Raw genomic sequence first — 132,098 nt, 5'->3', positions numbered from 1 at the left:
GGACCGCTTGTGTTCTGTCTCAGAAGGGAGAGACGGATGGTGGGGCAAGGGGTCAGATGCTATTGAGCGAAGCTTCAAATAAATGTATGAATAAATAGCTTGATTAACGAACAGCTCGACTGAAATCGTAGGAGAAAACCAGAGACTGAACTTGACCGAGTAGTTGTAGAGAAAATGTAAAAAAAAAAACATAAATCTGAAATTGTGTTCTTGTCTCGTGTTTGAGAGCTAAAGTTAAATTCCTTAGCAAAGAAGCATTGTTTTGGTCGATTAATGAACAGTCTGACTGAAATCATAGTAGTAGAAAGTCAGTTGAACTTGAATGTGTAGTTGTAGAGCAAAGGGTAAAATTTTCTGAAATCATGCTCTCGCCTTAGTTTGGAAAATTCTAAATCAAATGCCTTGGCACAGAAGCAAAAACTGAAGTCAGGCCTAACGTGGCCTAAATAGTTCCAGGCCAAGCCCAGCTTGAGCATATATCTTGATGAGATTTTACGAGCCTAACCTAAATAATATTGTGATATACAATTGATAAAACACGCATGAAAAGGACAAGAATTATATTGTTGAAGGAATAAAATGCCAGTGGTGAAACGCTAGGGGCAGCAAGGTCTTCTCTGCTGTCCCAACAAGCCTCAGAATCAAGAACTATATGTAATTTCATAAATGCAATATCTTATTGTGCATAATTTGTTACTATCAGTCTGTTCATCACTTCTCTCTCTCTCTGGGAAAACCTAGTGTTCAGTGTAAAGCATATGTCAAAAACTGGCTGCTCGTATACAATCATTTTCCTGTGGTATGTCCAGGTCCGAAAATAAAATCTAAACTCCACGACCCTCCGAAACCTTCAGAACCTCCATTGAATCCCTCAACTGTTAAAACAAATGGAGTTATACATTTGGACTGCCGTACTCTTAATTCAATTTAGATTTAGATTTTTCCCAGATGCCAGATCTTCTAGCAAGCCTTAGCCTAAATAAGCATCTGCTTCTATGAAAATGCGTAGACTCAATTATTTTTATTTTTTTGAATAATGCAATACATTGTAAAAATGTTGTGGTAGGTTTGGCTTATCTGTTCAAAAAGCTAGCGTCAGGGAAAACGTTAGCTAACCTTAGCTGATAATGGTGGAGGGAGGAGCCGCTACAGTGTAACTTGACCTTGGCTTCAATTGTATCTCTCTCAAACACCCATAGTAACTGTGCTGTAGCTTTCGTAAAATATGGTTAGATTAAGGCTTTAATTATAGTTAGATTATAGTTAGATTAAATATAGTTAGATTAAGTTTTTTAATTATAATTATATTATAGTTAAATATAGTTAGATTAAGGCAGTGTTTGCACTGCAGTTTAAAAACAAGCATTTGCACTGCAGCTTAGAAATATATGAAGAACAAGTAGTAGTAGTAACTAAAATAGTATTTTATTTCCTCAATCCACCCTCTGAAATCCACCCTAATTTTCAATTCAGTTACAGAACTTCTGGAACAGGGACATTATTAGATGCTCAGGCTGGAGCACCTCAGTAAGAGCTGAGCTGTGGGTGTTCGTCACAGCTGACAGAGTCTGTGGGTGCATCTGGAGGATGAGAGTGAAGACGTACTCACAGGATTAGCCCCAACGAGACGCTAGATGGCGGTGAGACTGGGCGAGTGAGCATGTGTATATTTTCTGCCCCCGAGCAGCTAAAAAAGCTTGTCGTCTTTTTATTATCTGATCATGGCAGGACTCAGTAAGCGGCACTTACTGTTGTTCACGTCTCCTTCAAATCTTCAAAACTAGAGTCTAGACTCAATCCAGCCATGATGTGCATATGAGCAAGTGAGTGTGGAGGCACAGAGACGTGATCAGAAAATCTGATATTTATGTTCAGATCTCAAAAATCACACTGAAATAACAAGTGCAACCACAGCCATAAACATCTGTCCTGTTCAAACATGACATTATAGCCTGAGTGTCACCTATGGTTGTGTCCATGCACAAAAGATTTAATGATGTAAGCATGTGGCTGTGCCTCAGCCTTCAGCCATTGAAAATCCCCTCTACACAGCAAGGCCCTGCTGTCCCAATCCCCCTCAGACTGGCACGGATCGATGGCTGGTTGTTATTGACATGACACCTGCCGAGCCGGGCTTTAAGCTATCGAAAACCGATGTGGCAGATCAAAAATGGGACGCCGGCTTTCATGTTTGTAAACAGTATCGATTTGCATAATAACCTCAAAAATTAGTTCCCCGGATTAGGCAAGGACAAACCTGTTTCAGCGTTTGTTATGATGCTCGCAGCGTATGCCTAATTAGAGAAAAAAAAGGCAGAGGCTGTGATCGGCTTGAAAAACAGGCTGTGATCGGCTTGACAAGTCGGTGCATCGCTGTCAACACCTTTTGGTTTGCCACTGTTAATGAAAGCCATTTTTCATTAAATAATAAAATAAAAACACACCTCTAGACTTCTCGGCAGACAAAAGCGCTGATGCGTCACTTTTACACGGATGCAAATTATTGCTGCGTGTCACAATCATTTATTCATGAGGGGGGCCTTCTATCTGTTGGCGGGTTTACCTGCGCCATGGAAGTGCTCTCTCCTCCACCGTGCCACGGTGCTGAGAGAGATGTCAGCCTGCAGGAGTGACGAGGAGACAGATGTACTAAAGAAACAATAGAGGCGCCACTCCCTTCACCAGACGGGTCCAGTTTAAAACCACTGAATTATGCATCCTGGGGGCTGACACAATCACAGAATGACTTGTCAGTGCTGAATATCTCCATTTCCCGTCTCAGACAAACCCATGACCTTGTTGAGCTCCTGTTGCGGTGTGGCATTCTTACCAAGGAGCATTGTTTAGCTGTAAATGCCTGCAGATGCCAGCTAGAGTCAACTAATATTATATTCATTGAGAGGTCATTATAACTTCTACAGTATGGCGTCAATTGTATGACTTTACTAAAAAGAATATTACTTCCATTGCCTGCAATTAAACCTGTAATCCTATTTAATTCCTGTGTATTGCAATACTTTTGCACTCCAGTGCAGCAACACAGAGGCATCACAACAAAAGATGCTGCAAGGCAAAGATGAAGGAGCCTTCCATTCCAACTCCCAGTTGTGGACATTTTTCGTATAATCCATTGCAACACCATTCCTGCCGCAAGAATTCCCCAGTGAAAAATGCGAAAGATTAAAAAAACACGGGTTTATGGAAAAATAAAGGGCTAGTGGTGTCTGACAAGCCTTTAAATCTAGGACAGTCATCCCAAAGAGGGATGCACATACTCATTGCAGGAACATAAAAGCACAGTTTTAACTGTGTTAAGAGGGAGATGGAGATGGTAGGCCATTAGCTGGATGGTGTTCTTGTAGCCTGTGAAGACTTCTTCAGCACCCCATATGTTTGTAAAATGTCGCACCGCTTTTTATACCAATGGCTTTTTTATGAGAGCCAAACATATTTATTCTGGTACGCACTTTTTTTCAGTTTCAGAAGGGTGTCAGAAAAGAGAACTGGTGGCACTGCATCAAGGCAACAGAAAAGCAGTATTTCATGAACTAATGCAGGTCATGCTGTTTCGTATGTTTCCTGATATTTTGTTACAGTTTTTTTACTATTTGTTTTAAATCAAAAGTGGACACCAGTTCAAGTCTTGGCAAGAGAAATAGCAGGGGGAATGAGGGGAGATAGGTGGAGAGATGGAGCAATAGAAAGACACAAGATAGAAAAGGCTGGTGTTGGCACTGATAGAAGGACAGGAGAGAGTCTGACAAACAAAGGGGTTGGGACAGAGGATTTGGAGCGGAGTCACTGGTTGGAAGCATAAAGAGCTCAAGCAAGGTTCGTGGTGACACTAAAAAAAAAACCATGCGTGGATATGGCAGATCACCACAGCCAGGATGTCTCTCCCAGACCCACCTTGAGAAAACAATACCATATGTGCAAGCTTATTTACGAAGTGCTGACACAAGGGCCTGAAAGAATTAGTATTCTGTTAGGTAAATGTTTTCCTCTGGGCGCTCTCTCCGCAACAGCTTACAGATGTTTCAGCCATGGAGAGAGCGCAAGGCTTTTCCCACCACGGCATGAATGAAAAAGCATGTTGAAGGTTTACCCCAGCCAAGCTCCGACAGTGATCTACAACTTTTGCTTGGGTGTACTTTGCGGAGTACTACCCCCAGCGTTGGCCAAGGTTTTCTCTGACAGAGACACTATTTAGTGCTGCTTCCATAGACTCCGGTGCATATTGTTTGCCACATATTTGTCAAGCTGGCCGTTCTCCAGCGGCAGATGTATTGGCAGCGGCGCAGTAAAAACAGAGGAGGTCTTTAGACTGCACTGCACGGGACTGTAACAGAATAATGTTAAATGCAATATAAATATGTTCACAGGCCTAGCTGCTTATCCCACATAATCTGTTTGGTGATAGAGGAAATGATGACTGTGAATAGGTTTGTTCTTTTTCTGTGTGATACAAGTTTAACAAACATTCGTATGCATCCTTTTCTCTACATTTTTTTCTTTTTCCATTTTCTCACTGTCTCTTTCATACTCTCTCTCCCCCTCTCTCTCTCTCTCTCTCACACACACACACACACACACACACACACACCACTGCGGGGCCGTAAAAGCAAACGGAGCCAATCTTGTTTACAAGGAGTAGCGTAGGACCAGCTGACTGCTGCGGCTGCTCAGCCCCAGCCTCGACTCCCATTTACTAGTGGAACAAACCGCCGGGGAGGGGAGGGAGGCAGGGGAAAACATTGTTATCAGCAGGCCAGATAAACCCCCTCCAGAGGTAGCGCTGATAGAGAGGCAGCCCCGCCGCCGGGCAAATAGAAAGATCCTATCTGGTCCTCCGCACTGAGCCGGGCCAATCAGCCCAGCAGAAGCACCGAGGCTTTCTCGAACAGGGGAGATGTGTGGAGAGAGGAGACCGGAGCATCACCAGGTCTGCTCCTCCTTTTAGATGGACTTTTAGAGGGGGAGCTGGATCTCAATTGTCTTCTACAGATGGTTGAGAGGAGAATTGCAGGGGCTCTCGGTCGGCTGATGGTGGCGTGGCTCTCGGGTCAGAACGCCGAGGTTCGGTTTGGGTGTCCAGAGAGGGAAAGGATGCTTTGAGAGACAGAGAGGGTTGGGTTTGGGGTTTTTGAGGTTCTGGTGATGAACTGATGTCGCTGTGTGTCTCCTGATGGATTTGGACAGGGTTCGGCTGTGAGAAGTCATTACTAATAAAAGAGGGATGCTGATATATAACAGTTTAGGCCTGAGTGAGTGCGTTGGCTATCACATTGGTTGTGAGGGAGGGGATCATTTTGGTTCTTGTTCTGGTCACCATCTCAGCTCCAGAGCCAGTTTGCAGCTCAAAAATCGCCCTTATTTGAACATTGATACTGTTGTATAAGAGCTGATTCTAGACATCGGCCCTATAATTTATTATTTATTGGTGGTCAATAAGAATTAATGACCACTCTTGGTTATATTTCTAACTGTGGGGGATCATCGCTTGTGACTGAATTGTAGGGGGACACTATTATAAAATACTTTATTATAACATATCAGAGGAGAATCTTGAGAACCTTTTGAGAGACCGTGAACAGTTCGGCCACCTGACATGTTGCGTGTGCCATGTGACATGCAGTATTTGATGTGATCAGTAATATATCACCAATACACCACATCCAGTCCAGGGCCTACGCCTTTGGGTGAATTATATTATCACTCTCGCAGACCTCTGCTATAATACTTTTCAAGGCAGACTTTTTACCACTTGAGTTTTTGATAGAATATGGAAAACACACTTTGTAAGGCTTGAAATTTACTGCCCTCAAATTTACGATGTTATCCCCTCGTCCTTGCTGTAATTGTCATTTTCCAACTTCTCGTTGCTCGAAGGAATTTTTACTATTTATTTTTCATTTCCGGTTAATGGCTTTTGCGGATGTCTCGAGTGGTCTCACGTCTTTTAATTGACCTTATGTTTCTCTACAGAGAGCACTGTGATTGTAACAGAGCTCGGGGAAGTGTGATAAGTCAAGCTCATTTTCCCCTAAAATTAAACAGACCAGAGAGGAATATTCTCCAAGTTTGAATTTATTCCATCTTATAACTTTTTTTCTCTCTCTCTCTCTGCCTCTCTCTCTCTCTCTCTCTCATATGTTTCTTCTTATGTTCTCTCTCCAGGTTACTGTCAGTTTCTTGCTTGCCCTGTACTTGACTTGTTCAAGAACGTTTTCCAGAAAAGAAGGGAGGCGAGGTGTTCCTCTCTCTCCTCATCCAGCAGGTGGCTTTAGCTTTCCTTAAGGGGTTCATCCCTTGTAGGGAGCATCAGCCCGACAACAGAGGCACCGACTCTAACGCACACAAACTCTATTTCCCCTGTCTTGCCCGTTGTCTGTAAGACACACTCAAGAGCAGAGGCAGAAATTATAGTCGCAGCTTCTCTTGTTACTGTGCTTGAGCAGATATTTTGAATGCAACACAACCTTTTTTCTGAGTACCTTAACTTCACCTTGAGTAATTCTGAAAGCATTTTCTCCTCGTTTCATTCAGGCTTTATTTTCAGTAATAAGAATACTGGGACTATAAAGGGTTTGTCAATTACAGGGAAACTCAGTTATTCTGGACTTCACCTCCTGTAACTGATACTAGCTTTGCGACATGATTAAAAAGGGAGTCTCACTGAAGTTTGCGGTAATTGCACTTGAGTAAAATATTTCTGTACTCTTTCCACTTCTATTCAGCGGTATGATATATGGTAGTGGTGAGAGGCCAAGCTGCTCTATGACAAGCAGGAGGCACATTTCTAGAGGCAGAAAGGAGGGCTGCAGGGTGAAGAGGCTACAGCTGTCATTGCTCATCTTAATGGCATGCTGGAGTACACACACACATGCACACGTGTGCTTGCACACATGCGTACACACAGCGCGCACACACCTACAAACATGGGGTAAATGAGGAAGCTTTGGATGTACACATAAAAACACATGGGTTGGCCTCACACACATGCACAAAACCGCTCTCTCACACACACACACACACACGCGCACATGCACACGCACACATGCACACACACACACGCACGCACACACACAAAATGTGCAGGAAATGAGGAGGCTTTGGATATACATATGAAAACTTAAGTGCTTGTGCATGTGAATGCATACTCTCACACACATACAAGTGGAATCACACACACACACACTGGATTTGTATGCTCAAACACACAGACATAGACGCTCTCACACAACATGAATATGTATTCCTTCACATACAAGAGCAAGTACACAAACACACACATGGATGGCACATAGTGTATAGCACACAGACACACCTTCACACACCGAGCATTGCCTGCGACAGATGTTGGCAGGAATATTGCCAGGAAGAAAGCCCTTTCATTTCTTTTCATTCTCTCTGTATTTTGGCATGCCTATCTCTGTACACAGTGTGGCCATGTCGCCGGAGCTGTTTCCCTTTTCTTTTTCTCTTCCAGTTTCTCTGTGCGCGTGTTTTTTTTTTTTCTGTGTTATCATCATGAAATTGAAGTCATTTGTGCCAAGCGAGATTAGAAGCGCATCGGGGAAAGCGAGGGACATTAGCAAAGATATTTTTGTCAGTAATGAGCTAACTCTTTGTTATGCGCTGGGCTAAGGGGGTCTAATGATGACGTTTGTACCGAGAGGAAGAAACTGAGTCTCCAGAGTCCACACACAGCCAGAAACCACGGGCTTTGGTGCAACTCTTAACTCTATTCAATTATGCAGATGAGCCCGTTGGGCTAGTGTTGGCCGTCACTTTAATGATGACGTGGGTAAACAGACATAGCTTCCTTTCTTTCTTTAAGAGTCCCACCCCACCCCCCACTCCCTGCCCAGCCCCCTTATTTCTCATTTTGCACCCGCAAGAAAGTTAATTGTCTTAGTCATTAAAGAGGTATCAGCTGTCACGCCACTGACAAAGACATAAAGAAAAGGGAAAGCAGAGGGATGTGAGGAAGAGAGAGTTGAGAGAGGTTTATTTTTTGCCTTCCAGGCTGATGGCAAAGACTCTCCTAAGATGCAATCATGGTATTTTGATGCAGGATGAGGACTGATCAACCTCTCCAGGCAAAGCCTCTTTGGAGAATTTCCTCTGTTCTCCCCAGTGGCCACCGGGTGGCAGAAGAGCACAAGGAACCCGTGGCTCTTTGAAACGGCTCGGCTCCGATCACCAGAGATGGCGAGGGGAGGCTTTTTGCCCGTGTGCAAGGCAACTACAAAAAACTACGCCAACAGCCCTGGAAATTCATTGTTAAACTTCTAAACATGCAGTCAAATATGCAGATAAGCTTCAAGATCACATGGGTGCAGTGCAAGCAGAATTGCTCACATGCAATTACATGCAAGCACTAAGGTTATATTTTCGTCTTAAAAGGGCCTTTTGTGAAAATGATAGTTGTTGGTGAATTGTAATAATGAACTAAAATGCACTGGAGTGAAAACAAAATGTGTTGGGGACAAGAGATAACACAAGGCAGAATTTGATCACATTCAAATGCATTTAGCCATATATGATTCAGTGCATTTATGGTAATTTATCTGTTATTGATGCCTTCTCTCCCAACCCATTAAGGTGAGTAACCTAAATGATTAAAAACATACATATAGGCTAATGTGGGCACACAAACTGTGGCCTGCAAAGGTTCACAAGGAAAAAGGCTGTTTATGGATATATGATGTTGCTGAAAACGAAATATCAACAGCAATATAACAGCTTTTACTAGAACAAACTGTTTTCATCTGTCAGTGGTCATGTTAAATAAAACTGCCTGGTATTTGTGGCTATTGACTTTGATAATTCTTTTACTTGCTACACAATAATGATTTTCTTACACTGATGAATGTAAGACATTACATAAGCCTATCTATTGCACATTGTGTAATAGTCATGTTTGCTATTCTACATTTTTTTCTATTTTGTAATTTAATTTCTTTAGATGTAGCCTAAATGATATGCTAATCTCATTCATATATTTTTTTCTCAACTAGAAATAGTACCATAAAAAGACAGAAATTGCTGTCAGCCTCTCAAATATTACTTTTTTGTCAACTTGCAGTGATTATCTGACGAAAAGCAGTCAATTATGAGTCATTTATCTTTTCTACATTCATTTTATCTGAACAGCCTTGTGTCTGTGTATGCAGGAGTAAGAGCAAAGTAAAGGATTTGATTGAACAATGTGGAGATATTGCATAATATCAGGCATTGTCTTTATGGATCTTAACTTAGCCTACACGATCTGACTGTCTAGCCTTTAGGTGGGCACCAATCAGCCAATCAAAGGAAGAACATTATACTGAAAACATTTTTTTCTCTAGTGTTTCTTTGTCTTTCTACTGATTGCACACTGGATGCCCTGAGCACTTGTGACTGAAGACAAATTAACTTGGGAATGATTGTCACATCAAAGTCTCTCTCTCCTCGCTATTCATTTATGAGTCTGGGCATTGAGACCAAAGTTGAGTCCTCAAAGTGGGAAAAAAAAAAAAAAATTCTGGCTCTTGCATTGGCTTCATATTTTGCTTGTTCCAGTTGTCTGCCCACTTGTATTTTTCCGGTCTGCCCGGAGGAACTGGGGCTACTGAAAAGCAACGGTCACCGCAATTCACCCCCCTCGCTTTGTGCCGTTCTTTCTGAAGTAGCTTAAGGATCAAGGCTGCATTTTGTCTCCACAGAATGCTTACAGTATGAAGGTATTGTCACCCAGTGTGTTAGTGTTTCACACAAGGCTTCTGTGTAGAATCCACCCCTTGAAAAATGTCTTCCTGCTGTACTTTGGTCTACTGTCTTCAGTGTCAGTCTGCGTACAGGAAGGGCCTACGTCTCCTTGGCAACTCTGCGCTCTCCACATAAAACCCAGAAACTCCTGATCCAAACTGAAGGGGACAGTGGGATACGCACAGCCTACCTGTCTCTTTCTGGGCTCTATTTTTCTGTGGACAAACATTAAATCTTATTCCGTTCTCGTTTTGGGAACAAATTACCGAACCTGCACCCAGATTTGAGTCATGCTGCTGGGCACATGACAAAACAAAACCCCCATAAAGGTGACATCTTCTAAATCAGAATAACCCCCTCCCTCCTCCCTTTTATAAAAAAAAACAACCCTCTAGGGAACAAATACTAAGTGAAAGCATGTAGGTAAACGAGAGAAAGTGTGTGAGGGAGAGATGTGGCCATTGTGAGTGTTTATTGGACGCCATCTTCTTGTGATGTGACAGGGGGCCCGAGCCTCATCTCTCCTCGGCGCGTCTCGGCGCGCTCAGCGGGAGGCTCGCGCTCCCCTTCTCCCCGGCGCCACTGCCAGCCGTCTCTGCCGAGGTGGTGTGCTAATCATTTAAACAGCCCAATCAAAGGCAACGCGATGTTTCACACAAGGGAGAAAAAAGGAAGGGAGGAAAGTGATTATTAGTGTTTGGGAGAGGCAGCCAGAGTGATTGAGCTGAAGGGGGACTTTGATTTTGGGGCCTCTCGTTGTTTTTCAGAATGGCATTGGGTTTAGCCGCCAGCCTCCAGGATTCTGGTGAGCTGTCAAGGTATGATGGGAAAGTTTTTTTTTTTTTCTCACACACACAAAGCCACACACAAAGAGATCCTACTCATAACAGTGTATTGTAGTGGGCCAATACCCAGTCCATCCTTCACAAAGGAGGAAATTAGGGTTTTGTCTTTTTTAGGGTTTTGTGTTTCAATTTTATTTTTATTGTTGTTATTGTTGTTTTTATTCCGCATTGTTTGAGAAGAGAAGTAGAATTTTAGGGATGGTTTGAAGGGAAAAGTCACTTTGAAAATCACTTCTAAGGAGGAGTTAGAAATAGTTAATGTTCGTTTTGGTTTGTTGTTAGGCTACATTCAAATCACTATCTGGAATGAAAACATCCACACAGAAACAGACATACACACCACACCACACTACACCACACACACACACACACACACACACACACACACACACACACACATAGCACAGCACAGCACAGCACAGTGGAGATGAATCACCTTGGCTTGTCAAGAGGTTGGTTAATAGACACATTTGATGTCACGCAAAGCCCACTGGTGTTGAAAGGGTTTTGTTAGTGTGTTGATATCACCTCCTGTGCATAAAGCTCCACTTAAAACAATAAATAGCAATGAGCGCATCCAAAGCCCCAGCAGTTTAAACTGCACGCCTTTGATATGGGATACCTATTACTGTTGGCTTTATCTAATGGATTGGATTCCCACACCTCATTCCTCTGGTGTTTCAAAGCACTGAAACCTTCAACTGTAATGTGTTATCAGCACATTAGCTGCTCTAGAGCCACTACCAACAGCTAATATTACTGTGACACCAATTAAAAGGAGGGGAGCGACCTTTGAACTTTGCACACGGTGCTGACTGGATTCATGCCATTTGAATGGGACGCTAAAGAGGGTTAAATGTGTTGTGAGAGAACTTGAAATCATACAACAGCAGCGCTGGACTACTCAAAAGGAGCACAGCATGTTTCTCATTATACATGGAAAGATTACTTTACTTTTTACTCTCTAAGAGTAGTAATTTGTTATATATATTGCTTGTTATGTTACTTTTAGGTTGCTTTCCCAAAATAGGCGACTGCACCCTCTCTTATCTTCAAAACTCAGTTGAGTGCGGTGGGTTGTATTCGCTGTGAGCAATCTTTGTTGAAACTTTTTGCAACACTTCATGAAATCATGAATCTACGTGCAGGTTGATGCTGATCAGATGAGCGCAGGTTCTGCTGTTACCCATCTGAGCAGCCAAATAGTGCAAAATGGCAGGGGAGAAATTAACTTCAGAAACATGAGCTTGACACAAATGTACATATATACACATCTTAGGATTTTCTCAATAGCCAGCTGCTGTTGCTGGTTGCTCTCTACTGGCCCCTTCTACAGTTTGTAGTTGTACAGTCAGTTGGAAAGACATAAGACATGAACCACCAAATTTCTATATTAAGCCATAATGTCGTAAAATTGCAGTTTTAAATTACCAACGTCGTTTAGGAATCCTTGGCTGTCGATGGACGAGAGGACACACTAAGCAGGTCAAATGTATCAGAGAATAGAGAACTTCAAAATGCTTGGGAGCAAATGTCCTTGATGAACAATACAAGCTGTAGCCTGTAATTACTGACAGATACACATTTTGAAAGTCGAATTCTTCAGCTATGAAATGTCATAGGCAAAGATGGAAAAACCTTACCTGTCTACACTATACCTGAGCTCTCCTACTGTACCTACTGCAGAATAGGCTAATGCTAATGAAAACACCTAGCCTATATGTCAGAGAGCATGCTGTTTGTCCTTTCAAAACTACCAAATAGCATTGGTCACGTTTTGTGATAAATTGAGCATAAGTGTTTCAACGATCTGTAACAGTTTGTACAAAAGGCAAGAGTAAGTAAGTAAGTAAGACCTACCAATTTTGATGAAAACAGAGGAACGGGATGTGAGAGAAAACTGCATAGTTTCTAGATTGTTCAAATTCTGATATTTGGGAGTAAAGATAACAATAACAACTTTTTCTCACTGGCAACTGAAATATGATTACATGAATTGAAATAGTAAATTCTGGTACACTACTTGTTACTGAGAAAAGTAGAAGCCTTGCCGCACCAACACTACACAACGATCCATTCAGTTAACAAGAGAAACAAAAGTCCAATTACAGTTGATCCTATATTATCTGAAATGTACACAAAACTTTCTTCTTTTGAGCCTTCTCTTGGTAACTTTGCCGGCATAAGAAAGTTCACATAAACTGGAGAAAGAATAGATAATCCATATAAGCTTTGTCAGAGATTGGCTTGCTCTTACCTCCATTTCAAGCATTTCAACAGGCAGGATTGAAAACAGGACAGACCAATGAAAGCACATCCTGAACACCAGTAAAGACTGAACCCGCATTACATACTGTATTAAATGAGTATAGTAATGAAACTACCCTGCCCCCTTTGTGCCCTTTGTCAGTTGTTGCCTTCTAACCCAACACAGATATCGTGTCCCTTGTTGCAATGCTGTCCCCCCGTCCCACAAAAACAAAACAAAACAGGACACTTTTTACCTTCTTTAACAGCAAAGTATGGATGACAACAACATTAAGAATTCACATCTGTAGTGTCCATTTCCCCAAAGAGAGAGTTAGCAGCTTCCACCAGAAGGCATCTGCATTAGCTAAACAGTAGTAGCTGATGCTGTAGCCTTCCTTTAGTTACAGTTGCAGCTCTTCTTCCTTCGAATACGAATACGAATCCCAGGAGCTGTGATCAGTTAAGCTCACAGGTTAGCTTCACTGCTAGCTGTGTTACTTATCAGATAGTCTAGCTGGACCATGGCTGGTTTAAACTAGTTTAGCTTGGCCCTGTAACTTTGTTTTCAGGTATGTGATTTCTTTGCTTGTTTAGTGTTAAAGGGAATTGTGTGAGCATGATACAGCAGACTGTTGTTGCTTATTCAGTCTGATTCCCCAACATTGAATTAGACATCGAGGACAGGCTAATGTTTGCTTTACTAACGTGATTAATTGGAGATTAACTTGTGTGCCAGCAGGGTTGGATCATTGTGGTTGTTGAAGAAAAACATTTTAATTGCCACATCCTGATTTGGCTGACTTTACCCTGCTTAAGGCAAGTTCACTGTTAATTTGCATATTCATGAGTATAAGGTCCACGCCCACAGACAAATTACAACAGATTTTCCTCTACAAAATTGTGTTTAATTGTCGTTAATAGTTTTTGTCATTCAAACCCTGGCTAAAAGTTAGTCTATGATATGATATCAAAACAATAAGAATTTCCATTAACTTTTATATGCCTTTAATACTTTAATACATTATCCAGTAGCCTCTTGACCTTATTACTCCAGTGACCTCCAGCAGTATGTGTATTCAGCCAATTTAAACATTAATGACCATCTAACTCCATGTCATCCACTGGCCACAAAAGCATCGAAGTCCACTGCACACAAATTGAATTGTCCACCGCCTGTAATTTTCCCTAGAGGGAGGCAGATGTTGAGTATCTTGTCTGGTTTTGTAGTGGTGTACCACAAATATGTTTTGTCGAGGTGGCAGAGGAGCACTCCATTGGATTCTGTGTGCCTCGATCATAGAGCGCAGCTCCCTTTCCGCCTCTCCCGCCTTCTATATTTCTCTCTCCTTCCCTCTGTTCTAAAATAGGACTGGTGAAGAAAGCCTTACACACTCCAAGTTTAGCACCGCTCGGTACTTTTGGTTAGCCTCAGAGGCTCGCTGATTCACTATGAAATGCCCCAATTAAAATAAAGGGCTAATTGTTAGGTTGGTGGACAATTTTTCTGCATTTGTGCCCCCTCCCTTTTCATCGAGCAAGCCCGACAGAAATAGCCCATCTTTCGCGTCTATAGGCCATCACAGCTAAAATTATATGTAATATGTTTGGATGTATGCGTTATGTATATGTTTATCCTCTTACGAGAGCTATCATTAGTAAGTACGCAGTGCATGTGAGGTCTCGCATGATAACAGGGTGAGTTGTAATGCCGTGTGTGTGCAGCGCACTCTATATAGAATGTGTCTGTGTGCACTCTTCTATGATTGTGCTCTAATGCTGCAGCAAAAGCAAGCAGACATCTCCAGCAGCAGCCACCAAACAGCTCCTGAAGGGGCGGTCAGGCAGCAGCTGTTTGTTTATTTAGATCTAACTTGTAATTACGTCTGCGACAGACTGCACCACGTAGAAAAGACATATTTGGCTCCAGTCGCCAGCCAATCGCAGAAGGGCGCTCGCTGTCCCTCTTGATTACAGTTGTGCGCTGTAGCCGTGCCATTTCATCGGCTCTGGGAGTAGTGAGACACCAAGATCCCATTAAAGAGGCAATTGTTAGAGACGCAACTGTTCTGAATGTGTTGGTGCGAGTAAATATCTCACATGACAGAAGAGCACTATTTTATTGCCCACCATTAAATGGGCATCTAGTATCATTGTTGCTCAGAAATGTGGGAGACAGACTGAGCACACAGCAGAAGCACGTAGCAAACAGTGTTTATTTGTGAGTTTGATTACAGACTAGGTTAGCGCCTCATGCTGTGTCTTTGCATGTTTTGTGCTTAGCATTGTTCTGGAAATGACAGAGTAGTCCGAGGTCTCTTTGCTCAGGATGCAACAATATTACAATACTTTGTCCAGGTCGAGGAGGATTTCTGCTTATGATACAAACTGTATGTAAATGTCCCTCTACTAGCGGCTGTGGATGCTTGCTGTGTTCCCTCATTTGCCATTCATAAGCAGTTGTGACGACCTCATCAGTTAGACGGCGCTGACTCCAAGACGGAGACGACAAAACCACAGACCTCAAAACGAGAGGAGCAGGAAGACAGAGACTCCACTTCACAGGAAGCGTGCAAACTGAACCAAATCCTCTCTCTCTCTACCCCCTCTCTCCTTTCTTCCCTCCCCTCTCTTCACTCGCTAGTTTAAAGTTGTCCTGGCTTTTATTTTGAGAAATATTAATTTGGTAGAAGAGTGGTGTCGTATCTGAAACACAACACAAAGAAAGAAAAAAGAGAGAGGGAGAGTGAGAAAAGGGGGGGGAAAGAGGGGAGGAAAAAAGAGGCGCAATGCGCGCACATTTCTCTCTCTTGACGTTTTGCTGAAGTTTGTACGCCACTTGAGCCCGCCGTTTCCCTCGCTAATGATACCAGCGGAGCCTCTCTGGGGAATGGCGTCCGTTGCGCGCCTGGCTTTCACATTTCCAGCACCAGGTATTTTGGGATGCACATGCGGGGACTATGAGGCACATCATTCCAAGAGCTCATCTTGCTCGCTCTCTCTCTCTCTCTCTCGTTCTCTCTCTCGCTTCCTCTCTCCTCTCCAATCGGCTTCACTCCTCTCCTCTTTTTTGTTGTTGTTGTACTTCTGCATACGCACACATTCTCTGTCTCACTCTAGTTCTCTCTCTCTCTCTCTCTCTCTCTCTCTCTCTCCCTTTCTTCCTCCCTCCCTTCCTTTTTCTCTCTTACTTTTTGATTTGGTAAGGATGATTTCGAGTGTGGAAAAAAAAAATGCGTGCACAGGAGAGGGGAAAAATCTTTTTATTAACTTATTCATTGTATATGAAATCAAGAGGCTTTTTCCTTTCTCCCCTCCCCTCCTCCCCCCTCCCCTCCTCTTGGTTAAGGCAAATGAATGTTTAAAGAGGTAATTTACTGGGCCCTGGCAGGATCCACATTGTGTATTACACAAACAGGCGGCAACAAAAGGAAATTCTAATCTCGACAGTAACACGACTGCACAGAGGATCCTCGGCGGGGGGTCTAGATGAATTATACAACAATCTGTGTTCTCCCTCGTTTAATTTAAAGGTCTGTTTTCAAGGCTATCGCCAGCTCCCACTTCAGAGGAGAGGCTTGGCCCGCTGAGGTCAAGCCCATATTGACAAATATCAAGAGGCAAGAAAGGAGCGCCCAAAACGCAGATATGAATAAGTAAAGCCAAACAGATAAGCAAACATAAAGCAACAAGGGAGAGGGGAGGCAGGCAGACGTACACACAACATCTTGTTGGCCATGAAACATGCGGGCCCAGGCGAGGTTTTGTGCGGAACTGAAAGAAACATGAAAACTACGCATGTCTGGGCAGTTCTTTTTAAATGGAAAATAATCGTTTGTTGGACGGCGTTGCAGAGCTGTCAGGGTCTTTTGGTTTTTACACGAGTGAAGGGAGGGTGTCGCTGCCGACAGTCTGCCGCGCTCACAGAGGCCTGCAGCACCTGCAGACCGCCTGCTGAGGGTGTGTGAGCAGCGCTGGAAATATTGTGCAAAAATTAATTTCAGCAATTTCCCCTTTTGCTTAAGAGCAAGGCATTTAATGAATGTTTCTTCATTACATAATAGCTAAATAATTGTGCCAGGGCTGTAAATTTTAATCCAGATTCCTCATATTGCTTTTAGTTTTCATTTTCACGGACGCATTTTCACGTCAAACAAAAGTCAGAATAAAGGCCGGCTTTAAACTAACATATTCTTGGACATAGAGCTGTCTGTTGGCCACATTTCCCCTCTCTCTTTCCCCCTCTCTCTGACCTAAACGGGCTCCTCTTTTCTTCCCGGCCTTGTCCCTCGTCTAGAGAGCAGCATCAGGTGGTGACAGAATTACCCAGCCACCCCGACTCACCTCTTGTCACCACTGATTTCCTTCATAGTTCACGGGAGCCACACACTGCAGCCCCCCCCCTGCCCCCTCCCAGTCCATCATACCTCGGACAATCAACAGGTCGCGGGCCCCTGACCCCTCCCCGTTGCTCGCCACCAGCCCGCTCCTGACAGAAGGAGTTTGACCTCTGACCCCTCCAGCAGACAGCTCAATCAGCTTTTTATGGCAGCAGTCATAGCAGAGAAAGCGAGAGCGTAGCCACATCACATGGCTCTCTGGGAAAAAAAACAACCTCTCTGAAATTTTTCTTTCCCATTGTAACCCCTCCTCAGTCAAGTGGTTGCTACGTTACGTGTCAATACAATAGTGTAACATGGCAAATCACTTTGGGCGTTTTGACCGTCCTCGTATATTACTCAACTCCTTTATTTTCTGAAGCTGTAATTCAAAATCAATACATTGTTTCGTAATCTATAGCTTCCGCAGCCTTTATTTTGCTTGCTCGTACCTCGAAAGTCATAACGCAATGCTGAAGAATAGCATATGATTGAGGAGGAATTTAAAAGGGAGAACTCTGATGCAAATTTGGCCCCTCGCTCACAGCAGAACTGCTAGTGATGTTTGCTCCCCTACGTCCTCTGAGCTCCACCGCTGATTTAACCTCCGGGGATGAGCAGCCAGTGATCACAACGCTCAGAGGAAGTTAGCGGCCTCCACTCTCCAGAGGCCAGCGCTTCCTCTTGATTTCGCCTGTTCTGTCGAGAAAGAAAAGGAAGGTAAAGATAAAAAAAAAAAAAAAAAAAAAAAAAAAATCCCCCTGCTATGCTATGTGTGTGGGCTTCACACAACTGTAAAACTGCGTCATCAGCACAAAGATGAAACTCGGTGTGTGTGAGTGTGTGTGTGTGTGTGTGTGTGTGTGTGCGTGTGTGTATTTTAGGCAAGGTGCCTGCCCCGGAGCTAGATAATGTGAACAGAAGCAGATGGGGAAACTTAAACGCACACCCACTAGGGTATAGCAGAGCTGGCACAAAGTAAGAAGAGGTCTTAGAACATCTCCCAGCCCGAGTGGATGCCAGCACTCGCTAGCACTGAGACTGGATGACAAAGAGAGTGAAAGAGAGAGCGAGAAAGAGAGTAAGTGAGAAAGAGAGAAACTGTGTCTGTGTGTGTGTGTGTGTGTGTGTGTGTGTGTGTGTGTGTGTTTTGTACAGCACCTCTATTTTTGTTCTTTTTGTATATTTATTCTTTTATGAAACTGTAGGCCCTCTGTCCTTCTGTTTTGTGTCTCCATCGCTAAGCATGTCTAAGCTTAAGAAATGCCACCCTGCACAGTAAACATAGCAACACTCAGCATATTTGCTGTTATTTGTTTAAATAAAAAAATTTAAAAAAGGGGGCTAAATGTGAATGTATTGAACATGGATGCTCACTGTGTCCAAACGCAGCAAATGATGAATTTGTCTTTAATTGAAGGACATTGTAGATTATAATAACACAACCGTTATAGGTTATAGCAGAGCCAAAGAGAGCAATAGCACCCACTTGAGCGTGACTTTACATTACTTCATCATGCTCACCAATTCAAATAAATGTGTACGAAGCTAAGAGGAGACTGACAGCAGTGTCAAGAGTCTGTCAAGGAGGCTTCACTGAAAAACAGACAAGTGCGTTGTATGTTTTTTCGCAGTCCCATGAAATTCTGGATCAAATGAGCTTATACATCATCATAGTTGATACGCACTCACTTGCTCAGTTAACCTCAGATAAGTAGCAATATCTCAGACAGGCTGTGTTATGCAAATACACGAATGCACCACACACCCAAGCCCTGTTCGAATTTGCCATCTGTCTTTTAATTATTTTGCACAATTAATATGCAATAAAACCCTTTCAAAAAGGAATAATGAGGAAAAAAATGTGTCGATGAGAAAATACATTTAAACGATTGTGTGTAGGCCTAATTATATTTGGGTTTATGCACATTGCAGATTTTCAATAGCCTTAGCTTTGTTATTTCAGTACATTTTATTTTTCTCAAAACAACCAATATGACCCAACAACCTCCACTCCCAAAGGGTTCCGCAAGGTTTTACTGAAAACGGGTTGTTATTATTGCAGAAAATGGTGGTGTAATGCTGAGAAAAATATTTTGATGCAGTATTTGGGGAAACATTGATGTGCATTAATGGTCCATGTGTCCAATTGAGTCCAGGCACTACTTTTATGACATTAAAAAAACAGTTGACTTTTCCATCTTTTCTAAAATCATGACATCCCCAGTCAGACGTAGAGCGGAGAAGAACTAAATCACTCAGACTGTACAGTAATCATCAAGAAGCAATAGTGCCAGCCCTTAGTCATGTGTCGCATTCTGCAAAGCATGCAAAACACTCGGGACCAATTCGTTACAGGCTTATAAATCAGCTCGGGATCTCTCCACGAGCCAGACGAAGCAGGCCAGGGGTAAAAGGGGCCAATGAGTCCTCCTCACAATGAGATGCACATGTTGCTGCACAGTGGGTGGGTGTTGCAGAGGTCGGAGGGGGTGTGTAGGTTAATAATGAAGTGAACTAGACCTTCTCCAGTCCCAGTGAAGACCGGTCGCTCTTTCCCCCCGGAGAGGAAAACACCATTATCTCAACAGGAGCAAGGAGAGGGGAGCGATGGGGGAGAGAGTGATAGCTGTTCTGGACTGCTGGGTCAGGGGTCTAACAATGAGCTGAGTTTTCAGATAAATATATTAGTAGTAGTTGCAATAGTAGTAGAAGAAGTAGTAGTGGGAGTAATAATAATGACAAGAAGAAGGAGGAATAGAAGAACTCAACATAGAAGAAATAAAGGTTAAAGAGTAAAAATGGAAGTCAAAAAGTAATTGGCTAAAAACATTAATATGGCATATTTTGGCTTTGATTGAATACTTGTGAGGTTCTGTTATGTTATGCCCTGCACCTAATGTGTCAATCCTGTATAGTAGTATAGTAACTGTATTGTAATGTGTCAGCACCAATTAACCACGTCAAACTCCTTGCACACTGATTGTACTTGGCAAATCAAATTTAATTCTGATAAAAAAACAGTTTGGTTAAACAAAGTCTATAAAAATGTTCCTCAGTGTTTTAATGCCAGCTGCCGATCTTTCTAGTGTCTGCTGGGATTCCCACAGGCATCTTACTGCCGTGATCATCTCGCTTCAATTAGAAGCCAATGGGCAAAGATGATCCTAGTGCTGAGATGCTTTTGGGAAAATCGGCCCTGATCTCCTCGGGCAGGTTGTTCCAAAGCTTAAGGGTCGTGATAGAAAATACTTTAACACCCCCTGACCTTCAGTCTAGACTTTGGAATGACCAAAAGGATCTCAGACTGTGCTCTCACTCATACAGAGGCAGCAGTGCCCAATCAATCATTTATTCTGTATCATAACAACGACAGGTTCGTTCTAAACCACAGGTATACTGTAGGATATAGAATAAAAAAAATCTGCTATAATACTAGAAAACCCAAACATTCAATTTATTGTGCAGTTGGAGAATTTTTTGCAAACTTGAGAAAGTTTTGGACATCTGGCACCTAATATCTACTGTCTCTACAAGCCATTATTTGAGGCTCAGCCGTTGGAATAATGTGTGGCTGTCATCAGACTAAGAATGAAAATGTGTATCATGTTCTCAAATGATTTGACAGGAGGACAGTGAGAACGGGATGAAGCCAAGAATCAAACCAGGCAGGATCCAAAGGTAATTTGGAAGGAGAGATACGATGAATTAGCTACCGAGTGCAACTTCTGTCTGAGGGAAAACCATCCAGCACAGTTGGTAACTCAATTTGTGAAGTGATTATTTACCTGTTAAGATATACAGTGTCAAACGCAGAACCAAGTAAACTAAAACATCCTGTAATTATTTGGACAACAGCAGCTAAAAATAGGACATTGGTTACTCTCAATGGTGTAAAATGCTCTAAACTCCAAAGTATTATTTTTTTCAAATTTTTACCAGTTGAAAGATAACTAATTCCTTTAAAAAATGTATTTTGAGACTGAAGCCTATACTTACTGAGAGTAAGAGGATCCTATAGGTTTCTTCAGGAGGGGTTGAACTACTGCATGTTTAAAACTGGAAGGAAATGTGCCAGTGGCTAAATAGCTGTTGATAATAGATAAAATGCTAGGACCAACTGTATTAAGGAGCTCTTTTGGGAATTTAGCAGGGATAACATCTAGTGGTCAGCTGGAGGATCTCATATGAGATGGAGAACCCTCAAGAGCCAAAGGCGCCACGGGTTCAAAACAGCTCAACACAGCTGAACTCTCAGAAGTAACTGATAGCTGGTCAGCAGGAGAGAGCCGGCACCGTATAGTGTATTGTCAGCCTTTTTTGTGAAGAAAAACCCCAAACTCTTCATACTTCTCTAGCGAGGTTTAAATAATGTCATGACTGGAGGGGAGCTTATAACAGTCTGTCACACTGAACAGGACTTGAGTTATGTCAAGGGTCAATATTCTCCGTATTGATCAGCTCATATTGCTCTTGGACCTTTAGCTGCTCTGCTATTTTAATAGTGCGTATTTTGAAAATGGCATAAGAGTTTTGTTATATGGACAACACCTTTTGCATGTTTTTTGAATTGTATCTATAAAGTTTAATTGAAATGAAACAGATTGTAACTCTTGTACAATGTGTACATGGATGAGAAAGCAGCTGTAGGTGAGGTTTGATGTATTGCTATAAATTGCAAGTGCTACACACTGGGATACGTTTTGGGGTGAGTGGATAGCTGCGCTGTTGCTGAGGAGGACACTTAATAGAGAGATAAACACTGGAGATTGCCGATGCCTCTCTGTCTCTGGTAGACACACACACACACACACACACTGACACACACACATATCCCACCCCCTTGTAAAAACACTCAAGTTTGATTGATGAGGAAATAGCTGGCAAATTGCAGTGTCCATCCTGATGGATGACATCATTTGGCCCAATGTGCTGATCATGTATGCCAAACAAGGGTCTGGCTCCCCCCCCCCCCCCTCCCCTCCCTTCTCCCACTCCCTTTTGCTTACAATTGATCAGTGGGAGTTTTGTACACCAGTCTCTTTTGAATTTAATGCATGAGGAGGGAGAGCAGTTGACGTGGCTCTTTACTGCCTGCGCCGCTCTCTCAGCCCCCTCCCTCCCTCCCACTCCCCCATCCATCTTTATCTAGAGGGGCCCGGGCCGTGACAGATCCAGTGGCACTCTGTTTGTTTACCCCCATACACAGACAATCAGTCTCTGTTAAACGGTCCTTCTGCTTTAGATGGATTATTGTTTACATAAGATCAATTATAGTGGCCGTCTAAAAGGAGAGTTATTGAAGGAGGGACTAAGAGAGATGGGCAGTGATTGTCAACCCTTGAAATTTTCTGTCAGTATTTGTTCTCATCATCAAAATTGGCGCAAACCTTGTCAAGCCTTTTATTTCCAGCCAGGATATTTGTAAAAGCATGTCCAACAACAGAAAAAATAAACATTACCAAAAAAAATGAATAAATAAATAAATTCAGCTCAATTCATAAAAGCAATGAGACACATCTTATAATGTGTAAATAAGTCTGGAAAAGACCTGTGGTTGAGGCGGGGGGATTGTCACATGCACTGGCACAGGAGAGCTGTGCATATTCCTCAATCAAAATTCCAGGCCCTTTACACGTGTAAACAGCTTTGCCAGGCCTTGTTCTCCCAGAGGCTTATTTTGTGGAAGCCATCCAAGCGCCACCTCATATTCAAATGGGTTGACAGGTGAAGAGGAGGGAGGGAGGGGGGAGAGTGGAGACGACTTGATTGATGGGCCAATGGCACGCGGTGGCGGCTGAGTTTATGAGCCAGAGCAAATCTGAATATTGAGAATGCGGCCATCGTGTCACACTCGCCATATTAAGAATTATTTGACAATGCATTATGTTGGAGATCTGTCACGCAAAAAAGATGAGTGTGCCCTCCCCCGCGGCTGAAATTACAACCTGCGGTGCGGTGAGGAGTAGCTCTCCGCCGCGCTTTGTGAATTCTCTGTGGACCCTTCCTGACATGGGGCCCATTGACAGGGGCCTTCCTCACTTACTCAGAGTTAGCGACTGCCAAAAAAATGCTAAAAAAAAAATCAGTATGCATGGATTCCACTGTTGTTTTGTGCCTCAGATGCATACTGCTGACCCTACAGTAGCATGCATTTCCTATCATAAGAGTGACTTTTCAACTTTGAGTTAGCAATTGGTTTATACACACAGAGAGGCAACTTCAGAGTAATTTACACCCATAAATTACACAGCAAGTGACAGCAGCGAGATTGATGTGTAATCCAAATCTAAGAAGTAACCCTGGAGGGCCGTGGAACTCTTCACCTCGGTCTTGATGATGCGTCTGCCCCCAGCCGACGTTTTAAAGAGTTCCCAACTCTCTCGTGCTCAGCGGTTTACTGTTCCATGGAAGTTATTGGGCCTATAAACACGCCACCCTTGTCCATCCCCGGGCTACTTTACACTGGGAAAGACACGATGTTAGCAAATGGCTTCCACCTGGGTCTATACTGGACGGCTCTCACTGGCTCTCTGCGACGGCTAATCTTAGCTTTCTGAGTGGCACATGACCATTTTCTGGCCGTAAAGGAAAGCTCATCCTGTTACAGAGTGCTAGCACTTAGCTCAGGAGGCCCGGCTGCACTGCTGTGATGTGATCAGTGTGCAAGTGATCTTTGGCTACCGTGGGTGAGGGTGTTGATGCGTGTGTGTGTGAGAGAGAGGATACCTCATTACTAGGTGTCAACCTGTTTTATATTTGGACATTTTAATGAGAGGAATGAACCCCGAGGCTATTTCTCTGTTCTTTCTCTCCTAGCCACACACACAAAAAAAACTCATTCTGGCTTCATCACACTTCAGCTTGGGTTTTTTTTTTAGCACTAAGCTTGTTGTGACACATGAACTGAGCATGCTAATCGAGAGCGTGCTGTAGTGTTAATCTGATATTCATTTAGATGTGAGCCGCGCTCCTCCAAATGGTGGAGGAAACAGATCATTGGCCCTTTAATAACAATCAATGCTTGATCCCCCACCCACCACCGTCCCCCTGCTCCCCCCATGCATCATCTGGTGTGCTGTTTGTGTGTGTATGTGTATATGGTATGGTGTGTGGTGTTTCTATGTGTACACTGTGAGCCATGTTTTTTCCTCTGGGGGTCTCTCTGGCTGACCCCACGACCCCTCTTTCTCTGAGGACAGCCAGCTAAGAACCAAGCAGCATATCAAAGAGTGGGAGGGCACAGCTAGGCCACTGGGTTTCTGGCAAAATCATCTCAATAAATAAATATCACAAGACACCGCCGGTGGGCAAAGCTTTGATGTGGGGGGGTTGAGCCCCATTCTCTCTTTTCTCTCTCACTCTTTCTCAACCTCGATGCAGGCGCTTCTCCTCTAGTGTCTTCACTCACCGCCAAACCCCAACCACTTGCTCTGACAAAATGGCTCATGTGTGCACCTATACACATTTCAGCAGCGCCAACCGTTGAGGGGCTTGTAGTTTTCCTCTGAGGAGATGAGAGTTGGAGAAACACAGTTTTGTTATCAATAGATCCAGGGCTTTGGATTGGTTATGAGTGGTCGGCACCAAGTGAGAAAAGCTTTTATTTTCTGATACAATGGTTGAGACACTCAGGTGAAAAACAAGTGTTTACATTTTGAAAAGGTATTTTCCATTGTCTGTTTCAGTTCAATTTCAATTGTTTCCACAAGGTCAGATGAGAAAGGATTATTGTGTACAACTACCCTGTATCTTGCTGTGTCTGAATCATTCTTTTGATTTCCTTTGCTACAAACTCAACAATGCCGCATGCCAGTGGCCAACAGTGAGTAAACGAGAAGTAATGGGACTTGGTACACAAAGTGTGAATAACTATATGATCTACAGCTAGATCAGGATGTCTCCAAAGCTTCCCCACAATAAAATGTTCTTTTATTCCTGTCACATTTACCACTAATGCTTTCTCAACATTCAGCCCTACTGTAATTATCACTATCCATGAAATTAACCGTGTAATCTGCTTTTATATTTAACAAGGCATATAGGAGAGTTGTCACTGGGGAACATTTTCCATCCTGGAAAAAATAATTGTTGAGGAAAATGTCCTGATGCAAGTGTCCCAAGTTTGTTCAAGGGAATTGCAAAGCTTTTGCTGGCTGTTGCCTCAGTCTGTCACCAGACACAGACACATTTTGTTTGTTGGGTGACCCTCAGGGATGAATCACAATGTCTATTTCATGGACAAATAAATACACTGGACAGTATAGGCTATTGTTTTTTCCAGTAGAGACTTGCCTCATCCCTATGTCTGCAAGCACTGGACTTGAGCACTGAGCATCGAAAATAGCTGACTACTGTAAGTATAGGCTATTTCATGCTCCTTCCATGCCGAGCAAAAGATGTGAATAGCACTGTAATGTCAAACACTGTCCACTGTGAGTGACCAAACACAAGCCTGACAGCAGCATTGTCAAGGGTTTTTTGTGACATGAAATGACTGCAGTATAACTAGTGGGCTTAAAGGCTTCAGGTTTCTACATCATCACTTTTTGTAAGGTTGCATTTGTGAAAGGATCAATTGTACTCAACAAAATTATAGCAAATCATCTCCATTCCTTAACTACTGAAAAAGAAATGCAATGAAATGTATCACCTCTTGACAATGTTTCAGTTTCAGTCTGCTGATCAAACGGCCACTTTGGAAATGGCTCTCAAGATGGTGTATTGTACCTTTCCACAAGTGGTTAATAACTGATTACAGATTAGTTTATATAAAAGTTTAAAATTTCGTCCTTTAAAAAACGTCCTGAAAAAGAAAAGGACAAAAAATGTTATTTTTTCAGGACGTTTTTAACCATAATTATTATTTTACAAACTGTAATTTTCAATCTAACCAATTTGTACTTTGGATTATATGGCCTTTTTTTTTTTTTACCCATGTCAGTCCTTTTGGATTCAATATTTCATTTCGAACAGAGGCCTGGTGTCAGATAGTTTCCCGGCACAATCCCATAGACCGCACAACCCTCACCACTATCTCCTGTCGTTGAAAAATGGTTTTCTAATGTAGCAACATGACAGACATTTATAAAAGCGGGGTGGAGGAGGCGGGGGTGGATAGCCTGGAGGGTGAAATGTAGGTACATTAAGCTCAGCAAGTGGTCAATAATGCTTACCCCTCACTATTGAGAGGCAATTGAGAGGAATGTGTGTGTGTGTGTGCGCTAATACATGACTGAGGCGTATGGGGGTTAAAATGCATGTCTCCGGGGAGCATGTTATTGACTGTTGAACAGCCCAAATTAATTTTCAACAAGCCTCTTCAGTTGGACAATGGAGGTGGATTATTGTTGCAAAGGGAGGGCCTCATGTGCTTTACCCCAGGGTCCACTCAATGGATGACTGGCTCCCCTCTTAACACGCTTTCACCTCAGAGCAACTACACTGCTATTCTTTTGTTATCAATGGCTCCTGTGTTGCAGTTAGTGTATCAAGACAGTTATTTTGGTTGTAATTGTGAACCGCGCGCATCCACTTCATATTGTAACATGGAGGTATGTTGACAGAAAATAGCTTTTGTTATCTTCTTTCTGCCCAAATTCTTTTTCCGATGACATTGAGTGCAGTCATTATTTCCAAAGTCTCGTCCTCGTATAGATTTAAATGTGCCTGTGTAGTCGATGTGCCGAGGCTGAGGGAGTCAAGCAGCTGAGTTAAACAAGAGGCCTCATTGTTAATTTGAGCATCCCGGCTTATTAGTTTGGTTTTGATCTATCGGAGGCGGCTGGGTGTCATCCCATCGCTTGTTTTCCCTCTCCCACTTTGAATGGTACAAGTGACAAAAGGCCTCCCACACACAGTAGCTGGCGCAGTGTGATCACTGCACGCTGAGACACAGGGAGGTGTCAGCACTAATCTCCTTTAAAATGGCTCTCTTGTCTTACATCCGATGCTCACAGCATATCCTCAACACTGTAATTGTGTCTACTCCATGAGACTTGCCGTCCCACTTTTACACCACTTTTGTTTCATACAGTGAGTGTGCGCCAGTGAAGTTATGATACATTGTACTTGACTGAGGAGTTGAAAATCAGTGAAATGTTTTTACCTGCTATTCTCAGCCACATCAGTATGTCTTGCGCTTTCTAATCTCCCATCACTAAAAGAGGTAATAAGAAGTAATATGCAGTACAAAAACACAATCTGCTCCCATTGTCAGCCTTGGGATAAAACCACCTTGTTAAGTATATACTCAGGCAAAGTGATTGAGACTGTTGAATCCTACAAGGGCTTAGGAATACTAATTGATGACTGCCTTTCCTCCAGGGCTTATATTCCGCACCTTGTAAAGAAATAGGAGCTGAATTTGAGGTTTTATTTTAGGGACAAGTCATGTTTTTCTTTGGCAACTAAAAGGAGAATGACTGCTGCCACTTTTAATTGATTATGGTGATGTTTTACATTTCACACCTCCACCCAGTGTGTTAGTGCCTTAGACTCCCTGTATCGCAGTTGAGCTCTCAGTCATCATTGTACCTTGTATGCTCAGGTTAATGGGCCTTATTGGGACTTATTCAGTGGTAAATGGCTATTTGGGTCTGTTTACTTATTATTTGTGCTTTTATATGTTCAGAAAACCTGGAGGAAAGAGCGCTCATTAAGTGAATTTGAACTTTGCACTTACCCATTATGTGATTTTAATTGAATTTAGCGTATGCGCTGTACATTGTTATACGTCGTCTGTCCTGTCATTTTTTTCACAATGCTGCTTTCTTGGCCAGGTGTCTCTGGAAAAAAAGAGATTTACAGTCTCAGTGGAACGACTTGGTTAAGTACAGGTGAAATAAATTAAAATATCAGACATTTTTGTCTTCACCGCATGTCTCCCTACCCTCGCGGTGTCAGGCTTGTAGAGCTAACAGTAGGTTCTTCATGCAGCAGACTCCGGATAAAGCAGAACAGATGTTCCACGGTGACAGTGGCCTCTGTGTTATTACACAGGATAGGTCAAGGTCAGCTCAATAGAATCACCTCTCGTGCAGGAAGAAGACTGTTGAGGAGAGGAGGATGCAAGCCACTCCATTATTTCAAGATTAACTGAGGACAGAGATACAGCCGTTTGGCATTTGGAAAAGCCGTTTGTTGCTCTGGAATTTTCTTCTCCTAATCCCTGAGCGGGGAACTCGGTTGCTGTGTTTCTGCGGTATTCTGTAAATATGGGAGAAGGCCCACAGCTGAGGTAGTTTTCCCAAGGTCACAGCATGGGATGATGAGGAGCAGAGCTGACTTGGTGCATCTGGACTTCATTATGAGAGGCTGGAACATGCTCTCCTATCATTCCTGCTATCTGCTGAGGGAGATGGAAGACAGTCTCAAAATCCAACTTAGGAGGGTTTGCCTTTCCATCTGTCCTCATGTTAGGGGGTTTGCCTGCCATCTTCCTCTCATTTTCCCTTTTTTTATTCGACTAACTTTATCTTTATCTGTAAGTCTGCCTCTGAAGTGCTGTGTGTTTATGCTAAATCCATGCTTGGCATACTTGTCGAGATTGAAGTGCAGATTGAAGTGCTCGACAGTGCTTTAACTTCAAGTCTGCTTTACTTGGATGACACCCTCCTCCCCCCCTTTTCTTTCCTGAGAAAGTTTCTTCTTCCTCTCCCATGCCTCGTTGATGCCCCGGAAAAGTCAGAGCTAAGTCAGAGCTCTCCCCGTCTCGCCCCCAGGACAGAGAGCACCTAGCCACATGCCTTGTAGGCTCGCCAGGAGCTCAGCGCCTCTGAACTGACTGATTGCCACTGTGAAAAAAAAAAAAAAATCCCACACTGTTACCATTCCGCCATTTCCTGGCATGTGCGCAAACATGGAGCACATCAAAGGAGCACATCCCCCCATCCCGCCTACCTCTCTCCACACCCTCAGCAAGCCACCCCCATCCATACCCCATTCCCTGAATGCCCCCTATCCTCCCTCCTCCCTAACCAACCTGCCTCCCTCCCTGCCCATTGTAAATTTTGCAGATGAAATCAAAGAGACTAATTTTCACCGGCGTGTCAGAAGCGGTGCACTGGACCGCGTGGCTAAGAGGAAAAATCAATGCAGCCCTAAGTGGGAGATCAAACTCAATATGTAGGTTTGGATTGAGCCATAGTGTCTTCATTACGCCAAATAAATCTATCTTTCTCTAGTGTGTGTGTGTGTGTGTGTGTGTGTGTGTGCGTGTGGGTTGGGGAGGTTCTTTGAGGATGTGGGTACAAGGTTGCGGAGGCTGTATTTATTCACATTGGCTTGAGATGTGTGTAGAATGAAATGTCCTCTCCAAGCAAACGATCTTTATTTATTCTGAGCTACCTCAGTTCCTTTGGGCACCCTGCCTGAAAGGTGAAGGCTTAGGTTACGGTAGTGTTACATGCCTTACCTAACATGGAATACAAGTTCTGCATAGCACCGCACATCCACATATGCAGGAGATGATGCCAGTTATGACAGAAACCCTCTCACCCTTGATCAGCTGCTGCCTGCTTACTCATAAACTGGCAGCATGTTAAGAGCTTACCTGTATAATTCACTGTCTGATTAGAACGAATGTGAATGTGAAGTATGTGCTACTGTATACGTATAAACACACTATTTCATTCCTGTCCTTGTCGCATTGTATCCCGGTTAGCATGTAATTTATTGAAATGGAAAAAGCTTTCCTTTCCTTGTGAATGACACAAGTAAACACATTTCTGTCTTCATTTGATATGTCATTGCTGGACCTTGTTCCATATCAAGAAACCACAGGGATCCATTATTGATATCTGGCAGCTAAAGTTGCATCACCTTGAGAGTTCCGAAGGTGAAAAACAACATAGCACAATTGGGTGTTTTTTATTTCTTTATTTATTTCTATTTCCCTCTAGTGAGATGTCACTTCAAAAACAACCCGACCAAGGAGTGTTATTATGCTGGGAGAATGTCAGCCAGTTACAATAGGCTGCTTAATGAGGTAGTGTGGCAAACTTTCAGGCAGGCCATAATATGAATTATTTGTCATTGGCTCTGTGTGTGTGTGTATGTATGTGTGTGCGTGTGTGTGTCTTTGGAAAGGGCCCAGTGTAAAGCGGGATGAAGGCAGGCCTTGATGGAGAGATGTGGCACTAGCCTGGGGGCTCGCTCCACTGTGAGGGTAGTTAGCTCGCTGCACACCGCCATCATTAGGGACTAGGGCACTTGCGCTGGGAAGGTGACACACATGCCCACATTCAGACAGAAGCACATACACATAATACCTGTATCTATACCTCACCTCTTCTCTCCAGCTCTCTCCGTCTGTCTAGGCCTCACTCACTCTCTCTGCCTCTCAAGTGATTTCTTCCCTGTAATCACTGAGACCACAGTCTTCACATGAAGCACTATTTAGTTGGAATGATAGATCAGGCTCTGATCTTCTCAATAACAAATGAATTAAACAATGACCAGGCTGCAGGGTGAATCCTATAGTCAACTGTAAAGGTGCAATTAGTAAGAGTTCTACTGTCTCAGAGCACAAAATGACCACAATATATCTGCAGGGGGTTTGATGGAGTTGTTGATTGATACCAAGGACTCAATGATTACTTCACTGTGTGATTGAGTGCAGAGATTTCTGGCTTTCAGAACTCACTTCAGGCCTTTATTCTCTGTTTTGGAACAAAAAACACCTGCCTTCCCATAATAAAATGTGACTTTATTATATGTGTCAGTTGCAGACCACCGTAAACTCAAGACCTATCGATGCTGCTGCAGTTCCTTGTTTGCCGATTGAGGTTGAAAAAGTCTTTTATTACTTAATGCCCCTTTAACAAGAGACCATGGTCTCATTAACCTCCTACTCAGCACATCCTGGACTGTATCAGTCCTAACTGCTACTGATTGGATCAATGTGGTTTGAATCACTGATGATGTGTAATAATCCTTTCATGGTCCTCTAGTCAATGACAGCTGTGCACTTTATTTTAGGATGCTCTTACAGTCACTGTTTAGATTTGCTATCTAATGTAGTGGTTCTCAACCTGGGGGTTGGGACCCCCCAAGGGTCACAAGATAATTTTTTGGAGGTCGCGAGATGATTTATGGGATAGGAAAAAAAACAGAGTTCTACTATATACAGATTTATTATCATGTCTATTTTTTCCTGATTTTTCTCTAATTTTTGCTTTTTTCTTGTGAAATACTGAATAGTTTTAAACCTGTAGGCCTCCACTGAAAATGTAATGAAACAACCTGAAAAGGGAAAATCGTTTTTTGTTTGAACTGCTCACCGCTCTGCATAATGCAACCTGTGACAGGCAGGGGATCACAATTAGGCATCACTTCATTTTAAGGGGTCACAAAGGAAAAAGGTTGTGAACCACTGGTCTAATGCAGTATAATACAAAGGTGGAACACCATAGACATTCAAATCTATTTCTTCATACAGCTCTACCAGAGACCAACATGTTGTTCCCCATAACTGCTGTCAGGGTACAACTTCATGACCCTGCCAGCGAGCTCGGCTTTGCTTTCAAATGTGAAAAGTGGTGGAGCAGTCGCACTGGGGAGGATTGCAAGTATGAGGAAGACTCCAGCAGACCAGTGATGGTGACAGTTGAGCGCTGGAAAAAGACTCAGTGTATTCTGGTTTGAATTGTGGAAATTTCAGTCTGATGGAACGTCCCCCCACCCCCTGTTGCTTCTTCTTCCCCTCTGTGTAGCTGATCGTCACTTTCATTGTCCCTCTTATTGTAATCTATTGTAGTGCAATACACACAATATGGCCTTAATGGATCCAAAATATTTCTGATTAAAGATGGCCTTGTTGCTGGCACGCCACGGGACACTCCTCCAGGAAAAGCATTGTGTACCAAATTGTACCAAATTTTCCCTTGTGTGTGGTAGCCCCTATTTATTTCTCAGATAAAAGGGACTCTTTCAAATGGCAGAAGAGAGAAAATCTCTCAAAATACCCACCTTTCATGTGCAGCATTTTGTTCTTCAAGGTTAGAGGACATTTGTTATTGAATAAGGAGTGGGATAATTCCTCCAACAATTAGTTTTGGAAGAGAAGCAGATCTTTAGTCCACAGTAATTCATAGTTCCTAATGCAAACACAAATCAGTGGGATGTATGAAGAATTTTGAAAATAACTAAAGAATCAAAATATGAAAAAAGATAAGAAAGTCAGAGCTCTTGAGTGTCAAAAGCTGAAAACATATCAGAATCACTAATTCTTCTAAGAAATGTGGGTAAAGCCTGCATAATGAAAAGTAAAAGAAATACTTTCCTGACTCCTACCATCCAGAGCTTCGCTTCTCCCTAACAATGGAACAATGGAACAGAGAGCTACTTCTTTTTTACGCATTGTTGTTCATGGAAAACAGAAAAAAACGGAGCATGAAAAAACATTTTAAATTTTTTAAGTCCCATGCAGTCGGCTGAAATGTTCCTAACCATTTATTTTTCAATAACATACCACAGAATCTGATAGAATCTCAACTTTTGAACAAAATGTTGCCCTAGAATTTAAAGAGATGGAAACAGATAATCTTAGATGCAATTTGCTAAGGAAACAAATAGAGTGGGGGAAGGCTGCAGCTGATATATCCTGCATTATCAAAAATAGAAAAAGTTTTATTTGATCATGAAATTATTTAAATAATGAGCTCATGATTGTTTTTGCCTTGCCCCCAGCTTATGTCAATCCTGAATGAGTCATTTTTGTCTCGAGGTGAAAGTTTTTCAGCTATAAGACACTAGTTTGGCTATAAAGAATTTCATTTTACAATAATTAGAAAACATAATTGGTTTACACATTAAAGAAGGAATTGTTTATAGCAGCTCATATATCTCTAGATTTCAGCATATTTCAGATGTGTAGTCTAATGAATGATTGGAAAGTACTAGTGTAACTCAAATTTTGCTATTGGCAAGGACATGTTTGTTTACACCTGTCTCAGGCCAAAAATGATGACATCCCAGCAAACATTTTGACGATGAATAGATGTTGATACAATGGCCTGAACCAACATTGAAAATAAATATAGCACCAAAATGAAAGCTGAGACAACATTCGTAGTCGTTCATAGCTGCTACCTGCATCGTTTTGTAGAAATTGGGACCTAAATAGTTTTCTGATATCAGTTCAGGTGTCAAAGCTGTTTTAATATGACTTTTTACCATGCCATAATATCATAATGTGAAAATTTTGTCCTAGTTTGGGTTGATGTTGAACTTGGCCGCCTCCTGCACGTTGCTGTCTGTCAAATGCTTGCTGGGGCTCTGACAATATAGGTTCTTCTCTTTAGAGCTTTAGCTCTGTTTTTTCAAAGGGCTTCCAGCAAGGCCTTTTACCTGCACTGCAATGTAATGCTCTGTACTAATTTCTTTTTTTTTTTTTTTTTGTACCACATGTATTGAGGACATAACACTGTTCAGTTACCTTCCAGGGGGAGAAATTGCTCCATCGTTTGAAACACTCAGATAGTAATATGAAATACTCTCAAGATTGCAACAGTTAACTATAAAAAGAGCAGTAAAGTAAAAGTAGAGGCGTTACAGTCAGGTTCTTTTATGGAGTGCAAGCATAATCACAAAAAATTTGTTAAAAGGATCACAGAATAGCACCTAGTGAGCAAATTGTTAAAATGGCCCCATAATGTTACAGCAGAAGCCTTTTTTTAGTAAGCATCACTAATAAACAATATACTTCATTTTTGTTTTCTCTGCTTACTGTGATAGCTGCTGTTTCTATTGTAAACGCCATGTAATCACAATCAAATGTCGGTTACTGCTGTGAGTATTAGAAAGGCAATGATATTCTTTTGGACTCGGCTAAACACCAATTTACAGCAATTCAACAATGACAAAAGAGGCAGCCAATAGTTTTTTTTTTAAGTGGAAAGACTTGATGTTTGTAATTTACAAAGGGCTTATCTTCAAAGCCAAGTTGAGGGGAGTGGGAAGGGATCGAGGGCTCGGTGCAGAGTCTGAGCGCTGCAGCAGCAGTTGTCGATCTGGAGCATCTTGGTGCCAAAGTGGGGCAGAGAATTTTCCTCATGGATGAAACTTTTTAATTGGCAAACATATCAAATGATGAGCTAAGGCCTTTTAACATAAGTATTTGGGAACATTTTGGCACGTTAAAATGCAGCCTGAAATCTAAGAAAATTGTATCTAAATATGATTTTTTTTTTTAAAAAACAGTAAAAAATATCTTGATATTTTCTTTCATATTATCCATTTCAAATGTATCATTTATCATCAAATATCATCATAAAAGTCTTGTTCAGCTTACTGTCCCTAATTTAGGTTATATAGTCTAAAAAACTGCATAGATTTATGGTAAAGCTACTACTTGACATCGAACCCAATACTAGACCTATCTTCTATCTTTTAAGTATAGTATAAGGAATTGGACCTATTCCCTGTACTGTACATGGTGTTCTGGGTTGAATTATTTGATGATTTTTCGTAGTCTTTCAGTAAGAACTAACATTTTATATCAAATTATAAACTGAGAGGCAATCTGTGAGAAATAGCATAGAATTGGATAGGCCATTTAAGACTATTTAACAGATGCAAAGACTGTTCCTCAGTCACAGCAATGCGTACGTCTACATTTATGAAGGCAGCAGCAGGCATACAAATGTTTCCCCCTTTGGTCCACAGTGTTGCAGAGAAAGTAAGGAGTCAAGGAACATTTGTATAGATTAATACATTATATCTCCAATACTTTCATGTCATGACATGCCGATAAAAATACTTAGAAAGCTTTTCAAACAGAAAATTGATGATCTGTTGCATTGATATTGTTCTTGTTTCTATTTGTTCTTAATGTGTGATGAGCAAAAACGTCCATTTGCATCAATTTGATTTTGGATAAGAATACTATTTCTACCAAATTAAGAATACCTGTGACCTCCAGTCCACACACAAACACACATGCACATGCACACACATACACACCTGCCTGCCTTTTACAGCTGTCACCCCATTCCTCAATGCCACAGCAGTTACCTCCAATCAATGTGAAGTCGTCATGTCATCCAGGACTCCCAGGCCGCTGACAAAGGCATTGCTGAAATAATTAGAAAGCTACATCGCGTGACACAGGGATTTCTGGCTCATCTCTCTCTCACACACACACACACACACACACACACACACACAACCACACCCACATCCACACACACAGAGGAACTTGTCTGTGCTTCAAAGTGCTCCAGCTCGGGGAGTATTCTCGCTCTCAAGGCCAGGTGTGGATGAAGTGACAGCAAGACGAAGTAGGGATCACACTGCAGTCCGTCTACCTTCACCTCCTCCTCCGTCTCACTCTTCTTTCTCAACCTCTTCACATACTCGTCTGTGTAGTGCAAACTTATTATCAGAAGTGCTTTCCTCACCATTCCTGTCCATAGAAGAGAAAATTGCGCGCAGACTCGACGATAAAAGCACTTCTTTTTTGAGAAATGACTCTGTTGTAGTTTGAGTAGTTGACTTATGGATGTGAATTCAGAATCCTTTAGCATACCGGCTTTTTCACAAACTCACATATCAAGTCTCAAGAGAGATCCATTGACACATATCTTAAATCCTATGAAAGACAGCAAAGAATAAAAGGCATTGGCTTGGTATTCCAATTAACAAATACCTACTGAAGCTCTTTTTAAACCTATGAAAACTGTCCGTCATCAGGGAGGAGAACAAGCGGTTTGGTGCTCCCAGGGCTGGAAACTGTATTGGAGTCGGCTTTAATATTTTCTTTTCAACTAGCCATGCAATACAGGCTTTTTAATTCTGAGTGAAGTATAACTCCTCCTTTTTCATTAAAAGCAACAACTCCAAACCAAAGAGCACCTTCAACAGATTCTTCCACACACACAAACCCGGCAGAAACACTCTATCCTCTCTTTTTTGGACATTTTTTTAAACCTAATTTGAGGGGGGGAAACAAGAAAATCATTGTAGAAGACAACATCACTCTATTAATATGGACAAAATCTGAAAATATCTGGCGTGTATTGAGCGACTGTCATTCCCAGCGCTGGAGATTGGAGATGTTTATGCTGAGCTACAGCCATTTCCTTCAATTGGGGCCCATACCTTCGAGTCCTAGGTCATCAGGGTCAGGGGTACCTACCTTTTTTTTTAATGACATCCAAAACAACATCTTTTTGTGTTTCTTGTTTGTTGTAACCTAGGGGACATATTTAACGTTCTGCAGTCAGTCTGTATGCTTGCCTGCAGCAATGGCCTTCGACATTGTTCCTCCACGCCACACTCACATCAAAAGACGCCATTTCTTTTACTCAGGTATACAAAGCTTTCTCTCCCCCTTGAAATGTATTGGAACCGCCACGGACGCTTCAATGTTACTCGTCGCCAGTCTAGCGGTATACAGTTCAAGGGTATGGCCCACACAAATGCATTAATAGTGTGCGTACTGTATACATTCAAAGGGAACAAAGAAGAGTCCCGTGTTTGCTTGATCACAACTGAACCCATCCCCCAGGTTGCGGTTCCCCTCTGCTTGGTATTCAGTGGAGGATGTTCTATACAATGCGGCCATGTTCAAGTACAACGTAAGGCTCGCGGCATGCTGCAATTCAGCAACACTTTGATACTTTTCGGTGTTTCGCTTGGCTACTTTGTAGATTTAAGCAAACTTCAAATATGTGAGAAACTCATTTTGGTCTCCTCGGTGCACGGGGAGTGAATCTATAAAATGTGACACATACACACACACACACACACACACACACACACAGAATTCTTGCAAAAGCTGTTGTTGATCCATAGAGAACTTCACGTTAAGTGGAGACCCCCCAAACGACACAGCCCGCCTTGACTACAGTGTAATCCCCCTGCGCTGCTTCTAATACAGAAAATTGCACACAGAATTCTTCCCACTACTGCTGATAGAATTCCACTGGAGGAATTGAAATGCTTCAAAGACAGAATTTCACAGATGAGACGGCAAGAAAGTCACATGCCTCAATAACCCCATGAAATCAAAGTTGGAACTTATAGCCATCACACTGTTAAGAGCAATTCTGTTGTGGGCCGTCTTGTATGGATGACTTCAGAACACGGTCAATACTTGAGCGAGTTACGCAGGCAGACAGCCACAATATAAACACATACAAGCCCCTGTGTCAGCAAGTGTCCTTCAGCAAGACACCGAATCCCAACCAGCTGCAGGGGCGCTGTTCTGCAGCCGACCCTGACCTCTGACCTGCAGGTGGAGTGGGGCGAGCGAACGCAGAATTCGCCTGCGGGGATCAGTCATGTATCACACTGTTTACATTATTATTAATTTAGGGGAGGACTGAGAGAAGGTCAGATGCAAGAGAAGTTTTTTTTTTTTGCTTTCTAGCTTCTTGGACACTGATTGGACTGTCTGGAGTGCACTGATTGGACGATGATTCTTCACTTGAGTGGTATTCTCTTTTAAAGGCTACCAAATGCCTCCTTAAATGAGTCTGATTTGTCCTGTTTCACCTGATGTGCAATCAAAGGTTTTGTAAATAATTCCGCAGCATTTTTGACACAAAAGTAGGTGAGTGAAGGGAGTTCAAGTGATCTCTGTGATCATCTGGATGAAGCATGAGCAGTCTCAAATAAAAGATAAGTTTATCTTTTTCATCATACCCAATACATGCATATGAGACATTGGTTAAGGTCTGGGGTCATTTCTTCCCTCTCTTTGAAAAGAAATTAAAAGACAGGCCGTGTCAGAATGAGTCACGACACACCAGTTCAGAAACAATGCATCAGTTTCAAGTTAGAAAGAGAACACCTATTGTTCTAAGTATAGTGATGGATTGACAGGCTGACAGCTGCATATTGTAAAGGAACCAAGATAAAGCATTATATTTGGTTTGTATCTAAGTAGAAGTAGTGTTTGATTAATAAGAAGAGTTTCGTTGGTTTAATGAAAGGTCTTCTCTGAATTTACTTCCAAATATTTTGCACTTGTTTGTTCACAAGAACTTTTGACTTTTGATAGACCACATAAGCAATAGCCAAGGATTTCTCAGAAACTTCTCTATTAGTTGAACCAATAACCGTTGTTTACAAGGTAGCTAGTTTTTAATGTAAGATGTGTTGTACAAATCTTGCCATTGTATTCCATGAACTTTGATTTTAATCACAGTGGGATGGTTCTCAAAAGGGAAGAAGTAATCAGTTTGACTTACTAAGTTATCTGAGTATTTCTAAATTACTAAGTTCTATTTTTTCCTGATTGTACGGGTTATCAGTTGTAGAAGGAAACTGCACATATTAAGTTGAATACTTGCCGGGCTTCTGCTTTTACTCTTCTTCAGTTTTTCCATGCAGTTGCCAGTGAATTTCAAAACAAAAGCTAGACACAGATGTGCACATACTAAGTTGCTTTTATTAATACAGAACTGCATGCTACAGAGACTGTACAGCATAAACATTTATTCATTACAAAAAAAACATGGTTTTTGGAACCATTTAAAATAACAGGAAAAAACAAACAAACAAAAAAGATAAGAGCATAAAATAGAACAGGAACATCACAGCCGTTAAGGAAACATTCAAACTATTTATCATTAGCATCTTAATAAACCAGAGAAGAAATCGACAGGTTACAGTCGCGTCATGTCAACTACAATGGCACCGAGTGGATGATTCTCTTGTAGCTTTTTTTTTTTTACAGCCTCTTGCAACATCAACATGCCTATTTTTTCTATCTACCTATATGTAGTAGTGTACTTAAAAGTGGCAGTTTGTGTATTTTTTTGTATTTAATAGTTTTTTATGAACCTCCTAATATACATAATTTGGCCCTTGTGGGTTTATACAGTATGATGTCCGTCTTTTTATTAAGTTTAAATTTTAATATTTGACAATTTGCTACCAAACACATTTGTTATAGCAACATTTATACTACATACATAGCAATCTATGTAACGTCACAGCAAAGAATGGTATCGAAATAAAAAAACGAACAACAAAAAAAGATCCCTACAGCGTGGTTAGAGGGGCAGAGAAAATTATCACAAAATTTGGCACGGAAAATCTGTACACGAATCTACAGTCTGAGAGATGTGACTGTGCAATAAAAAAGAAGGGCTTTAGACACTTTTCCAACTACTGAAGACACGGTACCCACTGTCTCTTGTTTCAAGTTTTCTTTTCTTCTTTTGTAAAATGGCTTATAGACGCATTTCTTGAAATGAAGTTGTGCATACTTCTGTTCATGAGATCTACACAGTACACTGAGTGGAATCCAGGTTTTCAGCGAGGAAAGAAATGAACTCATCAACGAACAAAAGATTTGCCTTTTAAAACCTCCTTGTAAAAATGGATCATTCATATATAAGTCGCTTACCTTAAGAAAAAATATTTGTACAATGTATTAAGAAAAAAAAATAGTCAAAAAGAGACACATACAAGATACAACAAGCAATCTCTAAAGCAATAAATACTACTGGTCCTAGCGTTGTGACATTTTGAATTGAATACCCACAACCCTCCCACCCCCACCTCCCCTCAAGCCCTCCCACCTTTCCTGACTCCACCCCGAAGGTAAACAACATAAAGAAAAAGACAACGCAATGGAACGATGCATATTTAACACAGTAACCCCCCCCCCCATTATTCTGTACATTTAAACAAGAACAAGTAACATCACAATTAAAGTTGTTCCTCAGAGAGGTGTCACCGCTAGCCTCATGCCCTCCTAGAGTTTGAACAGATGTCAAATGATTGGTTCGCAAGCTCGTATTTAATACAAATAAAGAAGGAGAACCAACTCTTTCAAGAAAAGGGCTCATTGAATAATCTAGCCTACCTTTTTATATCCGTCTTTTAAACATTTTGAAGTTGAACTACATATTTTTCTGTTGCACTGTTTAACACTACAAAAAAGACAAAACAAAATTCATAAAAATTTTGGCAGATTCACAAAGCTATACTACAGCTCATTGTATTATTTCTTTATAATAATTAGATTTTTTGATAATGATGGGTCAAATATTGACCAATGAACTTTAATAAAACAAAAAAACTAAAATTTTAAAGCCGTATGGCACAGAAACGTAAAAAGGAAACAACTGAATGCAAGTGAAATATAGTCGAGAGAGGGCCTAGAAAGGTGTGTGTGTGTGTGTGCAGAGCTAGAAAAGAGGATAAGGAGGAGAGAATAGGGTAGACTATTCTATAGACTTGGTCACGAGCGACAGAGGCTGAGGGGCCGTGGAGGGGAGGAGCGAGTGGGAATGACACAGCGATGCCGAGGGCCGGGCCAGTGAGGACGCCACAGAGGAGCCCGGCTGCCGCGAGGACGAGACGTCGCCGTGCTCCAGGGCTCCGTTGTGGGAGGAGGCGCCGGGCGTTTTGCCGGCCGCGGCAGAGTTTTCCAGCTGAACCAAAGATGGCGGTGGAGGCCCAGCCAGGAGGTGCGGGTGGTGGAGTGGCTGGTGGGCCGGTTTCATAGTCAGTGAGAGAGGTTGCATTTGTTCAGTCTGAGGTTTTGACTCTTTTGAGGAGGGGGAGGGAGCCACCGAGGAGGGGGAGGATGGGGGGGAGTCTAGTAAGCTTCCGTCCGAAGAGGGAGGACTGGCACAGCTGCCTTCACCTTGGATGTAGCGAATGCACTTTTTTTTTCTCCTGGGGGACAAGGCAAGAAAGAGAAAGCATCTTTTAGCGTCGCGTCTTGAACCCACACAGCTGCTCAGCACTGTCGCCGACTTGAATGCACCGGTTTCATTTGCACGTCGAAGCCAATTGTCATTTACAAAGTGATTTTACAACAATAAAGATGTCAATTTGGTTTTTCCAGGTGCATTAAAGTGGCTGTGTAGACCTTGTGCCGAGAAGAAAAGTGCTAGAAATGTCAGGTTCCTAGCATTACACCATCAGACAGGACAGACAGGTAGGAGACAGCAGGGAAATGAAGAGAGCGGACACAATGATGATGATGAGAGGACACAGTGATGAAGAACAGATCATTATGCTGTAATGTTTGCCCTCTGAATGCTGTGTAAACTTAGTGCAGAGCTAGAACCGGGAATTGGCCTATTCTCTCCAGCAACATGCGGCTAGCGGACCCGTCTCATTCCCCTCTCCCTTCCCTCTGCTAGTCTGGCTGTACTCTCTCTTCTCCTAAGGGGACGGAGTTTTGGATGCGAGGCGAAAAAGTCAACAAGATCCACACTACCCTGCATCTGCCCCAAAGACACGAGTGTGTGCGCAAGGGGTCAAGGCATCATGTTTGCATTTCTGCCTGGGGTCGGGACCCCCCCCCCCCCCCCCTCCCCTGTCTGCTGGGCCGGAGGCCAGGCCCTTCGTGCTCAGTGGAACCATATCCACCACGCAGCAACACTGGGGGGTTAGGAGAGAATAAGAGGGGATTGCGTTTATCTGTGGTGACTCTGTTGTGCGTGTTGTGTTCAGATTTGGTTAAGGGGGAATCTCTGCCCACCTCATCTTTACCCTGACCTTGGCAGTGACCCCTCCCTCTCTGCTCTCCATTCCATCACAAGGATGCCTGAAGGCCGTGGAGTATTTAAGACTGAGCTAGCTCACAGGGACAGGCGGTAGGAAAAAGGAGAGAAGGCTAAGGTGGTCAAGAAAGACAGAAAACGGGAGTTGGCTTTTGAAAATATAAGGCTGATCTAACTGTTCAATTAAGGTGAGGCCTGTTTCTCAAGTCATACCCCTGCCTGTAATTCTGAAGGTAAACGTTCTGCACAAATAGGTGGAAGTGAGACAAATGAAGAGAGCAGATTAGTGAGATAGAAAAAGAAATAGGAAGAGGGACACTAACAAATCACATAAAAGGACTCACAATATTTTGATAGCATGCTTGAGTGAAAGAAAGGAAGGCATGCATTTCTGAAAAGCTCAATAGTACAAGCACAAAACCGGACACAATAGAAAAATAGAAAATGTCTGGAAAAGAGTAGGGAGAAGGGAGTCTGATTGCTTTTAAGTGCATTGTACATTGATAGCATTGGGTGGTGCGGAGTATTTATTATCTGTAAAAGGTATAATTTTGCTACCACCTACACGCCTTGCTCTGCAGTGTCTTGCCAAGTGATAACTGTCTGTCAAACTGCAACAAATGAGCTAATATCCATTTTTTAACAGACATATTGATTCATAGTATGTGCCTGTGTATGTTATTGATTTCCCCGTCTCGGGGGGAATTACACCAGATGCATCTTTTAGGAAACGGAGCCCAGTGAGAACTTTTAACCTCTCGGCTCCTAAAACGAAGACTGAATGATCGCGCTTTCGCTCCTCGCCTGGTCTGTCTGACTCTCAGCTGTGTTCTCATGCTCTCCTTTGACTGCTTTAGGAATAATGCTGTAATGCTGCATTGCTGACAATGTGTGTGTCAGTTGGCAGGGGAACACAACAGCCTAGTGCACACGCAAGTGATGACAAACTGTGTGTGTGAAGTCAGACTTATTTAAAAGAAAACAGCACAAAAAATGATAGGTGAGCTGTTCAAAAGTGGCTAAAATGCAACACTACTTGATACAGACTGAATGCATTTTAAAATAGAGATTCTGACTGAGCAATGTGCCATTTTACTTGGAAAAAAATGAGGAGCATTATCTGAAATAAGATAATAATAAGAAGAAGAATAACCTCTCCATTTGGCAGCTAAGAAATCCATCTGACTGAATTTTCATTTTTGAGCCTACTCAGATAATTATAAAAGAAGAGAAATGAAATGTGCAGCAGCATGTGCATGCCTCTGGTTTACCACAGTGATGTACAATACCAAACAATGTGTTGCAATGGTTGAGAGTTGTGTCGAGAAAGAGTGGGGCAGGGTGCAGTGCAAGCCAGACACAGAGAAGGGTATTACTTAGCAGAAACAAATACCTACCATGAAAATATTCCCAATTCAAAGACTGCTTGTGTCAGAACAGAAAGACAACAGGTAGGGACTAAGTAAGGGTTATTAGAGAGGAGTTTGGAGGAAGAAGAGGTGGAGAAGGAGGAGGAAGAGGGCATAGAAAAGAGTGTCACTGAGCAGGCCCTCAGAGAAAGCAGGGCCAAATTTGTAAGCATAACATTGTTATTCAAGGGCGCCAATTAGGACATACATGACAGTTAAGATGGGAGGCACTTATCCACTGCCTGGGTAGAAAATGGATTTCAACCATAACAACTTAGACCATAAGAAATGTTATTCCAAACTGCATTAGCAAACCATGTTCTTGCCATAGTTGTACAAGATATTTTGTCCAGATTATATATACAGTAATCCTGTTAACAAATCCATTTTCTGCCACTGGGCTTGAACCTGGTTCTAAGAGAAGAATCGCTGTAAGGGAATTTATAGCAGGAAGCTCCTCAGTAAGGAGGAGGAGCAGAGGAGTTTGCCATCTGTTACCACAATGATGGAAACACGTTTTAGAGGGATACTGAGCAAATAATCAAGGAGAAGGAGCTTCTCATTGTGGATGTCCTCCTCCCATTGGTACTACAGGAGTTATACCTGCATGGTTTGCACCATAAACTCAGCTGGTCAAGCCCGAACAAGGCACGACACTTCTTTGGGGTATTTGCATCTGTTAGCCAAAGAGGTAGACACAAACATACACACAGAGACAAAAAAAAAAGAAAATGGACACGTCATTGCACAGACAAAAACATGTAGCCAGGGCTTAGGTTTAGGCTGGCAACACTGGGATGTCCTCCACACTGACCAAGCCATCACGCTCCAGATCCTCCAAGCCCCAACCTGCCAGTTTAGGATTTCTGACCAACCACAGTGAGGCTTACTGTGCATCCTGCAATGAAACCCCTGCAACCCCAACAAATATCGGGATCATCGGGGATAAGCTTTCTATTTAAAACACATATGCACAGACAGACACCATTCATACGAACACACTAGCATACGCTGTGAATACCCTTCTTCCCAAACAGGCAGTAAAATCGAATGGTGGGACCTAGAGACAGGCTAGACTGGCAGGGCGTGGCTGGAGGAAGCTGAGAGGTCACGATAGCCTGGCTGGACAGACAGAGGAGGTGGGGGAGGAGAAGGGAGGGAGAAAGGCAGCGGCAGAGGGAGAGCGAGGGAGGAAGTCCCAGCGTACAGTAACCCAGCCTTCACCTGGCCCCGGCCTGTGCAAGCACACACCATACACACCTGCACGGGCCACACCAGTTATTCTGTTGATCGAGCCCAAAGCGCGCTCGACACTTCTTAGGAGCGCTCAGGTCTGTTGCCGCAACAGGGAAGGGAAGCCAGCAGAGAGGAGGAATAGAACCAAAATAAAAACAGAAAAAAGAAAAGGAGGAGAGAAATAAGGAGAAAAACAGACAACGGTGAATCTATGAAGCTTGGCTGTGGCTTACTGTGCTAGAAACCCCCCGCCCCCTTAAAAAAAGATGCAAGCCATTCTCAAGTCTCAAGTATGCCTTAACAGACAGGACTGTCGGAAGACACGGTTAGTGTGTTTCAGACATTAGTAAAGTCAAAATGCAGGCAAACCATCAAATCATAATATTAAAAAAATGCAAATATTAACCACAATAACTTTTCAGTAATGCAATCTAAATTCTGACTGGAGATAAAGATAAAGATGAGATGATGCTTATTTGGTAGAGTGTATAAGTGGGGCAAAGGCAGATTGGATTGATTTACTGCTAGCTGTTATCAATGCTCTATTATTTGAAAAGGACAAGGTCAAGGTGGCAGAAGTAGGCAGCAGTAGCAGATTGCTAAGACAGCAAGGGTGTGAGTTAGGCCTAGCCAGGGGAAGGATTAAAAGACCGGGAGCCTGAAGAGGGAATTTACTCCTTAGACCTGGCATCAAACAACTGACCGCTTCCATCAACATTGACTTTCCGCTGCAGAAAAGGTGCCAGTCACTTTCTAACTCTACCCAGTAATGTTGTTGTTAATTAGCAGCTGTAGAGCGAAGTGACAGCAGGTCAAAGTTAAAATATTGTGGTGGGTGTTTGAGTCCAGGCCTGGTCTGAGTAGAGGCAGATTTAGAAGGGGGACGCAGGCCAACTCATGCTGGCCTACAGGAAAGGCGCAAGCGCAGCTACTGAAGCGTATAGATTAAGGAGGTTTACCCTGACATCACATCCTTCAGGTCATACTCCACAATGAGAATCTATCCTTAAACCAGTTCCTGACATACTGTACTGCATAGTGATTTTGCCAAATAGGGGAAAAATGTCCTAGACTAAATGACTAATAGCAACATGAGTAAATGGATGAATATTTAATGAAGTATACTTTTGCTTAGAGTCAAATAAACAATAGCAACATTTTTAAGAAAAGAAAGCAGCAAACAAAGCAAATGTAACATATTTAAAAATATAGAATTTAAGCTTAAGCCTGCTCTCAATATTCTAATATTGCACAGTCAAGGATAAATAAATATACATAAATTTAAAAAGAAGAAAAAAAAAAAACAAGTTAGTAATTTAATACTCAAAATGACATTAGCACCTGTAATCGGAGGGAGTGAAAGGCAAGGGTTTGGAAAATATTCTCTGTGTTCTGAAAAAAAAGAACAGATAGAGAGGCCTTCAAGAAGGGATCCGTCACCAAAACGAGCGCAAAATACATAATAACAAATCGGCATTTCTCCTTGTCAACTCACAATGTGATCAGAAGAATATGAATCATAGGAATAAAATGGATAAATAATAGAATTAGCAAACCTCCTTAATTTTAAGATGTGGGTGATTTTTTTTGTATGTTGATATAAAAGCATGCATGAAGGCAAGCAAGGGGCAGCCCAACACACACATAGGTGTGCGCGCACACACACACACACACAAACACACACACACACACAGTACAAGCGCAGTCTATCTGCAGGGCACAGGCATTATAACACAGGGCCACGCACACAACACTGGCAAAGTTAATGGCTCTCACAATGCTTAAATTTCACATTCTCAAAACACACATATCACAGTACCAGAACGCTAAGGGGCAAAGTGGGGAAAGGGGAGGGGGGAGGGGGGGAGGGGGGGTCAGAGGGGAGGTGAGATGGAGTGTGGGGGGTCATGCATATTCAGTTGTTATTAGCTGGGGAGGGCTAAGGAAAGATGGGAAAAGGGGGGTGTTACAAGCAACTCTACCATTTAAATATTGCATTGGGTAGCATAACTATACCAAAAAAAAAAAAAAAAAAAAAAACACAAGCCAGGCACAATAACACAAAAAGGGAGAGAGAAAAAAAACAACAGTAGAAAAAAAAAAAAAGTAGCTTGACTTTTATCTTGTGAGATGTCACATACGCCTGACACATGATGGGGCTCTTCTAATATGAGAGATAATTGCAGCTCACTTACCATTGCCCTCTGCTTGCTGCTTTTCCCTTTTTCTCTTCTTCTTTTTCCCCTGTTGGTTACCCGCCAAAAATATAGAAAGAAAAAAATAGAGATAGACAGGAACCTTAGTTATTATATTGCAGAAGGCCCAAAACATGAAACAGAGAATAGGGCTCATCTTTGTGTTTACTTATTTATTCATTCATTCTTTCTCTGCTTTTTTTTTTTTTTTGTCTGTCTCTGCCCTCCGGTTTGTAACAGCCACTGCAGGCCAGACCAGAATTCTCCCTCCTCTCTCTCTCTTTCTGTTCTTTTCTTCTTTTGCTGTAATCTTTTGTCTTATTTTCCTCTGCTTTGTGAACATGTAGACGGGTGTCTGGTTGGGGAGACAGATTTCTCTAGGCTGCTCGTGGAAACGCTCCACTGGTCAGCGTGATCCCAACACTGGACACAAATGAGGAGACTGTGCATTTACGTTGCCTTTATGCGTCAAGAACAAAGTGTCCAGAGAGCGAACCACAGAGCCGGGCTTCATTTAAACAATCTTGTGGTCCGGCTTTGTTAGGAATCCGACAATTCGTACCGTTACAGCCGGGACTTAGGTCAAAGCAATCTGTCCGGTCTCACAGATCCATATCAACGAGAGAGGCTAGTTAACTAAGAAGGGAAAAGGCACTCGTCCTGGTCACGTGTCCTTGTGAGGAGGGGAAAGAACAGGGGCGTTACGACTTGTAAACTTCAAAACTTACATAGTTGTCTCGTGCTGACCAGCCTGGGTACAGCTGCATGTGGAGCTGTCGTTCTTTCCTGGCCAGCTCGTAGTACTTGGCCTGCTCCTCCCGCGATAGGGCGTGCCACTGCGAAACGACAAGGGAGAGAGGGAGAGAGAGAGAGAGAGAGAGGGTTTCAGACAAACATTTTTAAAGATTGTCTCGACTTCATTAAAGACCAGCGAAAGTCCTGAAGTGGAGTCAAAGCTACGTGCCAGTCAGCCATCTGGGCCACCAGGTCGCCCCAAAAACCTTTTAACGTTCTGATAGGCCGTTCAGTTAGACTAGCACAGTGTTAGTGTGTGTGCAGTGCTGTGTCAGGGCTTACCCTCCGCCCCAGGATCTGGTTGATGGCAGCACTCTCCTTCAGTGTGCACTCAGCCACCACCTTGGCCCGCATCTCCTTCATGTAGAGCATGAAGGCGTTCAGAGGCTTCTTTATGTGAGGCTGCTTCTTTTTCTCTTCCTCCTTTTTAGCGTCTGTGTGTTTCCTGTGGCGGGACAGAGGACCGGAAGGTAAGCGGAGTCAACTTAAGGCCAGTTCAAAGTGGAATGATGCAAGAGTGAAACAAGAGTTTTGGGCGCGGTGGGACTACTCACGAGCTGTTGAGGGAGCTGATGTCGCTGTGGGAGGACTCCTGCTTGACGTTGGGTGTGACGATGGCTGGGTGGGGGATGCCCGTGGTGTGCAAACTGTGGTGAGGGGGCACCATGTGTGGGGGGAACCTGGAGGACAGAAGACTGTGTAAATCGTCAGAGTGGACACGGGTGAAATGGGAAGATGGAACACATGTATACACAAGACTGTACAAACAGTTGGCTGAGGCTCAACTCCATTCCCATGTTTCAATGTGACGTCAAAGCACAAGGCGCTTTTGCAATTTCTTTCATAGAAATGGAATTGGCCTTTAGCCACAAGACAATAAATGTACATCCATACAAACATGCACATGTAAATGTTAACGGCTGATTCCTGAATTCTTATTCACAGCCAAATTAGCACAAATTCTCATTTTGAATGGTATAATTTATCTATGTCAAATGTCACACATTTTAATTTACAGATGGAATCCAGCCATACGACTATACACTCCGCACAAAAGTATTCTCTTAATCACAGAACCAATTACAGTAAACCATCATAGAGTCAAATACAGTTTGAAATCGCTGTATTGTGTGGCAGTAAGAAAGTGCAGTTGCGCAAGGATAAAGCTCTCATGCTGAAGGCCATTTTTGAACAATCCAAATTACCCATACACTGAACACTTGAACCCCAACATGTCCTTGTTGTACGTTTAATGAAACTGAAATTGGCTTCGGTTGTATGAAGCAACTGAGGGCTCTGTACACCTTGAGCTTTTGAACTCATGCCAATGGAGAGTGTGTACATCCTGATAGGTGTGTGTGGGGGGGGGACTGATTCAGCGCTTCACAGATCTACATGGACACTCCTCAGGTTAGGCTTTTAAGCATTTGAGCAAGGTTATGTCTGCCTATGGAAGCTGGGGAATTTGTTTCCATAGATGTTGTAGTGCTTTCAGCTGTAGATGACTTCTTTCTGTTGTCCTATGTCATTGAGGAAATTGAATTTTTGGTAATTCCACTGCTCTGAATGTCCCAGGTTTTGGGTGAGTAAAGCTTGCAGCTTGCCTTAATATTAAAGCGAAGGGTCAGAGCGTCCAACTCGGCGGCTGACAATTCATGAATTCCTATCGAGAAATATTGTGCACTAGATGAAAACGTTCTATCAAGGTGAAATACCACTTTAGCTGGTTAGTCTCTATTTAGAAGTGGCTGGTTCCCATCCTTTTCTGCCAATTCAGCATTGTCAGCGGCACTGACATTTTTATCTTTCTCCCTCTACACTCCTATCATCATTTCATCATCTCCAACAGCTCCATCTATTGAGGCCAGAAACCCCTATCTATGAAATCATTTCACTAGCCAGAGCAGACATAGGCCACCTCTGTATGTGTGTGACACTAATTATATGTGTGAGATTATTCGAATGCGATTGTGTGTCTGTTTACGGTGCAGCACCTCGGCTACACGTGACCATACACAAATTTAGGAGAGAAGGAAAGGAGGATGAAGGAGAAGAAAAAAAGAAGGAATAATTCTTTTTTTTTTTTTTTTTTTAACAGCTCATTATCCGGCTGTGTCTGGCTGCATGGCTCCGAGCCAGAATATAATGATGAGGATAAACTCGCCAGGAACAACTAGTTTCTGTTGGAGGCCATCTCAGGGGAGTGCCAGTGCGCTCCCCCCTCAAACTCTTTCCCTCTCTCCCTCTCTCTTTTTCTCCTTTCCCCTCTTCTCCCTTCATCACTGACACATTGGTGTTTGTGCCATGTCATCCGTTGATGGGGAGCTCGGCAGCAGTGGCTGCAGATCGGCCATCATTAGGCTGCTGCATTTCCTCGCTCGCTCCGCTTCCTCTCTCCCTGCTCTCCCTCCCTCCTTCCCTCTCTGTGCACTTGTTAAAATTTCCTCTGTTCCGAGATCTATTTTTTCTTCTTCTTCTTCCTCTTTTTTTTTCTTTCTTTTTTCGCCTCTCTACTCCTCCCTGTCCCCTCACCACCTCCACGCTCCCTTCCCTCCCTCTCGCCCTCCCCCTGCTGCCACGGCACGGCCCAGGTTATGGTTTAAACATGACGGCCATCCCTTTGAAGCGCGGGGGCATCATCATCATCCAGGCTCATCAGCAGCGAGCGGCGCCTTGGACCAATTTAACCAACACAGAGAGGGAGACCGCGGCACAGACCCCCACCCATCCACCCACCCCAACCCCCGGGCTCCTACGTCTCAATCTGAAAGGTAGGAATGGCTGGTGGGGTGGGGGGGGCCGGGGCGGGGTGGGGGCAGGGGGGGGTCATTGGCGCAGCAAGCCCAGTGTCAGCCAGTGCCATTTAATTGCCAATGCGAAGCGGTAGCCCCCGTGCCTGTTTAATGTATAATGACCCGGCCGGCGCGCTTCTCCCGTTCCCCAGGAAAAGGGGGAGCGGGATGATGGGGGAACATATCAAAGGGCAGGCTTAAGCATAAGGGGCGAGGGGGCCTTCACATCCTCCCACCTGTCACACGCACACGCACACACACACACGCGCACGCACGCACGCACACAATAAGGGACCTGCACCGGCTCCAACCCCATTATCAAAATAATGTCTTTCATTTGCTCCGATGACTGTCTCTGCTCTCCTTGGCTCCTTTCCTCCCTCTCCTAAAAGAATGTATTTTTTAACAGGACCTGGGTGTAAGGTGTTCATTGCAGGCCTACGAGGTACGAGCTTCATTCTCTGAATCCTAATTCAGCTCGGGGTACGGCACGGGGGACTGGTACTGAAGCAGCGCTCTCCTGCAAAGACCTGACTCCCTACAAGAGTACAAGGCCAGGATGTCTTTCGCTCCGCTTTCCTCCAGTCAACCTACTTCCCTACAAATCGCCTGAGCTGTCAGAACAGTCTGGTCCATTCTTTGAACAAGAGCAGCCAGTTGAAAGCTATGAAAGGATTTCTGTTGTTTTTGCTAACACAATTAGCCACATTTTTATTGTGTTTTGTTAACAAACCGAAATGGATTTTTTTCCTCTGCCCTTTTTCTTTTTGTTCATGTGTTTTTTTTTTGGCTTTTTTTTTTTTTTTTTTGAGATGTGTTAAACCTTCCCATTCTCCAGAGAGCTCCCAGAGCCCTCCATCTATTCAGTTATACTAATTCAATTAGGGGCCTCATCACAGGGCATTAGCTCTTCCCCATGGCCAGTCCCCCCACACCCCAGCCAGCAGATTCAATTAGCTGCACTGGAAATAAGATGATCACAATGTAGAGGCTGTCATTAAGGGACCAAATTAGCAGTCACTTAAAGCCCAGGTCGGCTGGATACCGCTGCCAGATGCAGATGTCTGGACAGACCCGCTGTCTGACCCTTTGCACCTGAGACCTGCTCAGTTTGCCTAGGATGGACTGGGGGGGGGCAAATCTGACTCTAATCCAGCCACCATGCAGAACGTTAAAAGTATGGTTTGAAGCTGGAGAAATGACAAGCCAGATGCATGTTTATTTATAGAGCAAGAATGAGATTTGGACCGTTAATAAGGTGGTGGACCAGTACAAGCTACAGTAGAAGCTACTCAAGCAGGCTTATACATTTTTTATCATTTGTTGTTATAGCATATGTTTTATCATTCTTTTATCTTGTTTCTTATGTGTCTTTGTCCTTCTATTGCACTTTTATTGCACTTCTTATGTGTTTTTTGCCTGAATGACGTGAGTGTCGTGATCAAGAATTCCAATGCATTTTTATGTAAATGGAAAAATTTACTTGAAACTTGAAACTAGAAATGACTTAAAAATGACTTTTTGTATGAAGTGCAGGTTGCACTGAGTGGGTGAGCTTATTGGCTAAAGGGCCAAAGTGGTTACAAATAAACTCAGTCCTGCTCTATTCTCAGGGCTACACTTTAAAAATGCCACTCCCCTTCGCTTCTCCTCCCTCCACGCATCTACATGATCCATCAATGTCACAGAGGTCTAAACATGCCGCCCTCAGGAGCTGCTTTTCCAATCAGGCTGTAATTAAACTGAAGCTTGGCCTCATCCCTAGACTCTACACCAGCCCCTTCCAAAGTCCCCAGCTTGTACAGGGGGGGAGGAGGAGGGGTGGAGGGAGGGAGGGAGAGAGAGGGAGTCTGTTTTTCTTGTGTTTTTTTTTGTGTTGTTGCTCTTTTGGCCACTCCGAGCCTACAAATCATGAGCTTTTCGTCATCCGCAATTAATTCTTTCTACTGCCCACACAATATAGAGGACCTGTGTCCCTCAGGGGAACAATAAGCAGTTTAATGCCAACTGACAAATAGACACACATGCACACAAAATGGCAACAAACACACATACCCCCATGGGTGCACTTAAGTCCAGAGCAGCACTTGAGCTGGACCCTAATGGGCTGGACCAAAGCACTAGCCAAGTGTCAGGCCCCAGCTTATATCATCTAGTCCCCTTCAAAGTGTTGCTATGTTTGTTTATCTGTCTGGCTGCTCAAACTCACAGCAAGGACATGCCCCAACTCATTTCAGATCTGCCTGACATGCAGTGGGGGTAAACGTTCTTCAGGGGCCTCATTAGAAAATGATAAATATAATTAATATTTGAACATGGTAGCTGGAGCCCACGCTGGAGAATTGGCCTTTTGAACACAGAGATGGGGAGTGTGAGCTCTCCTTAAGGGAAAAGTTGCTGCACGGTGTCTCTGTATGTGTGAGTGTGTGTGTGTGTGTGTGTGTGTGTGATGCCTGCGCACTGGCCTCACAGCTTACACACACACACAAACACACACACTTGCATGAGAGAGGGAGAGTATGTGTGTGTGTGTCTGTGTGTTTATCTCCTAAGGCTCAACTCACCTTGACATGGATGCGTTGACAGTGAGCGCAGTTGGGTAGGGGTGTCTGAAACCCCCTGTTGTGATTGGATAAACAGGTTGACCTTGCCTGGGAAGGGGGAAGAAAAGAAGAAAGGAGAGAAGGTAAAGGAACAGGGTTGATGGAAGAGGAGAAGGTAAAGCCCTCTGTCTCTCTCCTCTGCCCATCGTGGGCCTCTTTATTCTCATTTGATCAGGACAAAAATCTAGGGGATTGCAGAGCGCAGATCAAAGGGAAGAAAACCCTGAACAATTTGAATGCCACAAATCTTGATAGGAATGGCTAATTAAATTTCATAACCCTTCGCTCGGTGTCGACAGAGTGGGGCCCCCTTCCTCCCCAAGCTGGAACTAGGTGTTTTGTTGTGATAATTAAAGACGAAGCGCGGGTCTCTTTAATGGAGCCATCACGCTAATTGAGGTCTACACATCCAAAGACAAACAATAATGAATGTAAATTTATACCAAAATAAAGTGCAGCAAATCAAAGGGCGCCGTGGCTGCGCTCGGGGCCTCTCTCGGTATTTAGATCGCGGTGAGAAAACATTAAATTAACAGAGCTTAATTTGTAGCCTTTTGTCATATTAACAAGTGTTGACAAGAGTTACCAGGGGAGAGCCCCCGTGTGGAATTGTGGGTAAAATACGGGCAATCACGGTTCATTACTCTAATTGGACCATACAGAGACATGCAAAATAGCATTCGCCACAAAGAGGCAAGTTGGGGTTGGTGGGGGCCTGAGGAAGCAGCACTGGGCTTCTGTGGTCCAGGAGCCAGTGCAATGAGGAAAGTTAAGGTAGATCTGCACTCTGCCCTTGTGGTTACCAGGACTCTAACACAGACAGAGGACCCAAATGGGGACAAGTGGAGACAGAGACAGCTTCCATAATTGACTTTGTAAGCATAAAAAACAACATATTACTGCTGCTGGGTACACATGTAAGGCGATACCAGCTTTTATCATTTTCATCATTTGCTCTTTCATGATTTGGATGTTCGCTTGATATATGATTTACATGCATTAGTCATGCTGTCATCTCATTCTGTGTGTGTCGCTGGCCTTTTCACACAATTGATAAGTGAATACAGTATGAAGAGTAATAAAAAAGGGGTTTGCTTACTGTGGTACTAACCATCCTAGCGGATGGGGGATCTGGCCGACAGTGCCAGGCGACAGTGGGTAATAAGGAGATATGTCGGGAGGATGTGGAGGCCTTGGGATTCCTGTGGAAGAAAGAAGATGGTTGGAGCACAAAGAGGCGGGTGGGAGGGGCAGAGGAGGTGGACAGACAAGACGGCGACAGAGGGAGAACCAAATCTCCGTCGGCACTGAATTCGTTCTTTGTGAGAGAGTTTCGCATCTGAACAGGGCAGACATCACAGGAGTGTAGATGGGAGGAAGAGGAGGAGGAAGAGGGCTTGTGCTCACATGTACACAGTGCTAAATCACACTTCCTGATCAAAGGGCTTTGAGGCGGCGGTGGCACAGCGTGTTGGAAGAGGCAGAGGGGAGAGAGGTGAGGAAAAAACACCAACACGATTCTTGTCACATTTGTCTAGTGAATCAGAGGATTAACAATGGAAAATGATTGAGGTTTTAGAAGTGAACAAAACACAATAATATTATTAGAGCTATTCCCTGTGATCAGAGAGCTGCTACATTTAGTTTACACTGGCATACTGACTGGATGGATATGGATTTTGCCTGACATCGTATAAGTGAATAAGAAATTAGAAATATGCGTAGTTACGTGAGTATCAGTTATATATTATGGGCTGAACTCCTTTAGACATGACAGTCAGCAACATTTAAACTGCAGTCCTTTTCAAGTTAAAGTCAATACTTCTGCATGTGACTCAAATTAATGGGTGACTACTTGAATAGCTAAATGTTGCTATTAATATTACTGTTTAACAGCATGTATTTTGACACAGTTATGACAATGTGAAGCAGGACGAGTGCAGCATTTAAAGGGTCCTTCGTCTCCGTTTACTTAAGAGATTCCAATGGTCCAACTCATCCTCAAATTTAACAAGGATAAAAAAAAAGACAGCAAATGGTTTGTTATCCCCCTGCTGACGAACGATGACAGAGACGTCCAACTTAAGGACAGCTCTCGTCGAGGGCATCGCTAAACGATCACAGAATCCACAGCGTCGCCTTCACTTTCCGTGGCAGCTGACAGGCAAAGAAGCCGCATCAACAAGCCGTTCTGAATAAACGCCTTGAAAAGGTCTTGTACACAGCCTGTTTTAAAAATAACTTTCTCTCTCACGACAGACTTGAAACAGGGAACACTAGATGAGTGTTGGAGTGCAGCAGGGAAGTGTGTGCGTTCGGTGGCCCAGGAACAGGGGGACTTTCATTTTGGCTGGTGCCTGTTTTTTTTCCCCCCACAGCTGGCTTTGCCGGTGCAGCTGTTGTTGCAGAGTAGTCTTTTGGCCGGTGCCACCATGGTCAAAGTAGAGCCAGTTGAGCAGTTCTGCAGAGTTGATCTTGTCCTCACGGATCAGCGCTTGGCCGGTGTTGGTGGTCGCACCCAAAGTCCCACAGCTGAACCAGGTATCCAGAAATTTGCCTCATGAGGGGGTTTCCGACATTGATGGACAACAGTGCCTTTGGAACCGTTTGTGTGTCCAAGTAGACGACTTTACTTTTAAAAAAAAAAGCCTTACAATTATCTTGGATTAGAAAAAGCCTTCCAGTTAGCTGTTCTAACTGAGGCGAGTTCTATTAAAAGGAAAGCCTCACCAACATTATCCCATCGCCACCCAGTGCTCAAGTCCTAATATAGCTCATTAATTAATTAAACACTAAACTCAATTAAGCAGCACCATTAAGCACTACATTAAACAGCAGCTGGCTCATTATTTCCCCTTTGTAAGGACCATTATAATAAGGGAACATTATTACCTAAAAACACTAACTAAATCCACCAGAGACCGTTGAATAGCATGAAATTATTCACTGCACTGAAAACGCATTAACCTGAAAGGATGTGCTGAACGATAGCAGCAGAATGAAATGCTTGGTCAAGATGCTCGTGGAAAGGGATGAAATTGCCTAAAAAAGTATGCTGAATGGTTTTTCGGAGAAGGGGGTGTGGGCAGGCTCTCACCCTCTAAACCTGCTGTGTTGGACAGCGGGGAGAAAGCTCTGAATCTCCAGGATCAACAGGCTGCAGAGACACAACCACAGTTCTAGCAGGGACAGAGGACCCAGCGGCTCGGTGATCAATCAAAAACCTGTTTTCATCAAGCAGGCATCTGATAGCTACACACCGCTCAGCAGGCCGTGTCTTCCATTTTGTGCATTGAGGATTTTTTTTCCAGATTCCAGATGGACAGGCTTTTTTCCCCCCCCCACCTCCCCAAGTCCTTGAGTGAAGCTGGTGGCTGCTGTGTGTTTATTTCTCTCTGGTATTTCGATGTGAAGACCTCCGACCACAGTGGCTGTCGTGTTTGAGTCTTGAGGAAGTGGAGTTGCGGTCATGAGAAGTGTTGACTGCCTGCTAAATTCCATGTTTTCCGCGAGATTTATGAGCCGTTGTTCTGGGTTTTGTTTCTGAATGTAAGGCCATTTACCACCAAAAAAGCCAAACCATTTTAATGATCAATATAGTGAAATCAATCAGTAACAGATGAGAGCAGCAATAGTCAGCAGGAGACATTTGAACTGCCTACTGTCCTGCCATAATCACCATGATATATTAAACATAACCAGTTATGCTAATGGCGTCATTAATTAAGCCAATTAATGTGTTAATTAGCAAAGATTTCTATGTCTACGTACTAATCTTCACATAACACATGGGTGGTATTAATATGAACTCTGTATCTTAAAGCATTAAGGAGTTACAGTAGTTTCAAGAAAATCAGTTTTTGCTCATTAATATGCAAATGTATGCAGCAAGGTGCTTCAAAATCTAATCAGATCATTAACTCTACAGGGGGAACCTGTGGTGTCAGTATGAAGTTTCTATCATGTATGGTTCCTGAGTTATTGTGTTCACAACAATCTGTCATACAGACAGACACCATGATGACACACTGTCCTGCATATCATGTACCATGGAGGTGGGACATAATAAAACATTTACAAACCATCAATGAAAATACAGTTTCCAGGAGCTGAAGTCCTTAAGGAGAGTTGCTTTTGTTTTTAAATTTCATCTACTTTTCTTCACCAGCAGCTTATCCGAATGTTGAGAAAAGGCTTCAGCATTTTCATTCAGATACCCTGAAATCCTTGTATGTGTCGATGGCATTTTTAGCACTAATTGACTGGCATGCTGCTAACAGAAATGCTATTTTGCCAACATGACACTTTTTGGCTACCTGAAGCCAATCAATATAAACACACAAGGGAAAAGGGGGGCGCTGTGTGCTTTAGTCCTACCTGTTTTGGGGTCCACGTCTGTTTGTAGGTGGGGTGGGGGGTTCCCCGGTGTGAAGTGCTCATTGCTGTAGGTGATCAGAGGCGTGAGTGGGTGCACATGGTGAGGGTGCTGTACCACTGGAACCTTATTAGACTGATAGAGAAAAAAGAGGGGAACAGAGAAAGACAGAGAGAGCGAGAGAGAGCAGGGAAGAGAAAAAAAAAAGGCCAGGGTGTTAATATTTGGGTTAGGGGTAAGAGACTGCAGGCGCCTGCCACAGAATTACAACTTGGCTTGAACGCTCTCGCAAGGAGAGCTATCAAATTCTGGGTACTGCCGGGGCGCCAAACCACCAAGCCACAGTGAAAATAGTGTGGTTTGTAATTAAGAACACTTCTGTGGTGTCACCCTGGAATCCAGTAATACAATCTAAGAGGCTTGGGGGGCCCGCCAATTCACATTTGGAGCTGGTGTGTGATGAGCCACTTTTAACCGCGGTTGCGGTGATCGATCATCTGCAAACCACCAAATCAAGGCAGCGCGTGTAAATCCACATTCATTAGCAGCGCCAGTCAGCGCTTTGCTCTCCTCTCCTCTCCTCTCCTCCTCCCCGGCTTCCTTCTCCCTCCTCCTAGTCTCCCCTCCTCCCCTGCTCTTCCCTCATCTATCCCCCCAGGGCCCGGTTCATGGAGGGTTGGGGTGTATTGTAATAAAAGGGTTAGGAGAGAGGAGGTGGGAGGTGGGGTTGAAAATCCATTTCTGCATTTTTGCCAAATTAGTTTTAGCTATGTAATCTTCTCTTTGTGCTCCTAAGTGGTGCAGGCCCCCTTTTTTCAATTACCCAAAGATTACAGTGGAGCTTTAGGGGTGTGCTGCCGTGGGCCCCTGTGTTAACCGGAGCTCAGCCCCTCTCATCAGGCCAGGCTGGGACAGACACTAATACACACACAGTCCCCAACCACAAGATAACCAGATTAGAGCTCTGCTGTAGATTAGGCTGGTTGCAGAGGCTGCTCTCGCCTCTTTACCCACATATCCTTATCCTGCCCTCAGCAGCCAAAGAAGCAGCACTAATCAGGCTTATCATAACATGGATGATATGTTCAGGGGGAGAGGAGGAGACGGCAAACTGCTTGCTTGTGTGTGTGTGTGTGTGTGTGTGTGTGTGTGTGTGTGTGTTCAATCTGCTCTCTCATAGGCCACACACCCTCATTAGCTACCCTAACCCATGCAAGAAAATGAAAAAAAAAGAGGATTGACTGTGGCACATTTCCAACAGACTTTGAAAAACATTAATGGGACTAGATGTTGGCAGGGGGGCATACATACATAAGATGCTCAGTTGCCCGATGCTCACTGACTATACAAATGCTAAGCTGTGGGCCCAGGGTGAGACAAATGTGAGCAGGGCTTAATGCTGGAAACTAATCATCTACACAGGCTGAAGTTAATATCGGCGGTAAATGCACCCGTGTGGGAGCCTAACACACCAGCAGTCCACCCAGTGCCCTGCGCTAAATTTTCGGTGGGTAGTTAAAGCTGTCTATCTGTATGGTCCATACAAGCCCGGCCATCTAGCCCTCTATCTTCCAGTGGGGGGGGAGAGAGAGAGGGAGGGAGGGGGAGGTGGGGGGGGGGGGGGGGGGGGGCATTCCCTATTGCCATGGTCCCAATGAAAGATTAATGAACCCCAGCAGAACTCCAGGGAGGCAGAGAGACTCCTGGGACTCATTCACAGCCCTGAGCTGAAAAGGCTGGGGAGGAGAGGGGGGTGGGGGCGTGTGTGTGTGTGTGTGTGTGTGTGTGCGTGTGTGTGTGTATGGGGTGAGGGGGTGGGTGGGGGGTTGTTGGTGGAATAGGACTCGTTAAAAAGAAACACAAACCAAGGCATTCCTCATCCCGTATAGGCTCCTGATCTGATCTGCACATCTAGAATAGAGGGATGAAAAAAAAAAAAAAAAAACAGAAAAGAACTGGTGGAAAACAATTGGGATGGGGGTTATGACAGCTGCCAAATGCAGCTGATGAGTCGGGAGCTGAATGCCGGTGATGCCCTTCTCTCTGTCTCTCTCTCCCTCTCTTTCTCTGTTGTCCCCTCGCTCTCTCGCTCCCCTCCTACAACCTCCTCCTTCGCGACTCCCCGCTCCTCCCTTCGGTAATGATGTGAAAGAATGTTGTCAATTCTCTCGGCGCTGAAAGGCTTTAGTGGCCATTTAAATGAGTTCTTTTGTCCAGGGGCCCCGGCCATTGAGAAGACAGTTCAAAATGCCCATCCACTGAGTCCACATTTAGACAGAGGGTGTGAGAGAGGGTGTGTATGTGTGTGTGTGAGAGTGAGAGAGAGAGAGAGAGAGAGAGAGAGAGAGAGAGAGAGAGATAGAGAGAGAGAGAAGCCAACCGATTTACATCATAGTCACTTGTGGTCTAACAGTGTGCTCTTTTTTTTCCTGAAAAGCCCAGAGTGAGGCAAATAGCAACAGGCTGGACAGACTGCTGCCGCCACTGTCTGGCCTCCATCCACTACAGACTGCAACTGCATGTGAAGAAAAGAAAGGAGGCATTAGAACCTCAAGTAAAGGTGATGGATCTGTTGCTGGCTCGCTGCTTTGCAAGGAAAGGCAGACCGTCTAATGAACTGTCATCTTCCTCTCTTTCGCAAACACACCTTTAATCATTTTACATTCCTTTAGCAGACTTTCCTTTGAGTTCGTCTCTGCTGATATGGGTGAAAACTCCAGGAGCCGTAGCCGGCCGTGGCCCCATAATCCACAAGTCAAGCTCACACCTACTACTGTAGATACACAGTGCAACTCACTCAAGCTGACATGGGTTCCCTGTGGTCAGTCGCCCCTCAATCGCCTCCCGAACCAGAGTTTACGTGCCATGTGATCACTGCACATGCACAAACATCCGCTTTGTTCCCCTCGCTGACGTCCAGCCAGGAGCCTGTGGTCCCTGTGGAAAGGAGGCCCAGCACCTGCCCGGGCCGCCCCGGGACAATGCGGCCCGGAGACTCCTCTGGCAGGCTGCTGGGTACTTCAGCCGCACGGAGCCCAGAGAGCACGGCCGAACAAAAGCAGGCGACGTGGGAGGCTTTACTCTCTATGTTCCACAAAAAAGCCAGGGGAAGAGAAAGAACATTTCCTGCCCCCCACTCCCCCCCGCCCCCCCCCCCCCTCTCCCCTCACTTGCATCCTTCCCACCACCTCCCTCATTTCAACAAACAGAAGTATAGTGGGGAGACAGACGGACAAACGCACACACAGCTACGGTGCAATAGCAGCGTCCAGGTTTTTGGCCTTGATCAGATGATTTAAAGCCTCCACCAGAGATTTCATGTCTCCAAAGGACCGAAGCCGCTGAAGGAAAACTTAAGTACAAGAGCACACTCATGTACAAACATCAATGAACACATCGACTGTTTTACCATGCAGGACACATATGGTGCCTACTACCAAGCAAGGCCAGTGGTATGCAGTGTAGGCGGTGCACTGAAGTGCCCTAGTGCAGCAGACACAAACAGTATCAGTGTTTGCCACCTCTGCTCATGTTGCTATTGATATTGTGCCTCATTTTTATTCTATTCTATTCTATTCTATTCTATTATATTCCTGCAGGTCCACTGGCCATGGATAGCAGGGAAACACCACTTTTTTATTCTATCTCAAAACAACCTAAGCTTAGCTCTAAAAATATAAGTCTGGAAGCTTTTTTTTGCGAGCCGCAGTGCTGGAATGAGTTGACTATTGCGTAAATATGTTAAATATTTGCTATACTAGCCGGTGACTGATGCTTTTTTGCCATCGTGTGAAAAGAGCCTTCCAGAAGTGGACAAATGAATGGCTGTCTCTGAGCTGCTTCAAGTCAGACCTCTGGGGGGGAAACGGGAGCAAGAAGGGGAGGGGGGGGGGGGGGGGGGGGTTTGAGAAAGTGACAGCGGGACAGAGTGAGACAAAGGGAGGGAGAGAGAGAGGTGGAGGCCGGACAGGAAAAAGCTGTTGGCCTTGCATTTCCGCCTGGTGGCACCTCGCAGGGCCAATTTGAGGCCTAAATGTGAAGGTGGCGACCTTGCAGGCCCAGGGGGTGGGGGGTGGGGTGTGGGGGGCTGGAGGCCCCGCGAGCCTCTCCCTCTGCTTTATGTCATGATATGATGAGTTGTCACAACGGCTTGCGGGGCGCTAATGAGCTGTAGTGAGGTTGGGGCAGGAGAGGGGGCCGGGGAGGGAGACACACAGAGAGAGAGAGAGAGAGACAGAGAGAGAGGGACAGAGAGAGAGAGAGAGAGAGAGAGAGAGAGAGAGATGGGGGGCTGACAGTGCAGTGATGGATTGGGGTCCTCTCAGGCCCACGAATTCCAAAGCAAGCAGAAAAAGCTGCCAGAGCGCCCTGAGCCTCTCCCCAGAACGTGCCAGTGGCCCACGTCCAAGGCACATGGAGTGACACCATGCAGAAAACACACACACACACACACACACACACAGAATGCAAGGGAAAGTGTCAAAGCGAGAAGGAATGATTTGTGTTTGTGTGGGTATGTGAGGGTGCGTGCACACTATTTGATTAGAGCAGAAACAAAAGGACAAACTGTGCTGCCATTGGTGTGACACCGTTCTAATGAATCATCCAGTACCATTAGATGTTGTCCTGATGAAATCTGTTTACATAGAAGATTGCCGTTTTCCTTGGGGAGGTGTAGAGTGCCCCCTCCAGGCTAAAGATCCTCATCTCCAAGCAAACCCCATATTACACCAACCAGCATCCACACACACACACACACACTCACCCTATTGCTGCTAGCACTCAGTCACATCATCAGATTGGATTCAAACAGACAATCTAAAGGAATACTTAGAGATTAATGGCAATGGAATATGAAATGCTCCAACAAATTAGAGGCTTATCAGAGTCACGATCCTCCAGCATATCTCACTGATTAAAAAAAAAAAAGAAAGAAAACCCACTACATTTCAGAAATTACATTTCTTGGTTAATCAGGGGGAAACTCTCCACAATATTAAGAACCTGGGAATTGTGGGGGGAGGTGAAGAATTTAAAAAGCAGATATGGAGGTGTTGATCAGTTTTCTCTTGCAGAGAGATAAGTCTCTGAGGGCAAGGGGCTCCCGAGACCACAGTATATTTAAAAGTTAATCTATTCACTTTGCTGCAGTGACATGCCGACTGCTTGATCAGAGCACCGAACAAAAATATTATGTGGGCCAGAGCCTTTGCTCCCCTTCCTCCTTCTCTCTTCACTAGCACTCAAGTCATTCGTCACCATTTATATTTGCTTCCCATCTTTGATAGTCGGCACATCAAATAGAATTGTAGAAAGGACACGTTCGGATATGTCGCAGATAAATAAAGTGCGCACAAATAGCTTAAATATGAAGTGGTATTTGGTAGAACTGTTGTATTCTGTACAGCACAAATCAGCTCTTACACACACGTGTGTTAAAGCTTTTCCTTTTCACTGTAAACAGCCTCTTGAGCTCTCATACCTGAGTTAAAGGGGCTTCTCTAAGAGGTGATACTGTACCACAGTGTTAAGAGCTACACTGAATTCTGCCTTTTGAAATGCAATCAGCCCCTCAGAATTTCAGTTGAAAGCCAGGCAATTAAGAATTTGAATTGGATGGCAACATTAACAAAGGAATATGTTAATCTGTGAGGTTATTGAAATCTTATTTTACATTTCATGGTTAAGACATGAGCCTGATCAAATGATGCTTTGTCAAGTAAATAATATTGCTCTCAAGAGAAACGTGTCTTTTGAAAAATAACTTTTTTAATTAAATTATTTGCAGTATTTGTAATTTAGATTATTTAGGCCTCAAATTAAGATTATGATGAAAAATGTAAACAATTTTAAACTGAATGACACTGACAAGAGTTCATGGGGCATCAATCTTGTCATCAAGATGTTAGCCTAATTTGTTGGTGTGAGAGATTAGAATACATATAGAATATGATTAACACACACACCAATAATGAACGCTGCAAACACACACACACACACACACACACACAAACTGATCTATTGCAGTCATACGTGAAATGTGAGAACGATTTTAGTCAGACTTAAAAAGCAGATGACCATCAGTGCCTCAACCCAAATACCTCCCCCCTCCCTTCCCCTAACAACCAACCACCACCACCACAGCACCACAACAACCTGTCAGTGTAATGCTAAAAGCTCCTGTGGTAAGAAAAGCAGGAACAGGGAAGAGAGTGAAACAGTGAAGAGCGTGAGAGAAGCAGGGGAGTGCTGCGTTACTCACCCAGCTGCTCAGATTGAGGTGCCAGCAGCCCACCTGCTGGAGGAGCGAGAGCCCGGGGCCCAGGACTCCTGCCTTGGCTCCCGTCTCCTCCGGCCCGGCTGGAGCTCCGTCCCGCGGGTACATGACCCCCTCGGTCCCACCCCCGCCCCCGTCTCCTCCTTCCACCTGGCCCCCCCAGCTCCTCCTTCCCCCTCTACGCCGGGGAAAAGCCCTCCTGCTCCTCTTCGCCGCTTCTCTCCGACACTTCTCCTCCTTCTTTGTCTGTTTCTGCCCTGGCTCCTTCCTCCGCGGTGCGCGAGTGTGTAGCCGGGCATGTGTGTGTGTGCGGGAGTGTGTGTGCTTGCGCGTTTATCGTCCCCCTCTCAGTCCCGGTGGTGCCGCGGCCGGCCGACCATTGTTCCCCCAGGTTTTGTCATCAGAGAGCGTATATATCTCTTGAGGGGGTCTACAGCAGGCTCAGGGTCTGAGGCCTAGTCTTCCTGTACACACACATAATCACTACAACCCCCCCATCCACCCACCTCCATCCTCCAAAAAAAAAAAAATACCCCCAGAATCCTTCACTCCAACCACAGAAGCCCCCTTGCTCTCAGCGGCCAGCAGTCTCCTCTTCTTTCTCAGGGAAAGTTTTGATGCCGGTGACAAGAAGTGAGAGCCAGAAAGTGGACAGAGAGAAGGAAAAAATGAGTGTGTGCAGCTTTTCAGCACTGCAGCAGTCTTCCCACTAGCAATACTCCAGAAAAAAAAAATAAAAATATATATATACACACACACACACACAAAAAAATCAGTTATTACCCAAATCCCGGCTGTACACTAGGTCTGTGCGTGTGTGTGTGTGTGTGTGTGTTTCTTAGAATATGTGTGTGTATGTGTGTGGGCTCTGCTGTGCCTCCAGGATGCCCAGAGACGAACTGGCAGCTTGAAAAGATTTGGCTACAAGGTAAAGCGAGCAAGGCGAGAGAAGGAGACAAAGAGGGAGAGAGCAGGAGAGGGAGAGAGATAGAAGGGAAAAAAAAAGGAACAAGACACAACAACATCCACAAAGGGAGGGCAGGCTCAGCAAAGTGTGGCCAACAGTCACTTATCTGTGTGATGCTGACAGTCCCCTCTCCAACCCCACTTTCCGGGGGGGGGGGAACGGGGGAGATGGGGGAGAGAGAGAAAAAGTCTTGTCTTCACTTTGACATGGACGTGGCACCTACTTGCGGTCTCTCTTTCTTTTTTTTTGTTGTTCTTCCTCCCCCCTTTTTTCTAAACAATACCTGAGAGTGGAGAGCGATTCTTCTCTTAACTCCCCCCTGTTCAAGGTTCATGTGAACAAGGCCTCCAGCCCCTCCTCGCCATCCTGCTCTGCCCATTCCCTTTCTCCGCAACTATTTCACCTTCAGATTCATTCTTCTGCAGCATATTAAAGTCCCACGATAAGCTTTACACGGCTAGGGCTTTTTTTTTTTTTTTTTTTAACAAGCACAAAGAAATTCAGGAGATCTGTTGACCATCAGTGTAAACACACAGACAAGGTGCATGAAAGGGGAATTCCATCAAACATGACTTTTAGTTTGTCATTCTGCAAAAGCACTAAGAACATTTTCCTAAAATTTGCCACATTTTGTCTCCTTTTTTATAAGTGAAATGAGCCTTCAAGAAACGAGAAAAATGCATTCTTGTAAAATCATCGAATTGCTTTGCCTGAGATAGTTAAGAAACATTTGTACTTAGATTAAACATTTAGTATTAGGGAAATATAATATTCTCATGCTTAACATGATAAGAGGAAGAAAACAGTGAAACACAGAATTAAAAAAATTGTTCAACCATCTCACACAAAGCAATTAAATTATTATATTATATACTTATATTACTATATTATATACTTAAAATGCTCATAACTGAAAATGCAAAAAACAGTATAAACTATTAGAAAATTTAGGGCGAATTTTTATCTTTGCATAAGGACAACATAAAAACAAGAAGTCCATTCCCCCTTAAATAAATTCAACAGACCTCTAATTACCTGAACCTGATTAATGACTGTGAATAATGAAACATTTACAGGATAAATATTTCTGATTTCCCTCCAAGCATGGCAACATTTAACATTTTTTGATTTTACTTGATGTCAAAGAAAAAAACATTAGGGGAAATTTACAAAGGAATTAAATTGATGCAGTCTAGAAATTTGCTGGGAATAAATTAAACAAAAATATATATTTCAAAGTGAGGCCAAAAAAACAAACAGGAGGATTAGTATTTCTCAGCTGCAATAAGACACAGTTCATTTTAAAAGTTGGCAACAGGAACAACTAAAAACCTAAGGGAGGCTTTTCTCTTAATACGCTGTTCCTTTCTTTTTCTGCTGTACTCATTCGCTCTCTGTCACTGTTAGGACCCTGCTCTTCCCCTGGCCTGCAGCAGGCAGTCCTGAGGCCCTTAATGCCAAAACAAAGCCCTGGGAATGTCCTTTACACAGCTCGGACAATAGCGCCGGGGCTCCAGCTTGACAAGTAAAAGAGCCCCGACAAGGCGGTGGCTAATTGCCTGCCCTCCCTCCATTCAGCCGGCCCGCCACACTCCTGCCATCTCCTTTTGTCCCACGTGCACTTTCTTAAGTAAACTGCCAGTTCGCCGGCAAGTGATGGACAGCTCCCAATCACCCAGCCACAATGGCATCAGCGCCACAAACACAAGAGAAGAGAGGGGGGGCAGAAAAAACTCCATCCCACTCCACTGTCTGAGGCGTTCGCACGAGACCAAAAAGTGTGCAAGAAAAGAAAGAAAAGAAAAGAACAAAAAGTTGTTTTTTTTTTAAAGGAAACGGAATGGACTGTGACCTTTACAATTTTTTTTCTCAGTTAAATTTAAACAATGCCAGACATGACAGTGACTAGAAAATACTGTAAACACAGGTCCAACTTCAAAGTAATGGCCCCCTACTATGCAGCTTTTGTAACTACTATAGTAAAATTCTGTGATTTACAGAAATCAAATTTCATGAAAAAATTAAGATATTTAAAAATTAAATATGAACTGAAAATGTTAACAATGCTGTTTTCTTTTTAAATGCCAATAGAAATGCAAAAATAGCAGGTACATTGTGAGGAACTACCAAAATCACTGAAATTTACACTAACAAATGTTCTTAATTCAGCATATAAATTTCAAATGACTTAATAATAAATAATGGCATTTATTAATGATAATAAATATAATTGTCTTTACAATACAATAAAAGATAATGATATTTAGTTTGATGTCTTGGAATAATACACTCCTGTCAGGCTGTCAAGACAAAGCAATCAAACACTGCCTTTCATTATCCAAATTGTCAATCTGTCACTTAGCAAGATAAGTGTTATAAATTGCCAAACGGAGCCCACAAAAATGTCCAAGAATTAATTCAATCAAAACATTATATTTAAAGCCAAACAACCACCAGAAATTAAAGCACAACTGTTATTAAAAATGTTGAAAAGTCTTACCATTTAAAAGAGCTGTATTTGGGATGCTGCTCGGTTCCTGGTTAAAACAAGCATGCTGGCACTCGTGGTAGTGCACAGACTCCAAGCAGACTCCCACCACCATGTCAGCCACTAATCCACTGGGGGGCAGCACCTCATCTACGGCAGCCCCTCGCTAACGCCCGATGGGTTAAGCCGATAAGAGAGCGGCCGGAGGACCGGGCGAGAGCCAAGGTATGCTGGAGCAACTTAGGATGGCAGCCTCCTCCAGGTCCCAGAGCGGAGAGCGGCAGCACCGGCAGCGGGCGGCCAGAGCGAGGCTGCTCACTCTCAGCCCCCTCATGCATTCAAACACACACTCAGGCTGCGCTGCTCTTCTCCGCGTCTGACCGGGAGTCCCTCTCTCCCCCTCGCCCATCTTCATATCCCCCCTAATAAGCTCTTTTGTGTCCATCTCTCTTTCTTTGATAAGTTGAAAGAACAACAAAAAGAGGGAGAGAAAGAGAGAGGCTTTCATTCAGCGGCTTGGCAGACATAAAGGTAGTGGAGTGCCGTCTATAGGAGTTGCCCTAACTTGGCTAAACTCAAGCAGCGGGGTGTCTCTCGTCATGTCACTAATCCCCAAAACTAGCCACGCTCCATTCACCGCTAGTCACACTAAATTAAATGCAAAATCAAAAACACAAACGCGGGGCAAAAAAGTGTCAGAAAAAAGGCTAGAGAAAGCAATCCGATCTGGGGCAAAGGGTGTGTGGCGTTGCGGCCACGTTGCCCCTCGGTCCTGCCCGTCGGTCGCCCCAATTTTTGATGTAGGAAGCCCCGGAAAATATAGCCACACAAAAGACAAAAAACAGACATTTATCACCAAAAGAGCCTGTCACCGTGGTGGAGCTTTTGCACCTCCAACTCTCCTGCCTGAACTCTCTAAAGACAACTGAGAGGGGAAAAGGAGCCCCAACTCCAAAGTCAAACCTGCCAGACAACAAGCCAACAACAGCAGTTAAAACAATACCAAAAATACCAATAAATGAAAACAAGCCCAGTATGGTTTTCTGGAGAGCTGGCAATAGAAAATTCAACCCGGCCAACTGGTGGCTTGAAGAGAGGAAGCCCACTCTTAAAGCCGTGATCCGACCATCCACTATACCACCGCTGTGAGCCTTTTAACCACAGCAGAAAAAAATGACTATTGATCTTCAAATGGCGATAATTGAAAAGATCAAAAAGATTAAACAAAAATCGAGAATGTGCTGACTTACCATGTTATGCTCCTTTTTTGTTGCAAGTTTTTGTTTAAATAAAAAAAATATTCGCTCAAAGATGCAGCATTGGAGGTGTCAAATTTTTGTAGCCGTCTCTTGATCGTATTACTTCCGCAGTCCTGGTTTCCAATGCGTCTGAACTTTTTCCCTTTCTCTTTTATTTTGTTTGTGGTACCTAGCCTTTTTTTCCCTGCTTAAGACTTTAAAAGCCTTCAGCTCAGTAAAGCAGCACAAATTATCTTGCCACCTTGCTCAGCTCTGATGCTTTGGCCGCTAACTTTGGAAGGCCCTTTACTACTGCATCAAAATTAGCATTGTCAAAGCAGTTAATGAATATTAATATTGTATTTGTCATTGGAGCTGGCCCATTGCTGAACTCCAAGTCATCCATCAGGGACAAGATTAAGCACACAATTATTTCTGACTGACAGGGACCAAATCTGGAAGATTTTTTTTTTCCTCCAACAATTTAAAGAAAAAGACACAACATCATCTTAAGGTACCTCCCATGAGACGAGACAAGATTAATACACTTTTAATGAAGCAAGATTTCATTGTGCGTGAGCAGCAGGAACCTCAGGAAAAAAAAGAGGGGAATATAGAAATATTTTGACTCACAATTTTAACCATTTTTTAAGGACTGAAATCACAAATTGCAAACAATTTTGATGACGGCAGCCCAAAATTATAATTCAAAGTATTCTCTTTTTTTTTTTTTTCCCTTTTGATAGAATACAAAGGAATTATTCTCCTTGATTTTCTTTTTAAAAGGAGGTCTGGATTTGCTTTCTTACCTATGTTGGAACTGAAGAGAAATAAGATGTACAAGAGCTGCATTGTGAGCAACACTGGCACTAAATTTAACATGAAACATTCATTAAAAGCCTGGACCTCCGGTGCTCTCGGCGGAGCCCGGCGGAGCCCCGACCACCGAGGACCACACAGGCAGCCTCCATCAGCACCACCCGCTACCAGCGTTTCAGCTCCATCCAGGAGCTTTCTGCCTGCTCCGCCACCCGCTTCCAGCACAACAGCTTAACACCAGGAACCTTTTCCACGGCTCCGTCACACACGGCACTCCGTGCAATTTTCCCAACCTTCATCAAACACGTCACAGTACACAATTTTAAATCATTTCTAAATAATGATGACACCCCAATTTCTTGTGTAAAAATAATTTGCCGAACGGCCTAATAAATATAAATCTCTGATATCTTTGAAATATTTGCCTTAACCAATAGCATTCTTACCTGCACCTGTCTTGACAAATTAAGCAGATAGCATGCCATCTAGTTCACTCCTCTCTGTCCCCAAAGCATCGCAGAAGCTTTTGCATAGTTTTGAAAAGCAAACATAGGATGAACCCACTGGAATATCTTTTGTCTTCTCAGACACTGTAAGGAAATTTAGCTCAAGAGAAAGTCAAGCCTAGCAAGCGGCACCGGTCCTTTTCCCACCATTATTTGATCAGCGTTCTCCGTTCACCTCGCCGATTTTGGTCAGGGGAATGGCCAAATTCAAATCTTATTTAGGGCACGTTAAGACTTATTTTCTGTCTGTCCCCTTCTGTAGAATAAGACTATAAAATAAAGTGAAAAGCGTTGAGGGGGGTGCACAAAAATGGCAGATGCGGGGCACTAATGCCAGCAGGCCAGTGAATTGGTGTGAGTCTGGGGGTCAAGCTGTGGGCTCACCTTGGAGCGTCGGGCCCCTGCCGACCACCCTGTTGGCTCCCTAATACCATTAGCAACCCTTAGATGAACATACTAAATTGAGCTTTTGTTCTCCAGGTGCCGATCCGGCTTCACCAACCCACTGGTATCATGGCTCCAAATACAGATGGTGGTGCTTTTACCAAAATGAATAGCGCGCCTCAGAAAGCGCTCCATTTTCCTAATTCAGACCGTCTCCAAAAGCCGACGGCATCGGCGGAATTGTTTTCAGAGCGGCGTTCGCACTCAGAACTTTACACATCACTTTGGATTATTTGTATTAATTGAATAAAAAATGTAATCTATTAGTATATATACATATTTGCAATATATATAATACATTTTTACCATTACAATTTAGAAACTCATCCTCACAGGATCTCAAGCTCACTGAGGCTTTATAAACCAAAGAATCGGTCGTAACTAATGCTGAATTTAATAAAATGAAAACAAAGACAAACTGGACTAAATAACTGAAAGTAATTTCTGTATTTTATTACAATAATTTGAGCATTTTTAAATTATTATTTTAAGAAATAAAATATTTTTGTGCTGCTAATTAGACAAAAGTAATACAAGTGAATGAATAATGCCTTTATAATAACACAAACAAAATATCCACCCAGGGAAATATGGGATATTAAAACTCTGATTGCAAGGGAATGTTGGAAATTGTAATTCTTATTAAACAAATTTCTCTTTTAATTGCAGTGACACGAGCACACAGCCTGATTAAGTGTTCACGCGAGGCTGTCTATGAAAACAGGCAGAGAACACAGAAGCCCACGGCGGCTTAATGCGAGTTGAGAGCCTAAAACAGGTCCAATCTAGGTGAGGAGGAGAGAAGGGAAGGGAGAGACGAGAGGGAGCAGAGCAGCCGGCTCTGTGGCCCAGCGTGATCACATCAGCGCTAGTATCAAATTAACTCTCCGACTTTGAAACTTATTGATCTGCTATTAAGACACTAGTGAACTTGATGAAGTGAGTGCTGTAGGTGACTCTGGGACTTCAAAGTCTCGCACCAGCCGCATAAAACAAGCCACTTTGATCCCCGCTCCGCTCCTCGGATCTGGAGAGGGGGCTTCAGAGGAACCCCCCAATTCCACTCTCCTCTCTTCTCCCACTCACCCGAGGCCCGGGCTTCAGCTCTCTCTTTCCCTTTTCCACGTCTCCGGATGCCCCAAGAACCGGCAAAGCACTGGCACCGCGCTACGTTCAATCGCGCCGCATTTTAGAGAACAGTCAGCAAGTCGAGAATACAGTAGTGTACAGTGGTGCAGATCTCCCTTCTGATTCACCGGGAAGAAGAAAAAACAACTTCCAACACGCACACACACACACACACAGACACACACAGACAGACACGCACACAATGCAATATGATGTCAAAACATCACTGCCGAAATACAGCGGCCATCTAAATATATTGGCATTCAAATTCAGTGTCGATAAGAAGGGGATTCTTCATGCCAAATACGGCATGTAATAAGGTCGGGGATGAGAGAGACAATGCGGAGTGGTAGATAGCAGTGCTATTGTGTGGTGAATACATCCCCTTCTTCGCTTAAGGCAAGTCTTCCCACCAACATTACACAGTGTGTGCTGCCAATCACACCTGCCTTTTTTTTTTTTCATTTTGTGCCACTGGGTGGAGGTAGTAGTTAATGTTTTCAACACGCACCGTATCACTATAATATACTGAAATAGAAACAAATCAAGACCGGCCCACAGAAACACTAGCTCCTCTCCACCAGCTAAATCCATTATGGGACAAGCATAAAAAAATAAAAAAAAAAACAAGAAAACAAAAACTAAACTAAAAAAAAAAGCCTCCTCTTCCTCCTCATTCTACTACAAGACGGCCTGCAGAATTGATTTCAACAAGCTCCACTGTAAACACTAGAGAAACAAGATCTCAGGTTCCCTCTCCACCGGGCTGCCTAACCTAGCATGGCTGAGTAAAATAAATATTAACGGCTAAATTAATCATCGGCAGGACAGTGTTTGCGCTCAGGCGGTGTGTGTGTGTGTGTGTGTGTGCGGTGTGTGTGAGCGTGTTTGCGCTTGGAGTGCCGGGGCTAAGCTGCGTCTGTTTAATTAAGAGGGGTAAAACAGATGACAAATGCGAGACAGTTAAACATTTAATGTGTGCTTATCTCCCCCCTCATTTATTTAGTTGGGAGAGATTCAGAGTGGGTGGCGTTTAAGAGTGATGCGCCGGGGAAACGCCGGCGGATTAGAACGCAGCTCCGTTCGCCGTGACAAGTCAGCAAGCAACACACAGCCATTCCCTGACAATTGTTTTGACGTTCTGCAACTTAATTCTGTTTGATGAGAAAGAAAGGGATTACGTGATAAATCAAATAAACACAAATGCGGATTCTGCTGCACAGCTGTTTGTGAGAAGCAAAAAAAATTAAATGAGTTTCAACTTAAATGACACGGTGTCACTTAATTATGGATATATTTTTAGCAGCACTGCCTGAATTGTCAATTTCAACACACACAATTACAAATGCAACGGTATCAAAGGCCCAGTCTCTCCTTCATTTCACCTGACAAAGAGTTTAATTTTTTTTTTTTCTGAATGATCCGCATCTTATATCTGGTGTTGATGCACATTGCCTAGAGTCAATGTCAAATCCCAGCTCCAATAGTCCCGCAATAAATACAGAACGAACAGCGCCCGCGGCACACACATCCCTTTGCTCAACCCACTTGCAATATCTCACCAAAAGTTATCGCTTCCAATGTGACAATGTTAAAATGAAAAAAACAAAAAAAATTATATATATTATATATATATAAATATATACGGGTGGAGGGGGTGGTGGGGGGGGGGGGGGGGGGGGTTGGATGGGGGAAAGAGGAGCTGTAGCTAAAAAGCAAAAAGAGGGAGAGGGAGAAAAAGAAGAAAAGGAGGAGGAGGAGGTGGAGGAGAGAGAGAGAGAGAGAGAGAGAGGGGGAGAGAGAGAGAAAAAAAAAAAAAAGCCCTGTGCCACGAGCATATATAAGAGAAACCTTCACCAATTAGTGGGGAGAAACGGGAGAGGGAGCTGCCGCGGCGTCGGCACTCAAAGAGCCAGGCCTCGCGGCGAAGCTGTCATGTCGGCAGGATTGATCAACAGGCCTGCTATTTCTAATGGCATGTTGTCATGAAGCTGCAGCCATGGGGAGCCACCTGCCTCAGTCCTCGCACAGCACTGTGTGTGTGTATGTGTGTGTGTGTATGAGAAAGATGGGGTTGGGGGTACTGCAGCAGCCATACCTATCCTGTGCCCATATATCTTTTACTAACAATTTGAAAACGGCCCGGATTCCTCCTCCCACTCTCTGGCAGTCTACCTTGCCTATCCTGAAGGTGGAAGAATGTGCCATGCGCTCCTGGATTGTTCTTTATTTTTCACAGAGCCGAGCCAAGCTATTGTAAAATCCAACACAATGGATACAAAATGTATACCATGTTGCCGTCGCGGGAAAATGGAAATGAAAGCACCTAAGCATCTAAGCAGTGGCAGAATAATCGCATAGCGGCATAAAAATACAATCCAAATAAATATGCTGTGTTTATTTATTCATTTTCATCAATTTCACTTTCTTTATGATGAATATTTTGACCGGGCAACAAATTAACGTCTCAATCAGACACTATGAAACACTACATTACACGGGCAAAACTATTCCGACTTATCATCTGAAAGGCATTGCATTTGATTATAGCTCATTTCCTTTATATATATATATATATATATATATATATATATATAAAAAAGCCGCCAAATAATAAGCAAAAGACGGAAATACGTCTGCAAAATGCCATCGCAGGAAAAGCACAATCAAACAAAAGAAAATTGCTTTATAAAAAAATTTGTCACGTTATCCTCATTTTTCAGTAATGCGGCAACAAAAAACGGGAGGCTTGCTTCGTTTTTAGCCTCGGCGGCCAAACAAGAGTGGCCTCGCTAACAATAAAAAGTCAAATAAAAGTTACAGAACTTGAGAGTTCAAGGTAGCGCCGGCTACTTGGAGTGCATGTCACGTACAGTTAACCTTTTTATCGGGCCTGCCTGTGGTCTCATCAGTCGATGAAATTCTTTGCCTGCGGCGGTGGCTTAGCCGAGGGACACGGACCAATAGAAAAATATTTCATTGTGTTAGCATTTCAAATGGCGAGTGGAGGGTGGAGAGGAGGGCATTTGGAGGGGTGGTGGGGGAAGAAGCTCTAACCGATCATTGCCAGCGGAATTAATTGCCTATTCTGAGAATAATGTCCCTTACCCACGATCCTCGGAGGGCCGAACGCTAGCGGAGGCCACTTTTTTTTTTTTTTTTTGTTCGGTGTCTTCAAAAAGAAGAGCGCTTAGGGGTACTGGCCGTATTAGGGGTTTAGCTCAGTCCCCTAAAGGCCGGGAAAAATAATCAGAAGCGCTGAACCAAACTCAACTAATCCGCATCCTAATTAAAAACGCAGAACCCCATTACACCTAGCCGTAATGCGAATCGACAAATAAATACTTTAGGAAAAAATCAAAAATTTATTTTTAAGAAGTGACAAATTGTATCGAATAATTTGATTCCAAGATAAAAATTCATTGCAACAGAGAGAACAAGAGAAGTAAAATAAGCTAAAAGGAACGAGATTCGGCTTTCAGCCAGCGCTCGATAAATGGCTCAAGATGGAGCGACCCCGGTGGTGCTTCTATCCCTTTATTTAAGGGGATTTGAGTTCAGGCTCTGTTACACATTGCCCAAGCATATGCAATGACCCTAACTGATATCGGTGCATCTTTTAGCCACATCTTAATCTAACCTTTATAAAGCTCTGCGGCTTTTCAGACTCAAAACAGCATTAAGAACGAGCATTGTTTGGAGCGAGGGAGGAGGCGGCCCTGGGAGACGAGTCCACAGAATAGCTGGGCCCGGGCCGGGGCAGGAGCCCTCTGGAAAAACAGCTGCTTATGCACTCCAATCAGTGGGAAAACAAAACAAAAACCCAACAGCTAAGAAAGGGGGGAAAAAAAAGATTGAGATTTTGTTGCGGCGGAGGGGGCATCCCAAATGCTCCATCCCTCCGTATCGACCGCTATGGGCCTATTGCGTGCTAGGTGTCGATTTCATCCCTTGGCAGACGGACGGGCGAATTCGCAGCAGTCCCCATTACACGCCTCTCCTTCGCTCATTGTGAATTCAGTCAACGAAGTCAATCTTATTAACTTCCGCGCTGGTTCACACATGACATTTTCTTCAATTTTCTCGCCGACATCAAAAACATCAATTAGCAGCTCGAAAATGGGAAGGAGCGAATGACAGAGTCCGATAACGCCGACTTATTTGAAGCCGAGGGTAAATCTATTCTCCGGTTTTGAATGTGTTCATTACAATTGCATTTTCAAAGAAGACCTCCAAATAGCAAAGAAATTAAATTTATCTCCTAGAAATGTCCAGAAATTGTTTTTTTCCCCTCTTTCTTTTTTTTTTTTTTAATCCTGTGTCTATCTCTCGGCCTCAGTGGGTGACACAAAGCATTGTGGTGCCGCATTTTCTTTTTCTCATTAGAACAGATCACAACTCCCACAGAAGTTGAAACCCTATACTCTAACCTCTAATGTAACCCGTAAAACTGACAGATTTTAAAAGGAGACCAACATTTCTTTAGGAAGGAAAGGGAGCGATAAAGTAGCCTGCTACTGACCTACAGTTTCACCAAAAATACTGGAGCATGATGATTATCTATTTTTACCCTACAATGGGATTTATTATCAGATTAAAGAAATAAAACGTCTCGACAGCTTTACAGAAAAAAATACCCAACTGTTGTTTTTTTACACATCAATCTTCACATAAGCATTTATTATTTGGATTTATAGATGCATGGCATTGGAAAAAGTACTAATTTATGTTCTATATTATCTCACAGATATCCCAAAACTGAGGGGTCTTGCATTATTTTATTTTGTTTGATAGTTACAGTTTGATTTTTTCCTCTGAATGATACTGAATCCTTGTTGTGTCAATTAAACAAACAAAATTATGTAAATGAAAAAAAAAATGAATTGCACTAAGATATTTTTGGAAAAATATGCCTAAGTTGTTTATATTGAGTGAATAAGGCTATTTAAGAAACCAAATTAAAACACAGTATTACTGACAAAACCTGTACATTAAGATATTTAACACCTTGCAATTTATTTTTTCCTCTGGTAAACATCTGAATATAAATATTAAAAGCATTACAATTGAAAGGCCTGTTTAGCAATCTAAGGATTTCTATTTTATCCAAACCTATTTTTAAACAGGTTTTATATGTTGCTGGATGGAATGGCTGCTGCAAAACAAAAACATCTACCAAAAACCCAACTTCCACATTAACTACCATTTTATCCACAGCCTCATTGATCATTTCCTGCTATTCCACATCACGGTTACATCAAAATGTGAAATACAAACCTACACATTAATGAAGCTCTCATGGCTCAACTCTTCTGCCTCCCATCACTGATGAACATGTAACCCAATAAACCTTGGCCAGTAACCTTTAAGTAAAAGGCTATTTTTTGCCGATATCCAAACATTGTCAGACGGCTTCCTCGTGCTTGAGTTACATCTCCGAGGGGGTGAACAAAAGCAACTTTAGTGGCTGCGGAAAGACACTCGTAATGCGAGGGGGGGAGAGGGCCGGTCGCATACGGAGCCGTGCGGATCACGTTCCTCCGGCCCATTGATTTCTGATCTTTTGACATTATTTAGTTGCTTTTTATTTTCTTGCTCGTCTTTTCTTCCATGTCACAAAAGACAGGAATGTCCAAACAAGTGATGGTGGGAATATCTACTATCTGTCAAAAGAGCAGGCTTTTCCCGGCATTAAAGCGACCGAATGCTCTGACGCAGTGCCGAGAATCGGCGGGATGAAAATATCACTCTTTATAATGGAGGCTAATCAGATTTCGGATGCCGCTTGCCTTCTAGCTAAGGGGAGACGGGTAGCGAGGAGCAGTAGGGCTGTAACCAATACACTTCTTCTGGTTCATCGCCATCCTCTCTGACCTCACCGCACAAGGCCTCCACATTTTGGCACATCTAACCCACATCGAACGTACGGCCAAAGAAAAACGGCTCACGTGAATACTGTAAAAAAATCTAAATAAATGTAAAGTGGAATTTTGACACTAATTTCCGCTCTGAACAAACATGGCTGAAGGGACAAAGCGAGGAGGTGCCTCTGTAACACCACTGTCGGATGAATGTTGAACACACAGTAGTGATCAGTTCCATTAAGCAGGGATTTGATCATCTCCCCCGTGCGCTTTCACAGCCCGGCTTCAGATTAGATCACTGTGAAAATGGTCAAATGGTTGTGTTTATCTCTCTGTAATTATTTTGATGCAGATGACAGAGATTGGTTGTTTGCATGCGGCTTGATGAGTGTGCACGGTTTGAGCCAACGCGCGCGCACGCACACACACACACACACAGTTGCAAATGCGCACACACACGCGCAGATAAAGAAATTGGCATGGACAAAGCTGAATAGTGCCTCTCAATGCCATTAACCCATTAGATTGTTTCAACAAAGGGCCTTACCAAAGAAAATGTTTTAGGGTGAAAAAAAAAAATACAGGTCAATACAGAGCACAGTGCACACGCAATTATTGTGCCATCTTCCTTAAGTTATGAGTAATATTAATGTTCTCGTTGGGTGACACTAATGGACTTTCAATGAGATCGGAAAACAAACCATGGAATGGGTTCAGCTAAGCTTACAGAGGCAACCACAGCGGGAAAACAGCACTACCTTCTTATCTTGCAGTGCTTGGGCGGCAGAGGTAAAAATGTTTAGCTCTCTGCCATATTGATGAAAACTTGAGAGTACAATTCAAAACCCAGGGCAAGCTTGGGGCTTTTCAAAGAAACATTAACTTGTCTTGCACTCATCCATCAGCGGAAAAATACCGCCATTAGTGTTGCACCTACCTCGGAAAACATCATATTATTCTTTATAGTTATTCGAAATGGGAATGGTCCTTGAGTGACGACCGACATTCAATGAAATCACAAAGACGCAAGTAAATTCTGTAATTATCAACGACTGGCTTGATGTCAGGTATATTGTCGATGTCGGCAATGTTTTGCAGAACAATTCTCCTGCTGTGAAAGTATTTCTCCACCATTACAACAATGACGGTCCAGTCAAATACAGGCATTATCTATAGGACTCATCTGAACTATGGGACAATTTCACGACTCAATAAAAGAGAAACAAGATGTTGAGTTTCATTCATTTAGCCACTATCTCCGTTTTTTTCCCCAAACAAGGCAACTGAACTCTATTGTGTCAAGCTTTACTATAGGCACGTCCATTGAGTCACCGGCTTTGTAGCTACGTTTATTATGGAACGAAAACACGTCTGCTTTTGAAGGAAATGGTTTTTCATTTCTAGACCGCTGTAGCACTGAGGATACCCACCAACAAAGCGGTGACCTTGAGTAAAATTGTCTTAATCCTGAGGAGTTACTTTTAGATCTACTGCGTGTTGTCGCCCTTCCATAGCCGACAACAGATTGAGGGTTGTGAGATTGGCTGTGGCGATGGGTTCGTTCCCTCCGCTCGTCCCCCTGTTCTCCATAATCACCTCTATTTTCACTCCATTCAAGTTAGGCTGTGTCACTAGATTACTGGCCCTTCGTATCTACCTTTCCAATTACTTTTAAGAGTTTTGGACGGACAAATTTGTGCTTTCATGTCCCGTGTTGGCGGATGAGTCGCTGCTGCTGGCCATGAAAGGAGAGTTTTTAATGAGCTGAGCTGAGGTTAATTGGTTTGCTAAGATCCTCAGAGTCATGTGCCTCTACATGAAATTAAGTCTATTTCCTGGAGTTTCCCTGGACTTATTTAATAACAAACACTTCAGCCCAATTTTCATTTCCCACAGAAAGGGGGAGATGCGGGGAGGAGGGTGGTTGACAGTCTTGTAATTTGTTGGTTTGTGCTCATGTTGCTCGACTTTGCCCTCCCACACTGTAAATGCAATCTGTGTTTATGTGTTTTCTCAAAGACCTACGGTGCAGCGCCAGCTCCCATTCAGAATTCCCATGCACCTTAAATGTCCTGTTGCTTAACTGTATGTACTGCAGTGTTTACCACAAGCGTCCGCTGCCGGCCAGATAGCCAATTACCAGCCAGCTACTTTATTAACGGTATTTTTTATTTTTTAAAATGGGCAATTCCCCGAATCTGAACACCGTATTGATGTCAGGAGCCTTGTAGTTGCACATCAGATAGACATCTCCATACTTTGCTTCATTTTAGTGCTCTGCCAGTGTAGGAGAAAGGAGCTTTCCTCTTCTCTTTCAATCTAACAGAGACAAAAGTGAAACTTTTGTATTGCTACAAACTACTTGCATGTGTAACTGTATGTGCTAGAAAGTAACTTGACGCTTTTTAGTTGTTAGAAGTGTAAAATTGCCCAAAATTCAGATACAAGGTGAACAGGAGTGCAATGCCACCCAAGGACACACACATTGCCCTTTAGCTGTGTTCCAGTTTGGTGGTAACATTAGTGTGGGTTACATTTGTGCCTCTGGGATAGATGGTTTCATCTAACTACTGCCATCTATTGTATTCATGTACCTAATACCTTGTGTAGTCGTTTCTTTTCTGTCAATAATGGCTCAGTGTTGGATTTTATGTTTTATTTTCAGATACTAATACTAATACTGCTACTAATATTAAAGTGGTTGCACTTTATCTATACATTATTTTTTTATGCTTTCTTATAATAATATATTTATACATTGTAGTGAGAGTAAGTGTAAAATATTCTGTTTCTACTCCAAACTATGTACCAATGCTAAACCCCACAATTAATAATTAATCTGGAAAGTAAAGTTTCTGTGGTAAACATATGAAAATTACTCAATCATTTAGATGTGTATCTTGAATGGGATCACAAGGTCAGAATGCATGAAAAGACACCAAAACAGAGCATCACAAAGTGTTGTCCTGGGTGAGCATGTCCCCTGACCGCCTGGCTGGTTTCTCACTGTACTTATGGAAAACACTGGTGATCAAATCAACTCTGCTGACTATTGTGCTTCATAAAAGCAGTGGTGTACAGTGGCAGGAGAGACAATGCACTCCCTCCAACCTTTTTCTGTATACATAAAGGTAACACACACACACACGCACACACACAGAGTCTCCTCTAGGATTTTATGCAGCAGTGATAATTTGTGAATTTAGGTCCAGTTTTGACCCAGTTGCAGTTCCAAATTGGCTCCTATGTATTTAATTGAATGCTTATACTATGATATGCGGGCTAATTCCAAACATGATTGCAGAGGATTCCATAAAGCATTTGCTCTTAGTTTTATTTCTGTAGCAGTGGGGGTAAATCTCCAGCAACGGGGCGATCACTGCGGTTGATTGAATGCAGGGGGAAGCGCTGCATACACACCACAATACGCTAATCCTCCACAAATGACTGGGCCTTTCACTTGCCATTAGGAACTACATGATGTGAATCTGCCCATAGTAAAAGACCTTGTAATCAACACTGGTGCAAATGTGTTAAGTTCAGCCTCTCGTTGAGGGGGTTCAGTGGTCCTGACAGTGTAATTACGGGTTGCTGCCACAACGCAGCGGCCAGCGCACTCAACGCTAATTCAATCCATCTTCATTTCCAAGAGCAACGCCCCTACCATTGATGGATAGTTATCATTAGAGAGTGACAAAGCACTGAAACAACTGAGGCGTGAGAAGGAGAGCGTCTGTGTGTGTGTGTGTGTGTGTTTGTGTGCGTGTGTGTGTGTGTGTGTGTGTGTGTACATTGGGCCTAATGTCGGGGAGCAGGAGGATGTGTCCTCTCAGATACACACTATTGCCTTAGAGAGCAGGATTATATATTACTACGGGGATGAATACGGAAAGACAGGGAGGGGGGGGACACTTCAGGTCAGGGAGTAGGGGTGCATCTGTGACATACACACACACACACACACATATATATACAGTACCCACAGAGAGTATGTGTACGTGTTCACACACACGCACAAACAGTTTGGCTCAGAGTGACCCCGACACACAGAGAGGCTATGGCTCGACTCACCAGCCTTTTATAGCATGCTGCTCAGACTGCTGACAGACACACACACACACACACACACTCACACAGGTCTAGGCACTGGCTGCAGCCAAACACTAAACCACAGGCTGTGATTGAGGGAGACTGGGCTGCTCCTCTATATTTTCAGTCTATATATTCAGTCCGCCCTGGGCTGTATATCTTAATTATGTGCTCTGCCTCTTTTTCCTAAAAGAAGGGGAGAGAGAGTCTGCTAGTCGGGCACTGGTGCAGCAGCAGGCCGCTGAAATGAGGCCCTTCCAGTCTTTATGGGGCCTCCGGCTCAGCCACCGCATCATTACATGACTTTTAAGCCCTGGACAAAAACACTGCGGATGTCTCGCTCCCTTGTCTTTCCTGGCAAAACACACTCACACAGCACACGCACACAATAGACGCGATCCTGTTTTTGGCCCTTTTTCTAAACATGCATCAAGCTGTAGCCTATGCCTTCAAAACAAACTGTAACGCTAAAACTTTTCGGGAAGATACAGCACTAACAGGCGGTGAAAGGCAATAATGAGTCAATAACTCAAAGGGTAGAAGGGGGAACAAATGGCCAGAAGAGCTTTAGCCCGGTGCTGCGCTCAATGTGATTATCTCCCCTTTCTCCTCGCGGGTCGCAGCTTTAGGGGTCACCACAGTCTCGCTCTCACTCACACACACATACACACAGACACACACACACCGGTTTGGCTCTGCCATTTCAATGACTCAATCGCATCTGGAGCCCTCCATCGATTGTGCTCAGTGACCCAGCCAAGGCCCATGTGGAGAGTGACCGCCGCCGCCTCACCGTATTAGACCATGTTAGAGGGGGAGCCAGTACCATCGTCGCCCCTGTCCAATAGCCAGGAGGTGGTGCTACTGGGACGAGGAGCTCCAAGATGGCCGCCGCAGTAGCAGTTCGTCTTCTCGCTTGTACCGCTGAAAAGCAGGCGGGATTTGTTTGGTGGGGGTTTTTATAATAGTGGGGATTTAAAAGGCTTTTTTGACACCTGGAGTTGTAGACACTTCCTCAAAGACACAGACGCACTCTGTTTTACTGTCAGTGTCGATTTAGCGGCGGAGAGCGCCGAGAGGTTCACAGTCAGGTGATGCTGCCTGCTTGAATGCGTGAGATTCTCAGGCTTGTGAGCTCTTGTTCAGTTGGCTCATTGTGAGGAAGGAATGTGTTGCTACATCCCTCCAACCTCAGTGTGCACGCACACCCACACACTTAAACTTATTAAACATGCTTACTCATACACATTCTTTATGTGTTATTAAACACACGCATACACATGCGCATTTGTGCACATACATCCAGGCATGAGCACAGCGGCCAATGAGCTGCCGTAGACTGGCTGGCCTGCCTGCAGACCCTGCAGTTTGTTTAGCAACACTCCTTTTGACGACGCCCGAAGGGTGCAATTAAGCCCAATTAGAGCCTGTCGGTTTTATTAAGAGGCACAGACTGGCCAGGCTCGGGGGCAGTGAGGGGTAGAGGAGGGAGGAGGAAGAAGAGAAGGAGGAGGAGATTCTCTAGCACCAAGCTGCTGTTACTGTTGAGGAACTAGGCAAGCGCTGCTGGGAGGAAACCAATGCAAATATATGACAGCTAAAACAGACAGACATGACAGACAATTAGACTAAATGGCTAGGCTACTGGTGTCATCATTGCAGGAGTTAGAAAACAAAGATGTTCATGTGTTTACAAGGTCCTGCACTGCTTATCAAGTCTCCATGACCAGGTCTGGCTGAACTCAGGCGCTCTCAGTTCAAATACATACAGATCACCTTATGATGCCACATAAAAAGCCATTTATCATAGTACAGTTCTGATGATTTAATGAGTACCTGAAGGGATCAATGGATGACAAAACCGACTCGTCTATAAATACCCTTTGGCTGCAGTGAAAGCAGACATGTGTGGATGCAGATGTCACAAAGCATTTTAGGAAGGAGGTGTGGGGGTGGTGGCTGTGTAGTTATGTGAGCCTGCCCTGATGTATTAATGTGGTTGTGAATAGAGCAATACAGCTGGCGTGGAACAAAAACTCCAGCGTATCTTTCATCAGCAAATCAAAAAAAAAAAAAAAAAAAACAGAAAAAAAACAGAACGCAAATGAATGTATCATTTTCCCCCTCACAATTCCTTTTCCGTCGACCCCTCGACAGAGATGTTTACAGATAGCTATCATTCCCCCTCTTTTTCACATTTGCGCTTGGACATGTTTCAAAAGACCGGGCCTTTTCATCTCCCCTCTCGCTGTGAGGAAATTTGCTCCTTAATGGCTTTCAAAACAGGAAGCGCAGACAATAAAAGAAGGAGAAGTGAGAAGAACGCTCCGCTCCCCAGTCCCCCCTTCAGTCGACGCATCCTTTGCGGAGCCGAGTGCTGCAGCATGCCGCTGCTGCTGTGCCAAGGTGCCAACTGTGCCAGTCACACTGACCTCCATCTGCAGGCAACTTGATACCATCTCTCCAACCGCCGCGTACTCCCACTGAATGGGTTCGCTCAGTCACAGTAAAGTCTGAATGCCATTCAAGGCTCAGGCTCGGAATTGTGTTCAGAGTTTGTGTGCTATTGTATTCTTTGTTCACAGCTGCTGTGTAAAAAAATCCTTTATCACCCAACTGAATACTAAAAGGCTTGTATTGGAGGAATGCACACAGGAATACATTACTGCCAATGTGCAAATCATTCCACTATCAGGCAAATTAGAGTTGACTTTTCACAAGTCTTTATCAATGACCCTCAGAAGAGTAAGGTTGAACTGCTACGGACTGGCTCAAATTACTATTTAGGATGGGCTCTTGCCAAGTACTAGGCTTACTACTTTAATAGTATGTGTAGGTGTGTGTTTACTCATGTTGTATTCATAATTCCGCCTCCTGCAGGGCATCCGTGTCCACTGAGTGCCCTTGAACATGCCACGAGTAGTCTTTCTGCGCCTCAACTAAAAAGAGACCTGAAAGACAGCTACACACGCTTCCGCACAGTTGGATAAAACAAACCTTAACCACACAACTCAACCTCACCAAAGAACTTGCTTTTTTTCAAAAGATGTTCAGAAGAGTGCTTTTTTTCTCTCTCTCTCTCTCTTTGCTTTTTCTCCCTGGGTAAAACAAATGCATCATTTTTTTCAGTCAAAAAAAAACAAAAAAAAAAACAACAATCTCCACTCCCTCCTCTCCCTCCCAGTGTGCCATTTCCGTGTATAGAAGTGTTCCCTCCCATTGATTTTCTCCCAGCCAGGGCCCTTCCCAACACGAGCCGCTTCCTTGCCGGTGTCATCTCCTCGTGCCATTCTCCTTTTAACTGTGCTTTACTCTAGTGGCGTAATGTACAACTGCCAGAGAGGAGGGGTGGCTGGGGCGGGGTGTGGGGTGTGTGGGGCGGGATGGGGGACAGGGGGGTTTGGGGGTGGTGGGAGGAAAAGCTGATACATGCGCTCCAAAGTTTCAGCTATTGATTTCTTTTTGATGCAGATGGGGGGGGGGGGGGGAAAGAAGGGTTCAAAGCTGCGGAGAGTCGTTTTGATCACCGCTATAGTAGAGCCGGCCGGTAGTGTTGCTGGTAGTAATAGTAAGGCGGAACGATTGTGTGTGTGTTTGTCTGTGCATTGGATTCCTTTGTTGTGCACTGTGTTATGGTTCAGCCTCTCATTCCACGCGGTCAGTAGGCTCATTAAATGTAGTGACCAACACGCGTTCTCGTTAAGGCTTGCTGATAGGGCATCATCAAGGTGCGGTTCCCATAGAGAGAGAGAGAGTCAAAGTCGGTAGATTAGGCCTACTGCTGCATTTAAAAAAAAAAAAAAAAACTGCACACATGTGAGAAAGCACAAAGAGAGGCAGGACTATTTGAGCCCGGAGAAAATGGGACTATAATGTACAAGACAATGAATGAGGGAAAGCAAACAGTGGAGGGAGAGAGTTAAATATAGCGGGAACATTTTCGACGTCCATTTACTCGAGACGGGACGCTGAAATCAATGGCAACAAAGGGGGCAGGAGCAGAGATCCACAATCCAGCAGGAGTCTTTTACAGCCTCTGCTCATTGGCTGCTGCAGCTCCTCATCCGGAGCGCTCGCTCCCCGCTCTGCCCCGCTCCTCTGTGATGTGTGCCTGTGTCCACTGGGGGCTACAATTAGCCCATCAAACTCATTCCAGCCGGGAATCCGCGCCGCCTCTCCAACCCCTTTTCTCTGGCTCTGCGAAGCCCGCGCTCCTCCAAAGAGACAGGCAACTTGTAAGACTAGGGGAGGTAGCCTTTGAAGTGCCAGGCTCTGCCGAGGCCTCCCTTTTTGCTCGTATCAAGGCTGAGGAGATATAACAATTAAAATGGCGGGAGAGGCGGGCTGACACGGCGGTGAGCGCGCGTGCAGCTCGTGTGCCGTGAGCTCGCCCGAGCACCTAAGACGTTCGCCCTCGCAGGGGAAGGGGGGGGGCGCACCTCGGTACTAGATTAGCAGCTTAACAGTTCACTGACAACTGGGACTGCGGTCAAACAGTGAATAGTTACGTGACAGTTGAGAGATTTTCTTTATGTCATTGCTGTAAATCTGTCCCATGGCCTCTCCTGTCTTCATTGGCTGGCCCCCGATTCTTCTCCGAAACTTTTCTCCCAGTCTGCCTGTGTCTGTCAGTTAAGAGCTTTCTGTCCTGGAGTGCTAGTGGTTCAGATGGGCTGCTGTGTTATGTGAGCCCAGGTTGTGTAAGACACAGCTCCGCTCCTCTCTCTGCTCCAGTGGGGCTTGGTGGCAGACAGCCAGGTAATTACACAGCACTGACTACCAGCCCGGAGAGAAAGGCCCGCTACCACACACACACACACGCACACAAAGACAAAAAAAAACACCTATTTTGCATGCACAGACAGTGGAGTATACAGATCACACAACCCTACCTGCCCACCCTCTGCACACACCTGATATCTTTCTCCCATTCTCTCTCTCTCCCTCACACACACATGCGCACACACACACACACACACAGGCCCTGACAGCCAGCCAAACACAAGGCCTGCATTATTTCAAGGAGGATTACAATGACTCCAATCTGACCCTGCTCCCCAGCCCCAGCAGGCTGTCCCCCCTGCCTCCTCAACGCCTCTGCCTTTGGCGTGAGTGTTCCTGAATTTACTGTGTGGGGTAAGGGCCGTCCACAGTTTAAACAGGTGTGGACTCATGCAGATGCGCTGCAGCATGTGGTTTGCATTAGTCGCTGCAGCGTAGCCAAAGAGAGCTTTCACTGTAGCAGGAGTCAAGCCCAGCATGTCATTTGGGGTTGGAGGTCTGTTCACTTTCGATTCAGTCGATCCAGGAAGTGGATCTTCCTCGAAATTCCAAAAACTGAAGCCATTATTGAGTACGTCGGTGCTATTGTCATGTGTCATGTTTCACTTTCAATCAAAATTTAGAATTGAAACTGAACTGTCTCTTCACCTCTTCAAAGGTCTCTTAACCTTTGTTGCAACTTTAAGTTAAGAATTGCTGAAGAAATATAGTTGTGCTTTGGTGAAAAGAACAAAACAAAAAAAAGTGCAAATCTCAAAAAAAAAATCTGGTATGGAAGTGATAAGTGTAGTTGTAGAAACTCTTTATTTTTGATTACATATTTGAGAGCCTCACTAATCTTTGACCAAGACAAAAGAGAAAAAAACCTACACCGTCTTGTGCGTTTGGTGTTTACCTGGAACACATCATGTTTAAGCACGTTTATTATTTTTTGTTTCTTTCTTTTTTTAATCATCATGCTCGAACTTTGAAGGTGCACAAAGATGGCGGCATCCTAGTTTGGCATTATTTCTTAAAACCCTTTCAACAATGCAAGGCATCCCTAACCCTAACACGTGGGATGGACACTGAGGACTGAATAATGTCAGAAGGCACATATTTTTAACATTATATTCAGTGCTGATCCCATCAGCGTGTGAAAAGACAACATCCATGATGCTTGTTAATCTTCATTTGTCCCAAAAGGCTTAGCAGATGCTTTGAGTTAGTAGCCTTGAAAGTAAAAACAGCAGCAGTGCAATGGTAACATAGTGATGTGCCTCATGTTATTATAAGCATGGAGGCACACGTTCATTTCAAAATGTTATAAAGTTGTAAAGTGAATGGATAGTGTGTGCGTTAATACAGTATACCAACACTAAAACATTACTAATAATTTCGTCATTTCACTTTGACTTTAAAAAGCACCAGGAAGTGATTTGGCACAAAGGAGTAAAGTAAATTGCGCCACAAAACAAAAGGTAAGTCATGCTTCAAGAAACCAGGAGGTATTCTCTCCCCCTTGTTGGTTATTCCACACTTTCTCCAAAGAAAGAATCCCGTTTAAAAAAAAAAAAAACTGCCATGGATTCCAGTGAATGCCAGTGAGAATCAAGCGAGCTATTCATGCTGCCAGTTGATTTAGGCACGCCTCGCTACACACCAATCAGCCCGGCCCCGGCCTCGCCAGCCACTCACTTGTCTGCCATTCCAACACAAGATGGAGACAGTGCCAAAAGTTCCAATTAAAATATCCATTTGTGATGTCGGTGCAGAAAAAAAAAAAAAAAAAAAAAAAAAAAAAAACAAGTACCAGGCTTTTTCGATAGCGTAGGAGAAAATACAACAAAAGCTGCCAAAATTCTGTGGACAAGCCACATACTTAGAGTTTTCTGTCTACAAAAAGTAAATAAGCACGAAGAGAGTGTGTGTAAGAAGAATGTGTGTGTGTGTGTGTGAGAGAGAGAGAGAGAGAGAGAGAGAGACGGAGAGAGCGTGTGCGTGCATGGGAGTGGGAGCGTCTTGTTATGGAGGAACAGAGCATGTCGCAGATAAGAGGGCGACGCTGTTCAAAGGAAAAGGCAGGCCGGTAAACCGCGCGCCGATTCGACATCATCGCCTTACTGTCCCTTAATGAGCCTGGAGAGGGAAGTCTGTCTGGTGTCCATAAAATCCGCTCCTGTCTCGCTCCAATCACGCTGCTGGGCTTTTTATTCAAATCGCACACACAACTGTCACACAGCCAGTCCGGCCGCGCTGTTTATCTTACTCCGAGAGGATGTTAACAAGACAAATGAATGAATAAATACACAAATAATGCGTTTAGGTAATGTTAATAATGTATGAAATGGAAGCTGCTTTTTGACAGTAGCGCTGCACTAAGGGTTCCTTCCCAACTTTGGTGACAGGCTTGTTTATTCTTTTCCCAGGATGCAACTCTCTCCTCGTCTTCAGAAGCAGTGTCTGGCCGGCGCTGGGCGTCTGCGGCGCGTCTCGACTGATGGGGAAAGGTTGTCTAACACATTAGTGTGGACTCTTCTCCCATGACAAACAGCCCATATACCTTAGGAATAGAGCCATCTCTCCCCTCATCAAAAAAACCCTCAGTGATGATGCTCCTCCTTAATCTCGTGGAATCCAAGCCTCATTTTCACCCCATCACATTTCTCTCCTGCTATTACATGAGTGATTTCAGTGGCATCTTAATAGGCCAGTCAATTAGAGGTGATTTCTGGAAGGCTGGATAAATAAATAGGAAAGCATGTGCACACCTGCACAGGTATGCGAGAGCAGGCAAACTGCAGCATCACTTGCCTCGACGAAATGTCCCAAATTTCCAGGACTATTAAAAATAAATAAATAAATAAATAAAATATATAAATAAATAAAAACGGGAGAAGAAAAAAAAAAAACGCTCAAAGAAACTGACTGGGTAGGAAAATAAGTCTCACATCAAATTCCTTCCCGGGCCGAGACAAAAAGAAGGGCCTGGCACTCAGACACTGTCGACTACACAGACTGGAAGACGGAGAAGAGAAAAAAAAAGAATAACAACACACACATCAAAACCAGAGCCAAACAAATCCAAGAAAAGTTCAGATAGGTCTTCACTGGAACTGCTGAGAGGAGCGGAATCAAATAAATTGGGGGGTTAGTCTCGTTCAGGTTGGCCCGACACAAACCTGAAAACACTGTCTAGAAAATATGAAGAAGGGAGAGAGACAGAGGACAATGCAAAATGACTCAGAAAGCAGATACCCAGTGTTTACCCCCCCTCCACACACACACACACACACACACACACACACACACACACACACACTCCAAAAAAAAAGCCTCTCTCCTGCCGTAAGGGGGTAGGAACACTAAACCCAATTCAAGGCAGCTTAAGTGCTCCCTGGAAGCAGTCAGCATTCCACTGTCCTTAACACACACACACACACACACACACACTCTCACACACACACACTCACAAGGTGTTAAACTTTGACAGTGACAGTGTGTTCAGCCATAACTATAAATTGTTCTTCGGGGAATGTGGTGGGGCTTCATAGCCTTCCCGTCCTTCCTTCCAAAAAGCTCTCTGTCACTATGTATATATGTATGTGTGTGTATACATCAGACAGTGACTGTGGGATCGCTCGCCATTCAGCCACTACAAAGCCAGAGACATTCAGGTAGCAACCTGGTGCGCTGGAGCTTATGATGAGGGACTGCGAAAACCTCTTCCCAGTAGGCTACAATCCTTTTGGGCTCATAACACAAGAAAATGATTAAGATTTATTCCTTTTTTTCTGTGGTAGAAATTCAAGCCTCTGTGCTTTGAGTTACACGTGGCTGTTAGTGTCGTAGCAATGGGTCAATCTGTCAGTACTGATAACTTAATTTAGCCTAATATTGGCCTGATATGCCACAAAGTACAGGTGTATCATCATTTGTGAAGGGTATAAATATGGCAGCAGGATATTCAAAAGGCTTTAAGTGTTGTGGCATCTGAAGGTAAAACCTTTGTTGGCACAGAATTTTTCAGCGAACAGATAAAAAGACTATTTGGAGCATTCATATAAATGGAATGAAGCATTCCAGCTCATCAATATTTTGGGAACTGTTTGACCATCTATTATTTTCGAGACTTTGTGCCATCTATTTCAGGGCCTTATGCCGGCATGTGAAAGTACAGGAGTCTTTCGTAGGGTCCGCTTTCATTTCACCTAGACTTCTCAAAAACCAACAATACACAGTACTTAACAAGGAACTTTTATGCCAAAAGTCTCGAGGGAACAGCACCTTTAAGGCTGCACTCCTCTTTTGTAGAAAAAGTGCTGCCTTAACCGCATATTGTGCTGATAATTTGAAAAACCAGGTCACCCAACTTGCACTTTGTTTTCTTAACCAGCTGTAATGAACAGTACTTGTGTCCAGCTCTCCACACACAGCCAATGTGCTCCTTACTGACTTAAAGATCAGAGAAACAGCCACTAACAACTTTTCCACTGCTACTTTCTCCATTTGTATTCTGCTTGTTGCTGTAAACTGACAGCTTCCCAGGTACCATGAAACCCTGCCTCTTCTTCGCTGTGATTGGTCGGCTCACGCACGCACGAAAAACAGTGCCCTCCTCTAAAAAGCAGAACTTTTCTCAAACATCAGAAAGTGCTCGGCCTAAAAAAAAAGACAGCAGTCATCTTCCGAAGTGGCCATTTTCTGTCTGCCTTGCGTTTGTGAACACCCCCTTACTAGTTCAATATATTTTGTAAACCCCTTTTTTTGACTAAACAAAGGGCAACGATTTCATGGTGCTCAAATACAACACTGACACATACCTACACACACGTGCGCACACACACACAGAAAGGGAACACACTCATAACAGTCAAGAGCCAAAGACTACTCTAAATTCTGCAGGCCACCCCAGGGATATTCACTAAATCACTTCACCCCGTTCTCAAAAGTTCACTTCCAAACTTCCTGGAAAAAGGAGCAGACATTTCTGAGGAATAACAAAGAGGGTTACTGAAAGTAATAACATTGTGTTTAATCCCACACAATTCTGCCTCGTACCGGAGTGAGAACAGCAAGGCGAGGGGGGGATTTCAACAAAAACAAATCACTGCTCCTGCAGACGGATGCGTGTTAGCAACGCATGATAACCGAGATCTCATCTCCAGAGTCAAGTGTCAATACGTTTGTGTATACCAAAAATCCCCCATGACACCGCGAATACAATTACCCAAAAGTTGCTCCGTCGCGAAGGACGGATAAGTCTAAAAACAACAAAACGAAGAAGATTTCAAATGAAGGAATCATCTGAAGTAAGCTAGACTCTGGGTAAGCAGTTGTCATGTGCTAACAGTGCGTTTCCCCTCCCCTTTCCTCCGTCCCCCTCCTCCCCCCCTCTTCTCTTCCAGCCCTCTACCTAGTTCCCCTCCTCTTTGTGGCTCAGCTGAAACCTCAGCTCCTTCCATACTGCTGCTGGGAAAAAAAAAGGAGGTCACGGATCGCCTTACCCCAGCCTGCCTCCGTATGGCCACAAGCACCCCCCCCCCCCCCCCCCCACCCACCCACCTTCCACCCCACCCACCTTCCCCGACCAGCCCCTCTCACTCAAAACCTCATTCCATCACTGCGGCCAAATCCACCACATCCATCCTCCCCTCCTCCCCGATTCATTTCTTCCCTCCCTCCTTCCCTCCCTCCCTCCCCCCCTCCCTCCCTCCCTCCCTCTCGACTCCCACCCTTCCCGTGCCCTCAGCCCAGCGCTAATTGGTAAATCTGTTGAACCATGCCAGCCCCAACAATGAGACACCTGGAGTTCTGTCAAAACAAGTTTCCCTGTGAAACGGCCTCCAGTGCTAATACAGTAGCGTAGGGAGCCGCTGCCTCTGTTGTCGCTCACGGGGCCGGCCGCAGGATGGAGCCGGGGGAGAGCTGAGACGCCGGGGGAGGGATCCTGCTAGGGGGAAATCAGTCAAAGATGTCGCACGTCCAATGAACTCGGCTGTCAATCTGCTAGGAATGCCTCGCCATAAATTCGGTTATTGATCGGTATCACTTGTGAACCTTGATCCTAATTCTATCTGCACATGAACTATGACCAAACGGCGATTACCACATCTTTCTAAAGCCTGTTTTTTTGGGCATCTTGATGTGAATACCCACACAACAATAACGTCTCTGGGTTGAATGGGTGCATGTTGTTGCAGATGAAAACACGCGAAAGTGACAACCTGACTTGACCCGCCTCTGACCACCCGTCACCTAAAACTCAGTCACACCTTAGACGCGAGGATATTGCATACAGGGCTGCGTTGGTGCAGACAAAGGTGTGTTTGTAAGACACACACACAGAAAGACAGACAGACAGGCACACCCAACACAGATCCTGCCCTACCTCGTCAAACAAGTTCTAGCAAAGGCACCGGTACAAGAGAAGGGGGGGCAGGCAGGCAGCCAGTTGACGTGGGAAGAGGAATCTTTTTTTCAAAACCTAGAACGTTACACCATCACATTAATGCCTGTTTGTATTGTCAAGAATGAGTTTATTTTTTGTGTTATTGACTGCCAAGTGCCAACACAGGCCCTATAGAGTGTACAAAATCAACAAGCAATTAATCAGTCAAACAATTCAAGTAGGCAATCCAGAGAGCCGTGGTGGCTTCAAAGGAGAAGAAATAAGTTCTCCTTTGGGCTTCACAATGGCAGCCTCTTGCCTGCTTCACAGGGCCGAACTGGTGGCGATGAACTAAACTTGAACAAGGCTTACTGATCTCCTTAGCACAAGTCCGCTCTGCAGTCAGATCAAGGCTAACTTTGCCATTAGGCTCCCCTCCATCAATTCACGCCTTCTATTCTTAGGGAGATTTGTCTGACAAGTTAATTGAGACAAAGGGCAGTTCACAATGACAGAGCAAAGTGCTGGACAATGACAAAAAAATCTACTTTTTTTTTTTAGCAAGCGTAGTCCATAAACTGTAGTACTATTTCATGTGAGAGAAGGCCACCTTCACCTCAGGTCATCCTCAAACCAAATCTTCAACCACTGTACAGTATCAGTGTGTATTATCCCTACACAATAACACGCACTCACTTTACTTCCCATGCACACATACACACACACACTCTCTCACACATACACAAAGTGCTTAATCAATGAATTCCCTACCATCTTGCCAGCTTCCATTCAAGCCCAGATGCTATTAATAAAGAGACTCCTCTTCAAAACAGCTGCTAAAAAGAAATGGATAGAAAGACAAGAGAAAGAGACCCCCCCCTCCCCCAGCCGGATGGTAGGCCAATTCATACACAAGCAGATAATATTGAAGTACGAGCCTACAATCCACAATCTTGTGACAATGGCTGCCAGAGCTAAAAGAGACACACTGTGATGTTGTCATTAAAGAGACTATACAACACTGACACTGGCCTTTGTGGATGGGAAATTATTTGAAGCTGGGTTCACATTAAGATCTCTGCCCATTCAGCGAAGTTCCCTTTGGTTCCTTAAGACAAGAACACTGCCATCTCCACCAAGGACTGTAACACCACCTTGAACCAGAACGGGATCCGGGAACAGAGGCCGCTTAGCCGCATCAGAGAAAGCGGAGCCGACAAATAATAGCCTATCCAACACATTAAACTGATTTAAAAGCCCAGGCGAACCAACACTGCACAGCAGCAAAGAAAAGCCGCACATGGCTGCCTCATGGAGCTGGAGCATGTCTGTGAGTGTAAGCATCTTGGTCAAATGTATGAGCAAAGGTCTGCCCATCCAAATTAATCCCCCACAAAAAAAAACAAAAAAACACATCACCTGGATTGGCATTTGAGACATTACAAAGCACATCAGCAACAAAGCAGCAGCACTGAATTAGCACAAAGCACAACACAGCATGATCATCATTAATCACCAGGATTCAGGTTATTCATTAAATTTTTGTTTTAAATCATCATCATCAATTATCAGTTGTTAATTTGTGTGTGGCATCAACCAAAAAAATCTAACAAGATATTTTTGGAATTCAAAGGTCTCTCACCAACTGAAATTGGTGAAGGCTCAGATCTGACTGTCCGGGGAATTCCAAGCAGAAGGGCCCCTGAAAGGCAAAGACGGACGTTCCCAAGTCACACAATTATATCAGCTCTCCGTCCTTCTCTCTCTCACATACACACACATCTGCACACACAATCCTAGCCTACCAGACTTTATGCAGAAGCAACGTGAAATAATGCACCCCCCCCCCCTGTCTTTTTAGTTATTTAACCTACTGCTTCCTCTCTGCTGGCTCAGCTTTCTCCGGGGTGCGTGTTCGGCCCCATTATTACTCACTTTACACAGAGAGAATAGGAGAACACTGGCTCTGCGCTGGTTACATGGCTGTTTGTACTGGCTGGCTGGTTGTTAGAGCAATATTTCACTTTGGTAGAACATTTTCACTTCTCAGCATCCACACCTTCACAGACGTTCAGGAGCAGTCGGCTGCTCTGGGGATCCACTGTCACCACCAGCATTCAGCACCGTTTTCCCCGGCTCTCAATGTTGATAAGTGCAAACAGGCAAAATTAAAATTAACACAGAATGAGTCAACTGAGTCATATTTTTCTTGATGGTAGGTGTGTTAAAAGTGCAATGTTAGAGTAGGTTTTAAATGAAAGTAAGAAAGTGGTGCTGACTACGGGTCCCCAGAGCAGCCACTTTTGATACTACGTGCACTAAAATTGAAATTGTTGAAAAATGAAAGTGTGAACTTAAACTCTGCCTTTGCCTAGCCTTATTAGCTGTTCAAGTGCAACTGTCTCTTGAGGAGCAGGAGGGATACAGAGGTGAACCTGGCAGATTTGTATCTAGTGCCCCGAACAGCAAAATCAGATCTCATGTCACTCTGAAAGACATCAGGAGATGAGGGGAGGATGGAGGGAATGGAAAGGAAGAAAAAGGAAGAAACATGTGGAGGGGAGATAGAGCTCACATACTGATTCCAAAAAGAAAAAAAAAAGGGACACGCTAGTTGCAGTCACAGAGCACGCAGAGAAAAGCAAAAGGGCCTTCAGTTTCTCTGGTTCATTCCCACTGGTTCTGCACTCTGATCACTGGGTCATACTTGTACATGTGCTTGACCCCAGGGCCAACTACATAGCTTTTCATAACAGCTATGAACACTGTGGTTATTGGTGTGACACACACTTACACATACACACGGATACAAATATGTATTATCCCTGTAAATGTGCATGTCCGACATAGAGTCACACATTCCCTGGGGTGGCTTAAGTTCACAGGGGTTATATAACGGTCAAATACCACAGCAAGGAAAAGAGGACAATGGCCTTAGAGCTATTCACACACACACACACACACACACACACACACACACAATACATAAAAGCTGCTATTCACATTTCCTACAATCAGATGATGTTGTTATGGAGTAGCTCCTTGAGGAAATTCAATATAAATACTTGACAAAAATGTGTGAAATGATATGGTTGACATTTTGAATTTTGATCGGTAGTTTATCCCCAGGCCCTTGTCACATTATGGAGAGAAGTCTCAGCATCTGTCCTTCAGCTGCCCTAAAGACAGCGTTTTAGTGTCATTAGCATTTCTCATTAAACCCAAAGGATACTCCTAACCATTTGACGGACACCGTCAATTCAAAATGTCAAGGTATTCCATTAAGTCCATAAAGGAGCAAGACTTTTCAGAGAGTGTTGTGGTATTGTCGCTGACTAAGCCAACACAGAGTGGATTGTCTGTGGGAACAAGCAGCCGTCCAGACTGCTGGACAGACACAATGACTGAGGTGCTCTCATTTTCATTGTCACAGCTCCCGGGACTGACGCCACGTCTCGACGGCCTCGCATTTTGGCCTGAGCTGATGATGCAAGCGTGACCCCGAACAAGTGTCTTGTCTGAAGAGACAGTGAGAGACAGTGGCCAGGCACAATGGTCTCTATCTGAGGTTTGGATCGTGTGCCAACGATGTTTTGCCACCCTGGAACCAAAAGGGACCACGACAACGACTAATGTAGAAGTCTGAGAGATGGACTTTCTAGGGGTGGGATGGAGGGACAAGGTGCAAGAGAATGACAACAAAGAGACAAAGGGGGCGACGAGTTGATTGGGAAATGGCTAAAGACGCAGAGAGAAAGAGCAACTAAAGCCTGGCAGAAGTCCAGCGGGAGAAAGTCTCGTAGGTCCTATGGGCAGTGTGTGGGTGGTGCCTGCTGACCCCGGGGCCGCTCATTAACAGCAGAGGAGGCCAGGCCTCCCAGAGCCCCGGGCCATTGTCTGGCCAGCCCAGGTGCACGGCCCATTCAGACCACAGGAAGTCCCCTTTATCCCTACTCCTCTAAAATGGACAGAGAAGCGGTCAAGGAGAGTCAGTGTGATCCTGGCTCTGTCTTTTCTAACACTGACCTAGAGCCGGTCAGTGCTTGGGCCCATTGTAGGGATCCAGAGTCATTGTGGCGTGTCCTGCTCAATGCTCAGCTAAAATGCACTCCTATTGGTTTTTTATAATATCAAAACACGTCAGCTCTTTTCAGATGCCCTCTTTCCAGAACACATTCTTTAGAGAAACAAGTGAGACTGAATGGAAAAAATAAGCATGTTCACTGATTGTAAAGGCTCAGGTGGGAGGTCTCGCCTGCCGTAAAAATGGCCAGATTCCATCACTTCCTCCACGCTAATTACCATACACTTGGAGCAAGCGCCCTCCCTCTCTCCCTCCCTGGGCCCATGCTTCACTACCTCTGACACACACACACACACACACACACACACACACACCAAACACAGTGAGGCACAGTTGGGAAATGGTTAACACTCCAGCCGTCCCCTGCTGCCAGTGAAAGCCCAGAAAACAATGGAGACATTGTCCGACCAGGGCTAGACTCTAAGACTGTCCGTGTGTGTGTGTGTGTGTGTGTGTGTGTGTGTACGTACGTGAATGTGTGCAAAACAGTTTGTGTGTGTGTATGCTCTCTAACACGTGCATGTTTCTGCCCCAATTCCCAGAACGACAATTTAAGATTCAAAAAGTTTGACTTGCGCCACAATCGTAAAATGCCTTTATATCCCATTCTGATGTTGCTATTTGCTTATAAATAAAAAAATAATAATTCTGTCAAATGACTGTGAGATGAGATGGGTTAATGTCTTTCAGCCAAATGATGTCATGTCATTACCAACATGGGCCTTGACTCCTGCTAAGCTTTACTGTATTGCACTGTTATTTATGCTAGAAAAAAAAAAAATACTTGAAGGAAATGATTTACAAAACAATTTGATGACAACATGTTATGTTGTGTTACTGGGCTACAGCAATGATCACTGTCTGAATAACAGCAGTTGGTAATGTGGAAGTGGGCAAACACACACACACACAAAACACTTCCAAAATCTGTCACAGATGTGTGTAAAAACCCCATTTCCACCAGCTACTAAGCTATTTCCCACTACCAAGTATCCACAAAGACTCTTCAAGTCAACAATGTCAAATTAAAGCAATGAACGGCAACTTGACAAACCAGGGACTATTTATGATATTTCTCTCAGAAGCTGTGTGAGGCATAAAACAAAACTAAAAATGTTTCTCCGAGTCTCTCCCTCAAAAAATACACATCAATAGCTGGATAAATATTGAATAACTTTCAGCCAATGGCATAAAAGTTCAGCGGCGGTGGGTTTTGAGGCAGCCTGCGGGGTGGTCAGACACTTCAAAAGGTCCGGCGTGGCCCCCTTTGAGGGCCTGGTGAACAGGGGCATACACCGCGCCCTCAGAAAGACCAGCCTGCGTGAGGTCACTTCCTCTTTTCTCGGCTGCCCCTCCAGTGTTCCACCTCAACTGAACCTTCCAGCCAGAAACGAGAGCGTCTGTCTGCGCCTCCGTCTCCGTCCATCTTTCCCTCGTCCTTCTCCTCCGCCACCGACTTCCCTGACAGTTTTTTTTTATGTATCTACAGCTATCGATACTCTGTCTTTCTACTGTTGATTCACCTGTCTGAGGGTCACTTGAACGGATCGTTGTCCTTATCTAGCGGGCCTATCGACGGCTCCTTATCACCGACAGTGCAGACTGCAGGCGCTCCGGGCAGGGAGGGGTCAAGGCGCCTAAGTGTTCCTCGTCATTTGGAAACTAAGGAAACTACCGTTTACAACCCAATTTATTGATAAGGGGATCACGTAGCGGAACATGCAGGCCATCATGTAGGAGAAAGAGAAAAGCTTGGTGTGGTGTTATCACTGACATTCCTGATGTTGTCCACAGTAATCTGTCTTGTCTATACGTTCAACAGCCGGTATGATGCAAACCAGGGAAACATTCAATCAAACTTCCTCCACAGTCAGAGGCGGATGGGGGAGCAGGGTGGAGGGAGCGCCAACAATACAAGCTGCATTTCACATTCAATTTGATCACTTTTGCGAACAGCAAGTTGTGTGCCTGTGCAGCGATGCCTCTGATCTTACCAGCCTGGGTGCTTGATCAAACAAATCACACCAATCAATCTAAATAAATAAATAAATAAAACCACACAGTAATATAAAATGTATTATGGACGTCTGCAGAGACACTAATGCATTCTGAAAAGTGAGGCATTTGAACTTGAACCATTACGCTTTACTGTTGTGTTCTCAAACTTCCTTTAAAAGTGAATGGTAAGGCAGGAGCTTAGGCGGACGTGAGGTGTTAAGTATTTACAGCCATATGACTCATAGCAGGATAAAACCTGAAGTATTTACCTGCAGCTCCTGCTGCCTACGACCAGCTTAATGACTTCATAGGAGATGGGACTCTTTTTCTCAGCGTCTCCTAAAATAACCGAGCAGAAGAGGCCCCCTGAACTCTGTGGTGTAAAAATAACACTGGCAACGCAGGGGAGGATAAGGAGGGCCTGAGCTGGGCTTGTTTTGTTCAGAAGAACACTGTCATCGCCAGCTTTGTCTTAAACACAACTTTTGACAGGGTTTCTGTTTCAAATAAACAGGCTTGTCGACTCCTGCTATTTTAAGCTGTGCTTAACTTAAACGGGCAAAATACCAAGGAGGCCGTGGCTTGCCAACTTTCACTTAGTGTTGAACTGGAAAGTGTTGGCGATGGTATTTATTACAGACCATAAAACTAACCGAACTGATCAAATGTCAAATGTGACTCAGAGGGACCGGGGGACTTGATGTAATTTGTGTGACAAAAATCATCACTCCATCATTGTGAGCTCCAGCACCATGATGACTGCTAACTCTGTTGTTCTACAGAGTAAATAAACAAAAGGGTCAGCTATGTATTATTAGCTTCAGTACTGGACTGTTACCACAGGAGATATCATATTCATGAGTCTACAAACTTGGAACGCTTGTCCATCTAAAATCGTTATCCGCTTTTAAAGTTTGCATTTTCATAACAATATGTACGAGATGCACGACCCAAACGACCCCCACGACCAAAAGTAACAACAGTGCCAATAATGGCCCAGGGCATTCGTGGTCACCTTACTAATTCTGCTCACTCCTCACTCTCATTGATTTTCCTGGCTCGCTAACCCTGCGACCACGTACGTACACCTCGCTACGTTCAACCTTTCCACTGACCTCCTGAAAACTTCATGCCTTTGGCTAACTACGAAGTTCATGTTCAACTGTTCATTCTAGAGCCGCTAGCCTCTTAGATATTGACATGCCCGCGGTGGACGCTCTGTTATGTGTATGTACTGCATCTGCCCCTATGGCTGTCCAGCCAACTCTCCTGCCAGAGTGCTGCTCCGACTCTATGGATAGGGTAAACAATGTTGAAGGAACGCCCACGCTTCCCTCAAAGACAGTATGTTAGCAGTCCAGCATTAGGTCATTCTCATGAAAAAAATAAAGTTGTCAACATGGGGTTGGTTCTCAATAATTACCCAGCTCGGTACGGGGCTGGGCAGGGCCGATCGTTTTCTCTGGACTTAATGGCAGCGGGGCTGTCCAAAGAACAACTGCTGCGCCTGCCACAGCGGCAGCTCCCAATGCTACTTGCCTGCTGATCGCTCACTAACAGACAAAAGCTTTACCTTTTCAGCGGGTTTGCCGAGTCGGGATGCACAAAACTCGCGTCAACAGAATTTGCATGTATATTGGGCCTAGCATGTTCAGATAAAACTATCTGGGTGTGTTAGTCACTGTGATTTAAGGGTTAAGGCAAATAAGTATGTATTTTTCTAGTCAAAACATCCATTCATGGGGGAAAAGGGGGGAGGGTTATAACCCCGAAGGTGTTTTCAGTATAGGTGAGAGGAAGAGAGGAGGGTTGGTCTCTCTGTCATGAGTAAGGGAAGAAGAGCTGGGGAAAGAGGAAAAGGACCGAGCGGAGTATTACTTACAACGATGTGTGCCGGTGACGGGGACCTGGCATCTTTAAGTGCTTGTCTACTCTGAAGACCTCCTGGTTGAACATCTAGCAGGGGCCATTTCATCTGTAGGTACTGAATGGCAGAAAGGAAACAGAATGGAAAGAAAGAAAGAAACAAAACATGTTAACAATGCAGAAAGCAAAAACAGAAAAAACAAATCAAAATAAGACAAAAAGGGAGTCGACATTCTTGATGAGAGCATGGGTGTGGAAACTAAAAAACATGGAAAGGCAAATAATGATCCTAAGGCGGATGGCACATGGGGTGAGAATGGCCTCGAGCATGCACCTGACAGTTCAGCAGGAGTGCATACAGTAGTCCTGTAAGCTAAATTACACATTAATTTCACAAACACACAGCACAATACTGTTACTTTGGTAGCCAGGCTCCCACTCGGTGAGTAGGAAAATGAGCACGGATACGATTTTATGGTAGTTTTGAAGAAGGTAGTTGAGAGGTGTCTGATTTCACTGAGTCACTCTTTTGGAGTTGGGGGAGAGCAGAAGGTTGCAGGAAGGGGTGGGGGGTGGTGGGTGGGGGGGTACTGTACATGGCTTATGGCTTTAAGATGACCTAATGTCATAAATGTGACCGTTGTAGACTTTTATTGGTTGCTGCCTCGGAACCCATAAAAAGGTTAAAGCGTGGCGTCTCACCACGCTCCTCTGAGGGTAAACCTCCTGACTGCTCCCATAAATGATTGACTTGGCCTTTATCAGAAGTCTCTCTCTCTTTCTCTCACTCTCTCTGTGTGACACACTCAAGCAGAGAGAGGGACAGATAAGCAGAAAACAAGGGTCACGAGAAACATCTGTCTGTGTTATAAACTGGGTGGGGTCCTTATAATCTGATGACGAGCTGTGCAATGTTGACTGTGCTACCTAAAAATGTTCTACCTTGTTTCTTTCCCTGGAATGACCGGGAGCAGGAGTTGTTCTCATCTTCATACATTCGCTCATAGCAATCATGGCACTAACAGAGAGAACTATAGCTTTTGCTCCTACCACTGTGAATTATTGTCACAACACTTACAGCATGTAAGTCTGACCATTTGCTATAGACATTCTCAGCCAGTGATCCCCTGGTGGTGACCTTGCTGTAGTGTGTGGTCTAAACTCGGCTTATCAATGTCACGGCCACCTAGTTTGAGGGAAAGAGGTCACAGCAGCTCTTTCAGCTCCGAGAGGCCTGTGGCATTAGTCAGGTTACTGAGAGGTCGAGGGCCTGAAATTGTTCTCCTTGTAAGGAGGGGAAACTAGAGCCCAATATTGGCAGCAACAGCAAACACTGTCAGATCAATAACCTTTGGAAAACTGCTTACTGCAGTTCAGTATATTCAAATAATAGCTCCGATGGCCTGCCAAATACTGGGAGGAGTTCCCTGGATTTGCAAGTAAAATTTGCAGAGACAATGGCAAACTGACTTTGAAAATGCAGTTCATAAATTATGTCAAATAACCAAAACCGTTGGTGACAAAGTCTAAGGAAGTATCACATGCTCAAATGGAAAAAAAAAATGTTTTTGCAAAATAAGATAGGCTTGTATCAGGAAACCCTGGGAGAGGTTCAGGAGAAACAAAGAGAGGAACGGTTATTGGTGCTGGCTAGCTGAAACACAGGAGGGTTGCAGGCCTATTTCTTAACCTTGGGGCCACAGATGCTTCTCTTGGTAGCCCAAAGGCCAAGTCATGAAAAATGGATATCGTGTAAACTCAACATTAAACAGAGGCCTTCTTAATATATGCTGCTCTATAGCACACCGGCCTCCCCCAAGAAAAGTTCTGAGTAGTCAACTTGGCCTTGGATCTTGGCCTCTGATGCAACTGGGACATAAAACAACCGGACTAAGACTCCAGTGCCCCACCCTCCCCCCACCAAAAACTTCAACATGTCAAAATAATCAAGGAATCTGGTCACTCTGGTGTGCTCTTCTTCCCTATCCCAACAATTACACTGGCCCTTCTCTTCCCGCTGCCTGCTCTTTGTTTGTATACAGCTTCACTTCAGCATCCGCTTATACCAAGGCCACTGAGAGTAGGGCCCATGTGCCAAATTTGTCCCTCCACAAAAATCTGCTTGGTCCATTTTCATTATTTCATTATATTTCATGAGTGACTGAGATCATGTGCTTATTACACCGTGATGGCATAAAACCTCAGAAATGCATGTTTGTTAAGTTTTAAAGCGATGTCGCCTCTGGTAGAGACTCCACAATTTTGCGGTGTTGCGAGTACATTAGCTTCAATTTGTTTGTATCGCCATCTAGCAAGGATGACCGCTAGTGTGTGTGTATGTGTGTTTGGATGTGAGTGCGTGTTGGTGTGTCAGTGTTGGTGAGAGAGTGAGTGTGTCGCGACCCTTCCTGAGACTGTGTCTAAATCAGTGGTAATTAGCGAAGAGTTCACTGTGGGGTGCCTGCCAGTGGTAGACGCTGGAGGGAGTTATTGACTCCATGTCCTCGGTTACAGCCCCTGCTAGAAAAAAAAAAACGTTTGCAGCCTGGTCTTTCTCTACCACTACCACTCATTTATGACCCCCAGAAGGCTTTTACCGCTAAAAAACTGGGTTTGTTTACGCTTGTTTGTACGTCCTGAGAGTGGAAAAAAGGATAGATTGTAAAAACTCCAGAGTTGCGGTCTTGTGGGTTTTTTATGGACCCCCCACACTGGGTATTAATTGCCATGAAGAGAGGAGAGGGGAAGGGGGGCTTGTAGCGGTGGTAGAGGAGGAAGAGAGTGACGGAGCTGCTGTCATCTATGAGGTAATTCAAGACGGCGTCCATTGGTGCCAGAGGGGCTGGAGGATAGGCCAGTGCTGAAGGGAAGGGTGGGGGTGTGTGTGTGTGTGTGTGTGTGTGTGTGTGTTGGGGGGGGGGGGGGTGAAATTGTGATTCTAGTCATGGGAAAGTCCTGCCATCTCAGACTGGTGGGCTAGACCTTGTGCAGACAAATGACTGCCCAAGTCAGATATGCATGCGTGTGCACACAGGCTCGCACATGCAAATATTCAGACGCGACTGCAGCCGGGGAGGGGTGGGGTGAGGGGACATTTGGGGGGGGGGGGGGTTAAAGGGTAAAGGTGACACCCTAGAGTGTGGCAATGGAGTCCAGAGACAGAGAGAGCGAGAGAGAGTAAGAGAGAGAGAGAGAGTGAAAGACGAGAGAGAGAGGGAGGGTGCCGGAGCGCATGCCCTGACAGGCGGCTCCACTTCAGCCCTGCTATTGCAAATGTTCTCACACACTAATCTCTCCTGCAGGTTTTACAAGCATGCCAAGGAAAACGGAGCCCTGGCAAGCGCCGGGCTTTCCGACCCCCCCCCCCCCCCCCCCCCACCTCCCACCCCCGTTGGCCTCCTTCCTCTCTCTCTCCACCCGTCCGCCCGCCTTCCTCCTCGCCGCCCTGCTAACGGACGCACCGCCTGGGCTTGAGTAGGCCGTGACCTCTGTCCCCTCTCTGCTGCTCCGGCCCCTCCCCGCTCCCCTACTCCGCGACCCGAAAACTCTCCCGCTATGAGGGGGCCCCCCGGGTAACTCAAGAGCCATTCCAATGTGACAAATTGCTCCCGAGTTCCAGGATAACTCTCTCTCTCTCTCTCTCTCTCTCTCTTCCTGCCCCAACCAGCCCCCCCTCGACAACCCCCACCCGGTGGCTGTGCGGTAAACGGCTTCTCCCTCCCCCCCCCCCCTCCCTTTCAGCCTCTCACCCCCCCCCCCCCCCATTCTCTTCCCCTACCCTGCGCCCCTCCTCGCCTGGCCAGCCCCACAATGGGAGCTGAATGACTCAATTGTCTCTGATGAAGTGAAAGACAAGGGAGTCCTCTAAATCCTTACAGAGGGATGAACTCACTCTCACTCTCCCCGTTTCCCTGTCCTCTGGAGCTTTCCCATAGTGGCAAGCACAAGGGGGTAGGGGGTGCTGATAAAGAAAGCGGGGTGGTCTTCAGAGAACCTTAAGCCCCCCTTTCCCCCTCCCGCGATTTCACTATCAAATTGTTGAGGGCCGCCTTCTACTGGCATGCTGGACCGCTCGCCCATATTTGAGTGACTGCTGCAGAACCAAGGTTTGGCATGTTATGAGCAACAGAGTGTTAACCCAAATACACACTGACTGTCATCGCAGTGAAAACAAGCTGGGGCCCTGGTCCCAGTGCCATAGCTCGTGGCAGAGGGGAATCAAGCAGGAGACAAATGGAGGGGCACCCCGAGCGCTCACACATCATCTTCACACGTCCACACACCAGCTTCCACCACGGTTGTTATTAATTTAACAGGCTGGCACAGAAGCAATTTGGCCTAAAACACTCCTTCCTGGTAGCAGTGCTAGACTCTGATCCTCCCAGAAATAAACCACCATTATTTCCACATCTTATCAAACATTAACCAAACGTCAATACATGCTATTGACAAAGTGGGGGGAAAAAAAGTCTAAAAACACTTCCTCATAAATTTTTAGTGTGAATGACAGACACGGCAACTGCAGGATTGTCAGCTGCACTCGACGGGCAACCTGCTCCTATTCCATCAAGCCTCCATCTGATGTGTTTATCACATGCAGCCTGGCGGCTGGAGCACAGGCCGGAGCACGGCTTGTTCGTTTTGTTTTGGATTAAGAGCAGAGGCTTCAGACCAATCAAACAAACAGGGCTCCTTATGTGCCAATGTGGCACCCAAGCACCGGTCCTCTTCCCAGCAGGGGTCCCTGGGACAGAGGATGAGGTCCATCGGTGGTATGGGCTGCACCACGCATTCCAGCCACGTCAGCAATGTGAGAGAGGAAGGGAGAGAGAGAGAGAGAACAAGGGAGGACAGGAAGGGGGAGGAGAGAGAGAGGGAGAGAGAGGGAGAGAGAGAGCAGCTTGGGTTTAGAGTCAGCATATGGATCCTGGGTGTTGCTCTAGAGTCCTGCAGATCCCTCGCCCATCTGTGGCCATGGGGGCCGCTTCATAGTGCAGACATGACAGAGCTATCCACACGCATTAACGGTGGGTGCGTACGCACACACACACACACATACACATGTACATTCACAGTTCACCCCTCCGACATGCATGCATACTTGCACACTCAAACACACACCTGAACAATAACGCTCACCCACATTTGAACCACCTCTGGTCCACAGGCCCAGCAGCCCCTTAGGGAGAGTGCACCCAGAAAGGATCGACAGCTTGCAGATTACACCAATCAGACTGCTACCATAAAGAGCTTTATTTAAATCTGCAATGATCAAGGCTAGTAAGAGGAGCCCATTCAAAGCAGTGCAAGTTAACTGTACAGAGCTTAAGAGATTAGTCCATCCAGTTTAACTACATTTTTTTATCCCTTTAAAAAGAGAGCTGAGCATATTGTCTTGATCTGCTGTGGATACTGCTGGGTGTCTTTGTCCTCACCCACAGGTGCAGGGGAGGATGTAAACACGTGCTTATACAAACACATAATTTGTTGAAGCGGGGATAGTAATTTTCTGTAATTGAGGGAGGGAGAAACTTAATGCAATACAGACCCTTTGAAATCCCTCTGGTCAAAAAAGAGTACCCCCCCCCCCCCCACCAATCCAACCAACTATACGATGCATTGCTGCGTGTATGTGTGTGTGTGTGTGTGTGTGTGTGAGTGCGCATGTGTGTGTGCGTGCACGTTGGAATAGGACTCCAGAGAACAGAGGATGAGGTGAAGGGATGGAGAAATGGATTTGCAAGACGTAGGAGGGGAAATAACGTAAGAAGTCCAGGCCGAAACTGGGCGAAAGTTAGTCGACACGAGAGGGCCCTTCATGACTGCTTTAGTTCTTCTAATGCACATTTTATGAGTAAATATTAAAGAAAAAAAAAAAAAAAAAAAAACGCCCCACCAGCTCTGATAGCCAGAGGCGTTTTGCAACCAGGAAAATAAAAGTGGAATGTGGGAAGGCCTGGGGTTTGTGTGCCCCGGGGCGGGAAGGGGTCCGCTGGGCCCATATTTACTCCAAAGCCAGAACCGCTAGGGGGTTCCACTGGCCCTGACAGCGCTGGGGCCGCCGACCTGCTGCAAAACCTGCCCTCCTCACCTCCTATCCCCACCCTCTTTGCCAACAATCTCCACCTCCACCTCAAACTCCCCTCCTCTCCTTCTCGCAGACAAACTCAACCTGACACTTTTATACGAGCTTTTTCCACAGGGGGGAATGTGCACGTGAGCTCTCCTTCCTCTCCACCCAATTCAGGCTTACTCACCTCTTTAAATGAAGCCTGGATCCGTGGAAACAGGCTTGTGAAACCACCTTCGTTTGGAATATCTCAAAAGGTATTGTTGTCTAACACAAAAAGGGGGGGGGAGAACTGCTTAGTTTATAATAGATCTTTTTTTTTGTGCCCTTTCTTTAGATATATGTCCATGAACTCTTGAGTTTTATCTGGCCTGTTCTGGAAGTTAGTTACGCTCTCTTAAACACAGGTTCATGAGATAAGTATGGTCTTGCTCTGACACTGTTTACTTAGCAGGTGTGGACAAATGTGCTGTTCAAACACCAGCTGATTGGCCGGAAAGTTTCAAAGGATTGCGCAACATGTGGCCCAACAACCAAAATTTTCTACAAGGATCAAAGAAAAAAACAACAACAACTCTCCACCAGTCTGATTGGACAGTTGCGCATATGAAGTTGTTCTCTGCAGCTAACGAATTCACCGGATGACGACGGACCACAACAAAGTCACAAACCTGAGGGCACACACTCTCCAAGGATGTGTGTGGGTGACACTATTGCAGTGGGCCTCCGACACACACCGACGTCTCAACAAGCCTCAGAAAGTAAACAGCGTTCCATTTCTGACTTATGCCCCCCCCCTTACCCCCTCCTTTCCTCTCCTTCTGTCCCTCTCCCTGTGTCATTAAGAGTATCTCTTGGCTGCTCTATAAATAGTGGCAGGGAGGGTGAAGGCCAGCAGGAGTCGGCTAGTCTTCCATCAGGCCCACTAATGAACAGGCGCACTGGCATCTTTAGCATCAGGCCCTGCTGCAGACTGCCTCTGCTCTCAGGTGCTACTCCTGCTTCAGAGAGCCGCACTGGCTGCTCTTCCATCTTGGTGACTCTTCTTTCTTTCTTTCTTTACTTGGACACAAATATAACCTTGGCTCCGGAGTGCTTTCATTGGCTTCCTTAATCACTATGGTGACAAACTGAGCGAGTTCCGAGTTGCCGAAGACATGTATGTAAACTGCAAGCCACTTTGAATTCGAGCATTTGCCATCACCAACAGTATGATTAAATCCTCATCACTGGTAATGATAGTCTGCAGTAGGCCCATATCTCAGTGGAAGTGGACCGATGGCTTGAGAGGCTAAGGGTCAGCTCCTGGACCTTGCTGGTTGGAGTTGACCTACTTAGAGGCTACGTGGGGCTGAACAGGCACGTCTGCAGGCCTAGGTGTGTCTGAGCCCCTTACGCAAGGCCAGGCCTGGGGTGGTAGGAGAGGAGGGTTGGGCAACTCATACACACACTCCATGCTTACCTTTGTTTGCAGGAAGCAGGGTTAGGGGAGTGTAGGGGAGAGTTAAAAAGGTGAACAGCGGCTCAGGGACCGCTGCTGAGGGAGAAAAGTAAGCTGATTGCAGCGCCCACGTTCTGCTGGAGAATGCTGTATTTGGTATTGTGCTGGAGGAGAGCTGAACGCTGCCCTTGATGTTGGGAGTCTGGTTTTGTTCTGCGAGAGTTCACTATGAATTAGTTAAACGGTAGACTGGATATAAGGAAGCTATGAAACATGCCTCAGAGGGAGAGAATGTGTACACTCTCAGGCTTTACAAAGACTTCCGATATTCCGCTGAAAACACTACACACCATCACACACTTCCACCTACGCATATTCATCCATCAGAAAGCATTATGTGGAAGGCATCACACACACACATACCAACAGGCAATTAATCTTCACAAAAGAATCATAGAAACCAACAAACATTCAGCCTGTTCTGGTCTCTCACTCACACACATACACCTTGAAGCGGTTCAGCCTCCATATTCATGAGGCCTACTCCCTCAGCATACCTAAAGCCGAGGCTGGATTTTGAGGGTTTCAACTCAAAATCTCAAATATGGTTTCAGGTTATGGCTTTGTAGCCAAACCACTAGGCTAATTCATCCGCTTTAAGCTATCTATTTTGGCTTCAATTAGCTTTAACCTAACCTATTATTGTTGTTACTAAGCCTGTGTTATTTGCTATGATACAGCGCACGGAGGGGGAAAAAAAAAAAAATTTCCCACACAAGCACGTACACGCACACTCACACAGTGGGGTACTGCCGCTTTGCCACGGTAGCTTAATGAATAAATAAGTAATAAGGGCCTGGTTATTGGAGCTCATTAAAATGAGAGATGCTTCCATGACAATAAGACCTGAGGAGGGTCGGGGGAGGCTGCTGTGTGGCTCAGGCCAGCGTGGGTGGCTCTCCTTCCCCCCCTCTCCTGTCCCTCCATAACCTGACCACATGCCCCCAGCGCTCACCTCCAAATCAACTCTGCCAGTGACGCCCCCCCTCCTGCCCTCTGCATCCCCACCTTCCCTGACACACAGCAACACATCTTCATGCACACACACAGCATACAGACACAGCAGCAAACACAGGCTCGGAAAGCACACAAAGACACACACACACACACACACCTCTCTCATGGTTAATTACCACTTAGCTCAATCACATGGTGATCCGTCCATACGAGTCCCCAACCCTCCTCCCCCGCAACACAAACAGGGGCACACATGCCAATTATTGATGAATCTTTAATATGGTGTTTTACAAAGTCTCCATCTCATTTCCTTCCACTGAGCAGGTGATTACTCTTCCAATAGGAAGGACAAGTAGTAGGCTAACTGAAAACAGCTTTGGCACGGTTTTATCTAAAACATTAGATGCAGTGGATTGAGTAAGAATAAATTAGCTTAATATAATATCACTGCAAGGTTGAAATAAAGTGGCCTGAGCCATTTGGAGAAGACAACTAACTTTTTTTTGCTCCTCTCGCCTTGCATCTCCAGCTAGCCCTGTATAAAACCCCCGGACAAAAATCCCACGCCGCGATAACATGTCAATAATGAGCTGAGGCCATCTATTGATCAGCTTAATTTTGCATCTATTAGCTGGGGAACGGCTTGCTCCGGGGGCGAGGGAAGCCAGGCGCTAACACGCACCGACAGGCTGGATGGAGATCATTACAACTGATGTTCACACACACGCTGTGATTGACATGGAGATAAGGTAGGAGAGAGCCTAGGCTCGCCCGCCTCCCCGCACACTAAGCTAATGATACACCAAACGTGTGCTGGTGTGTGTACAGCGCTGTGTGTGAGAGCATGATAGAGAGAGAGAGGCAAAGTGTGTCTATGTAGGAAGAGAGTGAGAGCAGAGGAGAGAGAGAAAGAGGAGAGAAGAAAAGCAGGCCACACGCCTTTACTAATTGGCGCAGTCAGACAGGGAAGCTCATAAAAGAGAAAAAAGCATTTAGTGGAGCACCTCAGCTTTCTGGATCTCCTAACCAAGTCTGTGCCATTTAAATACAGTTGACTATACCTCAGCAAAGCCTGGCATTGACCCAGAATGCATGGTTTCATCTGATACTTTCTTAATTTGAGAAGTTTGCATAAGACAGGTTTCAAATCCTGAGGCGTTGGTAATAAAAACTGTTTATTGTTTTCCCGTAAATGAAAGATAGCAAGCTTCATGTGCCCCATGTCAACACAGCAAAAACAGCAGCTGGAAAAAAGAAAGAGAGAAGGTCTTTCTCCTCCGCTTAACGCATCCTGACACTCTCTTTCTCAGATCTGGGAGAAGTGACGGAGAGAGGCGGACGGCTCCATCCCAACAGGGCGTGCAGCAAACAATATGGTATGATGCCCTTTCTCTCCTGCTAACCTATCCACCACCGCCGCCGCAACGGGCCTGGCTTGGCATTGATGCAACACGCTGCAATATGGGATGCTGCATGTTATCCACACACACAGATAGAGCGAGAGAAAGAGAGAGAGAGAGGAAAAGGCTAGCTGCTAGAACTGCACCTTTTACCACGGCGTCAAAAGAAACGACAGAATCTTTGTGTACACCATCTGTATATCTATGAGTTTTTATGGGGAGGAGGTCTTGTTTTGTGCCAGATAGGTTCTATGGAGGTGAGGTCAGGGGGAAAAAAAAACCCTTGGCTACAAACTGTGTGTTTTTGTCAGCTGAGGGATGCAGCGAAGGGAGCGAGGGAGCAGCGGGAGGAGGGGGGGGAGGAGGAGAGAGGAAAAAAAGCCCTCAGCCAAGCCATCAAGTTGAACATTGAACTTCACAGTAGTAGCTGCCTTTCTATGCCTCTCCTTTTGATGTTACCTCCAAAGCAAAGGATCAAAGGCTTGGAGTGTGGCGTGGGGAAGTCCCAGGCTCTTAGCCTGCCAGCCTGTGATATATGCAAAAGTCTACGCCAAAAAAGAGAGAGCGAGGCAGAGCGAGAGAGAGAGAGAGAGAGAGAGAGAGAGAGAGGGAGAGAGAGAGAGAGAGGGAGAGAGAGAGAGAGAGGTGGTGTGCATGAGCAAACAAGAGAGAGCAAGCTTGCATGGAATGTGGCTAAATAGTATGTTTTGTGTCTAATGAACGACAGAGGATGATGCAATCAGCCAGCATGTGTTAGTTGCAGTGTGACGTAGAAAGAATTAATGCATCTGTGTTTGTGTGTGTGTGCGTTGGGTGTGTGAGAGCGTACGTGGACATGAGTTTCAGAGAATAGGCGTTTGATACTGAGAGGGCTGGGTATGAAGGCAGGGGATGAGGTGGGGTGGGGTGGGGTGGGTGGGGGTGAGGGGGCTGGCAGTGTTTGTTGCCCTCCCCCCCCCCTCGAATCCCCCAACCAGCAACGCGGGACACCCCCCACCCACCCACCCCTTCCCCCCACACGCCAACCCCCAGCGCCTCTCCAACATCAAGGGGGTGAGAGGCTGTGTCGTCTCGACATAAATATACAGTGTGCTGTTAAAGTGAGGACTACAGTAAACACAGTGCACATGAAATCCTGGTTGTCTCTCGCTGAAGCACAAACACTCAGACACCCTCACACACACACACACACACACACACACACACACACACACATATATATTGTGGGCTCAGCTGGGCCAAAGAGTGGAGCAGAGGTGTGCTAAAATTGACAAACCTCTACTAGAGACAAACACAATCCACACACACACATTCGGGCACACACACACACACACACACACACCCTTTCCCCAAGGCTATAGGATTAAGAGGTCCAGCTGGCTGACAGCAAGCCCTTCCTTCCCACGTATCCCGTCGATCTCACCCAGCCACCCCTCCCCCTTCCCAACCCAACCACCCCTCCACAGCCCCTCCCACACCTCCAACTCCAGGTTTGCCAGCCAGCTCGCCAAGCCTGCCAGGAGGACACACCTGAACTTGACATCGATCAGCCCTGAGCTGCACCCCCCCCACCCCCCCACCCCCACCCCCCATGCACATTCACACAACGAGAAAAAAAATAAAATAAATAACAACAACAACTTCACGAGTTTTTCAGAAACACAGGAAACCGGGAAGGGACTAGTTAGCAGCCGGCCGGCCCCTACACAGCTTTCTCCTCCACAGCCGTGTAGGGAGGAGAACGTCAGGACGCTCCGCCACACCGCGAGTCCCCCAAGAACGCGGAGACACCGACACGTACGCGCCATCGTCACCATCAGCCGACGAAAAAAAAACACACGCGACGAAATGTTTGTCCATCCGCCGGTCCATCCGTCGTCTAGCCCTCGGGTCCGAGCCACTGGTTCTATTCTTCAAGTTACAGATTCCTTGAGAGTCATGGCCTTGAGAAGAGGAGGAAAACTGGGGGGGGAGAAGGGGTGGGGGGCAGGAGGGGAGGAAGGGACTGGAGGTACGATATAATGAGCCCTGTTGTTGGAGAAATAGGAGAAAGTGAGAGAGAAAGAATGGAGAAAGAGAGAGCCAGAGAGAAGAGAGTAGGAGGAGGAATATAAAACATAGCAAGATCCCCCCCCCCCCCCCCACTATTTCTCAACAGCTGCCAGGTCACTTTGTGAGTGTCTGAAAAAAATGCGCCGGGGCGTTGTTTGAGTGCTATATCGTTTTGTCGACAGGGAAGCAAAAATATCTGCGCTGACTGAATGTGCAATAAGAAAATAAGTGTTCAGCATTCAAATACGTGAAATACTTCAAAGTTAGGATAACACGTCATTGGAATTGGTTTAGCAAATGATGCATGTGTTAGCGCGCACGCAGGCCTGGAGAGACCAATAGAGAAACAATAAGGAAGTGGTCAACACAGGAACATGAACAGCTCTCTCCCAAAGCCGTGTGCAGAGAACTAAGCCTTGAAAAAGTAACGTTATCAGGATGTGAAATCTGAAGCTGCTCTGTTGATAGACTGATTTTGAGGAACCGCAGCATGTTTGTCCAAGTGTGTATACCTAAATGAGCTTCATTCTGCAGCAGTGCTCTAATTTCTGAACCGGAAAAAATATACCCCTATCGTAAGAGCACCCCCCGTGGGGGCTCTCATACTCACTTTCACCATCTTGTCCATTTCAGTCTCAATGGAGGAGCTCATGTTCGCTAATATTGACTGGACTGTCCAAGGCTATGGGAACAAAATGTATGAATTCTTCCACTGAGTGATCTTCCTCGTTACCTAGAGCAAGGGGTGAGTGACAGGCCCGCTGCGTAGGACAGACGGGGCATGATGTGGGTGAGGTTGGGAGAGACAAAACAAGAGAGCGGCAGGGACTCATTTAGGGTGTGATCAGAACCAGAGGATGCTAAAGCTGGGCTCGGGGCTTTAGCATCCTCTGGTGCTGGGCTGCCGTGCCCTGATGGATAAACTAATGAGAAGAGAGAAAAATCCATCCGGCGATTCACTGTGATACCATCGACGGGGCAGATCGCTACACAGCTACCATCCTCAGGTTGGGAAGGGTGGGGGTGTGGAAGAACAAAAAAAAAAAAAAAAAAAAGACAGACGAGGCTGGGGTGGAAGGAGAGAATGAGAATGAGGGAGTGAGAAAGGGAGAGAGAGAGAGAGAGAGAGAGAGCAAGAGAGAGAAGGGAGAAAAAAATTCACAATGATGACACGTAAGTGCAAAGAGCGATTAAGGATTTACTTTCAAAAGGACTCCCATTGATCTTTTTTGATAGACCTGCAATAAATCAAACCGGATTGACTCGCATGAGAACCGAGCCTAATCCTTTAGTCAGATCCAGGAGAACTCCAACCAAACCAGCTGTTAATTTAGGCTTTACGAGATAAAGCGGGAGAAATCCAACCTGATGTACCCTAGGGCAGAGGCTTACATCATCTCTGTAAAGCAATCAACTTATTGCCAGTTTGGAGAGGTAATCAGAGCGCATACTGAGAGGGGAGAGAGAGGAGACAGAGAGAAGGGGGGGGGGGCGGGGGGGGGGGGGGTGGAGAGAGGGAGGTGGAGAAAGAGAAAGGAGAGACAAGAGATAGCCTGAGAGGTTAGAGAGAGAACAGAAGCAAAAGAATATAAGAAATAGGAACAACAGGGGAAGAGGGAAGGCGGGGGTAAAAAAATAAATAAAAAAGTCCACTTAAAGGCATGGCCCAAATGTTGCTATGTCAAAAAAAAAAAAAAAAAAAACAGTTTTCCCTGCATGCTGGCCGGCTGCACAGGTCTACTGACTGAAACAGTGACGACGTGAAACTGAATAACTTTGAAAAATACCTTGAAACCAAAAAAGGACGCTACATGGGAGTACCTCTCCAATTATCTCCAGAGGGGGAAGATGAAACAGAGAGGAGCTAGCTGGAAACAGTAGCTCTCAGGGTGGATGGCAGGGAGTGGAGGCAGTCTTCAGCTCAATTTCCCCCCCCTCCACGCCACCCTGTAATTTCCCTGGAGGCCGGCCCAGACCTTGTCCCCATCCCCAGTGGCCGGTGCCACCTCAGCCGGGTCCTGCCAGCCGCGCTGTGGCCGCACCATAGCACAACCATAGTAATTAAAATGGTTATTTTTGTTTGGGGGAACGAGAGGGCTTTTTTTTTTCCGAGCTCTGGGCGGAAGTATTGCAAGACACCATCCAGCCCACACTGGGTAAACGATTCTGATGTCTTTTTCAGTTGTGCATCCTGTGTTTGTGTGTGTGTGTGTGTGTGTGTGTGTGTGTGAGTGCTAAATGTAATCACGGTATGGTTTTAGTTCCTCTTCTATACTGGGTGTGTAACACCGCAACGGAGGATGCAGAGACCACACAAACAACCACACACACACACACTAACACACATGTGCGCGTAAAGACTCATTAGCTCCCCATCTCCCCCGTCTTTAATGTCCTGTTTACGACGCGCAACAACCAGATCAGGTCTGAAATCCAATTGCGGGGCTTTGCAGGGCCCTTCACGTCGGCCCCGCAGGAGAGCTGAGGAGAAGCAGGCCTTGTAGTCTCTGGACACTGTCCAAGGGAAACTAAACCTCAGGAGTCCAAACAAAACCACACGTAAAATCAGAGTTAAAACAGCAGCCTCTATTCAGCCCGTCATGACCCCCACCGGCACCCACACACACACACACACACACACACACTCGTTGGCCCCTGCTCCTCTGCCCTCTCCCGGTTACACTGCATGCACACAGGGATCACTCCGACTTTGGGGGGGCTCCTCTCGCATCGCCAAATTGACCGAGGCACGGTGACTTGGGCTTTGACATGCGCTGATTTGTGTGTGTGTGTTTGTGTGTGTAAATATATACACACATAGGACACATCCATGTAAAGGAGACTGCCACTTAAGCTCGACTCATGTCGGCCTGTGCTATCTTTAGCGCCCAGGCTAAACTGTTACAACCACACAACAACCCTCTCCCCCTCCTTCAAATAAGAAGGCCCTGGCTCTTTGGTGGCGGCTGCCCACTGGCACCTCCCACCACGACCGCAAGGTCACACGTTTAATTACACAGAAAGTAGTAATCTCACCAGACAGATGGCAAGCAGGCCGCCTCTCAATTACTTTATGCCCAATTGAATCATTACTGATGTTATTTGCTAAATTATGGCATACAAAAACACCACAAAACAGGATTTGTGCTACAAGTGGGGGGGGGGGTGGAGGGGGGCTCAGGGTCGTGGCAGCGGTGGGGCAGAGAAGCAGATGTGCCTCTCGCCAAGCATCTGTGACGGAGATCAAAAAGGCGTGAAGAATACAAGCACATGACTGTGTTAGCTTTTGGGAAAAATTGGGTCTTTAATACCACAGTGATCAGTGCCAGAGAAAACAGACCCTTATTTTTCTCAAAACCAAAACTGGTACAGAACATTGGCTGATGTGGAGAGAGTCGGCTCCCGACAGCCCAGTTGAGGAAACCACATGACAAGGCCAATTTAAAACGTGAAGAAAGTGTTTGTCTCTTAAACGAGAGCCAGGGAAAAGAGTCGGGTTTTCTGGATTTTTTTCTTCAGTACAACCAGTTTGTCTTTGGGGAGCATCCCAATGGGCTCAGCTCTTTTCCTGAAAAACCCCAACCGGCAAGTGTGAGCGGTCTCCTCTCGGCGTCCACCCCTGTTGATGCCTCACTCATCATTTCTCAGCTCCTCCTGCCAATGGCTTCTGTGAACAATTAGAGGTTGACTTTCCCAGCGTCTCAGACCACAGCATCTCAATCTCTGGCCAGGCAGCTCCAACAGTCAGGCCAGCCGGCCAAGAAACAAGACTCACTTCAAGTCCAACCCTGGGTTTTGCTATCTATTCAACACTGGCTGTTAGTAAGGCCTCTCTCAGGCTGTCTGTGATTTAACACCACCGCAGAGCTAAATAAGGGCAAATTAACTGCACTGATCATATTAATGTCAGGAAAATATCAGTAATGACTTCATTGGGTTCATATTTGAAAGCCGTAACACAAATACCTGAACTTGGACCTTGGGCCTAGTCAGATAAATGCTTTAGCCAGCATGACTATAAATTCAACAGCTGATTGGCTGCCTGTTTGGGTCACCGGGTGTATTTCTTCTCCAGATTGGTCTGTCGCACCCGTGGGTGTCATGTTCAACGACAGCCTTGTGTCTCATGTCTCAGACAGGAGGAGCCAAATCAGGGTGGCAGGATGCACTATAAATCTGCTCTAACCATCACTTAGCAATGCCACGTAAACATTTCCCCTCGCAAAATCTTGACAACACAATGTACAGCAGTGCCTAACATTTTATTCTGCATTCTAATGGGCCACCAAATGCCAAATCAGCATTAGAGGAAGGGAGGAAGATTTACAGGTTGCCAGGGGTGGCCCACCAGGTTGGATCATTTTATGACCAGACCATGTCTGAATCCATATATAATGGCTGTGAATAACATTTGTCCCTCTGGTGACCGTAATAAGACTGGCAGCTTCCCACTAAATGGGAACAGTTGTGGTGAGTGGCACGTCCACTGCTGTAAAATGATCTGCGGGAGCATATAGAAAACTTCCAAGCTGTTTTTTTTTTTTTGAGTCAGGGTGAGGAATTCCACTGGCCTATAGACGGCAGTCAGCAGTTGTTCTCCCAGGAGGGGGCAAGTGTCTGGGAAGGGGAGAACAGGGGGATTGGAGAAGATGATGGCTAGATGCACGTTTTTACTGTGTAGGATTTTCAGAATGCAGGACTCAAATTGATCCCAAAGGCGAGGGTAGAGGATGAGAAGAAAGGGTCCGTGGAACTTCCCCTAAAAGGCTCAGAGGACTTAAGGGAATGGCTCCCAGGCACATCCAGCCAATGATCCTGAGGGGACGGGGGTGGTTTCCTGTTCTACTTTCCAGTTGTGCCGTGGCTCTGCTTGGGAGAGAGGCTGCACCGCTGTGTAATACCACAGACGATGTTCTCCAGCACTATAGGGAAAGTTTGGTAACAGACACCAAAACTTGAATGCTCATAGAAGCAGAGGGGGATTTAAGGAGGATTTCTCCATGACCATTATGTCATCACTTCTACAGTCTACAGCCCCAGACCCGGTGTTGCAGTGTTTTAAACTTTGGCTAATCAAAATGGGTGGTGGACTTGTTTCTGGTGGGTCCACACATTAAAAGTCTGTTTTAATAAAACTCTGGGCCCCAGGGTGAGACTGAATTTAATCATGTTGGGTCCTGGGCTGAAAAGATTTAAGAATACCAAACCATAAATGAATCCAATCTTCATACAGCACAATGCTTGTTTTATTCAATATTGACTCACAGACGTTGCACGGTCGGCGTACTCCTAACGCTAAGCCGCAAGACTGCAGCGAGGCCTGCCCATCTGACCCCCCACCGATCTGCGCGGCGAGGAATTCTAGCCGATGCCTTCTCCCGGTGCCCCGCGCCGTGACCGTGGGCCTCACAGCCTTCCCCCAGCTGCTGTACGGCAGGCATGGGCAGCAGCGCTGGCACCTGTCTCTGACAAGCCTCGGCATTCACACTGACTCTGGTTTCCTGAGACCGGCTGCCTGGCAGTCAGGTGACAAACGCTAACACACACACTGCCTCTGACGCAGAGCGCAAACACACACACACACACACACACACACCAGCAGTTCACATCTACTGAACCAAGAGGCACTTAAGTGTGATCCCAACCACTTAAAAAGCGTCAGTATCATGGTGAGAGAGGTCTTAGTCTCTCATGTGTCTCTTTCTGATACCAAGCCCTGCCCTGATTCAGGCTGTGGCTTGGAGCTGTAAACCGAAGCTTCCCTCAACGCCTCTCACCCGCCCGGCTATGCTCTAACCACTGTTTTTGCATACCGCTCAGCTTGCGTAACTGTTGAGTGGTTTTGCTCCAGCGAGACAATGGCCGTGTAACAGACTAAGCAGAGCTAAGCCATCTAATGTAAATGCACTGCAAGAGTTGATAAACACAAATCGCTCCTCCCTACGCAAGAAACACAGACAGAAAACTAACTTGGAGGACCTGGCGCATTGAGCAACACAAGTGCTTTCACGATAACAGAGAAAAGTATATCGGCGAGACTGCCAGCGGCTGAGGCAACACTGCTCAGGCCAAAAGGCAAGATTTCTCAGGTGAGCCGGTCGCCGCGGCCGAGGGCCCTGCGTGCCCAGAGTAAACATCGGCATCCACACTATAATTGTAACTCAATTTGAAACTCCCCTGAGTTCAGCGAGAGTATCAGAGTCAATCTGGGTCAGAGTGTGTGTAATTGAATTGTACAAGTCTCCGCACAGCTACAACTGACACCATAGACACGAACATAAAACCGACCGCAACAGGTTTTTATTCATCATTGCATTTTCTGCTGGCTCTGTGATACATTTAAGTTTGGGTCACTTCTGATTACACAGAAACGAAAATGTGTGCAAAGGTTACAGGTTCCAGGAAGAGTAATAGACTGACAGTAGAACCTGAGCTTAGGCAACAGGCCTGCGCTTTTAGGGCATTTTGTACTATGAACTGACAAACACTTCTCAAGCCTATCAGCTAAATTTCTCAGGTGAGTCATTTACCTCTGAAACGACTGTCGCAGCTTTGCCAGGGAGGGATGCGGGGGTCACAGGAGCAGGCTGAGCGGACAGGGCCTGATTGAGCACTAGGTACGGCGGCGGTGGTGGCGCTCACTCTGCCGCCCAGCGGACCACAGCCGCCTCTCCCCGCCTCATTTGCAAAGCAATCCCGCTTCCCTCCCACTCAGTGCATCTTTTTGTCATTTCCACGTCCAGGCTCCATTTGTATTGTGCGCTGAAATGGCAGGGAGACGACTGGAGGGAGGCAGGGAATCGGGTCTCAAGGAGACTGCTCTGCAACCAAAGAGCATCCCCCCCCCCCCCCCCACTCTACCCCCCTGAGCCAACACACACACACTCACCTCTCCCTGCCTGACTAATGTGCCCTGACACTCGTACATCACCCGTAAATTGGCCAAATGAATTAACCACGGCCCCTGCTTAGCTTTACGGGCTTTAAATGGATTTTCTCCTCTCCAGGTCTGCCCAATAATTGCATTTATCCATCTTGTTGAAGCAAGGTTTACACACTCGCTAAGATCATGCCAATCCCCGGCTACATTTTCCGCTCTGGTGGCGAGAGTGTGAGAGATTTGTCATCGGATCATAACAGGTAATTCAAACAACAATTAGCTTGACGACTCCGCCGTACGTCAATGTCTGGCTCCTTGTTGGGCAGGACCTTGGTTGGAGCAATGAGGCCCCTTCTATCTCCGCATCTATCTGTATCTCCTTCTACTGTTTCTTGTTCCCCCTCCCGGCCCTCTTAGTGTGATGAATTGAGCCTTGTAATACTTTTTATCTATCATCCAAACCTCCACGTTGAAGCAACAAACACCCATGGCTGGTAAGTAAATAGCGGCGAGAGAGAGAGAGAGAGAGAGAGAGAGGGAAAGAGAGAGAAAGAGAGAGAGAGGGAGGCAGGGTGCAGGCAGAGCTGTGAACACCAGCATCAGTGGGGGTCATCTCCACACTTGTGAATGTTTGAACAGTAGTGCATTAGACACCGGGGGGCCCAAAGGACAATTCAGCTATGTAAACATGCAGCGACTTCCTTCCCTCCGCTCCTCCAGGCCCGCACTGAGACGAGCCACTGTTTAAACAGCACACAGAGCATTCCTCTGCCTGGGCCCGGGCCAGCTGTGCATCCTTACTACAGGCCTGCCTGAGCAGAGACAGATACAGGCCTTACAGCAGCGAGGGTCATCCGCAACAGACAAAGGGCTTTCACAGACACGCGAAACTGGACTCGTCCGCTGGAAACGCTGCACGGCCCTAAACAGGCAAACTTCAGTGCTGATTGGTAGAGTCCGAGCTGAGCTCCCGTGCGAGAGAGATGAGCTATTAAAAGAATCAAATCAGCGTAACAGTCAAACCTGCTAAAGGTTCCGGCCTGAAATCTTACCGCTTGACGCCACCTGTTATGACAAAGCTGGAAATTTATCTTTATTGATATTTGAAATATGCAAAGTGCGACGGCCAATAAAGATAAAGAAGGCAGTAAAGCGATAAAGAGCCTCCTGGTTCTAAAGGGCACCATGACGTGCATCACATGACACACAGGCCATCCCGGCTTGGTGACGCCAGGCCATACTGTCAACTTTCATTATCAATATACTGTATGGGTCTAGGATTTAGACCAGGGGTCAGTGTCTAAAATGAACCTTTTGGCTCACCTGCCAAGGGCTAGTGAACTAACATAATGTACCAGCCAAGAATCATTTTTACTGGCCAAAAGAATATGTATTTTTCATAAAAATATATCACCATACCCGTTTTCAATGCTATTGAATGCTACTGTACAGTGGTCAGCAGGGACAACGACAGCAGGCAAAAGACCAAAGACTGTATATAACCAAGGTGTTCAAATGTTATCGTCTGAACAAGTTACAGACCCTTATTGATTTATCCGCCAAATAAAAATTTTTACCAGCATTTGGTGCTTTGTGGGTGTTCATTTCAGCCCCTGCAGGGGTTATTCAACTTGAGTAGTTCCCAACCCAATTGAGGAATTTAGTCTCTCACTCTGGGTCCCGGGGTCATGAAAACATATTGCCACAGGGGGACCCACTGGAATAAGGCCCATGTCCCATTTTGAGTCCAGACCCACTATTTTAAGAAGCCAGGATTTAGATTAATCATCACAGCATTCTCGTGCCAATCAAAGCAGCTAAACTCAACATCGTATTAAAACGAAGACATCCTCTAAATCACCTCTCATTCAGACTTGGTTTTATTTCAGGAAGACTACAGTCACTTGGTTCCTCTCCTGTGTCATTGCCTGAGCCGTCGACACCATCAGAGTTCCCAACAACGGTGAACCACAGGTCATTATTTCAATCAAACTGTAATTTCAGGGTGACTAGATTGCATTGTTTTCCGCCTCAACAGTGCCAAGTTCCCTCTGTCTGCCTGCTTGGCTGCCAGTTCATTCGGTTCCTCTGTGTGTCAGTCGGTCCCCTCTGGCTGGACGGTGAAGGCCACTCGTCTCACCTCGGGACAGTTGTCCAAACAAGACACTCCATTCACTCTGACCCCTTGGGGAGGAAGGCAATTGACAATTCACTCAATGCCGTGAGTCAATTTGTTCACTTTTGGAATTGACCCCAAACACTGCTGACACACCGGCCTCTCTCCGGAGTGGAATGAATACACCATACTGGTGTGTGTGTGTGTGTGTGTGGGGGGGGGGGGGGGTGGAGACGTTTGTTTTTTTACAGCTGCAAACACAATACAAAATCCATCCAGGTGTTTGTGTTCCAGCGCTATGCATTTTAAGAGTACACTTCAAAAATGCTAGGTCAATTTTGAAAAAAATAAGACAAAGAACAACAACCATAAAATTATTTAAAAAGCAGTCCACAATTCAATTTCTGTAAAATATAGAGAATCCAGTCTGTAAAGGTGTTAAGGAAAGGCTGGGAGAGAGGAATTAAGTAATAACGTTACCAACTATCCTTCAAAAACGATAACAATTTGTTTAAATGTATGCCAGCAATCATTTTGTAAGCGGCCATTTTTTCTAAATGATAGATGTTGCATTTTGGAACAAAATAAACACTTATCCTTTATATGCCACAACATTTCTGATCGGCGGCAGAATGGGAGGTATTTCAATGATCATGCACTAGTGGTGGACCATATGTGGACGTAATGAGCCACTCACATGAAATGTTATCTAGTACTGTACACAAATTGACAGCTGTCTCTTTACAGGAGGCGCAGTATTAGTGTGTGTAAATAAGTTTCTAACAGCTGGTTAAAGAGCTAACATGGGGAATTTGCTCTTAATCGGTCTTGTACTGGAATTCTGTCTTGCACCAGAAAAAAAATAAAGAAAATCTCAGGCTACTCCACATTGCGTGTCAGTGTAAAGGGCTTACATTTTATTAGCCTTGCGCATTTTTTTTTTTAACATACAGTAATCTCACCAACATTTTGTTCCAAATCCTACCATAATCCGCAGATTAGTAGATGAATTTATTTCTGCTCGGGCTCTAAAGCCCCCCTCACCTTTTGCAGGCAGTTATGAATCCACCACCTTTAACGGCAAACAAGTAGACTATCACCTCATTAGTGCACTCTCCCTGCTTCCTAAACACACACACACATACACACACACACAATCACACACACTCCTTGGAGCTTATCCTGCTACAATTAAAAGTTTAATTAGGAGATTAAAAATACATTGACTGGAGTTTTATCACCTTTCACTCCTCAATTATGTGTTTAACACACACAAAGTGCCTCCTTCCCATCTGAGCCATTTTGAATAGATTATCTGAATACAGAAATTCCCTTGACTAAATTAGTACTGGAAATACAAACCGGGTACATAAACAAGGCCGCTGACAAACACCGTCCATTTTTCCAAAACAAATAAGCAAACTTGAAAATGGAAAATACTGAATAACATTTTTTTGCAAATTTAATATACTGTAAGTACAGTATAATATCATGTAATCAGAATTAAAATATTACAGGATCTAGGAATATAGGGGCTAAAACTATTAAAAGATATACGAGCGGAGGGAATGTAAGCCATTTTGTTTCCATTCCATGCTGAAAATGAACTGAGAAGTTGGCTGATGTTGTACAACAGATGCCAAGCTTAAGATGTATAGTATGCACCTTACATATTATCTACCAGTGCTGTATGATTATTCATGTAGCAGAGGGGAAAGGGAAAGAGAAAAAAAAAAAAAAAAAAAAGGTTATGAGCATGAATGAGATTCTTCTTCAGCGGAACGTTCCAGAGCATTCTACCACCTCCATAAAAGGCTGGCTTACCACAGGTGTTCACTGCACACTGGCACGGCTAGTCATTATCTAGCCCGACATGATCATTAAGAGCTGTGATGGCAGTACGGCACCTCCTCCCTGCACACACACACACAAGCTGAAAAAAAAAAAAAAAAAAACTCCAATGGAAACTCAAGCACTCCCTATCAGTTGTTGTAAAAAAGGGGTGAGAGGGGAAGCTCCTTTCTCAACAAAAAGCATGTCAGCGCTGGTGCACTTTGACCCTGCACCAAACACACTCCGCAATCTAAACACGAGGCCGGCACCGCCAGAATTCCTCCGGCGTCACAGCGGCCCTCTCACCCACAGCTTTTAAGGCCAATTTCTGCGATGACGAGGTAGGGAAATGTGCAGGGCGACATGAGGGGGGGGGGGGGGGAAACAGGTCGATTCAATAAGAGGCAGAAGCCACACACACGCACCCGCCTGTTTGTCAAGCGTGGCAATAAACTGAAACTTGCCCCCCCCCTCCCTCTAGTTCTTGTTTCTCTCAGCTCAGTCCCTGCTGTTGTTTTTTTTTTTTGTTAAAGGGAAGATAAATGTGAAGCCTAGGGGCACTATTGTTTGGACATCTAACCAGGAACTGTCGCTGCTCTCATTGCCCTGGCATTAACAGCAATTATGCGCTCTATTCAGACAGCCTTTGTGTGACTGACCCCAACCCCCCCACCCCCACCTCCCCACCACCACCCCACACGCACATGCACACACACACACACACACACGCAGCGTCCTGGACACATTTCCCGCTTTTCTCTGGCCCGTCCCGCCCCGTGCTTTCCCTCCCACTCCACTGGTGAACTCCTTTGGCTACTGGAGGACTCGGGTCCCATTATGAATGGACTTAGAGAAATATGCACATTCAGGCAAAGAAAAAAAAGGAAGGGAAAAAAAAACACACACACACACACACACAGACACACACACACACATACCAGTACATCTTCTGGCAGAGTGATACCTGAGCTAAAACAATTCTGCACATAACAGTTTGTGGATTTTTACCATCAAAAACGCACTACTCTTAAAATATATTTAAACACACTCACAACTCCACAGGCCAAAATATTTGAAAATAATCTTCAGCACAGAATCCCTGAAATTGCCTTGCTAGAAAATGACATTTCCAATGAATTTGTAATTATGATACTTTCTAAATTAAATGCCAATGACTTCTTGTAACCAGCTAATCCTAACCCTAACCATAACCCTCGAATCTAAAGATGCAATCAATAGTCATTTCAAGCTTATCTTTTCAGCTGGATGCAGTGCAACAACACTACCCATAAAATCTAAAATCTGCAACTACCAGCTCAATCTGTCTTATCGCCATTTTCAGTAACTTTATTTGAAACAGCTTCATCTAAGTCGAGTCTATTGGCTGCAAGGTAAGAGGAACGCTTAACATTCTACCAACCACTATTGTCAACACGTGTACTTGTACTAGGGGCCACTTAACAGGGATGAATGGAGCAGCTATGCACAGTCCTGCAGGAACTTCCCTTTACAAATCAACAACAGCCATGTAATTCTAAGTACTTTCAGAGGTTTGGTGTATATTCACTTTCAAATATTCAAAAAAATGCAAAATAAAACAACTTTTCATTAAGCAAAAATGGTTCATAATACTGTATCTTGATGAAAATGAATACTGTCAATAATCAAATGAATAGCAGATCCTATGCATATTTTTGCATTGATTTTAAAATTTAAAGTCAACTGACCCCAACAATTCTGGGGAGTGCAAAATGAGCTGCCTACAAAGAAGAAAAAAAATAAAATAAAAAAATGAAGTAACATGCTGCATGCATGGATACAAATTCATCTGGTGGCTACATGCACACACAGACACACACACACACACAAACAGAATAATTTGATTTCCATGTTTCAGGGAGCCCCAAGCCCTGTGGGCCAGGAGCAGAGCTAGCCTATATTTAACAGATGACAAAAGTTGCATTCCAGATGTACAGTACCATCTTTGTGTTGAGCTCTATAGAAATGCATGGGAGAAAGAGGCAGCGAGGGGGGGTGGGGGGTGGTACATTGGGGGTTGTGGGGGGGGGGGGGACCAGTGCACAGCTGCTAAACTAATGCTGGTTTTTTTTTTTTCCCTCAGACACAGAAAAGCATAGAGTATGGTGGCTCACTGGCAGAGACAGGAAAGGCTAGAGGAGGTGAAAATGGATTTGCCCATTCTCAGAATAATTTGCTTTTACCAGTCACAGAATAAAAATTATATTTCAACCAGGCTGCACTGTGACTAAACAAATACTCAGCATAATCTGTTACATTCAACACACCAGCCAAGGCCAAATTAGGCACCAGATTAGTCGTGTTATTACACAAAAAACAATGGCGTCAGTGATTTAATTAATGTTTAGGGAAAGAAAAAAAAAAAAAAAGGTTCAGCTCCAAACCGGAGTTGACTGCAGCTGAACGTTAGCTACACCCAAACCCAGCTCACACTACCACCAGGGAACCGCTGCTCCCTTCGCACTAGTTAAAAATCTAATTAGAAACACGCCCACAAACTGACTGATTTTTTTCGGCTGTGTGGCGTTTCAAACAGAGTGACGGATCGAGGGGCGTGCGCACGCTTTCACACCGCTCAGCCTGCCAACATCATCAGCATTAGACAATTAAGCCCCGCTAGCGAGAAGAAGAAAATATATATATCTCGGTAAATATTTACTGCACAAATCTTTTCCATTCATTCACCAGGCACTAACAAAACCTTACTGTACTCCCTCTCTCCCCTCCTCAGCACCCCCCCCCACCCCACCACCACCACCCCCCTCCCATCCCCTACATCTGCGATTCATTGACTTTACAATTTACCACATGTCGAGATGGGAGAGGTCGAGCCTCCATCTGAATCACGGCACAAATATGCGAGTGATTTATTGTTTTAAAAACCCTGGGCCGATTTAGTGCAACTCCACTTTTCCTGAGCATTACTCCTATTGGCAGACCATGAACAATTACAGTTCGGACTAATTAAGCTTCGAGAATGTGCTGTGCACCGCTAATGTCTAGCAGGCCCCAATTTTAGTTTAATGGTGCCAAACTTTGCTCCCCCCCCCCCACCCCCCCCACCCCCACCCTCCAACTTAACTCCTCAAATCCAAAACAGATTGTACTTTTTTTTTATGGCTGTTTATCGAGTCGAAGAAAAATAAGGACCTTTTCTTTCCCCTCTCCTCGCATAGGATGAGAGAAACAGCAGTGGAAAGCAGAGGAGAGTGAGAGAGAGAGAGGGAGAGAGAGAGAGAGAGAGAGAGAGAGGAAAGGGAGCACAAAAAGGAGTAGTGGGAGGGAGAGAGCGGGAGCTGCTTCCGCCATACTTTGTAAACAAAAGTGATTTGCAAGACAAAAGGAGCACAACCTTCCAACTAAATTCAGAGTGCATTTTGCGGGTAGAGGCACAAAATGTGGCCGCGCAGTGCCACAAACCCCCCGCGGACACCAATTAGGCCCTATTAACATGTAAAGCCAATTTGATAAGGTGTGGGGCCTATCCCTTAAATCCGCATTAAACTATCTTTCCTCTCGTCGCAGCCAAAATCCATTTAGAGCCGCAGAACACACATAATCCAGATGATATACCATTGTTATGCTTATGCTGCTAACACGTTTAAAAAAGATACTGTCTGTGTCAATTATAAGAGATACAGGCCACAGCGTCGTGTTCACGTGAGCACAAAAGAGGTGGTGTTACATTCAGGCTGATGGGCAAATGCTGCAGCCAAGTTGGATGTTCATTACGATAATCTGACCAGAAAATCCACCGTTCCCTCCTCCCAAATATAATAATAAAAGGAGGCAGCCATCCTGGATCAAAGACAGTGGAATTATTTTTTAAATAGGTGGATCTACCACAATATGGGAGTGACAACACCACGGAAACAAAGAGGGGAAAGGGGAGAAAAAGCTATTGTTTCAACCACACAATGCCTTTCGACCGTCTTGTTGCAGAATCGCCACGGGTTTGGGGAGCGTCTTTTTTCACTCTAAACACAGCGGTGGATGCTGGGTGTTGCGTTCCCCCCCCACCACCACCCCCCCCTCTTTTTGTTCTTTTTTAAACTACTCGTAATTATACGTCGAAACTCAAAACCTCTGCCAAAAGTCTCCAGGCCTGGGGAATTATGGGGCCAGGGGTGGCGTCAAATATCTTAACATTCATAAGTCCGAGAGGCAGTAAATAAAGCCAGTGGATTTACGGCCCTGCAGCCCCGATGCAGGAGAGCTGGCCGCCCAGATCCCGCTCTCCCTCAGCCTCTCTGTCTCCGTCTCCAGACCTGTTGAGGTGTGATGTTAGCCCACAGCACCGGAGTTAACCCGCCGCCTTTTCCACAAGCCCCGTGTTAGCATCGGCACAAAACAAAGGTAGACGGAGAGAGGGAGTGAGAGAGAGAGAGACAGTAGGGGGGGAAAGGGAGAAAGCGAAAGAGATAGAGAACCCGGGGTGAACTGGCCAGGCCACTTCACCAATTCAACCTGCTCCCAGTGATCCAGCAGGCCTTTGTGTGAGGTTTAGGGAGGAGGGAGAGGGCAGGGAGAGGAGAGGGAGGAGACGAGGGCAGGAAGGCTTTTAAAGCCCGGGCACAGCGTCATGTCAAATTGCTAAATGATACTAAATTGTGAGCCTCCTTGGACTTAGGTGGTAGGAAAAACAAATTCTCACTGGTTATGGCTCCCAGAGGTCAGACAAATTATGGTAACCGCCACATGGAGGAATTTTTTTTTTCCCTCCCTCAAGTCATGCAATAACAAAATCTCAGGAAACAAGGTAAAATGTCCAGACAGATCAGGATCATGGCCAGCTGACAGAAAAATCAAAACTGATTACAATTTTGCTCCTTAGAGATGCCTGGATATTTAACAAAGGGAGATATGGCAAAAATTTCAATTCAAATCTAAAATACTTATCCTCGATACAAAAACAAAAAAAAAGCCACAAAGACCTAAATATTGGAACCCAAATCCTAAAAATAAAACCACAGCATCGCCCAAACCAAGAGGAGCTGCAGTGAGGGAAAAAATGAGGGGAAAAGCAGCGAGAATCAAAGCCCCTTTTTTTTTTCTCGACAAGACAGAAAAAGTCTCGTTCCAACAATACCACCAGTCATATTCAGTACCTTTCATGACATGTTAGGGAGCAAGACAGCTAATCAATGTCCAGGTGAATTATTTATGCCAGCTTTAAGTCTAATACATTTATATTACAGCGACCGCTGACTTCAAAGCTCTAATGGCTGGACACACAGGGTGCAAAAGACAGTGGGGGCCGAGGCGGTACAGTAGGCAGACCACCGCAAGCCGAAAAGGATCAACCTTGTTCAACTATGTTACAATTCAAGTGGATCTGTGAATAAAGCTACAATACAAGTTGTTTGATGCACACGGTAATTTGGCTCTGATCAGTCTCTGTCAGCCTCCTTGCTTTGTAAATTACTAATAAAAACCTACTCACTAGTAAACAGAGGGCTTTTATATTTACTGACATTACCTTGAATACAAGATAGTGGCGCACTGAACGACAGGTAACAAATCAGGGAACATTGCATTTAACAAATTAAAAAACAGGCCAAAGCGTAACGATCATCCCATTTCTGAGTTGACGCCTGATAATAATATTCCTGGGGTGAAATTAAGATAGCAAAGGTCAGCGCTGTCCGGCCGCAGCATCCTCCAGCCATGCTACAGGATTTACTGCTTTTATAACTGCTGCATAAGCAGACTGACAGGAGCGACGTGACGACTTGCACTGGACACAGTAGCATGACAATCACAAAGAAAACTAGAAAACCTCAACCAGGGAAACAAGTGAGTGTGTCAGTAAAATCATGTGTGCTGGTGTGAATGTGCTTTTGTGTCAGTATACTGATGAGAATAATGAGTGACTAATTCCACATACCAGCCGGTAGCGTTAACAAGGCTGGCTGAGTAAGAAGGGAAGAATGGCAAAATGTTCTCATGTGTGCATATGCCGGGAAACACAAAATCCTTCAACTATAAACACAGACACACGTACAGAGAATTCTGTGAGCACCGAAAAATTGTCATTTTATATGAAAATCTGTGTGATCGTGCTGAACTCAGAAGCAGGGATTGTGTCACACACAAAAGGACGGCGTTATATGTCACATGTGCATTTATTTTCCAGGTGTGCACAGTGCAGAAAAATTGAGGAAACAAATATCAGTTTCGTTAGCCAGGGGTGGGTGGGGAGGGGGGTCAAATTTCCTAATGCCTGGTCTTTGCCTTAACCTTGTAAAATGAGATGACAGGTCCTAAAGCGGAGACTTGTAATTGCAACCATTTAAAAAAGGGGGGCAAAAACACCCATGGTTGAGAAAATTATGCCGCTTAAGGATTGCCATTGCCCAGTGGGACTGGCGAGGTGCTGAGCAAATGAGTAAGTGTGCATAATTATAGCATGGCTGATTGTGTCTAAATAAATAACATGAATTTATTTATAAATAAGGGTTTACATGGCACATGCTTTTTTTTTTTTTTTTTTTTTTTTTAAGGCAATAGATTCCTCATTAGAAGCAGAGGTGGAGCACATGCAGAGCACAGCCTAGTGTTGCAGGATCATTTCTATCCAATAAATCACACATTTGAAAAATATTTATCCATGAGAAATTAAAAAAAAAAAAAAAATACAAATCAGTGTATGCGTTTTGAAAAAGAAGCTGTCAAATTTTGACACGTGCACCATGTACATAATGTCTTAATACATTTTGACACATGCAAATTACTTTGATAAGCTCATTAGCATATTGATTTTATTTGTGTAACCAACATCAGTGCTTTTAGATTCCTTTGCACTGCTTACAGCACGATTAGAAAGCCAATGTAAAGGCTTGAATGCTCATGCAGTTTGTGTTAGGGAAAACAAAAAGAGCATTTTTGATGAGGCTGTGCACACACACAAGCCAACTGCAGCATTATTCAGTGGGTTGAAACCATGCATTTGTAGCCTGTAATACAGCAGAACCTACACAGTAATAATAACACTAGTAATAATAATAATATCAATAATAATAATTTTAGAGTTTTCCATGCTTTTTATTTAATTATGGGGAAAAAAACAGAAACTCAGTAAAAATAATTTCCTGTGCACATGACCTGGCATAGCAAATTTCCTTTTTCAATGCACTGAGGTGGGAAGCAGTCCTAGTCGCTACCAGTGCTAGCATGCTAACTACTGTACATGACGAACACACAGGCGGACGGTGCTGCGAGCGAAGCGGCCGGGCGCGCCGCTGCACAGTTCATGGGGAGTTGCAAAACTTGGCTCTACATTTTTATCGGCTACACTTGTGGGTGACAACCGTGCGTGTCTGGGGTTACTTCGTGTCTACTTGGCGTCTGCGTCCGTGTGTGTGTGTGTGTGAGAGAGAGCGAGTGTGTGTGTGTGGTGTGGTGTGGTGTGTACATACAGGTGTAAATAAATGAACTTACTGTGCGTGCTGTTGGAGAAAGTGATCCATTGGGAAGGTAGGGGCTTGTGAGATCGGGGATCATTATAAATGGATAGCCCGGGTACGGTGGGCTCTTGAACAGCCCTCCATCTTGCCTTTTCGCAGCTAACATGGCGGGGGGGAAAAAGAAGAAAACTTTTTTTATAAGTGCCTTGCAAACTTTTTTTTAATTTTTGTTTTGGTAAATGCATTTGAGAAATAATGCAGAGGAGAGCCTCCTCGCCAGGCGTATATAATGCCATCGTGCAACAAAAAAACGAGACTCAAGACTGGAACAATAAATCAGAAACTCACCCTCCTCTAAACTTTCTCTTGTTTTGTCTCTGAAAGTTTCAGATCTAGGCGGAGGCCGTCTTTCCGCCTTGAAATGCAATGAAACACAGGGATTGCGTTAAAGTTAACACAACGGGCGAGGGCAACAACTTTCTTTCAAGTCTATCAATGTTAGCGCAGAGAGTAAAAATGTAGGCCTGACCTAACAAGAGAGGTAGCCGATCGATCCCGTTTTAATCTGCCACTTACCTCTGAATCCGACGAGCTGTTTTGATTCGTTTCCGATTCGTTTACAAGAGAAGATTTGACATCTGCTAAATCCCTTTCTGCCGAGGAGTTCTCCGAAATTTTCTCCTCCTGCTCCCCTTCGTCTTTGAAGGAAATCATTTCATCGTTTGCACCCAGATCGTCCCCTCCACCGCCGTTGAGCTGCGGCATTTTTCCCGAGCAAAAATTTTTTGGGGGGCAAAACACAAAGTTTTAAACCCTTGATCTCGGTGATCTAGAAAATCCGAGTTTAAGTTTAGGGTCTGTATTGGCGTTTTCCAAAGCACTGGCGGTTGGTACAAAACTAAAAAAGAAGGGAATCTTGGCAGAAAAAGGAAGCCGGAGAAGGAGCCGAGCCGCTCGGATTGAGTGAGTTGAAGTTGGTCGGAGTGGTTTTCAGTTCAAAGGCGGCGCTGATTGACAGATAGAGAGGGATGGAAATAGAGAGAGTCTGGATTCAGGATTATTGACAGGGAGAAACACACAAGAAACTAATGAGATTCAAACAGGGAGGGACTTGAAGTGACGTTTTCATAAATAGGAGGTAGAAAAAAAAAGAGAGAGAGAGGCTGGAGGAAGCCGGCGGACGACTGCAGTGAAAAGCATGTGAGGAGGAAAAAGGCAGTTTGGGAGCAGGACAGTGATGGTAAAATAGGAGGAAGATAGGAGTTGCTTGCAAATGTGGATTAAACGCATATATGGGCGGTCTCCCGGTGAAAAAATGAAAAGAGGGCACTTCCTTAAGGCTGTTTGCAACCAGGTTCACTGTACCATTCCCGACCAGTCATCGCACTGGGGCCAAAAGTTAACAATGCTTTGTAATATAGCCTGGAATAAACTTGAATTAGATGTCTTTTTCTTTTCTTCTTGAAAAATCGCCCCTATAACCTACTGTGGTATAGCTATATATATATTTTTTTTTTTGCTTACTAAATAGTCCTGGCCTATCAAAGCAGAATAAAAGCCCATCTTATTTTCCTATTTTCTCTGCTTTGTCTACTTGTTAGATCTATTTTTCATTATATTGGATAATATTTTCTTAGATCTATTTTTTGGGATGGGGGTATTATTGCATTCGGCTTGCTTGACAGGTGTGATGTCCTATGGGAATAACCTGAATTCCTCACTGGCAGCAAAGACTTGGCTGTTTTTATTTTCTCTCCTCTCTGAGCAGCAACACAGGACACAAATAACTGATGCAGATTTGCCTGGTCCAGCTCTATAC

General features: G+C 44.7%; 1 protein-coding gene across 13 annotated transcripts; it reads right to left on the bottom strand.

Moving 5' to 3' along the window:
• Nucleotides 1-39,769: 39,769 nt before the first annotated feature.
• tcf7l2 (transcription factor 7 like 2) lies at nucleotides 39,770-131,335 on the bottom strand. 13 transcript variants are annotated; one of them, XM_071914770.2, is made up of 15 exons: nucleotides 130,856-131,335; nucleotides 130,628-130,694; nucleotides 130,314-130,438; nucleotides 100,042-100,143; nucleotides 93,720-93,779; nucleotides 57,108-57,240; nucleotides 53,830-53,932; nucleotides 52,692-52,778; nucleotides 47,890-48,030; nucleotides 47,618-47,780; nucleotides 47,269-47,376; nucleotides 46,541-46,589; nucleotides 45,687-45,737; nucleotides 43,713-43,785; nucleotides 39,770-40,864 (listed from the first exon to the last, which is right to left on the bottom strand). In XM_071914770.2, exons 1-15 carry the CDS (start codon nucleotides 131,042-131,044, stop codon nucleotides 40,408-40,410), a joined length of 1,908 nt encoding a protein of 635 aa, XP_071770871.1. In that variant the 5' UTR covers nucleotides 131,045-131,335; the 3' UTR covers nucleotides 39,770-40,407. The 13 variants fall into 13 exon arrangements, with proteins under 13 accessions (XP_071770871.1, XP_071770875.1, XP_071770872.1 ...); XM_071914774.2 differs by lacking the exon at nucleotides 43,713-43,785 and adding an exon at nucleotides 44,370-44,442 and having other exon boundaries at nucleotides 47,890-48,015; XM_071914771.2 differs by having other exon boundaries at nucleotides 47,890-48,015.
• Between the last annotated feature and the right edge of the window lie 763 nt (nucleotides 131,336-132,098).

The sequence above is a fragment of the Centroberyx gerrardi genome, chromosome 20 (genome assembly GCF_048128805.1).
Source record: "Centroberyx gerrardi isolate f3 chromosome 20, fCenGer3.hap1.cur.20231027, whole genome shotgun sequence".
In the NCBI taxonomy this organism is placed as follows: domain Eukaryota; kingdom Metazoa; phylum Chordata; class Actinopteri; order Beryciformes; family Berycidae; genus Centroberyx; species Centroberyx gerrardi.
The sequence above is the reverse complement of the archived record's forward strand: the minus strand, read 5'-3'. Positions and strand labels throughout refer to the sequence as shown.

Excerpts from the sequence above, each read along its gene's own strand:
- tcf7l2 (XM_071914770.2), bottom strand. The coding sequence starts at position 131,044 with ATGCCGCAGCTCAACGGCGGTGGAGGGGACGATCTGGGTGCAAACGAT. Across the intron at positions 52,779-53,829 it reads CTAGGATGGTTAGTACCACA|GCAAGGTCAACCTGTTTATC; the intron begins GTAAGCAAACCC and ends CCCCCTTCCCAG. Across the intron at positions 47,781-47,889 it reads ATCAGCTCCCTCAACAGCTC|GAAACACACAGACGCTAAAA; the intron begins GTGAGTAGTCCC and ends GTCCCGCCACAG.